This window comes from Amblyomma maculatum, chromosome 11 (genome assembly GCF_055883805.1).
Source record: "Amblyomma maculatum isolate TAMU_Amacu chromosome 11, ASM5588380v1, whole genome shotgun sequence".
Taxonomy (NCBI): Eukaryota; Metazoa; Arthropoda; class Arachnida; order Ixodida; family Ixodidae; genus Amblyomma; species Amblyomma maculatum.
In genome coordinates, this window is record NC_139354.1 from 36784807 (window position 1) to 36928985 (window position 144179).

At 47.0% G+C, this 144179-nt stretch overlaps 1 protein-coding gene and 1 pseudogene across 1 annotated transcript; one reads left to right on the forward strand and one right to left on the reverse strand.

Moving 5' to 3' along the window:
* Nucleotides 1-4617: 4617 nt before the first annotated feature.
* LOC146173514 (phospholipid-transporting ATPase ABCA3-like) lies at nucleotides 4618-114487 on the reverse strand. The gene is made up of 22 exons (XM_084585212.1): nucleotides 114190-114487; nucleotides 108770-109084; nucleotides 106313-106401; nucleotides 101577-101726; nucleotides 93344-93587; nucleotides 81711-81902; nucleotides 78550-78728; nucleotides 76172-76300; nucleotides 74623-74740; nucleotides 72970-73124; nucleotides 69019-69174; nucleotides 65278-65488; nucleotides 61751-62003; nucleotides 58655-58707; nucleotides 52552-52999; nucleotides 46936-47357; nucleotides 40044-40169; nucleotides 32489-32964; nucleotides 24382-24569; nucleotides 23083-23256; nucleotides 14173-14386; nucleotides 4618-4947 (listed from the first exon to the last, which is right to left on the reverse strand). Exons 1-22 carry the CDS (start codon nucleotides 114485-114487, stop codon nucleotides 4618-4620), a joined length of 4920 nt encoding a protein of 1639 aa, XP_084441338.1.
* LOC146173515 (uncharacterized) lies at nucleotides 17200-18686 on the forward strand (annotated as a pseudogene).
* Nucleotides 114488-144179: the final 29692 nt, after the last annotated feature.

Genomic DNA, 144179 nt, shown 5'->3' on the forward strand with positions numbered 1-144179 from the left:
ACTGCGTTGTCTTCCTTTAAACAATTTCCCTCGTTATCTTGAATCCGGTCCTGCTTTCTTTGATTCTTTTTACCCACCCAGCTTATATGGTTCCAGAATTTTCTTGGTCCGCCTCTAGTGGCATCGTGTATTTCAGCCATCCAGTGATCGGTGGAGTGCTTTATTTTACCTCGGACGAAGGCGTGTATATCAAGTTTCTTTTGTCGATACGATTCCCATATTTGGTCTATTTCCTCCTGAGATACCTGTGCTTTCCTTGACTCTCGGTGTTCCCTTGAAGCTGCCAGTCGTTGTTCAATGGGTTCCCTGATTTCCTTATTCCACCAGCGCTTCCTCTTTCCATTCCAGCGGTTTGCTACTTTAACCTCTTTAATTTTTCGCCTTACGAGTAGTTCTACCTGTTCATAACCTCTGTCTTCCATGGGGCTTTTCTCTATTGCTTTCTATATGTCTGCTGCTATCTGCGCTTTGTGACCATCCTTCAAATTTGCGTTTACTTTTTGTCTAAGTTCCATTTCTCTTTTCATCAAGGGCCCCATCTGCAGACTAATACGTTTATGATTACTTCCCAGACTACACTCCCCTTCTTCGTCTATTTCCCTTTTTGTGACCTTGATATAAATTTCCTGCGACATTCGACAATAGTCAATGGCCGTCTGCCTGTTGCGGAATTCCCACCTGATTTGGCCTTCACATTTTGTTTCTCTATTTTCTATAACTAGATCGTGTCGCTCACAGAAATCTAGCATTAGCTTGCTGTTACAATCCGTGTATCCATCCAGATCGTCGATGTAGCCGTTCATGTCCCCCAGTAGAATAATATCGGCCCCGTCTCCAATGTGGCTTATATCGTCACTCAAACATTCAACGAGATCCTTGTTTTTCTGCCTGCATTGGTGTCCTGTTCCTAAATAAACTACCCCTAGCAATGTCTTTTTGCCGGCAATTGTTCCTGATACCCAGATATGTTCTTAACAAGATGATTTATTCTTTGCCAATTTGTTCCTTGGTGTATCAACATACCTACCCCTCCCCCTTTTTTATTCCGCTCTCGTTCTGTTGCACCCTTCCCAGACGTAGCCTTAAGGTTAAGGGTCGTCTTGTACGCTTGACGTATAAGGCAGTTCATTTTACTCTCGTCTACTCGAGAGTTAGAGATATAGTAGGGAGTAGATTCGTCGATTAAAGACAAAAACATGGATGAGGCAATGGAGGTCGTGTTGCCGCATGCCACGGTGTGTATTGACGATTCGTTTAATAAGCGGACTGTGCTCTTACCCTCGTTGCATCGAGCATCACTGTCTGTGCGTGCACCGCAGTTTAACATTCAGTGGAACGCTAGCGTTTTTGCCATGTTGCTTGCTGTATTTGGCTTGAGTTCCTCCCCTTTTTTGGAGGCTACATAGAGGCTCTGCATGTTTCTCGTCTTCGTTGCTGTACAGGTTGAATAGTAGTGCCATTCAAGAGTATCCGCCTGTGTCTGCTCTGATGTATTCCCGATGCGACATCCTCTGAAGCCGTTAAAAAGCAACGTTCTTCAATAATGGCTCACGCGGATCATTTAAGCCGTTGACTACCTAACTGCAATTGGCGGACTGCTGACCATTGGTAAACGACTGTGGAGAGCTCGGCAGCCTCGGTATTCATGGTCAGCCAAGCAATTGCCAAATGGTAGGAAACTGGTACCCAATGCTTAGCATTCATACATGGCTCAATTAAAGGAGCGTGGTTGGCTGCCAATGAGGTTGGCCAAGTGTTGTGAGCCAGTTAAAACTGCCATATGTGCATGAAATGTGCTTAAATGTGTAGGAAAATCCACTGTTATGGCCTTGAACGCGACCCCCTCCCCTACCACTATCCAATCGATCTCTGTTACTCGCGAGACACGAATCCTCGGATATTTCTTCGATTCGGCTGGGCCAGCGCCTAGAAATTGGAATAGGGCTGAAGAGCAACTAAGCATCAAAACCCACAACCTTGGTGCTCTAAAATGTCCCCTGACTGCGCAGGCCACCATCATCAAGACAATGCTGATTTCTACCCTCAGCTTTGTGGCCAGCATTCTTGACATTCCCCCAGACAAAAAAAAAAAAAAAAAAAAAAAAAAACAGCTCCAGAAACACATATACCGCTTTTTGTGGCAGGGAGCCCCCGATAAGGTAAAACGAGCCATTGTCTGCCTGCCAGATTCAAAGGTGGCCTGGGGCTGCCCGATCTGGATATTCTCGCAAGGGCTCTGCACATCAAATGGACATTCAGAGCCGTCGAATGCGACATGCCGCTAACAAAAACTATGGCTTCGTACTATCTGTCGATACGGCTGCGAACATTCACTGAGAAGGCCCTACACCACAACACCCCGCATGCAGGGTCGCCCCTATCATTTTACCGAGCCGCAGCCACAGACTTAGAGTACCTGAAAGAAAACTCGTCTGACGTTGACCCACGAACCATGCACCTGAAAGATATTATCAATGTGATCACCCCTCCGCTCCCTGCCCGCCTATCAAGATACATGCTATGTGCAGAAAGACCCAGTTGGCAGTACATTACAGCCCACTTCCTCGATGCACGCCGAGCCTCCCTGATGTGGAGGTTAGCAAGAGGCATCTTACCTATCAGAAGGCGTGCCTTCGTCCCTGCGACGTCAGGAATGATTGACCTGTGTCCCTTCTGCTTGGCCCGAGAGACAGCGGAGCACATCTTTCTTGACTGCCTAATTCCCGCAGCACTCCTAGAGCGTCTGAGATATGTTCGGCCTCCCCGGGATCCCATACCCCACCGTGCGCTACTTCAACCCGCTTCCAAAGGAAGGGCGCAAACAGTTTGTCTTGACACTGGCAGAGGTCAACTATCAGGTGGTTGGCCCGCTGCAAAGCGGCCTACTCGAACAAGACTCCGAGCCTACATGAAGTGAAGGCCAAAATCAGAAAAGAACTATGGTTCCACCTAGAGAGAGAGAGACGCCACTTAGGGAGAAAGAAGTTTTTTGAAGAATGGGGACACCCCATGGTGATCTTCAAAGAAGAAAAGGGAAAACTCGAAGTGAGATATTAGAAGACTTGCTCGCGTCAGGCTTCGACCCACCGGGGTGGTGCGGACGTGGTGCATATGCACTGCGACCCCGCCCCGGTGGGAACAGGCCGGATTGCATGAGCCCCTTGGCTGGGAAAAGCCCGCTCCCCGAAACAAAAAACCCCCCAAACCTTATGGTGCGGGAGGCCTTGCCTGGGGTAGCCGTAGGATGATGATGGTCGCAGGTTGAGGTCTGTACCCTCACAGGAGGATCGCACCTAGTGCATCCTTCCTTCCATCTGACAAGGCAATGTGTAGGAAACTTGACAAGCCTATATTACACTGGTAGTGCAGTGTATTTCTGTAAACTTGCTGCCTGCAGTATTAAAGCACCACATGAATAGGCCTTGGAAATTCGCCTTTTGGGAATTAGCGTGCATGTATCGGCGAATGATTTTAGGTAATGTTTTGCACATGGGCAGGGGAGCAGACTTTTTAATTAAAAAAAAAACTATTTGCAACATCCCCATGCCCCCTTTTCTTTCCCTATTTTACCACTATTGCCATTCTAAGCTTGCCATTGTAGCGTTATGTTTAATATTTATTCACAAATAAGAATAAATGTAATTATTGAAAAACTGAATTAGCTTAGTGCAATCGTACTCGCTACACGATATCCAATAATATATGACTTGATAATTGGGTGTAAATTTCAATTTTTAATCAACTAATACAATCAAATATCCGAAACCTATAATTAGTTCAGCGTGAGTCGTACTCGAAAAGAGCAATCTGAAGTTATTTGACATGCTGCTGTAGCGTTAAGTTTAATTTTTATTCACACTTAATATTTACGTGGTAATTAAGACCTGCAATTTATCCAGTGCATATATATTGGACATAAGGTATTTTATGATATAAGATGATGTTTTAGCATTAAGTTAAAATTAAATAATTACGACGGGCAATTAGCAAAGCTCATTTATACTTGAAATAAGTTATCCAAAGATACAACACTCGTGCTGCTTTGCACACAACGTAAATATATACACTTATATTACACTTGTGTCGCAATGGCTTGACTCGAAGGTTTGACACAGCATGAGGCTCAGCTGATGGTCATGGAGACGCAGCTCGCTGGTTTGGGTTTTGTTTGTATAGGGTTCAGCGTCCCAAAACCAATCAGGCTATGACAGACGCCGTATGGAAGGCTCCCAAATTTTCAACCGCCTGGGGTTCTTTAACATGCACTAACATCGCACAGCACACGGGTGCCTTGCTTTTCGCCTCCATCGAAACGCAGCCACCGCAGCTGGGATTCAATCTCGCCTCATTGGGCACAGTGGTCGAGCAACCTAACCCTAACCCTAACCGACCACTGCACCACCGAGGTGGTGCCCAGTTCGCTGGTGTTCGAAGTTTTCCCTAAAGGCCGTAATATGTGACTGAAAAAATGATATTTTGCGATGATAAAGCGTTCGTGTTTAGATATTCATTTATTCAGAGCTCAGTGCGTGCCACCGAAGTTGCTGAAGCCAGTCTACGATGCGCGAGGAAGCGTTCGAAATAATCAACAGCGGAGCTCGCACGAGAAATCGTCTATCAGGAAGCGATGGCGGGGTCGGCTGGTTCACGCGCAACCACCGCTTCCGGTCGAGAGGCCACGACAGGAACCGACTCTTCGGGGTCATCGTTGCCGGTAGTGTCTTCGGGTTTGCCCTCCGGCTCAACGGGTTTGCCCTCCGGCTCAGCGGGTTTGCCCTCCGGCTTAGCAGGTTTGCCCTCCGGCTTAGCGAACTGGAGGAAAATTTGCTCCAGCGTGTTCTCGCCCACCATGGAGTGCTGCAGCGTGCATTCCTCCTCCAAGCGGCACAGTCTGCGGAACAGCTCGCTCCAGGGCATGCGCTCGGTCAAATTGAAGCCCTGCATATTCTGCAGATAGCAGTCGCGATTGTGAGCCTGTCCACCTAGATGGCGCTGCGATCGATTGAAGGCGCCACCAAAACATACACATACAGTTTCACCTTAAACAGATAAAGACTCATTATTTCAGCGGTATTATTTTTGCACCAAATTTAGGCTATGCTAGTCTGACTTGAAAAACCGCAAAAACTGGGACAGGTATTTGCTAAAACGTGTCAGAATTCGGTGTAAACAAACATTTAAAAATCAGTGTCATAACCCGTAAGCCTAACTGAGGGTTTCAGACTCATCAGCAGCGCTTTTTCAGTTCGTCGGTATTATAGAACTGGCTTTTTGGAAGTTTTAAAGCGGCAAATGGGGTAAAGGGAAGTACACCTGCCCACTTTCGGAGGTGATAAGAGGAAAAGTGGGAAAACAAAGGGGATGCGAGAGGCGATGGTTGGTAGGTGGGCAGAGTGAAGATGAAGCGCGCCACATGCTGACAGAGTGGACTATGTCACCCGCTCACACGGTCTGACCAATTCAGAGTGGATGACATTATCCAGACTATCTACCTAGCTAGTCTAGTTTATTGAGTGGCAGACTAATTATCTTGGTTTGGTTTGTGGGGTTTAACGTCCAAAACCGACTGAGGCTATGAGGGACGCCGTAGTGGAGGACTCCGGACATTTCGACCACCTGGGGATCTTTAACGTGCGCTGACATCGCACAGCACACGGACGCCTCTTCGTTTCGCCTCCATCGAAACACAGCCATCGAGGTCGGGTTCGAACCCGGGTATTCCGGACAGTAGTCGGGCGTCTTACCACTGCACCACCCCGGCGAGGCACTAAATATCTAACATCTCATAGATATTGGCTTGAAGGATGAGTGTCAGTTGTAAAGTGAGCCTTCTAGAGAAACGCTATAGGCTGAAATATCTGCACCAATGTGCACTCTGTCCGGCCTAATCTACCGGCCGTAATGAAAGCTACCACGTGACAGCTGCTGGCGCATCTCCCTCGCCTAGTGCATCCACGGAACCCCATCTTGGGCAGGGCTCAGGAAAAGGCCTTTTATCCATCACAGAGAGGAGTTTTCGGGAGCTAAGCAGCTCAGTTTCCGCCTAGAAGCTTTCATACTTTATGGACCTACTTCTAAGACCGGTTAAATAAAATTAGTAGAGCCAAGCCTACCTGCTTAGCGAATGAATCGGCGGAAGCTTTCCATCTTAAAGGGTCCCTGAAATACTATTCGAGTTAAATGTGAACGCTTCGAATGGAGCAAATAGTTTACAAATAATTAAAAAAAATGCTCCTGGTGACCACTCGCGGCCAATTGGGGCGACACATCCCTGCGTGCACCGCGCGCAAACTTCCCAAGGGACATCACATGGGCATGCTGGGCGCGCCCGTTCATGGGACGCTCCGACGGTACGCGGGCAGGACATGGCACCATGGTTACTTGTTAAGGCAAAAGCCTTTAATGCCTCATCATTGTCAGCAGGAGCTGTCGGCAGAGGATGTCACGCTTTCGAGAGAGATAGCTAAAAATAAATAAATAAATAAACATTGTCTCCGGCGCGAGTCAAACCTCCATCCATTGCATCCCCAGCCGGGCTCTTACCAACTGCACCACGCCTCGGATCGTGAAACGTTGATCCTAATTCCCCTTGTCAACACAGGCCTCCGATGCTCCCCAACTAAATCGGAACTATTGCAGCTTAAACCCATACCCGGAGATCCCCCCCATTGAACTTCACATGTACGGAAACCCAGTGCCCATTGTGTCTCAGATGAAGATTCTCGGCCTTTTCATTAACAACGCACTTGATGCAACCGCCACCCTTCAACCCTTGCAAAGACAGACCAAGCAGGTTGCTGGACTAATCAGGCATGTGGCTGCGAGCAACCATGGGCTGTGGGAACGCGAAACCCTCCATATGACCAATGCATTAATTATTAGCCGAATCACATACCTCCTCCCATATCATATACTCACTCAGCGCCAAACAGAGCAGGCGGACATCCTAATACGCATGGCCGTAGCCTCCGCCCTACGTCTTCCACGGACGGTCAACACAGAACGTCTGCTGGCCACTGGTACTCACAATACCGTGAACGAATTAATAGAAGCTCAACGAACCAACCAATTAGTCCGCCTGAGTCGCACGGAAACAGGAGAATGCCTACTGCGACAACTCCGTCTCAAACCACCCATCGCGACCCCAGCAAGTGCTACACCTTTCATGATCTCTCCGGGCACGCAGGATCACATATACCAGAAGCCCCTACCACGTAACATAGGCGCTTGCCTTTATCAGGGAAGGCGGAAAGTCAGAGCCAGCTATTACACCAAAAGATACCGCAACCGCTCTGATATCCTCTATGTCGACGCGGCAGGGAATTTTAAAGTAGGATTTTTCACTGCAGTCGCTGCCTACGAAGATGGCAGAGTGGGGGCCGCAGCCACTATCCGAACTAATTCGCCTGCAGAAGCGGAAGGAGCCGCCATCGCACTCGCGCTTGCCAATTCAGCCATTGACAATGACATTACCGAAATTTGTAGAGATTCTCAGGCGGCATACCGCCACTACCTAAACGGCGTGGCGACACCGGCCGCGCATCATATTCTTGCCACCGCCACCTATCTCGACCGAACTGTTAATCTAACGTGGATCCCAGGGCATGCCTCGATCCCCGGTAATGAGCGCGTTCATGCGCTGGCTCGAGAACTCTCTACCCGAGCCCTGGATGATCAGGCACCCAACTTCGCGCAGGAGGCCGCATCGGTCCTTTCTACATACCACCAAATCACCACATTCTACAAACACAACCGCATGACACTGCCACCACCCCACAGCACCTTGTCACCCTTATCCAGTGCTACATGGTGACAATTGCAGACGGATTGTTTCATTTCCCCCTACCGTCTCTCATGCCTTCACCCTGGCTTGCCCCCTCACTGCGACACCTGTGGCGAGCCCAAATCCTCACTTTTCAACTACCTGTGGGAATGTCCTTTCCCCCAGGCAGTGTCCCCCATCCACCATCCCACCTCTTCTTCCTGGGAGGCTGCTTTGCGGACGGCTCAACCCGCCGGTCAGAAATGGTCGGTAGATCGGGCTCTATGTGAAGCAAAAGACCGTGGACTCCTGGACTAGTAGGGGACCACCCTGGAACACTTTTGTTTTAAATAAAGTTGTTTCCATCCATCCATCCCCTTGTCTACCGTGAGGATAGCGGAATTTCGCGGGTGAGAGATACTGCGCCTTTAATTTCCTGCAAACGAATTATAGATCGCCCGTGAACTTTGATGCGTTCAATGAAATGCTAGTTGTGTTCGACAAGGGGCGCGCGATGTACCGTGACGACTGGTCGTGACGTCACCAGGCAATTCATCGACCATTATAAACTGGGACGTAGACTGGTACCCCTGCCCAGCCAGATGTTAGACTAAATAATAGAGAAGCTGTCGCGTGGAGGCGGCTACAAACTAATGAATTCATGAACCCTGTCTGGGCGTTTCATGCACTACCAGACCTTAGCGACAATGATCTGTGCACACACTGTGGGGCGAGAGGGACCCTCGACCACATAATTTGGGAGTGCCCATAATCTACAGGCCCCGCCGGGGTGGTGCAGTGGTAAGACGCCCGACTACTGTGCCGGAGTTCCCGGGTTCGAACCCGACCTCGGCGGCTGCGTTTCGATGGAGGCGAAACGAAGAGGCGTCGTGTGCTGTGCGATGTCAGCGCACGTTAAAAATCCCCAGGTGGTCGAAATTACTCCGTAGCCCTCCACTACGGCTCCTCTTTCTCTCTTTCCACTTTCATTCCCACCTTCCTCCCTTCCCTTACGGCGCGGTTCGGGTGTCCACAGAGCAAGTGTGACAGTTACTGCGCCTTTCCCTTCCTGTGAACCAATTTATTATAATCTACAGGGATAGGACAAAATATTACAAGTAGAGAAGCCTGGGATACCCTGCTGCGAAGCGCGGACCCTGCGATCCAGCACCGCACCGTCCATCTGGCCGGAAGAGGAAGCAACAAGCCAAGGGCTACCTGCCAGTCTCTAATCCGCGGGCGCACGACTCCCGTCTTTCCCGGTACGCGTGCCGGGGGCAGGAAAGAGCACGCCCATTTCCGATGGAAATAAACGTCGTGCAACCAACCAACCAATGCATAGACGAAGCTGGCCCTGCTGGGAGTCCGATCCAGGCGTCCGTGCGGCGCCTTTCATTTGGCGCCTCCTCGGACGCCGCACAACACAGCAAATAGAAGCAGACCCCGATGTCTAGGAGGCGTTAGTACAGCAGGCCTCAGCGGTATTTCAAATTGGTTTACAGGATTTAAAAGGCGCACTATCTGTCACAATTCTCCACGGATTGATTGATTGATTTATAGGAAGGGAAAGACGCGGTAACTGTCTCACTTGTTTTCTGTGGACACCTCAACCGCGCCGTAAGGGAAGGGAGGAAGGTGGGAGTGAAAGTGGAAACAGAGAAAGAGGAGCCGTAGTGGAGGACTACGGAGTAATTTCGACCACCTGGGACCACGCCGTAAAGGAAGGGAAGAAGGTGAGAGTGAAAGACGACAGGGAGATAGAGGTGCTGTAGTGGAGGGCTACGATCCACCGCTCTATAATGACTTTCGTTGTTGTTGATGTTGTGGCTGTAGGAAGAAGGAAAAGAAAATGCACGGGCCTGCTACTGGCTCTGTAGCTGAGCCACCTGATTGATTTATAGGAAGGGAAAAGCGCGGTAACTGTCTCACTTGTTTTCCGTGGACACCTCAACCGCGCCGTAAGGGAAGGGATGAAGGTGGGAGTGAAAGTGGAAAGAGAGAAAGAGGAGCCATAGTGGAGGGCTACGGAGTAATTACGACCACCTGGGGATCTTTACGTGCGCTGACATCGCACAGCACACGGACGCCTCTTCGCTTCACCTCCATCGAAGCGCAGCCGCCGAGGTCGGGTTCGAACCCGGGTACTCCGGCACAGTAGTCGGGCGTCTTACCTCGGCGGGGCAGCTGAGCCACCTCCGCCGCCTCGTGCGGACAGAAGAGAAGATAAAGAAAAAAAGAAGAGGGAGAGAAAGACGCGCGCCGCAACAACGGCCGTCGTCCACCACCACCGAAGCGGTGGCGGGTGCAATGATGGCTCACAACAGACAAAAATTCAATGGCTGGCCGCGAGCGGCGTTGGCCCACCGTCCCAACCCCGTGGGGCCAGGAACTGCCCCTCATCGCACTTTAGTGGTCCAAAATGCCCTCTAGATATTTATTTACTTTTTTATTGTACGCCAGCGTTGGCCGAGGTGAGGGGGGAGAGGAGCATCATTTTCCATCGTCCATATATCTCCAGTGCTAGTAAAGGTATATAGACTGAAAATTTTTGCGTTGTTGTTGCGACTCAAGGAAGAAGGAAAATAAAATGGTTTGGTTTTGGGTTGTGGGGTTTAACGTCCCAAGAAACTCAGGCTATCAGAGACGCCGTAGTGTAGGATTCCGGAAATTTCGACCAACTAGGGTTCTTTAACGTGCACTGATATCGCACAGAACACGGACGCCTTGCTTTTCGCCTCCATCTAAAAGATACACGGTCCTGCTGCGTTGCGTTGCGGTGACGATTGATGGGATCGCTATTGCAGGTGCGCGTTTTCTAGTTTTCAAAAATAGCTTTTCATGAGCCCTTTTAAGGTTTAGTATGCACCACTTTATTCTCTTGTGGAGCTAATTTTGCACTGCGAATTCTTCAGCACTCGTCATAACTTCCTGCGTCCATAGCATCCCCTCTGTGTTCTTTCTAAGGCTGTCTTATTTAGATTGCGCTGCTCCTCCGGTTTCACCATAACTTTCCAAGCTACTACAGGCAAGCCATTGTCTGAAATTGTACCTCAAGGCTATATTAAAAAAACGCTAACAAATTACTCCGGAGCTCTCACCACGGTACCCCTTTCTCTCCGCTTTCACTCCCACCTTCCTCCTTTTCCTCACTGCGTGGTTCAGGTGTCTACAGTACAAGTGTGACAGATACTGCTCCTTTCCTTTCCTCTAAACCAATTATTATTATTATTATTATTATTATTATTATTATTATTATTATTATTATTATTATTATTATTATTATTATTATTATTATTATTATTATTATTATTATTATTATTATTATGAGAAATGGGCCGGATCCTTAGCGGAGGCCTCTGGACATCACAGCCACGTTGGGTTTTTTGACCTGTGGCGTCCGTGTGCTGTGCGATGTCAGCGCACGTTAAAGATCCCCAGGTGGTCGAAATTACTCCGTAGCCCTCCACTACGACCCCCCTTTCTCTCTATCCACTTTCACTCCCACCTTCCTCCCTTCCCTTACGGCGCGGTTCAGGTGTCCACAGAGCAAGTGTGACAGATACTGCGCCTTTCCCTTCCTATGAACCAACCAACCAACCAACTGACATCGCACAGTGGATTTCGCAGCAGAATATTCTTTTAATAAATGATCTGAAGAACAATCTGAAGCATATAAAGACGCTAGGCAGGGAAGTTCTACACTTTTGCAACTCCACAACCAAGGCAGATAGGTGTTAATATATGCTGGCGTGGGAAATAGTATACGGCCTTCTCGTTGCTCGCGCAGCTCGTAATAAAATACTGGAGTGGATAATATTAGAGCTCACAAAAAATACGCTCGACCTTTCAAGTTTACGGCGGTTTGCTGGGCTTCGAAAGTGAGCATTACGTTTCAGCCCGTTGTGGGAGGATATTTTGAACACGACGGCGTTGAAAGGCCCGCTCCAGAAAACTGAATTCAGCGTCGTGCGAAACATCGCTGGCATAAAACTAGCAGTGGTAGTTGGCAGTGACATGGCCATGCACCGAATGGTCGTTGAATAATGTGACATTAAAAAGCAGCATGATATGGCACCTGCCAACTCAAGCCTCTCCTTCCTGATGGGATGGTGAGATTGGATTCCAGCCTCTCAATACCCTTGTTACTTGAGTTAGATGCGCTGCTGGCACGTTCCCATGCTTAGTTGAAGTGGGGATCTGTATCTTCGTCGGATGGTGTTTTATATTATGTCACGAAACCCCGCCTTCACAGTCAATAGAGATACGGGATCCCCTTTACGGTTACCCGTCATCCCTCTATGAGGTTTGAGAACACAGTTAAGCTTAGGCCGGCCAACACGTGAAGTACCTGTGTCGGTGCATGATTCAGGGATTAGTCCAAGAAAATCAATTTCTTGTTTGCAAACAATGGGATATTGATAGCTAGTAGTCCAAATTACACTGCATAATAACGAAAAAAAAAAGAGAAACGCCACGACACAAAATTGATCAAAAACGAGTCGGTAAATAACAGGGGAACTGGACAATGAACAAAACACTGCGATAAAAGAAGACTCTAAAGATAGCAAAGCAAGTATTGTAACATATGATAAGTAGGGGCAACAGTTACACAGCAAACACAGCATAAAATACTAAGCGACATCAAGGTTTAAACAGAGGCGAAAACAATATTCTATTAATCGACTGTCTTTGGCAAAAACGCAATTCTCACGGCTTTCTTGTTAGATGAGGCATCGAAGTCGCAGAGCTGATGAGTGGCGGCAGCCGTACAGATGAGGAGAACGAATTAGTTGCGGGCTCGGTGAAAACCAAAACACTTTACTAGAGCGAGCCGCCGCGAGAGAGGCCCACAAGACGGAATCTTCGCAGAGCGCACTGCCGCGGGCATGCTGCGGTCTGCCTTTTATACTCTCGGCTGTTTGCGCTGCAGAAGACGACGATCCCGCCGCAGCTAGAGGCTGCAACGAGGAGCTGTGATCAAGAGACACAACTCAAGGCCGTCCAGCAGGTCTCGGCAGCTCTAGAGAGGCAGCGACCGAGCGAAACCGAGGAGAGGGGGGGCAGCACCCCCAAGAAGGGGGCGGCGGCCCTCTCGAACCCGCGGAAGTAGCGAGGGACGTAACAAGACCTCAAGGAGCACAACGCACGAGACTGACGTAGTGGCCGCGTCACGGTAAAAGCTTGTCCTCCCTGCTTGGAGGGAGCCTAACCGATTCTGCAGGCATTTTAAATAAAAGTTGTTCTCTCTCTCTCTCTCTCTGCGCTGCAGCCCATCGTCAAGGACGCGCATTTGCCGGTCGCTGCCCCGGGATGTCATGTCAAAGCATGCCCGGAGGAGCGGGGAGGTCCCGTAAGTTCCGCTCTATATGTGAAACAGCTTGTGACATACGATCTGGTAATTTAACTACGACTGTACGCTAACATGCATGCGTGGGAATACAGGCCCACATTTAAAGATGAGTGAAAGATGAGTGCTATACAAGTAGAAAAGCGCATATACCGGAAGGAGGGCCTGGCCCGCACAGGGAAGCTGGCACACAAGAACAATGAACATTGTCGGCTCTTACTCTTAAAAGGGAATTTAACTGTCCTCCCAATTTTTAATGGCGTTTGGGGTCCCTGATCCGCGCGCCGCTTATCACTGCGACTGCATCGTCATTTCTATTGATTTTACTAACACGTTCTGCCTGTATATACAGGGTCTTGAATATTTGGGGGCTGGGATTTTAAAAAGTTCCTATGCAAAATCTACTACCCTATTCGAGCTGAAATAACGTTCACAAAATAGCAAAACATAGTCTACGTTATCTGATAAGTGATTCAACATCGGTACCTGCATAGATTTTCCGAAATCGAGAAAACACTGCTCTCGGCGGCCTGCACAATTTTCGCAGAAGAGAGTCGAAAAGCTATTTTGACATGGTGCGTCATCTGTCGGGCAGCGAGGCAAGCGCACCGACGGCCGGGATGGAGCTTGTCTCACAGCTCGAAAGATGACGTATCATGTCAAAATAGCTTTTCGACTCTCTTTTGCGAAAATTGTGCACGCCGCCGAGAGCAGGTTTTTCTCGATTTCGGGAAATCTAGGCAAGTACCGATGTTAAATCACTTATCAGATAACGTAGACTATGTTTTGCTACTTTGTGAACGTTATTTCAGCTCGAATGGGGCAGTAGATTTTGCATAGGAATTTTTTAAATCCCAGCCCCCAAATATTTAAGACCCTGTATGTTTGAGCCGTTTTTTTGTTATAAAGACTTATCTACAAGTCAGTGCCTGTGCCCTTCACATCGTTGTCGTTCCTCGTTCCCGTTTGCGCTCTCTGTGAGACACTGGACATGCTGTAGCCTCCCCAGCTTCGTCGCATGTGATAGGCATTACGAAAAAGAGGTCGCGTTTCTTGCGCATACCTCGCGTTTTTCGGTGATTATGGCGCCTGGGAACTCTCGCTGCACGGCCTGCGTGACCTCCTCGGCAGCCGCGGCATTGTCGGGGCTCAAAACCACTTCGAGCCGGTAGCCTGCGCCGAACTTCTCGCGCAGGTGCTGCAGCGTCCCAAGGCACCTCATCTCTCCCGCCGCCATGATGGTGAGACGGTCGCAGGAGAACTCGCACTCCTCCATGCTGCGTCGTAGAGGATGAGACATGCTTTATTTTTCTCTAAATCGTTCCCTACTGAAAAACTAAAAGTTCTACCGGACAATTCCCTCACAAAATCTCACCAAATCGCATAGACTCTCTCAATCGTGGACACCTTTATCATAAAATATTTCGCATAATTTATGATAATGTTCAAGAAACTATGAGATCTAATGCAATTATATGCGATTTGTATGTGATTTTTTATGCGAATTCAGTGAGATTGAGAAAATATGAGGTTATTGCCTCATACAATTTTTTCAGTAGGGTTCTCACAGCCATTCAGCCAAGACAATCGCTGTTTTAATGCAGGGTGTATCAAGAGCTCTGAACACCCAGATGTTTTACTGTGGGTGCTTTTGAGCGCCGACCTGAGGAATTTGAATATTTGTCCACTGCTACCTAGCCCTGTGAATGGAGACATGAGCCACAATAATATAATGACCTGGAAGAGGGGAATACTGCGCTACTTGATAGACAGAGACAAGTGAAAGACGACACACGAATGAGGCGCAATTTCTGCGCCTCATTCGTGTGTCGTCTTTCACTTGTCTCTGTCTATCAAGTAGCGCAGTATTCCCCAGTATGATCAACCAACTGGCCCCCGTGTTTGCATTGCTGGAAGAGGGGCCTCCGGCAATGCGTTAGCATGTACAGTGACGTCAACCTTGTCTCTGTCATGCATGACAGAGACGCTGGTACATGTACCAGCGTCAAAACAATGGTGGCAACAGAGACGACATTATATATCGAAATTCTAGTTTCCAGCTTCTCAAGAAAACAGGGAGTTGTAGTGTAGCGCTTTCCGTCACCCATTGTCCCAGTTGGAGCGCGCAGGACGCTGATTACGCATGCGCAAATGGCTTTGTGGGCACCCACTTGTCACTGCCTCGTAAGCGTGCCGCCTATTGTGGGCGGTTAGAGCTATCCTAAACAAGACTGTCTAAAGATTACCAATCAATGGGCACCCTATAATGGGTTCTCACGCCACGCACTATGAGGCGGGTATTCACGATGCTGGCAGTTATTACGCGCATCCCTAAGAAGAGACATCATGGAGTCATCCGTAATTGTTACTTTGCCATCACTAACAGGATATGAGAAACACTAAACAGAAATTTGCAAACTGGAGGCGTGCTAGCTTAGACGTAATATGGTTAAGCGGACGCCTCTCACGAATGTGTAGTGGCCACACCTTGCCAGCTAGTACGGGAGCAGAAGCAGGGATGGGGCACAAGGTGTGGCCATTGCGCGTGGAAATACTGGAAAGGTCAGTAATGTAAATTTTATTATGACTGCCGTGGTCAGTGTCAGAAATCATGGTCATTGAATTTTATTAGGTGACAACATGGAGGAAGGAAAGAACTTAGGAGAGGCCCTGGCGTCACTTTTTTGAAGCCGGCGCTGCCGCGCCGCGACCGGACACTGCACCGTCTCTTCTTCTCCTTTACTCTCCGCATTTTCTTTCTCTGCGACGCCCCTGTACCTGGGGCCTGCTAGTGGCCCAATTTTTATAGCAACAGCGATGCCGTTGCTAATGGCCCGACTTGTCTAACCCTAAATTTTGACGTCACTTCCGCCACACTTTCTCCATTGCATTGGAAATGGCAAGAGCCTCTCCTAAGTTGTTTCCTTTCCCCATGGGTGGCAATGAGCTGAGTTAGGCCGCCTCGATGCCCGTGCCCTCTCCTAGGGTAGAGACAATCACGTTGTCTGTTACTGGCGCCTCCCATATTTTGACCCTCTTCTCATAGCGCTTCTGAAGCGTGCACGTTGGTCGTACGCGCTTCCTCGAAACAAAGCTGCTTTGCTCATGAGGTGCCATGTGTCAATATGAATGGAAGGCAGATGACGCAAATTATAAAACGGCATGTTTTTATTAGGTTAGGGGCCTCTTTTCCTGCCTGTTCTATGGTGGTTAATGAAACCGAAGCGTTCCTACGGCAGCCAACTCGAGCCTTCAACGTAACCCCACTGAAAAACCAAAAGTTTTACCTGACAATAACCTGATAAAATCTCATCTAATCGCATAGACTCTCATACGGTGCACATCATTATCATAAAATACTATAAGACCTTACGCATTTATATGCGACTTGTATGTCATTTATTATGTGAATTGATTGAGATTGTATGAGAAAATATGAGGTTATTGCCTCATACAGTTTTTTCAGTAGGGCAGTGTTGGTGAGTGCCTGAAAGAGCGCCAACTCGGTTCTCTCTTTTCATTTGAGAGGCTGACTTTTGAATCAGCCTGCCATGAGATTTGAATTCACGTTACCCCTATGCCGCGGGCAGGAGCTGCCAACTAGGGTCGCTCCTTTCATACCTTAATACCTGAAAAAAAAAAAATAAAAAAAATAACAAACAAACTGGGCACCGAAATTGCGGAGTGGTCTATCTAGCACTGTGGCCAGCAAAGTTAATCTTTTCACCTCGGCCCGTGTTTGATGGCACTTACTGCCGGCAAGTTTTTCTTACTGCCGGCAAGTTTTTCTTGCAGCGATTGCTCGAAAGAGGGGTTTTCAGCGTCCGTGTGCTGTGGAGCGGGTGCGGTTCGCAACAGCTCAGCCAATTTCTGGCTCTTGTGCCCAGCCAATCGTTCCTGTGACACGTCAAAACGGTCAACGGATCCAGGAAGGTACACGGACCCTAACCACTGCCATCTTTTGGATGTGCCCCGCTGTCTTCGAGAATCATCCAGTGAAAACGCCTCTGACAGCCACGCCGCCGCACTAGGCCTCGCCTCATCGAGGCGACCCTGTCCGGCGCACCGCGTTCCTCAGTCCCCAACAACCATGGAGGAACCAGTGGATGCAGAGATACCCAACCCACAAGACTATCGCCCTGGTGAGTGGAAAACTGTCCTACGTGCTTATCGAGCTCAAACCTCAGATTCAAACGCGGCCTCAAAAAACCCATCAACGGCCTCAGTTCACGTCAACCCTAACGGAAGCAACGCCGGCGCGCCGTCGGACGCTGCACCTGGAACCTCTCGAGCCCCGCTCCAGGAGACGCCGCACTTACTACGCATGACGCGCGCGGTTGTGCACAAAAGTAAACAACTTGCCGCGCTGCCGGCAGGCACGATCCGAGTCGTATTTCGCCCGAGAGGCGGGCTCTCCCTGGAAAAGCTTCCAGCTCCAAGTCTCTTGCAGGCACTGCATGCAACTCCGAGCTGCTCAGTGATGGGCGAACTGCACATCAGAGTTCATCCCACAAACAATACCTTCACGGTAGCGACGGTGGCGGAGGCAACAGCTCTCGCCTTAGTGAACATGCAGGAAATCACTATAGATGGAAAGAAATTCCCGGTAGCCGCGTATATCGCGGCACCTCCAGCGGCAGTCAAGGGTGTTATTTCCCGTGCATACTGGAATGAAGCACCAGATGAAATACTAAAGGACTTGCAGTATCGCAACCCGGAGGCCAATATCATAGCGGCTCGACGCATGGGAAAAACGTCGTCAATTCTAATAACATTTGCTTCTGGTCCGGTACCCCACACCATCAAGTACATGTGTGTTGTACATCGATGCACCAAATACAAGGGCAGCCCTGAAGCTTGTACAAACTGCCGGAAACCTGGTCACAGGTACGATGTGTGCCCTCTCCCAAGAAGCTGACTCTGCCCCCGATGTGGAGAGAATCACGACAGGCAAGAAGACACTTGCACGCCGAAATGCATTCTTTGTGGTGGGAACCACCTTACCGGTACAGGCTCATGCAAAGCCAGGACCCCCCAGCCTCGACGACGGACAGCGCCGAAACCCAAAACAGCAGTGCCCACGGCAAAGGACTTTCCACCCCTAGTGCCTCGTCAGGATCGCCAGCCAGCCTGGACCAAACCCAGCAGTACACCCCAAACATCACGGCGGGAGGAAGAGATAGCACTCCTGCGGGAAGAGGTAAGGCATTTAAGGGCATCCGTTAGCTCTATTCCTTCCACATCCAACCAACCCCCTCAATCGCCAACACCCGAATCGTTCACACCCCCTCCCCAAAAAAACGGAGACCAGGAGACGTTCCAGACATTGACTCCAAATTCAAAGACTTTGCCCAAAACCTAGAAGCCAAGATTCTGGCTCAGACTCAAACGTACATTGAAACCGCCATGGCTAGGCTTACAGAAACAATTATCAGACAAGTAACCACAGCCATTATGCAACAGATTCCAAAAATGATTGCTGGAATGCCTTCGAACACCCCAGCTGACAACCCTACACCAACTTCCATCCTTCGCCCTCCTACCCTCCAGCATGGCCCTGTCGACAGGGGGCAGTAACCCCCGACTACGCATTTTGCAATGGAATTGCAGGGGGTTTCGCCGCAAACGAGACCCCCTGCAGCAACTACTCTCTGCTTCCTCCACACACCCCGATATATTAGCGTTCCAGGATGCTGGAACAAATGTATCACTGCCAGGATACGCTCTGGTACCCTCTGACATCACTCCCAACCCTAGGGTTACCACGTATGTTCAACACTTAATGCCATACACTTGTCACGAAATACACTCTCCGGTGGCTCACACATATTTAGAATTAATCCCGTCTACTCAGACATCCTATCCCCTATTCATCCTTAACTGTTACCTCCTTCCGAGACAGCCGGTCGCCGAATTAATTGCTCTCATTAAAGCTGCATCCACAGTGGCAAGAAAGGACCCCCTCATTATTATAGGCGACTTTAAATGCGCACATGTAGACTGGGGCTACATGCGCACCAACAAGAGAGGAGCGGAATTACACAACACCCTTCAGATGCAGGGCCTCTCTATATATAATGATCTCAGCACACCTACAAGAATCGGCAATAGTGTCACCACCGATACTAGCCCTGACCTTACATTCGGCCGAAACCTTCCAACACTGGTATGGAGCAACTCGAATGAGACCCTGGGCAGTGACCATTATATAATAACTATAGAGCTTGACTTTGCCAAAAAAGCTAAAATCTACCGTGTCCGGCAAACTAGCTGGGATAATCTGCGTAAGCACAGAGAGGCCAGAACATTAAAGACCCCCTTTAACCTCCACACATGGATGACACGGCTCAAGGAGGATGTCCAGGCTTTCACGCAAACTTTAGACACCACCCCCGAGACTCCCATTGCAGATAGTAGGTTAATGCACCTTCTCGAAGCACAGAAGAGTATCCTTGCGCGCTGGAAAAAACATAAGCATAATCGAAAACTTAAACTTAAACTGGCGCAAATTCAAAAGCAAGTAGAGGAGCACAGCGCCGCCCTCAGTAAACATAACTGGCACCAAATATGCGATGGGTTGCGAGGTAATCTCTCCTCCTCCAGGGCCTGGCATCTTCTTCGACACATGATAGACCCCGCACAAAATAAAAAGGAAACTCGGCTTACCCTCAAAAGGCTTATCCATAAACATCGATATAGTCAGCAATCGCTCTTAGCCCAACTGCAATCAAATTATACTACTGTGGGCCAAGCAATATCCTATCCAGACTACATAGGCCCTGATCAACCCTCCCTAGATGCCGCCATTATGGAGATCGAAGTTAGATCAGCCCTCCTTAAGCTACGCAACTCAACCCCTGGAGAGGACAAAATCACCAATGTAATGCTCAGAAACCTAGATGACCGTTCTATTTCCCTGCTCACTGAATACTTTAACGAGTGCTGGGAAGCGGGGCAGCTGCCGGATGAATGGAAGCACGGTAAAATAATATTCATTCCTAAACCAAACAAGCCCATAAATGCCCAAAATCTCCGTCCCATCTCCCTGACATCATGTCTGGGGAAACTCTTTGAGCATGTCATCCTCACCCGTCTTACGCAACACATGGAATCCCATGGACTGTATCCCCATAGCATGCTAGGTTTTCGAGCTCATTTATCGGCGCAGGACGCCCTACTACAGATTTCAAATGCTATCCTCAATGATATGCCACACCACACCAGAGCAATACTGGCAGTTGACCTCACCAAAGCATTTGATAAGGTCACGCACAGTGCTATCCTGCAAGGCAGGCATTCAAGAGCTGCAGCTAGGGCCTAAGGCCTATAACTATATCAGGGCCTTCCTGAACGGACGCACCGCCTCCCTGCATATAGATGATATACAGACCCCCTCTTCCACACTTGGTAACATTGGCACACCGCAAGGCGCAGTGTTGTCGCCATTCCTTTTTAATATTACCATGATCCCGCTGGCAAAGGCTTTAAGCAGTATCCCACACTTGGGACACACCATTTACGCGGATGATATCACGGTTTGGACCACATACGGCTCGGATGGAGACATAGAATCTACACTTCAAGAAGCGGCCACAGCTATATCTACCCACACGGAAAAAATTGGCCTTGAATGCTCCCCGACAAAGTCAGCACTCTTTCTACTCCGGCCGCGGCGTGTTCCTACCGCCCCCATAACAATTTATCTGCACGATACTCCCATACCACAAACTCCCAACCTCCGCATTCTTGGTCTGAACTTACAGGATACGGGGAAAAACGACCTTACCCTGAAGGCACTAAAACAGTCTACTTACTCCGTCATCCATCTTTTGAGAAGGGTTTCACACTCGCGAGCCGGCCTAGATGAAGCTGACAATTTAAAGGTACTACATGCCTTTGTGCTCAGTCGCATTCTTTACACCTCTCCTTACCTGAACCTCTCCTGTGCAGACAAAGATAAAATCAATGCCTTAATCCGCATGGCTACCAAAGCAGCGCTCAACCTACCGAAGACCACTAGCACGGACAGGCTCTTAAAACTAGGAATGCACAACAATATACAAGAACTTATAGAGGCACATCGGTACACACAGTACCTTCGGTTGGCTGGCACGCAAACAGGACGACATATACTGGATACTCTCGGCATTCGCATACCCGCACATGCTGAAGAGTTAAACCCTCTCCCTCAGGCCGTGCATTCAGCGCTTATCCTCAAACCTCTTCCTAAGAACGTCCACCCAGAACACCATCAATCCCGCCGCGTCGCGCGAGCCAAAGCTCTCCATAAACACTATGGGACTGCAGAGTATGTCCGCTGGGTGGACGCCGCATGTGGTTCAGACCGTTCGGTAGCTGTGGCCTACAATCCAACAGCCCCCCCACTCAATCACTTCATAGACCCTCCCTGTAACTCGGAGGAAGCAGAGGAAGTGGCTATAGCCTTAGCAATCGCCCAAACGGATGCGGCTTACATACTTAGCGACTCCAAAACAGCCATACTTAACTTTGCCCGCGGACGCGTCCGCGGACGCGTCCATCCTCCCGCGTGGCAAATATTGAGAATGTGCACCCTGAATTCTGACAGGCGTATTGAGCTTATATGGGTGCCGGCTCACTCTGGCAATCCCGGAAATGAGGCCGCCGATAACATAGCCCGAGGACTTATTAGCCGGGCAAATGGCGACCCATGCCGGGATTTCTCGAGGGAGCGGGCACATACATTTTCTGAGCTCACACAGCAAGCACGCCTTGCCCGTCGACTCTACCCCTCTCCCCACCCCCAGCTGTCTCACTCCCAACAAATCCTCTGGAGGCGTCTTCAAACCCGAACGCTTCTCATCCCTCAACGCCTATCCTACTACTGACCCGTTTCCCCTGAGTGCACTCTCTGTGGAGAGTTGCACGCCACCTTAGACCACATTCTTTTCGGCTGCCCTGCCGATCCTCCCCCGCAGGGACAGCCCGCCATCGGATCATGGGAGGAATGGGAGGCCCTCCTTACGTCGCAGGACCTGGACATACAACTTCTCTGTGTGGACCGGGGTGCCAGTGCCATGGCCCTACGTGACCTGGACACATGCACGTAATGTGAGGGCCGTGCGGTGGCCCTGGGCCCTTGAAGGGTCCAAACTCGCTCATTTAATAAAGTTTTTTCCTCCTCCTCCTCGAAAGAGGTTTCAAAACCTCCCCGGCGAAATTCCGCTCAGAATGCGGGTTGTAATTCTTCCGCCTAAAAATAACCATTGTACAGAATAATAAAATTACATCGGCATGACTTAGATAGCTGACAAAAAAATTAAATGCCGTGTAAAAGTGGTGGTCGCAGTAAGAGCAGAAAGTATGCAGCGGATCTTGAAGGGATGTCTCAAACGCGGCTGATTAACCGCGCGGCGAACAGACAACATGCATTGAGCGGACGTGTAAGCGGGCGTCATCGCCCCCTGGACCTCCCGCTCCGGAGCATCGCGGAAGGGCTTCAGAGTCGGCAGCACGTTCCGCGTACTTCCCCTATTCTAGCCACTGGAACGGAACGGTGGAGGGGAGCGCGCACATATAGGCACCCTAAGCAGAGTGCATTTCAAACATTCTAATAATTAGTAAAATCAAATCTAATCACAGGGTGCAGATTGGGACCGCCCATATCTGTCAGTTCCCACGAACAAACGTCCTTGTGATTGCGAAAAGTGTAAATTGTATGTCAGTTTAAACTAATGACGGCTACAGATCAACCACCCCACGACAGCAAATGCCGATGAAAGAAGGCCCTCCAAACTATATCTGATGACGCCGCAATCAACCATTTTGCGCAGCGATATAGAGCGTATTATTACAGTACAGCAACGTCGCGGTAAACCGCCAGGTGCAATGCAGTTTACCGCGAACCTTGCTGTATCAGATCAACGCCAATGGTAGCATGCGGATTTCTTCGAAAGGCTCTTTTGCTTGACACGCTTAAAACCGGGGCACCCACTTGTGCGAGGTTAGCACGAAGGCGGCGCTCGAGTTCTTGCGTAATGTGGCGATGGCGCGGAATATCTTGTTTCGCGCCACCACGTCCACGCCGGCGTAAGGTTCGTCCAGGTACACCAGCGGAGCGAGTCCCAGCAGCGCAGAACCGATAGACAGCTTGCGCCGGTTGCCTCCGCTGCGATACAGCAAAGCACATTTCAGTAAGTCATTGTAAAGGTCGCTGACCTCACGCAGTGGAAGCGAAGTGACTCTGGCGAGATGATTACAGAACAGGGCGTGCTAACGTTGTTCCTATAAACATGTCAGCCAAAAGCAGGCTCCTGCTGCATCCGGGGAGCATGTCCCTCCCCTCTCGCTGGTACCAACAGGTGAGCACACGTTGGTACCAGAAGTTGGGAGGACATGTAGTACGTGCCATATGTAGTCAATGAATGTACTTTGACACTGATTCCCTGATTTGTTTTTAAGACTGCAGATCCACAGTCGGCCGAGGAGAGCACGTACAACTCAACCGGCGCTTCAGGCAAAGCACTCGCTAGCCACTCTAGCGGTTGTCCGCTGTTCCGCTTTCCTGGACGGGGCGCCAACAAGCGGTCTGTTCGGTCCCTATACTTGGTGATATTTCTTTTACATGTAAGACCTTAGTGACATCGAATAACGTTATCGATATATCGTTTCTGTACGGTTAGAAACGGACACCTCTTTTGCTTGTACTTTTTATGACAGAGGACTTTACCTCGAACCTTGACCTAATTCTGACCTGTCATACTTTGGGGGATTCTGTAGAGGCTTTTTGTATTCGTTGTTAAAGGGAACTTCAGTAACGCAAACACCGCGTTGCCCACGTGGCCGCTATAGGGCAACCAAGATTTAATAAAATATATTAAAATATCACTAAAGTAGCTTTCCTTAGTAACGAGTTATTTACCGGTGTATCGTTAGATTAGGACCGGCAGCTAGTGTTGAGCAGCACTCATACACCACAAAATTTGAAGGAGCGGTTGTACGTGCCGCAATGCAGTAAAGCTGCACGTAATTTTGCATAAATCGTGCTTAAAATTATTCTTGAGTTGCAGCTTTCGCTTCGCGCAGCGGAAAATATTTGAGCTTGCAATTGTGTTTAGAGGAAACTTGAAACCCCAGATGGGCAGCGAGTATGTGTCGTTACCTGCCTACATCTGCTAGGTACAACACACTGCCAGGAATAAGACTTTAGAGCGCCGAAGATAGCATCTGCGCCACCCTTAGGCGACTTGCGCGCATTCTGAAAGAGCCCTGTCTCATTAAGGCCACTGCGCACCTGTAAACTCCACACGGCTTGCCAGCGTACTCCTTCAAGTCGACGACGGACAAAACGCTGTCGACCATTGCTTCAAGGTCGGCGTCGCTGATGCCGCGAAGCCGCCCGACCAGGTAGAGGTACTCGTACGAGTTCAGTCTGTCCAGCAGCCCTCCCAGCTGGAAGCAGTAGTTGATCTGCGACTGCCACTACCAAAAGCAATGGAGATGTAAACGCCGCCCCGCTCCCATATATGAAAAAACTTTGAATACTTCTGTAAACCGCATTGCAGAAATACGAAAGCATCCTTATCACTATATTTCTTATAAAAAATCCTTATCATTATTTATTAGTAATTGGACCCCACCGGGGTGGCGCTGTAGGTTACAGCGCTCGATTACTGTTTCCAAGGTTGCGGGATCGAATCCAGAGCTCGGCGGCAGCTTTTCAGTGGAGGTGAAAAGCAAGACACTCGAGTGCTGTGCGATGTCAGTGCACGTTAAAGAACCCCAGGCGGTCGAAATTTCCGGAGTCCTTCACTACGGCGTCTCACATTGCCTCAGGTGCTTTGGGACGTTACACCCCACGAACCAAACTAAACCTTATTAGTAATTTGTTTGTTTCTAATATCCTTACCAGAAATTATCTCGTCACTAATGTCCTTATACTGATTTCTTTCTTACTAGTATTATTATCAATAATTTGCTCATCGCTGATTTCCTTGTCCCTAATGTTTGTACCACTATTTTTTTCCGTATGACAATTATCACCATTTCATTATCACTAATATTGCACGTTTTCATCACATGTCTTTACATTTCCACTATTTATGCTATCATAACAATTACCACCAACACATTATCGATTCAGTTCTTGCACTCGCACTTTGGCCTTAGTGTTTGGCGAGAAACATTTCTATTAAGGATTTCGCCTTTACCTCTAGGGTACACGTCTTGGGACACTCTACACAATCGGCCTAGCGCGCCGCTTTGCTAGCGGCTATATGCGCAACGTGTCTCGCGTACATTGCCATTCCAATTGACGCAGATCTTTTGTTTTCCTTATTGCCAGCAATCTTCATGCAGTCCGTCACGAACGCTGCATAAGCGGATATGCTTGGTCTCTGGTTCTTCTCAGACTGTAGTGCCACATGCATGTAAATGTAAAGTTGTTTATAGCCCCGTCGTGGTGGTCCAGTAGTTCAGCTGCCCGACTGCTGTTCCGGAGTATCCGAGATCGATCCCGACTGCTGGCGGCTTCATTTCGATGGCGCCTGTCTACCGAGTGATTCCCGTGCACGTTAAAGACCCCCAGGTGATCGAAATTACTACTCAGCCTTCCACTAAGTGCGGCACATCTTTCCTCCTTTCCACTTTCACTTCCACCTTTCCCTCTTCCCTGATTGTTCACAAGAAGGGAAAGACGCAGCATCTATTAAACTTGTTTCTGTGGACACCTGAACCGCGCCGTAAGGGAGGGGACGGAAGGGAGTGAAAGTGGACAGATAGAAATGGGCGGCGTAATGGAGGGCTGCGGAGTAATTTCGACCGCCTGGGGATTCTTAACGTGCGCTGACATCGCACAGCACACGGATGCCTCTTCGTTTCACCTCCATCGAAACGCCGCCGCCGGCGGTCAGGATCGAACACGGGTACTCAGGCACAGTAGTCGGGAATCTTAATCACTGCACTACTGCGGCGGGATAACTTCCCTTACAACGCAGTTTAGGTGCTCATAGAACAAATGTGACAGACACTGCGCCTTTCCTTTTCTGGAAACCAACTATTATAATTATATTATTATTTATAGGAAAGAAAAGGTGCAGTATTTGACACACATATAGATGAAGGAGAGCATACCCCTGGCCGCCTTTGATCGCTTTTACTCCCCGGCTGTCCCCATGCTTGTGAATGTCGCAACATGGCGCCGAGTCTCTGCTGCGCGCTTTGTCTAAAACCCCGCCTTCCTTTTCATGATCCTTGCAAAGGCGAAACGTAGCTCGAAGCTGGAGCAGTCTCATATTATAGTATCTGATGACCACCATGATGAAGTCCATACTGATATCTCGTTCGTGAATTTCGAAAATGATGACATGAGACACTCCACGAAAACCGGCTTGTAACCTTCGCAACAAGACACCAACAGGGCAGAACAAGATGGACCCATAGGGCCGTAGCAGCACAGATTCAAATGACATACCGTAGCCTACATTCTGTCCACATTCTTCCGAATATTCTTCTGATATACGCACGGCAACAGACTGTGCTGATTCGTCGGCGCTCGGTGACTGCAATACAACGCTCGACGTGAATCCCTTGGGTCATGTAGGAGTTCAGCAAGTCCTGTGGCACCTGGGTAGTTTTACCAGCCTGTGACGCCTCTTATGATAGCTACCTGTGACTAATAGATGGCGTCCAAGAGGTTCGTCCTAAGGGGTGTACATTGGAAGTTGCTGGGACTCGTGAAGCATATCTGCTTCATTTTCTCATCGTGGTCCACCTGTTGGTTGCAGTCGTTCAAGATATCATCGGATTCATCGTTGATCTGCTCATCATCATCATAGCATCACCTGAGCATCATCATAGCCATGGGACCTCGTCAATGTTGCACGATGTCCAGATGTTCCGACTTTGTTGGATGGAGACCAGCTTGCCACCACTTGTATCAGCATTGGCACCACAGTTGTTGCCTAGAGTACTGATCGTTTTATGCAGTTACTGCTGGACCTCTGGCTTGAGACTCACGTCATAAGGCTCCAGCTTGCTCTTACGACTTCTTGGTGACCCCAGTGTGGTGCTTTGTGGCGCGAACGTGGAAACGCTGGCGTGCCGGGAACTGAGCACAGGACTGGAAATTCATAGCTCCAGTTCGATTTTTGAACGCACATCCTTGACCTTTGACGTCAACGCCCTGCCACTACTCACACTCTGATACAACACAACAACCGGTTTCCACCATGTTCTTTTCCGGCGCACTGGCTTTGTTTCGTTCTGTACTAGTGGAACACTTGCTGTCACTTTTCGAGGCATTTTGATCACTCTTTCTTTTCACCACCCTTCCGCACTACACAAATGCTTGCGGCATTGCACGACTCTGTCGTTGCACCTGTGTAATAAAACCGGAAACAAACTCTTCGCTTTGCACCTCGGCATACCTTTCGCAAGGTTACAGACGTTGGCGTGTCTGCTAGAATCACTGTTGAGGCGTCTGTCTCTCGCATTGTTTTTTCACATGTTGCGCTTGTGATCTCTTCGATGAAGGCTAAGATCTTTGCTGTTCGGTCTTTTTCTTGTCTTCTCAAAGCGCATGCACTTCCATCGTTCTCTGTTGTTGGCTTCTGGATTGCTTTGGAAGCTCGCTCTGTGGCCATGTTGTCAGAAAGAGAGTCTTCTTTCCCTGGCGGTCCGAATACAATATTGCTTGCAAACTCTAGATTCCTCTGCCTGACATTTAAAGTGCGTTACTGGCCCGACGATTTCTTTACTGTTGAATAGCCCCATCTATATCGGCCCCTCATTGCAATACGTATCTTCCAAAAGTGGTTGCACAGCATGGCAGCAGTTCCTTAGTGACTGCTGACATCGCTCTGGACCAACTTATAATCGTCGCTCTTATCAGTGACTCCCCGCAATGTCTCGGTGTACTAGGATTCCTCCGATAATGCCTTTGGAGGTGATCTCGAATAAAATTAGGCATCGCTGTGAGAACGGTGGCATTTACAACTTGCGTCTCTTTAAGTTCAATTTCAGAACAGGCGGTTGTGCCGAAAGGTGATTCCGAGAAACAATTCGGTAAAGTTGCTTTCGTAGACAATGCAGCTGCTGCAGTGAGCTCAACTGCTGTCTTCATAAAACAATGGCTATGGGCAGTAGGAGCACGAACTTAAAGGCCTCGATGTGATGGCAGAGAAGCGTCATTGTCCGCGTGGCAGTTTCCTCATACCCTTCTACTGCTGTTACTTCTACTGCACAGACGTTACTGACTCTAAAAGCCTGCATCTTCTCATTTAACATGCGTAAACTGTCGTTACCGGCTTTCTGTCTGGCGTGAATGAGTTTTAATAGAGAATATTCATTTCGTTCGATTTATATAGTTCATTTGCCTCGTGGCAGAGCCGGGTATGAAAAGCTTGAACGACGCGCTTCCTTTTGGTGTGGTCCATGTTGTCTCGATGAGCCCCTTTTCGTCTCTCTCCGGTGAAGTTCGCTGGCGGAGCTCCTGGTATCTTCCTGGAAGGTCGTTGGATTTTGTCTTGTAACCTATAGAAATGATCGACGGAGGAGCTCACAATACCTTGCCGGATTTCGGCACCAAAATATAGAAGGAGGGAATACAGCAGGCAGCCTTTTACTGCTTTTATTCCCCGGCTTTCTCCACGTTTGTCAATGTCGCAACGTGGCGCCGAGTCTACCGCGCGCTGTCAGTCCAAAACCCTGTCTTACTCATCATTCTTTTTGAAGATGTCTGCACGAACCTGCAACAACAAACATCTCGGTTCAGACACCTGAATGGTGCCTTAAGTGAAAGGGAGACGACGGAAGGGAAAAAATGAAAGAGGAGAGGTTGCCTAGCACAAAGCTCCGGAATATTTGCTTATGAGGTTTAACGTCCGAAAGCGACTCAGGCTTTGAGAGATGCCGTAGTGGAGGCCGCCGGAAATTTCTACCACCTAGGGTTCTTTAACGTGCACTGAAATCGCACAGGACACGGGCATCTAGCTTTTCACCTCAAATAGTTTATTCTGTAGGGTTTAACCTCCTAAACCGACTAGAGCTATGAGAGACGCCATAGTGGAGGACTTCAGAAATTTCGACCACTTGGGGTTCTTAACGTGCGCTGACATCGCACAGCACCGGATCCCACACAGTTTCTCATCCATCGAAACGCTGCAGCCTGCAGTCGGGATCGAACCCATGTCCTCCGGCACAATTGTCGGGCATGTTAACCACAGCGCCACTGCTGCTGGGCTTCATTTAGTCTCTGCTGAGGGCAATTGTCGACCATTTTGGGGTGTTTAATGTGGGCTGACCTCGTACAGAAGATGGACGCCTCTCGATTTCGCCTCCATCAGAACGCAAGCACCGGCGTCTTAACCACTGAGCAACCGCGGCGTGTTGTCGTCTCTCCTTAAACTGTTTACACTGTTCTCAGCCAACTTTAGGTCATTTTCTGACCAATGGCAGGGCAAAAGCACTAATCCTGAGGTTCAGAACCTAGCGCAATTGTCTAAAGTTGTCGTGTCAGCTTCGTGTAGGTGTCCACAGAGTGAGGCAGATGCTGCGCTTTTCTTTCCCCCAAAACAAGTCAGCTAATTGCATTTAACCTAGTTTATAGAATTTAACGTCACAAAATGACTCGAGTTATTAGGGACTCCATAGTAGAGGGCTCTAAAAATTTGGACCACCTGAGGTTCTTGGACGTGCACTGACATCACACAGCCCACGGGAGCCTTGCAGACTGCGTAAATTGTAAATTGATGTACAGGAATAGAAAGGTGCAGCATCTTTCCTACATCTATGGACAGCTTAGCCAGCTGTATAACAAGGTGAGACAGGAAGAGGTATCGTAGTGGAGGTCTGCGTTGTATTTCGACCATGGACTTTCACAAAGGAAGGCCGAATGCACACTATAAGGGACTGAAAAAGTATGAAACAACATTTTTTAAAACTATCCCGATATGTGCGCGTATGAGCTTACCCGGCGGGCCGACACAGTACTGAAGCAAGTACCGACAGAACAAAATTTTTCTAACAGTTTTATTGTGTCATCCTGTACGCATATAGGCAGCAGTTTGTTCATAATTGTTGTGGGCTTGAAGAACACTCCGATATAAAATGTGATTGCGTTTTGAAGCTATAGTTTTAAAATGGCACAATAGCATGTGTTGTGAAGATGGACATATTCCTGACAGAAACTGCGCCGGGGCGTGCGTCTGCTAGGATGACGCTGCCCTTCTCCTCCCCTTTGTAGCGAGCGCAGCCGCGGAGCACAAGTGCAAGTCCCGCCGGGGTGGTGCAGTGGTAAGACGCCCGACTACTGTGCCGGAGAACCCGGGTTCGAACCCGACCTCGGCGGCTGCGCTTCGATGGAGGCGAAACGAAGAGGCGTCGTGTGCTGTGCGATGTCAGCGCACGTTAAAGATCCCCAGGTGGTCGAAATTACTCCGTAGCCCTCCACTACGGCTCCTCTTTCTTTCCACTTTCACTCCCACCCTTCCCTTACGGCGCGGTTGCGGTGTCCACAGAAAAACAAGTGAGACAGTTACCGCGCCTTTCTCTTCCTATAAATAAATAAATCAGCCAAAAAGTGCAACGGCGAAGCTGGTTGTCATGGTTACGACGCATGCGCACTAGCGGCTCCGGTCCCGCACGGCGACTTTGGCTGTACAAGGTGTAGTGAAGCTTTCCCTTCCAAATAGCCTTCGAAATGACGCTTCATACTTTAGTGTTCTGTTAGGTGCATTCGAATTTCTTAAAGGACATGAGGTGCAAAATACATTCATAAAAATAATTTAAAGACGCTTCTTTACATGTATGCTGAAGTGGCCACAATGACGCGCACATCACTCGAGTTAGATATGAACGGAGCCTACAGTTGAAATTTTCACTAAAGAAATCCCAGGATCGGTCAAACACCGGAGGAACCCTACATACTCTCTCACTTTCAAAGTCGAGCTTGACGCAGTAATGTTTATGCATCCTTTTGATGATGAAATTCGCCTTCATGAAAATTAAGAAAAAATGGCACCGTACGCGCTGTTTTAAGAAACAATACTTGCCGAGTCTTCTGCTGGCATAAAACAATCACCCTATTTGAATATCATGCAATGATACTAAATTAGGTTTAGTTTTTGGTAGCTTTAACGCCCCAAAGCGACTCAGGCTATGAGAGACGCCGTAGTTGGATGGCTCCGGAAATTTCGACCACCTGGGGTTTTTAACGTGCACTGACATCGCACAGTTTAATGCAAATGAAGCACCGGTAGGAATGGCACGCGTTTAGAAAAAGCTCCAAGGTCGCCACAACAATGTCCCCCATGATCATAAACAGAACAAGGCACGGAGCTCCAAAATACTTGTTAACGCATTCAAGCACCACGTATTGATGTAGGTTAGACCAGATGTTGATCTCCTGTCAATAAATAGAGAAATTTATCCAATCTACCAACTCTTAATAGAGACAAACGTACACGTCCAAGTGCAGTGATGCATTAACGGTTGCAAAGCTCCCTATAAGCTGTGTCGCACTTCACCAATGTCACGCGCCAACGACTAGTCATAACACACGTGCTCCAACAGCGCCATGTTTCATTCCATGTCGTTCCTCTCCTTGTTCCCTCGTTTGAGCGTGTCTGCCCCGCTCACGTGACCTCAACTAAACTAGAGACGTGCTGTCACTCCATGATGATGATTAACAGCCAGCACCCTCCCGTGAAATTGCCTGGAACTACGCCCTTCGCCTCTGCCGCCAAACCACCCTCCTGACAGCATCAAACCGGCTGTTAACGAGAATTTTACGGCATCCTCGCAGACGTTGAGTGGACGAGAATCTATCCTGGTGAGGGAACGGAAGTGCACCCTAAGCCGATCCGGGGCAGTCTCTATACTAATAAAGCTAACTAGGTTTTCTAGCGGATGATACGGCCATGCAGAATGAACAAAAAATGTTAATTTCAAACGGGGTTAGTACGAGGTACCTCTAACAAAGGCGAACTATTTCGGCCGGGAAGTTTCTGAATAAGCTATAGATGCCATTTTTGTAGATCCGTATGGTTGCGATCAGGTGGACCAATGCGAATTTATGCACTAATTTACACGAATTTACACATCCTGAGGATGACGCTGAATACACTGTACTAACATCTTACTCGCTTGGAGCTGATCCGCTCAGCCTTGCTTTTATACCAAGCTTTCCACCCTGTTTTACTAGTTGCTAGGCCGGCTGCCCTGAACACCGGGTGGTCCTGGATTTAATTTTTGGGCCTCGGCAATTTTATTCTTCGAAACTTCGCGTAGAAAGAACTTTTCTTTGTCGCCTTGTGGCAGTGGTCAATAGACGTGCAGATAAATGATTCATTTGCTTGAACTCTCCTCCATCTCCAGGTATCCCATGATCACATTGGGCTAACCTTGCGTGTGTTACCGCTCAGCCGGGCCTTGGCGGTATAGGCGTCACCGTACGAGGCGCTGATCAGCTTGGCCAGCATCTGGAACGTGGTGGTCTTTCCGGCGCCATTGACTCCAAGCAGGCCGAAGCACTCGGATGGCCTCAATGCCAGGTACAGTCCTTTGACGGCATGCAGCGCCCCGAAGCGCTTGTGCAGCCTCCAAGCAACCAGTGCCTGTTCGGAGAAGTCTCCCTCCTTTTTAAGCTCGTTCACCAGTGTCCTGTGCTCATCCACATCGTCGTCGAGCTTCGACTCAGTGGGCGTGAAGCTTCTCTCCTTGACCAAGTATCCCGATACCAAGAAGCTCATGGCGACGAGCATGGTCATACCTATGCCAACCATGTAAATCAGCTCTGCAGCAATGCCGCGAATCATGTTGAAGGACAGCAGGTCGATGGATCGGCAAACATCGTTCGCCGGCACTATGACACGAGCTCCTGCAAGTCCAATGGAGTTGGTGGTAATCGGATTGGAGGAAGCATTATGTTGCAGTGGCTCTGATCCACTGTAAAAAAAAAAAAAAAAAAAAGCATCCTCAACGGTGTGTTTTCGAGCCTTTAACTAGCAGCGCCCGTGCACTCGCCAAAAAGGATGCAAAGTATGACTGTCGCGCGCGTCACATGTACCACGGCCACTTGATGAAGCGCACTAGCTGCGGCCTGCTGCGCCACCCGAAACCGGCGGGAGGCGCCTACTTCCCGTCGCTACCGACGCGGCGCCATGGCTCGAGGAGAGCTGCGCCTGGCAGCGCTTTAAGTGAGGCGTCGGCGTGGTAGGAGCATGTTATGTTAAAGATATAAGAGCTTCGTGTCACAGAATTTAGCAACACGAATTCGTATATACTCTCATGTCCGGTGGGAGCATGTCAACACTTAGCACCGCTCGGCAAGGATGTATACTGGAGTGTAAAGCGAAAAACTTAATGTGACGGTAGTTCAAGGCGACTCGTTTGGTGTGCTCGCATTACCGTGATTTATTCGGGTCAAGGTGTTTGTCACAAGAGAATGTCGCCCGGCTGTGAACAATTCGTAGGCTATTCAGCAGCCACGGTAGCCCAATGCATAACCCTTTAAATCACTATGCCGTGAAATCCGCGCGTGTCAATTTCATACAGTTTACTCATTCCTGCATACAGTTTGTATACACCAAATTGACGTCAGCCTATTCTAAACTGCCAGCGCTATCGAATAAAAAAATGTAGTCCTTATACTGTGAGCAACCTCTGTGAATGCGAATTGTAGCCAACCTTTCTCATCTCATTATCTGACAAATGTTACGGTGGAAGTAGGAAGGCGTTTATTAGATAAAATCTAGATGATAACCTGGCACCTTCGACTTCTTTGGAGACCTTAGACTTTGTGCGCCAGAACGCTATCCATCATGGCTGCCTGCATTGCGCACGACCGGTCAAAGCAAGTGCGCTTCATAGTGCCGGTCTGCCTCAAGGTGCTATGCATATGTGCCGAATGCTTTTTATTCCTATATTTAATATATGCTCGCGAACCCATATAATATTGCTGGTTTGTAATTTTCAATGGAAGAACGCGTATCGAGTGTTCCAGTTGTGAAACTAATTCTTACCTGCGATGAAAGAATGTAATATTCAGCACGTTTCCATGGAACATCAAGTATGTCAACTGTCATAAGTTAGAAAAATATATTTAGTATTGCGAAGTTGTGGAATGCTTCTGAGCGCAACTGCAGCCTAGCTTCAGGGAGCCGCTAGGTACGTTTATTGCATGGTCAAACAAAGAAAGAAAGAAACAAAGAAGAAAGAAAGAACAGACGGAGGAGCTTCTTGAGAGAGGTTTATGCCATAGCCTTAAACGTCGCTTTACGGTTGAGTTGACATTTTCGGCCCAGTTCTCTATCAGTGGGGGCAGCAACTTACTTAAAAATATCTTGCATAGCTCCTCTGCGCTGTTTCACAGATTAGCGTGTTTTCACAGATTAGCTGCAGGCACTGCGTACAGGGAGGAAGCAATGCTGCAATCAAAAGTTTAACCAGCTTGCTGCTTCGCCGCACCTTTCGAGCCTTCATTATCCTTTAAAGGAGGTGACCGTAAGCTGACAAAGCTTGACGTCTTCATTTACGGAGTACATGAAGCCTACATTGTCTATGTTTTTCATTAACCCGTAATTTTATCCTGTTGCATTTTTTTGCTGCAACACGCTCTTGGATAACTGGCCTGTCACATGAGAACTATTACCAAATATCGCATAAAGCAACAACTCGGTTGTCATAAAAAACCTGGGAGTTCTTAACTCCCCTTGCGGATCCTCGTTAGCCTACCCGCACTTTGCTGCCCGCTTATTTACCACAACCCTTAATTACCGCCTCTGTCACATAGTAATTAGAATAAAGTCGTAAGTCACCGCATTATATGTGATAGCACCCGACACATATACAAAGCCCCTCTTAAACCGAAGCCGTACGAACGTGCATATGGGCCCTCTTGCCAGAGGGCACATAACTCTGATGAACATGCGGACGTGCGAGTTTCTATCCCCGCCAATGTCCATGTGGGGCCTCAAGCGGTTTTGTGTGGGCAGCACAAATTGGGCGAGGTATTGTTTTTGAACCTACAGGCTAGTTACTGTTACATGTACCTTCAAATGCTCCACAAGAAATCAATTTTGGTATCATGCGGGCACGCTCGCCTTCCAGTCCCATTATGGCTGATGTTGAACCTACAGTGGTTTAGTAAAAGCGGCCTTATTTCGGTTTCACGAGGGCTTGCCCAAATTGAGCTCTAATTCAAATTCCCAATGTCGTCAATTAACCTACAAGAGACCGCGTGGGGCAGCATTTTGGCATGCCCGTTTTTTTAGCTCACTACGACCGACGAAGGACCCACAGCCCCATTTCAGGTGGGTGTATGAGGGCTTTAACACAAATAGCCCACATGTAGGTTGGATCTGCCCTCAAATGTCTCACAAGGGGCCCTAGCGGTATGGATGCAGGATTGTGTTCTGTGTTAGCCCGAGCAACGCCGATATGGGACTTATGAAGCAGAAACAGGGGAAGCCCCATTTGAGCTTGCCCACTTTTGCCCCATCCAGAACTGATGCAGGTACCATGACGAATGCCCCAGTCCTACTTGCCTACATCGTACCCACTAGGGCCCCACATTCTGCAGACGGGGAGGCCTGCGCTCTGCCATTTGTTTAGGAAGCAGCCCGTGCCGATTCTGCGCTTGGATTGCCGTTACTGGCGCTGCCCGCTAGCGGCACCGCCACAAAACTTTCCGTAACTGTTGCAGCGAATGGGGTCGAATATAATGCACCATCTGTTTAGGCTGGCGGCCTGACTCTTTATAACCGTGAGCTTCGGGTTGCGTCAGCAGGAGCGCTGGCGAACGGTATAACGTTTTGCAGGGCGCGTAGCCATACAAACCACTTCTTGCTTTTGAGCATATAATTATGCCCTCCGTGCTGTACTCAAATGCACAAAGTATTCAAGACAACTCATCGAGTTAGACATTTACTATTACAGTCGAAGAGAATGTGCGAGCCGGTGCTGCATATCGCCATATCCTCTCAGCTTAGTTGCCGATCATGCAACCAGGCATTGTTGTCGGCGACATAAGTTACTAAATGGCTCTTTGCCAAATGAGGCACTCCATCATAAATTCTGCTGCGGTGCAGTCTGAATCCTTAACTGTTCAAGCATGCGACGTGAGTCTCTGGGTTAGAATAAAATTTTTAGACAGTAAGAAACGGCACGAAAGCTTCCACTCGCTTAGAATAAGGTGTTTAGAAGAGCAGGTATTGCGGTGATTTATTGCTGACACAGGTCACGAAATTCTAGTGAGTCTGCTGCTTCACCGTAAGAATGACTATAGAATTGGTGGAAAGCTTAAACCCGCCTCTAAACGACGTGCTGCTACTGGCAGCGCACACTTGTAGTCGCTACCCCTCGGCAGTGCTGGCGCGTCGAAGGAACACTATTACTTCTTCAGCCTTGGCCCTGAATGCGACGGTCGGTATTCTTCGCTCTTGGCGACTCTCATAGCCGGAGTCGATTTGGGACGTTAAACCCCTTAAAACAAACCAAACTTTTGATCTCTGCACATATGACCAGGCATAGATAATGGTTCGTTTGTAGTTTGTAGGGCTTAACTTCCGAAAGCGACTAATACTATGAGAGGCTTCATAGCGGAGGGTTCCGGGAATTTTGACCACCTGGAGGTTTTTAACGTGCCTTGACATCGCTGAGCACACGGGCTCTTATCTTTTCGCCTCCAGCGAAAAGCGACCACTGAGGCCAAGATAAAATCCCGCATTCTTGGGCAGAGTAGTCGAGCGTCCTACCACTGCACCATCCGGCGTAGCCAGGCATGGATACTATACGGGTCATGGCTTCGATCAAAGTAAAAAAAAAAAAAAAAAACGACTGCCTCACGCGAAATCAGAAACAACTCTGTGTATTGGTGAGTAAGTTTTTGGTCATGATTATTTGCTATTTGTATGGAGTTCGGGCGACGTCGATATGCTGTCTGACGTCACTATGTTCCCAGCAATCACCGAGGCGCGTCGCATTGGCGTCACGAGTGACATCACTGTATGCTGACACATCAGCACGGCGCTGTGTTAAGCGAACGTCGAAGAACTGAGACACGCGGCGTTTGCAGGCGCTGGAGCAAAATTAGGTAGGCCAGTTTTTTGGCTTGATTTTTTTTGCATTATAGGCGCCAGCGCTGCTGTGATTGTGGAAAATGATTAACATGTATATTTATGGAAAGGAGACGCTACAAAACATGCTGGAATATTTCTCGTTCCCTGAATAGCGCTGAAACGTGGAGGCTAACCAAGAGGGTTCTACTTAAGTTGAGGACAACTATGGAACAAAAATATTAGGGGTAACATTAACAGATAGGAAGCGTGCAGAGTGGGTCAGAGAAATAACTCAAGTTACTGACATTCTAGTGGAAATCAAAAAGAAGAAATAGGCGTGGGGAGGACATGTAGTGCGAAGAGAGGATAACCGATGGTCGCTTAGGGTAACAAACTGGATCCCAAGGGGAGGAAAGCGTAGCAGGGGGCGGCAGAAAGTTAGGGGGGCGGATGAGGTTAAGAAGTTTGCAGGGGTCAAGTGGATGCAGCTAGCACAGAACCGGGTTGTGGAGAAATATGGGAGAGGCCTTCGCCCTGCAGTGGGTATAGTTAGGCTGATGATGATGATGATGATGAATAGCGCCTACAGCGAACGTGGGCGGCGGGGAATGTGATTTGAGTAATTGGAAAGCTTGACTCATATTTGGGTGTGTATGTGTACGCATAATGAGGGGAGCAAGTCCGGGTTGAGTAACTCTCGCAAAAGCTATAAAGGTTAGCTAGAACACTGCGCCACTCACCTTTGTTTGTTTTTGCCAGCTCGGCCATGAACTCCTGACACGATCCGGTGATCAAGTCGGCACTCGTGATTTTAGCCAGGGCACGGATCAACGCGAAAGGCGGGAACAGATAGAACGCGTAACAATGAGTTTCGACGTCCAGGGCAGAGACAATGGCATAAAAAACGGTCATGGACATCATTCCTGCATTTGACATAATATATATAGTCAAACCCGCTTATAGCAATACCGCTTCGAAAAATATATCGTATTATGGACTGCTACGAAATCATCTTTCTCGTGTTTTCTGCGGTAAAATAAACCATTATATCAATGCTGTCATAGCGCATTACTGGTTATTGCAATCAAATCTGGTCACTGAGAGCCAAGCTGAAGGGAAAACTCGCCCCAAGGTTGACATGGCTAGCGTCGTTGTGCACTTCTGTGCGCTATGGTTTGTGAAAACAGCTTAGCAGAGGGCATCAAGTCAGCTGATCATTGAGAGTTCGGAAAAAACTTTTTGCTGCTTCTCACCTCATACAAAATTCTCGCTCCCCTTCAACAAATTTGTGAGTGGCAGCAAAGCTGGCAACAAATTCAACAAGAAGGGAAGCTATTTCAAGGAACATCTGCAACCGCTTCCCATTGGCGGGTACGGGGTAGTTTATGATGGCTGTTATTTATTCAGAAAAGTGGATGATTACCGTCTGCAGGAACCTTACAACCCAAACACATCTTAGATAGAACAAACAGGTATTCCTCGAAGTTCAGCCGGAAGCCAGCTTCGTACCGTCTCCCAAGGTCATTATTCAGGTTACGGAGTTGGCTCTTGCCGAATTAAAATGTCACTCAAGTAGATCACGCAAGCGTGAGTTCTGAGTGAGCCGACCACAAAGTTCGTAGCGCGCTTGGGAGTTTGGGACAAGTGCACAGCCTGAAAGGCATGCGAATAAATTCGTACAGCAAGGAAGTGACGCACGAAGCCTACTTGTATTTATCGTCCTTGGCGGCGTTTATCTGTAATTTTCCTATTATCTCAGCCTATTCTTCCCGCAGTTTCCGACAGCTGTTCGTCATTCATCAGATTCTTGACATAGCGGGCGAGCGAAAAATATCACGCGTGTATATACGCGATGAAAGAGAGACAGAGTGATGATCAAATTATCTGTTCATAAATTTCAAAAACACGCACGATTAGTTTTCTTTATTTATGGCAGCATGAATTATTCGTTCCGAGTTCGGGATAAACACGAATAGCCCAATTTTGGTACGCATTGGAATGTTAGATCATTTATATTCGTGTGTTCGCGACATTATCATAGAGTAGTGTTCATTAGACTCGGAACTATATAAAAATGCGCCCCAATGCTTTTCTTTTATTTTTTTTGAAAGTCCCAACTGTTCACTGTGATAGCAGGACAAGCTGCAGAGGTAAAAGTATTCCAGGCATTGGAAGCTTCGACCATATTTATTAATACGCTCATAAAAGTCTCCTACAATATTCCTCAGTGGCCTGAAATGTATATTTAAAATAGGGGGGGGGGGGGCATTGAATCTCTAAGAAAAAATTAATAAAGTTTTTCCATCCATCTAAGAAAGATTTAACTAGGAGCGCCGTAAACGATTTAAAAAAAAATACGAGGGTCTTTAGCGACTAAAGTAGTGAAAGGCGAAAGCCTGAGTGCTGTATTCCGCTACGCAACTGTCACTGATTAGCAATTAATTAATCAACTAAATAATCATTGATAAATAGTTAGGCATTACGTAGGCAGTGAATAATTGATTAATTAAGTTGCCAGTAGTTATTTATTGACTTAATCAGTCATTATTAGTAGCCAATAAATATATAATCAGTCACTAATTAGCAATTGATCATTAATTGGTATATGGCTATATAAGGCACGCATTCGCGCATACTGTGGTGGTGCTCTGTGATTGGTCGAAACCCCAGTGACATCATCCCGCCTCGGCCAATCAGAGCCGCCACAAAAAACGGGACACATTTTGCCCACGACAGCATGACCCATTAAAGGCTTTCGTCTTAAAAACAAATTTTTCGTCCGCATCGCAAGCTTAATTAATTTCCATCAACCTGTACTTAGCAGTACCTTACCACATCCTGCGTTTTTCGTACAATAAAAGGAGTTCCCATAAAGCTCGACATGCAACAGTGGTCTTACCACCCGCATACACCACGACCATCATGTAGCCCATTGCCTTTCCGGTTGAAAGCGCCCACTCAGCGAATAGGTAGCTCATGCCGATCGCCGACGGCGCGAAGCAGGCGAACGTCAGGGCAATGTAGCCTGCAAACAAGGGAAATAACCGTGGCTCAAACATAGTGAAAAACGTTGTATGAGAAATACCTCACTATTTCTCACACAGTCTCATTCAAATCGCAATAAAATCACATACAGATGCTGTTTATGCAACGATGCAAATGCCGTGGGATAACGAATTCACGACGCGATGACTGCATATAAACACGCAGCGAGCTGACCACGCGGCCGGCTTCATTCCCGGATTCACTTATCAATTCCGCCAGCAGTGGCACTGCCGTCGCTTTGCACTGGGCGTATAGTAAGCAAATACATATAGTCTACTGATCAGTCGCATCCGCGATCGGCGCTTACAACCCACCAGCACGAGTTATGAGAAAATAGCGCACTAATTTCCATGCAGACTATAATGTACCGCCTCGTGACTAATGACTAGCGTAGGCGTACGAAGTTGTCAGTGAATAAGGGCCTTATATAATGAATAAGTTGGTAAACACTGCGCTGAAAGGAGCTACCAACGAGGCTGCGGTTCAGAGAAGGAAATGATTGAAGCGGTGGCGGGAGGGGGGTGACGGTGGTTTGCAGTGTAGCGCATCTTAATGACGAGAAATTTCACCTGGCAAAACCTTGTTTGGCCTCATTTCCTTGCAGAACGACATACCAAGAAATACATGGCTTGTATGGGACTGCCACACCTAAAATTGGCCATCCCTGGTCCTTAGCGATTAATTTTCACATGCGCCAAAAGCTTAGATTTTAACGGAACCGTAGTAATGGACGAATTTTTTATTTTTTTATTTCACACTGCAGATAATTGTACAGATCTAAGCAGAACAAATACTCAAGTAGATATTACGAATACAAAATCCCAAATTAAAATGAACAAAATAAACAAAATGAAACATGCAGCATGACTATGCGCTCTCAGTCATTGTGCAGGAAAATTTCACTCTGCTATATGGTACGTGGAAAAAAGGAAAATTTAATTGTGTATGAAGCAAAGTAAGGAGTAGAGGCACTGGGATGATGGTCGCATGTAGGTCGTGTAGTTATTGCACGCGGAGCGCAACAGAAGTGGTGGAGGTTTAAGCCTACTCATTGTTATACGAGCCCAATCGCCCACCGGCGTGACTCAGTCGTCAAGACACTTGGCTACTAACCCTGAGTACCCAGGTTCTAACGCGACCGGTTGGAAGCCGCTTAGCTTCGGTGTTGCGTTTTAAAATGAAAATAATACATGTGGTTTAGCCAAATCATCAAAATGACTAAATCATAGTTTGACCTTGCGCGGCCTTGAAGGTCATTAGCTGTCATATGGCGAACTCGGGAGTTGCAGCCTAAAGAGCCGAGCTTTCGCTACAGAACGCCCTGTATTCAAATGTGTGAATGCATTTCTTTGTATTTGGTTTGGTTAGGTTTTGGGGTTTAACATCCCAAACAGACTCAGGCATGAGAGACGCCGTAGAGAAGCTACGGCTCCGAAAATTTCTATTTCCTGATGTTCTTTAACGTGCACTGACATCGCATAGCGCACGAGCGCCGAGGTTGTTGCCTCCACCGAAAAGCGGGTGCCGAGGCCGGGATTCTATCCCGCATCCTTGGGCAGGTAGTCGATGGATGAATGGATGGAATATAGGGTCGTCCACTTTGAAACGGGGTGGTAGCAGTTGCTATCATGCTCACTTTTTCCCCCTACATCTTAATTATTGATTTAGATTGATTAGCTATATCATCATTCTATTTATTGGATTTTTGCTTCTACATTACTACATTAGCGCCGTAAGCACTGCGCCATCTCGTGGCCGCTCTTTGTATCTGGCTATTTCCTATTGTGTGTACTTTTTATTTTCCCTCCCTAAATTGGCTCCGAACTAAGGTGCGAAGCCCTGATGAAGAGGTTACCGGTCAAATTACTCCACTTACTTAGAGCACCTCATTTCTGCCTAAAGGTCATTCCTATTTGAAGCAGCAATAAAGATACATTAAAAGAAAGAGGCGCCAAGTAAGTACAAAATTTGAAGAGTTCGATGCGATAGCGTTATCGCCCCCCTTCGTATTGCCTTCTCATGCTCTTCGGCCTCAAAAACGACATACATCTCATTACACACCCCTCGTTTTTGTATATATATTTAATGCAGAGTGAACTTTCACTCTTGCCATGATTTTAACCACTAATTAGACAACCTCCGTTTGGTTAGTTCTCCCCCACCTAAAATATGCAGCGTGATTTCCTCTGCTGTCCTTAAACCCCAATGCCTTGAAGACAATGGATGGACGTATAAAGCTTTGAATCATGCGGCGGAGCGCGCCATCTTTTGCGGTAGCGCCGTACAATCGAATGAATTTTCCAGTGAGCGCCACATAGCGGGTAAGCAACGAGGAAATTGCAATGTTCTTTGCAGCTCGCTGTTTGGGGTGCGACCTGATGCCGGTGAACACCTCCGACAACGCACTCCCTCACCAGAACAGGAGTTGGCCACCCTGGTGCAGTAATTGGCCGCACCTCTCGTGATAAGCTCCACAAAACCCCGACCCTCAGTCACCAGCGGCTGCGGAACAACTGACCACGGCGGCGGTCAGACCTGTGACGCAGCAGGGGGTGCTAAGAAAGCCTGGCTCCGCTGGACAGGCCGCCATTGGAAACTGACCCTGACAACGTTTAATGCTAGAACCCTAGCTAGTGAAGCTAGTTTGGCAGTGCTCTTACAGGAACTAGAAGGTATAAAATGGGATGTCATAGGGCTTAGTGAGGTTAGGAGGCCGAATGAGGCATATGCTGTACTGAAGGATGGGCATGTACTGTGTTATCGAGGTTTACCGGAGAGGCGAGAACTAGGAGTAGGTTTCCTTGTCAATAAGTATATAGCGTGTAATATCGATGAATTCTATAGTATTAATGAGAGGGTGGCAGGCATCGTAATCAGGCTTAATAAGCGGTATAAACTGAAGGTTGTATAGGCCTGTGCACCTACATGTAGTTATGATGACCAGGCAGTTGAAAGCTTCTACGAAGATGTAGAATCGGCAATGCGAAAAGTAAAGACGCAGTATACTGTACTAATGGGCGACTTAATGCCAAGGTAGGGAAAAAGCAGGCAGGAGACAAGGCAGTAGGTGACTATGGCATTGGTTCTAGGAATAGCAGGGGGGAGTTACTAGTTGAGTTTGCAGAGCGCAATAACTTACGAATCATGAATACCTTCTTCAGCAAACGGAAGAACAGAAAAGTCCGAACGGGGAGACTAAAAATGAAATCGACTTCATAATGTGTTCAACCCCCGCCATTATGCAAGATGTAGAGGTAATCGGGAAAGTGCGATGCAGTGAGCACAGGATAGTAAGGTCCCGAATTAGCCTAAATCTGAAGAAGGAACGCAACAGATTAGTAAGAAAGAAACCCATCAACGAATTAGCGGTGAGGGGGAGGGCAGAAGAGTTCAGGATCTCGCTACAGAATAGGTATTCAGCTCTAACCGAGGATGGCGACATTACCCTAGAAGCAAGGAACAATAATTTCAGAGATATCATTACTGAGTGCGCGGTAGAAGTAGGCGGTAGGACAGTTAGAGAGGATACCGGTAAGCTCTCTAAGGAGACGAAAGATTTCATTAAAAAACGCCAGAGAATGAAAGCTTCCAATCCAACAGACCGAATCGAATTGGCCGAGATATCAAAGCTAATCAATAAGCGCAAGGTGGCCTATATAAGAAAGTATAACATGGAGAAAATTGAGCATGCTGTAAAGAACGGGGGAAGCCTTAAAGCGGTAAAGAAGAAATTTGGCATAGGCAAAAACAGATGTATGCGATAAGGGATAAGGAGGGCAACGTCATCACGAATATCGACAAGATAGTCAAAGTAGCCAAGGAGTTCTATACAGATCTCTACAGTAGCCAAAGTAGTCAGGACCGTAAGGAGATTGACGGTAGGGAAAAACAGTCAGACGTTCCACCAGTTACGAAGGACGAGGTTAAGAAAGCATTAGAAACTATGAAAAGGGGGAAATCAGCTAGAGAGGATCAGATAACTACAGATTTGCTGAAGGACGGAAGGGATATTGTGTTAGAAAAGCTGGCCACCCTGTATACGCAGTGCCTGGTGTCATCGACGGTACCGGAACCATGGAAGAATGCAAACATTATCCTCATTCACAAGAAAGGGGACTCTAAGGACCTTAAAAATTACAGACCAATTAGCTTACTGTCTGTTACGTATAAGGTATTTACTAAGGTAATCGCTAATAGAATCAGGACAACCTTAGACTTCAATCAAGCAAAGGATCAAGCAGGGTTTCGGAAACGGTGCTCTACTATCGATCATATCCATACCATCAATCAGGTGATAGAAAAATGCTCGGAATATAACCAGCACTTATACATTGATTACGAAAAAGCATTTGACTCAGTTGAAACCTCGGCGGTGATGCAGGCATTGCGAAATCAGGGGGTAGACGAGCCGTACTTGAAAGTGCTGGAAGATATATACAGTGGCTGCACAGCAACCATAGTTCTGCATAAAGAAAGTAACAAAATTCCCATAAAGAAAGGTGTTAGGCAAGGGGACACAATCTCCCCAGTAGTATTCACAGCTTGCTTAGAGGAAGTATTCAGAGACTTGGAATGGGAGCAGTTAGGGATAAGATTAGATGGAGAATACCTCAGTAATCTGCAATTTGCTGATGACATTGCCTTGCTAAGCAACTCGGGAGATGAACTACAAATAATGATTGATGACCTAGACAGGAAAAGTAGAAAGGTAGGCTTGAAAATCAATATACAGAAGACTAAGGTAATGTTCAACAGCCTCGGGAAGGAACAGCAGTTTACATTAGGTAGCGAAGTACTGGAAGTAGTAGGCGAATATGCCTACTTAGGACAGGTAGTAACCGCAGATCCGGACCATGAAAAGAAAATAACAAGAAGAATAAGATTGGGATGGAGCGCATTTGGGAAGCACTCGCAGATTATGTCTAGCAGCTTACCGGTATCGCTAAAGAGGAAAGTATATAACAGTTGCATCTTACCTGTACTCACCTATGGCGCTGAAACGTGGAGGCTAACCAAGAGAGTTCTACTTAAGTTGAGGACAACCCAGAGGGCTATGGAACGAAAAGTGGTAGGGGTAACATTAAGAGATAGGAAGCGTGCAGAGTGGGTCAGAGAAATAACTCAAGTTACCGACATTCTAGTGGAAATTAAGAAGAAGAAATGGACATGGGCAGGACATGTAGTGCGAAGAGAGGATAACCGATGGTCGCTTAGGCTAACAAACTGGATTCCAAGGGAAGGAAAGCGTAGCAGGGGGCGGCAGAAAGTTAGTTGGGCGGATGAGATTAAGAAGTTCGGAGGGGTCAAGTGGATGCAGCTAGCACAGAACCGGGTTAAGTGGAGAAATATGGGAGAGGCCTTCGCCCTGCAGTGGGTATAGTCAGGCTGATGATGATGATGTTGATGATGAACCATTACTTCCGTAATTACTTTCTCTCTAATGATGCACCTACACAATTGCCGACAGTCGTAATGCAATCCATACATAGGTCCACCTTTATTCGGGGAGAAGTAATGTGGCTCTGTGGCTCAGTTACAAAGAAAAAAAATTTTGTGGCTGGGTGGTTGTTGTTGTGGCTGTAGGAAGAAGGAAAAAAAATGCACGGGCCTGCTACTGGCTCTGTAGCTGAGCCACCTCCGCTGCCTCGTGCGGACAGAAGAGAAAATAAAGAAAGGAAAAAGAAGAGCGAGAGAAAGACGCGCGCCGCAACAATAGCCGTCGTCCACCACCGAAGCAGCGGCGGGCGCAACCACGGCCTACAACAGATAAAAACATGGTGGCTGTCTAGCCCCCGCCGCAAGCGGCCTTGACCTACCTATCCCAGCGCTATCACGACTAGTCCAGCCACCCTCTCCTGCGCCTCGCACTGCGAAGGTGGTGGTGGTAGTGGTGAAAGCGTTTATTAAAAGTGATTACATGGAGGTTGCTCTGGGGGTCAGGCTTAGTGCCCTTCCCCTCACAAACACTAGGTGGAGGCCCTAGTACGGGACCCCAGTGGCTTCCGCTGCCGCCATTTCAAGTTTGACCACTGCCTTTTGGGCTTTCAGGTCGGAGCAGGCGAGTAGGGTCGCCTCCCAGTCCTCCCCAGTGGGGTTTAGGTTAGGTGCAAAGGCAGGATACCAGGATACGAGGGGCACGTCCACACCATGTGGAAGAGGTCCGAGGGCATTTCCCCACAGTGCGGGCACTCCCCGGAGAAGGCACTGTCAAAGTTTTTAAGTGATGCCGGGCACATCATGGTGTTCGTAAGGAGGCAAAGAAACACGCTTTCCTCCGCTCTCGTTAACCCTTTACACGGGTGAGGGTAAAGATTGTGTCTGGTTGGGTAGAGCTGAGTGTCTCTGAAAGTGTAGGCTGGTGTGAATTCTTCTTCTGAGGAGGAGGGGGACGAGGTTGCCCGGTTAGAAAGCACGTGGGCGGCGGCATCTGCTGTCTCCTTTCCTCCTAGCCCCGAGTGGGCCGGAGCCCAGACTATGAAGCGGCGGGATGGACTTCCGACGAGCTGCTGTGAAGGAACAGTATTCAACTCCGAGAGTTTCTGAAAAAAAATTGTTTCTTTACTTTCGCCTGATTATCGCGTTACAACCAAAACGCCGAAACCGACTTTTCAGTGACAGGAAGCCATTAGAGCTAACGTGTTAAAATAGCGATATAAAGCAACACAGCTTTTGACAAAATTACATGGCCGTTCCGCTTCAAAGTGAAAGGAAATAGTGCGGTACAAAGGCATGAAAAGCTGACGTACGAGCCGTCCTGAGCCCGTAGCCCGAGAAAGAAAAATGCAGCAGACACCAAAGGCCCATGACGATGACGTAATGCAGAAGATCGAAGAGGGCGTGCGTGCCGATGAAGAAGGCTCCCGAGATTCCAGTCATCAGCTGAACGTCTCGGGCACCGCCAAGACGCTCAGCGACCGGGAAGGCGGCGAGGCCCGCGAACACCAGCGCGTACGAGATGGCCGGCAACGCGGGCCAGTACATAATGGCCACGACGTGCATGAAGAGTGCCTCGAACAGGTTTATGGCCTCCGGGAGCATGAGATACGCGATGGTGGCATCGATGCGCGCGAGAGGCTGGGCCGTGCTCGAGCGAAGCTCCGCCGAATCAACGAGGTTGATCGCCAGCGGTAGCGTTATAGGCATTGTCGGATTGGATATCACCCGCACCCTGCGAACACGGACACGCAGTAGCGATTGCTTATTGATCTCGTTCCACTGAAAAACCATCGGCGTCTTAGGAATAGTAGTTATAGCTGTGTGGGCTAGTATCCGGGGTCGATCCCGACGGCGGCGGCTGCGTTTCGATCGAGGCGAAACGAAGAGGCGTCCGTGTGCTGTGCGATGTCATTTCATTTAATAATACTGTCAGCCACCATAAGGGGCTGCAACAGTAGTGGAAAATACAAAACGAAAAAATAAGAAATACAGAACACGATGAAAATCAATAGTTAATCAAGTATTGTCTCTGAATATACACACAAACAAAACAAAAATGCATCACACAGAAATCGGAACAGCCATCTTACACAACAGCAATATGACCTCATCTCGCTGTGCTAGTGCTATAGATGAAATTTTCTAAATGGCGTACAAATTCACATAATGAAGAAGATCGAACAGCAGAATCTGGAAGAGAGCTCTAGTCTTTACAAGTTCGCGGAAAATAACTAGACTTGAAGCAATTATTTTTTATAGCCGGCAATGGGATGAACCTACTATGACGATGCCTTGATGTCTCATTAGTTTTGATCTCAAAGTAATCATGGTGTTGTTGTTGCGGTTGTTGCGGCTGTAGGAAGAAGGAAAAGAAAATGCACGGGCATGCTACTGGCTCTGTAGCTGAGCCACCTCAGCTGCCTCGTGCGGACAGAAGGGATGGATTGAGTTATAGGAAGGGAAAGGCGCGGAAACTGTCTCACTATTGTTTTGCTGTAGACACCTCAACCGCGCCGTAAGGGAAGGGAGGAAGGTGGAAGTGAAAGTGGAAGGAGAGAAAGAGGAGCCGTAGTGGAGGGCTACGGAGTAATTTCGACCACCTGGGGATCTTTAACGTGCGCTGACATCGCACAGCACACGGGCACCTCTTCGTTTCGCCTCCATCGAAACGCAGCCGCCGAGGTCGGGTTCGAACCCTGGTACTCCGACACAGTAGTCGGGCGTCTTACCACTGCACCACCCCGGCGGGGCGGACAGAAAGGAGCACGTATAGAAGAAGGAAAAAGAAGAGGGAGAGAAAGAACGCGCCGCAACAACCGCCGTCCACCACCTAAGCGGTGGCGGGTGCAATGACGGCCTACAACAGACAAATTCGGTGGCTGGCTAACCCTCGCCGCAAGTGGCGTTGACCTACCGTCCTAGGCCCGTAGGGCCAGGAACAGCCACCCTTCACCACGTCCCCCTCCCCGATGTCAGCGCACGTTAAAGATCCCCAGGTGGTCGAAATTACTCCGTAGCCTTCCACTATGGCGCCCTTTCTGTCTTTCCCCTTTCATTTATCACCTTCCTCTCTTCCCTTACAGAGCGGTTCAGATGTCCTATAAATAAATCAGTCCACAGAGTGTTGAGATGTCCACAGAGTGTGAGTCCCGCCGGGGTGGTGCAGTGGTAAGACGCCCGACTACTGTGCCGGAGTACCCGGGTTCGAACCCGACCTCGGCGGCTGCGTTTCGATGGAGGCGAAACGAAGAGGCGTCCGTGTACTGTGCGATGTCAGCGCACGTTAAAGATCCCCAGGTGGTCGAAATTACTCCGTAGCCCTCCACTACGGCTCCTCTTTCTCTCTTTCCACTTTCACTCCCATCTTCCTCCCTTCCCTTACGGCGTGGTTAAGGTGTCCACAGAAAACAAGTGAGTCAGTTGGCGCGCCTTTCCCTTCCTATAAAGCAATCAGGCGGTGGAGGTGGCTCAACTACAGAGCCAGTAGCAGGCCCGTGCGTTTTATTTTCCTTCTTCGTACAGCCACAATAACTGCAATCCCACACTTGAACGCGCGCAAAGGGAAGCCACGCGACAGGAGCGATGGTGTACCGTCCAAATGCAGACTTGTCGTAGAAAGTGCGACAGATACTGCGCCTTTCCTCTCCTGTAAACTAATTATAACAATTATTTGTAGCACTGCAACGAACGCCGATAAAAGGCAAACAATGAGAGGCAAATGATAGGAGTGGAAGGGTAGGCTTTCGTAATTGTCTTCTTAAGAGACATCTATGTGCCCCGCCGGGGTGGTGCAGTGGTAAGACGCCCGACTACTGTGCCGGAGTTCCCGGGATCGAATCCCGGCCTCGGCGGCTGCGTTTCGATGGAGGCGAAACGAAGTGGCGTCCGTGTGCTGTGCGATGTCAGCGCACGTTAAAGATCCCCAGGTGGTCGAAATTACCCCGTAGCCCTCCACTACGGCTCCTCTCTCTTTCCACTTTCATCCCACCTCCCTCCCTTCCCTTACGGCGCGGTTCGGGTGTCCACAGAGCAAGTGTGACAGTTACTGCGCCTTTCCCTTCCTGTGAACCAATTTAGAGACATCTATGAGACGCTATAATTTTTTTAGCAATCAGACAGCTTTGCTTTCTGCTGCTCTTGGTTGCACATGTACTCCAGTGGCTATAAGCAGCGGACATGCGACGTCCTACAATTGCTGCGAGACGTGTAAGGAATTCGAGGGCTCTTTGAAGAAGCCAACGGTATGAAAAATCAAGCAAAGCATTCGGAGAAGTTCCTGACTTTTCATTTTATTGATTTGTCCTGTTTAGGGTATAATATTACCAATATGTTTACGCTTGAAAAATGATTTATTATAAAGAAGTGACAATTGTATGGCGCTGATTGGATTTGAAACTCTGACCTGAATTTCGCGCTGGCTGTCTAATAATCTATTTTCGTGGGTATTTATGTGGTGCGTGTTAGCTTTTAAGGCGAAAGTCGTTTTAAGCTTATGGTTAAAATCTCGCATTCGCGAGATGTTGTTCGCGACATTCCGCGAGATGTGTCCGGCAGATGGCGCAATAGGTTCCGTTTGTCGACATTACTTCCATGGTCAAGATGTCGCAATATGTACTGGCGTCGACATAATTTCGCCTTTCGGGTAGTTAGGCCTCAATGTTTGCATATCGACATGAGAGGAGTCCTGAGATGCCGATGTCGCTGAAGACGACGCCAAAAAAAAAATGAAATCATAACAAGTACACAAATACGCAATATAGAGGTATAAGAGAAAGTGTAGAAAGAAGAGGTAGAGATGTATAAGAAAAGGAGGAGGAAAAGCTTTTGCCATTAAGCTCTTAAGGGAAACTAAATGCAATCCTGTAATTTTTTTTATCGTCGGCGCCGTGCACCCTCCTCCATAAGGGTGGACGTAAAAAAAAACGGTATTAGCGTGAGGGCCACGTGGAATGTGATCTTAGGGTTCGAAGATCCTTGAGTTTCGTCATAAAGTTAGCCGGTTTTAAGAAAACGTGCATTTCTTAGGTAACACGTTTCACCTTCTTCACACGCAACTCCTTGGCTAAAATTTAAACAGCTATCCTTTTTTATTCCTTCTTCAACCTGTTCGCGTCTGCTCTCATACATACAGTTTTGATTTTACAAGTTTATTTTCTGCTCCGCATTGCCTGCCGCAGTTACACTTGCGTTCTAGCTGTAATCTTTGGTACACAAGTCCTGCTGGTTAGCTTGATTTATGTAGGGCGCAACTTGTAGTCTTAGTTTATGTCCAGTTCATTTATACCAATTGATACGAGCACTTCATTTGCTCTCTGTTAGGCATGAAGCTATCTGTCCCATTATTTGGGGAACGATATTCTTCCCATTTTGGCTCATGCACTCCAAGTTGTCGGCTCTATTTGTGTTTTGTTGAAGGGTTACGCATACGTACGAAACGAGATCTGCAGCTCATATACATCTGGCCATGAACAATGCCAAGTTACAGATTGATCGGGCCGTTTATACGGAACACTAAATTTTACATAATGCTTTGTCAACTCTTTGTAGAACGAGTTGGCTCTACACTCGTAGATGAAATAAGTTCATAAGAGAGTAAAAAGAGAGTAGCATGCCCCCTAGCGTGCTACCCTGTAGGACCACGACATTCTTTCCAAAGATTAGGTGTATATAGATTTTTATCTTCAGAAATACAGAATACCTGTGGCCCGCAACGGAAGCTGATTTTTGATGAAAAACGGGCTAGCATCTAGCAGTTAGCAACATTTTCACTGAGGTTTTGAATTCTAATTGCTAATTTCACAATGCCTCGGGCAGCCATTAAGTCTTCTGCCATTGCTAATTTCATGAAAAAAATATACGCCAATGTTGAGAAGAGCATAGCATTCCGTACATTTATTGATGATATTCTACCCCAGGACTTTGAGAGAATACCGTGTTCTACAAAAATGTGCGCTATAGAGGATGCCACCCTCTTTTTACTCCCTTATGGGCTTATTCGCGTTTATACTGTAAGATTAATAGAAAGAGTAAGTATGAAAGCATGTTTTGTGTGTCAAATAGGCTGAGCATATGTTATTCCGGCGGCGTAAAATGAATGAGACTGTGTGTGCGGCTACAAAATACACGCCTCCTATGTAAATCCAGTGCCTCTTTTTAGCGTAGTTAGGGATACATGCGCCTAAACCAAGTCGTACGAAGTGCTATCCATGGCATAGAGCAAGCGTGCCTAACTTGGTTTCCAAGGGTCCTCGAAGAATGGGTTCCGCGACTAGTCACCCTCTTATATCCAATGTAAACACCAGGGGGCAACACCTACCAACTCGGTCCTCTCATGTGGTTTTGTGACGTCACAGAACTCGCTGACCAATCAGTGCCTGGCCGTGTCAACTGCCAATATACGTCCTTATATAGGCACACATGTGATCTTTCGCTCACAACGCCTACGTTGGATCTTGCGGAGATCGGGGCATTTAGTTATGTCGTGTTAAACCTTTCAAGCCTGCACTACGACGCCCATTTTGCATAGATGCTGGGCGGATACAGACATTAAGGAGTACGTTCGGGATGATGGACATCTTTTCCTTAGTTTGCAATACTTTCGAAAAGCTTTGTAAGTTAGCTTTGGGACCATAAGAGTACGCCCAGGCGGATGCGAACGAATAACGCTCTCTAATCTCTCCGCACACTGCAGGGTCCGTATTCCGAGTTTTCATCCTTTTCAGTAGTGTTATCCCCTTGACCTCGAATCATCTGAATGGTGGCAACGCCGGAACCGGAAATCAGTACCACTTCCACTTCTGGCGTTTTCACCAATCCATATAATTGGAGGTCGGGGATATAACGACCCTTTTAAATACGACGCAGCCTCGGAATACGGAGCCAGGAAGTCTGGAAATAACAACGCACTACAAGCCAGGGTGACTCACACGTCAGACTCGAAAGCGACAGCCATTGGGTAGGTGCTCATATAGTGGCCGAAGTCGAGTTTGTGCTCTTGGCGCAGCTCCGCGGTAATGTTGGCGACGGAGCGGACTCTACAGCCTTGAGACTCGAGCAGCGCCCGTAGAGCAGCGCTAAAAGTAATCTGACCCGGTGCCTGCTCGACGATTACGGTGCTGTTGGGGAAATGGGTGGCCAAGCTCAACTCAATGGGCCGCGTCGTGCCCACCGGCACCAGTTGCTTGGGCCTCCCGTATGGTACCGGCGCAATGGCCGTCACAAAGAGGAGCAGCAGCAAAGGCAGCACGATGACGGACAGCATGAGTCCCGAGCTTCGCGCCACGTAGAGGAGCCTCTTAATCCAGAGGGCGTAGAAGCACCGCCACAGGCTCTGCGTCTTCACGACCGGCCGGCACACAATGGTGATGTCACTCTCTGCGGCAAACGGGGTCATGGAATTAAGTGGAACCACCGCGAAATAGTGCATATTTATCGAAATCAGGCACATAATTGAGCGCCTTATGCTGTGTTTCAAAGCAATTAAGGAAAGATCGCAGCAGAGAATTTTTCGGTTTTACGCGTTTAAGTGACATAGTTGTCAGCATCACTAGCCTGGCTCATTCTCTGATGGCGGCATGGTCCGCTCCGTCTAAGATACTTTTCACAGTACAGCGAATAGCACGGGCGCCTACCCCAATCATGATCGTACGCACTGTAATAGCTAATTGTGTTTATACACACCTCTCTGCTCAGCACGCTATATAGATCATTGCGCTTCTACTATCGGGCCTGCCAAAGCGAGGGTGGAGGAGAGGTGCCAGAAGCGCAGTTACCTATTACAGCACGCATGATCCTGCATGGCCAAGGCCCAAGCACCCCTGCCTTACACACCTGTACCTACATATCTGATGGCCCAGGGTCAATTTTCCCCATGTTGTCACTGGGGAAGAAGGAATGTGAAAGGAATGTTGTCATTGGAACATGCTAGGAGTGCAGCTTCGTTGGCAGTAAAGGGGACATCTACAACGGGTAACGTTTCCTAAAGCTTTAATGTTAAATTTTAATGTTGAAAGTGGTTCAAGATAGCCTTATTAATTCTTGTCTAATAGTCGTGATGCGAACTATTTTTATGTGGCTATTGAATCTCAAGCAATATCGGTCAAACCCAATTGGTGTCAATTAATTTAAAGGAAAGCGTAGCAGGGGATGGCAGAAAGTTAGGTGGGCGGATGAGGTTAAGATGTTCGCATGGGTCAAGTGGATGCAGCTAGCACGGAACCGGGTTAAGTGGAGAAATATAGGAGAGGCCTTCACCCTGCAGTGGGTATAGTCAGGCTGATGATGATGCTGATGATGAATTTACAGAAACAGGAAAGGAAAAGCGCATTATCTGTGAGATTTTATTCTGTGGACACCTCAACCGCACCCTAAGGGAAAGAAGGAAGGTGGGGGTGATAGTGAAAAGAAAGAGGAGCCGAATTGAAGGGCTATGGAGTAATTTTGACTACCTGGGGATCTTTAACATGTACTGACATCGCACAGCACACGGGCGCCTCTCCGTTTCGCCCCCATTCGCGGGACAAGGTTACCGTCAAACCTCTCGCGAACCTTCCGGATGCAGCGTACCATACCATCCTTGAATTTACCAACCAAATCTGGCTGGGAGAGATTGCTCTCCCCCAGAATTGGAAGATAGCCCTAGTAACATTTAGTCCTAAGGCAGGCAAGCTAATTGATGTGGAAACCCTGCGCCCTATCTCCCTCACATCTTGTGTCGGCAAATTGATGGAGACTATGGTGCGAGACAGGTTGTCCACTTACCTCGAAACACATCAAACTTTTGCGGACACTATGTTTGGTTTCCGACCACAGGTTTCCGATCACGACATATTAGAGCCTAAAAAACTCCCTCACAATGACAAGGTAGTCCTGGCCTTAGATTTGAAAGGAGCCTTTTATAAGCGTCAAACATGAAGTGATGCTAAATCATATCCAAAATACCAACTGTGGTCAGAATATCTATTGATACATATGGCAATTTTTCAAGGGTCGACACGCCTACATTCTAATTCAAGACACAGAACGTGGAACCTATACCATCGGACCCCGGGGTACACCACAAGGCGCAGTGTTGTCTCCTCTTCACCCTTGTAATGAAAAATCTTCCCGCAAATTTAAGCTCTATACCTGGCAATCGATATGTCATATATGCGGATGATATGTCTATCTGGGCAACGGCAGTAACCTTGGACACATGGAAATATGCCTACAACAGGCAGCGGAGGTGGTGGACGCTTACGCTGCGTCCTGTAGTCTGCAATGTGCCCCCACCAAATCAGAATTTGTCCACATCCGTCCCTCCCTTCGGGACGACACATCAAATAACCTTACACTTCCTTCGGGTCCGATTAGAGAGGCTAAGGAGATCCGCATCCTTGGTCTTTCTATTCACCAACAACGCAGACCGGAAAGAAACACTAACGAAAATTCGCATGTATGGCGACCAGGTGGGCCGTATGGTCCGCCGGGTCTCCAATAAGCTTGGGGGGTTACGAAGTAAAGATGCCTTGCGGCTGGCACATGCATTCGTTACGAGTAGAATTCTCTACTCAACCCCCTACCTTCACATACGCAAACATGACGAGGACCAACTCGAGGTCATACATCGCAAAGTTATCAAACAGGCTCTTGACCTCCCCATTGTCACATCCAACCAGTGTTTTTTGGACCTTGGGATGGTCAACACCTATGGGGAGCTCCGAGAGGCCCATCTTTTCAGCCAATACACGCGCCTATCTCAAACGCCGTCCGGTTGCCGCCTTCTTGACCGACTACACATCCAATGCACCACCACCTTTGAGGGATGGGTACGAGCGCCAGAACCCTGGAGAAGCGCCCTCAGGGTCAGACTCATTCCCCGCAACATGTCGCACTCTGATCATATTGGCCGTCGCCAGGCGCGTGCGGAAGCACTGGAGCGGCATTATGGTAGACAACAACATGTATACTACGTGGACATTGCCGGTCCCTACCGTGAGAGGTGGTTCACCACGATAGTGGTCCACAACACCAACACAGTGGAAGGACTCGCGTTCCAGGCCCACAACACAATATACGCAGAGAAAATCGCGATCTCGCGCGCCGTCTCCCTCCCACAAGTAAAACACATCATTACCGACTCTAAGGGGGCCTGTCGGAATTATGGACTGGGTTGAATACCTCCTCTTGCCAAGCGCATCCTACAAAATTGCTGTCGGTCCAGCGACCATCAAAACTGTAATCTCATCTGGGCTCTCGGCCATGAGGTACTCATGGGCAATGAGTTAGCCAATCAGGCGGTCCGCGCGCTCTCTCCCCGGGCACTCAAACTTGTTCGGGAAGTCTACTTCGATCCCACTCAATGTCTTATTGCATTCAAAGAAATTACCACATATTATAAGGACAGCTACCGCCGCTTTCCGGAACCTTGTAAAGGTCTCCGGAAAGCGGACGAAAGGCTCCCCCTAAAAATGTTTACAAACACAATGCTGTGCCCGGCAGTCTCGAAGCACTGCAATACAGACTTTGATGGGGGCTGCAGCCTGTGTGGAGCGACATTTTCGGGCGTTTTCCGCATGGTCTGGGCCTGTCCATCCAATCCCCACCGTTCACAATCCTTCATTACCCACCCTTCTAGGGATGCCTGTGAGGCGGCGCTGCTCAGCTGCCATGACCTACAGTCCCAGCGGACCTTGGTCGCCAGGGCGCGAGCGGCGTTAGACGCCATTGGGGCTCCGGTATAGGAGCTCCACCTAGATTTGTGAGAGCCTGGGCCAATAGGGCCTCGGTCCGAACCCCTCCTTGTACAAAGAGTAAATGTTTGTCACCACCACCACCCATCGGAACGCAGCCGTCCGTGGTCCAGTTCAAACCAGGGTACTTCAGCACAGTACTCGGGCATCACAACCACCGTGCCACCGCGGCGGGGCAGTTGTTATGACACAAAGAAATTCAATTTCTTCAACAGAGACTCCGCCCGTAACTATATTTGGGGGTCTACTGATAAAGCTCACTTAATAGAGAGTAAATATTTCAAATACGTACCAAACTTTTTATTCGTGGTTTCAGGCAGCGAGAATGTATGCGGCGAGATCAAAGGCATGTAAGCATTAAAGTTCAGCCAGGCTGTGAATTCTAATTCGGCAATGTTGTTCGTAATACCGAGCGTCAAAGATCCGCTTCTGAACGATTGCTAACGGGGTTCACTTTCTCGCATTGCACACTTTTGAATTGGGATCGCTGCTCGTGATATCGTTGTTGAAATCACATAATCTTCTGATACGAATAATAAACACAGTCATCTTCCAGTTCGCAGCATTGAAAATAGGAGTAAGAAAATTTTACAATAGTGTAACGCGAGAAATCCAACTTAACTAGCTGTGAAAAAATCTATTTAAAGCTCAATATCTTGAGGCCTATTGTCGACCTTTATTATTTACAAACTGAGGTCACTTTTTATATCTACGGCTTCTGGTTTTCCGAACGTTAACGTGGCGCTGCTTAAGAAAAAATCAATATTTAAAAATTTTGTTTTGTTTCTCTTTTTCATGGCACTCATGTCTATAAATTAAGCTCTATACATGCTTACACAATGTCGACGTTTTAAACCATCGTCTTCGAACATAATTTTTAAACACAATATTATACATCGTAATAACTACAAATATATTCGCTGAGTATCCCGCGGCAGGCTTCTATGGTTTTTGCTATAAATTTGAAAAAATGCAAAAATGGAGCGCGAGTTATTGTGCTAGAGCAGGAGAAACTCGAAAACCATTATTTTGCCACGCTTCGCAAGCTCTGCTCACATCATTGCTATCCATGTGTTCGTAATAAGTATCTTAAAATGCTCTACAGTTTGCTCATAATTATTCTGAAAAACAGAGCTCGTGTGTTTTCTGTGGCAGTGTTACCTCCATGTTGAGAGCACAGGAAGAACATTAAACACAAGTTTCCGCCGCGCGTCTGAAGCTTATAACGTTGCCTTCAACATTTGCATAACAGCATCTTGCAATATCCCAACATGTCCTAGAATTGTGGACCTGCAAGTACGATGTTTATCACTTTTAGCAGTGACGGAGCTCTGCGTAACTGCACACATGCGGATCACCACTGCGCCCAAACCGGTAGAAAACAAACGCGCAGTGCCAGCTGACCCGAAGCATCTCTTCCAAGTTCCTCTTCTCGTGCAACACTGCGCATTGATTCGTGACCCGAGTTAGACGCAGTCGCGGTCTGCAGTTGTATGGCCAGGCGGATTCGTGTTCCCGCTAAGTGTGATTGATCCTGTAATTAATGTCCGTATATCTACACAATCCACTCGCAGAGAATGCGACGACACCTCCCTCGTCGTTTTTAAAAAGAAATGTGCACAAAGTGAAAAGAAACGCTTGATTGTACTGAATTCTTCGGAAGTACGCTCAGAACGAGCTCCCGTTCTTAAGTTGCGGCACATGCAGGCTTACTCCAGCTGGATCCTCGTTGGGCACTACCATGAATGGCCTCCTACAGAAGTGACGTACACACACGAGACAACAGCCATGCTCGAATATTGTCTGTTCCAGGTTGATGCCAGGAAGAGACAAATCCGGCTTTCTGGACGGCGCGTTTCTGGAAAAGGCGCGACTGTGTATACCACGTATGAACGCGGCTGGCATCAACAACCTCTTTGTGGTGGTGACTGCAACACTCGATAGGGGCTGCAGAGTGGCCCAACCCGGTCTTTTAACTGTGAGACGCAGTATCAGTGGACATGCGACGGAGCTCTTTGGTGTAGAGCTATCCTCCGAGGAGGGTCAACCAACCAACGTGAACACGGGCCCAGTCGTCACACAAGCATAATGCGGGTCAAGCCTCACCAATGAAAGAGCTGAACATCAGTGGTTCATTCTGGCGGCGCTACTGGCCACAAAACGCATGTCACCAGTAGCAGTGCCATCAGAGCAGCTTTGTTCTGTAGTGGCAAAGAGCGCTGGAAAGACTTGTGCTGCGTGGTTAATGATGTCAGTAGTTTTCCCTTCGTTCCGTTGCGCGCTAGTTGTGGAGACTTACCATCCACACTTTGCTCACGTTGTTTTCCTCCAGGTGCCCAGTCCATGTTGATTCTAAACAAGGAAAAAACAAAAGGCGGGGTGGGGGAGTTATGCTCCGTCTTAAGGGAAAAATGGGATAATTTATGGTTCCCGCTCACCGGATCCTTGTTCGCGCACATGAAATTTATAGTTTAATGACTAGTTTCTTAAACTAATCTATGCCGTTATTATTCCACACATACTCATTAGCATGCAGTCGTAAGATGTCACATACGCCACACAAACATGCTTACATGACCTACGTAGTAAAGAAAATCGCACTTTTTTTTGTCAGTACCCCACCCCACCCTCCAGAAAAGGTGCATCGAAGTGATGATGTACCTTTTAATGAGTGCAGCAAGTATCACTGTACCCGTTAATACTGTCAATCAAAGCTTCAATGCTCTTTTTCAGGAGGGTGTGAATTATAGACACGGAAATGCACCTTTAAGGATGCGATTTTGTTTAGACTTGCAATATGTATGCGGCGAGATCAAAGGGTTCATCTGCCAGCTCACTCTTGAATCTCAAAACGGAAGCACCACTTAGCAGCTCCTGTCATGCCATGTAGTATTTTGATGTCATGCAAACCACCCATAAATCTTGTACTCCGCCTATTACCTGCCTGAGCCATGTCCGAAAAGTTTTCAACCGTATTAAGCCTGATTTTAAGCAGAATGGGGCGTTCAACGAAACCGCATTAATAAAGTAACGGCCCAGCATGTCAGTTTAGTGCTACGATCATCCTCAATACGAGATTCATGCAGTAATATAGCCACTCTTCAGTAACTTCCTTATTACAAATCCGCGCCTTTCAAATTACTGTAATCACTGAACCAAAGCCTGTCTTCGAACTGTTAAATGTTACGCACTTACCTCACGATCTTATCTGCTGTTCATCCCGATTAGCTCCTTTAGAGGAAGTACTACCCAGAAAATTGAGCATGCTGTAAAGAATGGGGGCAGCCTTAAAGCGGTAAAGAAGAAATTGGGCATAGGCAAAAACCAGATGTATGCGATAAGGGACAAGGCGGGCAACGTCATCACTAATATGGACAAGATAGTCAAAGTAGCCGAGGAGTTCTATACAGATCTCTACAGTAGCCAAAGTAGTCAGGACCGTAATGAGATTGGTGGTAGGGAAAAACAGTCAGACGTTCCACCAGTGACGAAGGACGAGGTCAAGAAAGCACTAGAAACTATGAAAAGGGGGAAATCGGCTGGAGAGGATCAGATAACTACAGATTTGCTGAAGGACGGGGGGTGGGGGGGATATCGTGCTAGAAAAACTGGCCACCCTGTATACGCAGTGCCTGGTGTCATCGACGGTACCGGAAGCATGGAAGAATGCAAACATTATCCTCATTCACAAGAAAGGGGACTCTAAGGACCTTAAAAATTACAGACCAATCAGCTTACTGTCTGTTACGTATAAGGTATTTACTAAGGTAATCGCTAATAGAATCAGGACAACCTTAGACTGCAATCAAGCAAAGGATCAAGCAGGGTTTCGGAAACGGTACTCTACTATCGATCATATCCATACCATCAATCAGGTGATAGAAAAATGCTCGGAATATAACCAGCCCTTATACATAGCATTCATTGATTACGAAAAGCATTTGACTCAGTTGAAACCTCGGCGGTGATGCAGGCATTGAGAAATCAGGGGGTAGACGAGCCGTACGTAAACGTGCTGGAAGATATATATAGTGGCTGCACAGCAACCATAGTTCTATATAAAGAAAGCAGCAAAATTCCCATAAAGAAAGGTGTTAGGCAAGGAGACACAATCTCCCCAGTACTATTCACAGCTTGTTTAGAGGAAGTATTCAGAGACTTGGAATGGGAGCAGTTAGGGATAAGGGTAGATGGAGAATACCTCAGTAATCTGCGATTTGCTGATGACATTGCCTTGCTAAGCAACTCGGGAGATGAACTGCAAATAATGATTGATGACCTAGGCTGGAAAAGTAGGAAAGTAGGCTTGAAAATCAATATGCAGAAGACTAAGGTAATGTTCAACAGCCTCGGGAAGGAACAGGAGTTTACATTAGGTAGCGAAATTCTTGAAGTAGTAGGCGAATATATCTACTTAGGACAGGTAGTAACCGCAGATCCGAACCATGAAAAGGAAATAACAAGAAGAATAAAATTGGGATGGAGCGCATTTGGGAAGCACTCGCAGATTATGACTAGCAGTTTACCGGTATCGCTCAAGAGGAAAGTATACAACAGTTGCATCTTGCCTGTACTCACCTATGGGGCTGAAACGTGGAGGCTAACCAAGAGAGTTCTACTTAAGTTGAGGACAATCCAGAGGGTTATGGAACGAAAAATGGTAGGGGCAACATTAAGAGATAGAAAGCGTGCAGAGTGGGTCAGAGAAATAACTCAAGTTAACGACATTCTAGTGGAAATTAAGAAGAAATGGACATGGGCAGGACATGTAGTGCGAAGAGAGGATAACCGATGGTCGCTGAGGGTAACAAACTGGATTCCAAGGGAAGGAAAGCGTAGCAGGGGGCGGCAGAAAGTTAGGTGGGCGGATGAGATTAAGAAGTTCGCAGGGGTCAAGTGGATGCAGCTAGCACAGAACCGGGTTAAGTGGAGAAAAATGGGAGAGGCCTTTGCCCTGCAGTGGGTATAATCAGGCTGATGATGATGATGAATACCCAGCACAGGTCCCGCGGTTGAAAGCCCGAACGAGGAAGAAACGCATAGAGATTTCACATGAACATTGTATGTTTCAACTAGAAAGTTTATGTGAAATCTGTATGGGTTCCCTTTGCAGTCGTGTGGCTGATATTGGGCGGATGGTACTGCGTAATGACGCTACTCGTACTCACAGGATTCTGGCAAAAATTAGGTCAACACAAAACAGGAGTTTAAAAAGCAATGCTCAGCCGTGATTCCATAGTAGGCGAGCTCTTTTGACAGCATAAGCTAACTATTATATATAGTCATCGCTTCTGCGCTAGTTTTCTTAGGTCCTGCAAGCTGAAGAGCCGGGACCGAAACAGACGCCTGTGCACTTGAACAACCCGCGCTCGCACTAAGCATGTCCTCAACTCACTTGAGGTAAACGTCCTTCATTGATGCCACGGTGATGCCCATGTTAGCGATGCCCAACCTGTCGGCCGAGTTCTCCAGTGCCTCGAACATGGGCGGAAGCTGCTTATGATCCAGCGTGTGCAGAGCAATGACCGCTTCCTCCTGCTTGTCTTCATCCACTTCCGCCATGGGCGCTGTTTCCTTGACCAAGGCGTGGACTTCGCCCAGGTCGAACACGTTTGGAACCTTCACCATAGTTAGTTTGTAACCCACTCCTGCAATCAAAAGCGGGACATATTTCGACCAATCCGCAACCAACGCTCTACCAACGACTTTAAGAGGTTTAACGGGATAGCATTGAGGGCTGTGCTCTCTGAAAGATACGATTTTTTTCCGCGTAGTGAGCGACAGTTCTCGAGAATGGCTCTTGAAAGGAGTGACATGGCAGGGCACTTATTGAGCGTAGGGTTGCTTGATGTCACCAGACCATGTGACGTGGTGGAAGCTGCTATTTTGGGATGCTTTTTTGCGATGGGGATCGACACGTGGATTCTGGACCAGACGCATAATTCCTACGGCATGGTGGTTGAAGTGGGGCTTCTTATCTATATCTCGTGAGTATTAGTAGACAAAGGGGACGCAAGGTCGGGAACTGGTGATTGGGTGAATAGCGAAATGTATGTACGAACAAGGATCCGGAAGGTGACGGAGACGGGAGTCATTTATGCCATGGCGTCATATTATTAGGTATATATCCCCAATTTCTTTTTTGACCTAAAGAGAAGCAAGACTAAATTTAGTTACAGAGAAACTAATTCAGCTTATGAGGCTAGCATATGGTAAAAGCAGCGCAACAAGAAAGGAGACAAAATCCGCACGAACACATAATTACATTATGTGCTTGCATTGCGATAGATTAGAAGCTTTCAATGCCATTTTTTGTCGTGTTGTATGCCATTCCTTTATGGCTGTGTTTGAGGACCCCTACATGTCTGATTGCACACAGGAGCACCTGTTCGAGTCACCCATCTAGTGGTTGGATGTTTCCCTGAAGGTGTCTAGAGGTACACACACAAACAATAAAGATGCAACGAAACTTGCAGTTAATTGTCACATCTGCACTTGTGCTTTCTCTTCCTTCAGCCAATGGGCGAATTTTATGACAGGCGACAGTTTTTTCTGTCGCTAAGGCTCGTAATAATATGGTGTTGAAGCAAGACGAGCCTTAATTCGAAGCTCAAGTTGATTTTGTTTTGATTGTTTGTTTTTGTTGCGGCAGGAAATGAACGCCCCGCGGTTACCGTTTCTAGTTGGTTGTTCACCGTTAATAAAAACGGTACCATGGCGTACACCAGCGCAGTGGAAAGAAGTACGTGACTACCGCTGACTTCATGAACAGAGGCACGATTAATTTTGGTCCTGAATATACCAAGAACTTCTGTGCAGACTTTTAGGAAGAATTAATTTTTCGGATATCGTTTATCTGCACTATACCAATACAAAGGCAGATTCTCCTTCGGCAGGCTAATAGTTTTCGGCCTTTATTTTCAAAAACGCAACTCATTCATTTTCCGTAGCAGTCCTATTAACCTGCTGTGGGCAGAGGATAATCCTAAAAGTAAAATTCTTGTGTACAATGGAATCAAATTGCACTATTTCTATCAATATATGTTCAGTATTTGATAGTTGCCTCACATTTAAAATGTGTCCCAGAAAGTGTAATTGAGGTAGGACAAGCAAAAGAGCCCATTGTACTGCAACCTTGATCAGAAGAAAAATATTCAAATTTGTGCACATTCATTGTAAACACTAGCACAGAGGAATAGCATAGTAGGAAATGTCCTGTTGCTGTCTGTATTGTTGTCTATCTTAAATCTATACTGGCCGGCCCTTGTACACTGAGTTGTGGCACCATTTTACTGTTCTCCACCACGTATCTGTTTCAGTTTGTCCCTTTTTTTTCTTGATTGATGAAGACAGTACCCACTTCGAGTGACGGTGCTTCTAAATTCGTATGGTTTCTCAACATCAACATTTTAATTATTGCCTGATTATCATGAGCAATTAATTTCTTTTAATGACATTTGGAACTCTAGCAGCGCAACACAGCCTGCGAAAATATCTCCGCTTCATTAGGAGCGCACGAGGAACGACGTAGCTAGTGCGACCCACCGGTAACATCCCTCCCATACCTGTCCCAAGGCAATCGTGACTCTTCCTCCTGCCCAATTAGCAGCGTTCGAATTCAGCTAAGCCCTGTTATCTCGTCGCCCCCAGGCCAACCACAGGCACATATAGAAGAATAAAATTTGCATGGACAATACTAGCAGACAGCGCATTCATAAATGTTGGGGTGAATATGGACGTTTGCATGACGGCATGCTCAGTATGTGGAGCCGATGTGCAAGAGCTTTTTTCTTTTTCAATAGTTCCATAAATAGCAGCCTCAATAAAAACTAATCGAACGCTATATCGGGCACCAATAGCGGTACCACGCTTTATTACACAGAGCGTTGTACACAAAGTTCTGTTTTGTGTGTGTGTGGGGGGGGGGGGGGGGTGCAGCTTGCTCGATGCACAGTCCTCTAATTCCTGCTTAGGCTTACAGCGCTTACCTCGTGATTTCAGTCGACGCAATGCTGTAACTTGCGAGACCTGATTTCCGATAGGGGCACTCAATCTCACAACTACCCTTGCTTTCAGTTGTAGTGTAGTGATATAGAAGAGGAGGTATGCGTGCAGACTGCCTATGGGCGCTTTTTGTCTTTTAGTGCCAAAGAAAGTGATGACAATGTTGTCACCCATTATCGTATGTTTCCTTAGGCGTTACTTAATTCGTCCGTAGACAAAATGAACTGCAAATTGAGAGGGGGTTTTCTTCTCACCAATTCACCACCTGCAGGGATGGCAGGTCACAAGGATTCGGGCGGGTAGTTAAATATTTCATTTGAAAATTTGAGTTCAATTCGTCATTGATTCAACTGACTGACAATATGGTTTATTTATTTAATGTATTGAAGGTTTTGCAGCTTACGCTGTGCAGCGTCGTCCGATCTTAGTTCGAACACGGTCGCTCTCTTCAAAGCGCCATGCATCCGAACTGGCCGCTTATTGAAGCTAAGCGGCAGGCATGCGAAGTAGCACCTCCAGGTCATATGTGCCTACATCATGTTGCTTCGACATGTAGCCACATAGGGTGCAATGGCGCTTGAAGACAGCGAGCGTCTTCAGTTAAGAGTGGAGGACGGACCCTGTACAATCCACAGAATAATGCAGACCTGTATGGCGACATCAAGCCAGTGATAGATTTGGGAGTAAAATACCCCTTTAGTTCTAAAGCGGAAGTCTGCTAATATCTGTCACTAATTACTAGAGCGCCGCTTTCGGTCGCTCAACTGATAACCCGTAGGAAACTTGTCGCCAGCTACCGTTGCCGTTAGCCGAGACCTACGAAAAACGATTCTGCGCAAGCGGTAGCCTGGGATCGGACAATCAGCTTTTTGTTTCGGAGTGTACGGTCAACAGCTGTCGAGTGGGCTCTTCACGTACCACAGGCTTTCTTGAGGAATGCCGTGGATCCGCTGCTCACGACCGCTCCAGAAGACAAGATGATGATCTGGTCTCCGATGGCGTCGGCTTCGTCCATGTCATGGGTGGACAGCAGCACGGTTCGTTCCTTGGACACGTTCTGCATGACATCCCAGATGGTTCTACGCGTCTCGGGGTCCAAGCCCGTGGTCGGTTCGTCCAGTATCAAGATCTGTCGTAGACGGAGCACGGAAGCGTTTCAAGCAGGCACTATCTCATTGCTCTTCACAGTTATTTCCGGCTTGTACCTGTTTCAGCGTAGATAAAGGCTGCGCGTGCCATTAAAAGGTACTAGATTTATTTATTGTACTACGAATAAACAGTAGATCAAACTTCATCAGGCTAGGACGCCATGATGCACGGTATTACGTGACGTAATACAAGCACAGGCTGAAAGTCAACCATAAGCGGACGCCTCGGCCCTCACATTACACATGGTAAATTATATCATAGCGCGATCCGTTAGCGGAATGCGCCACTGCGCGTTCTACTGCGCATGCTCAGTTCGCTCTGACGGTGCCAGATGGCGCCGCATGCTGGAAAAGCGGCACGCAGGCCAGCATCGTCGGAACCAGACAGCGAATAAGCACTAGAGGCGCGCGACAGAGGTGAGGAATAGCGCTATGGTATCGCTAATAACGTTATAGGATTAAAAACCTCGTTTCACAGAAAATCCGGCGCCGACTTTGTTGTTATCGATGTCGTCGGCTAAAATAATAGACATGCTGCTCTGTAGACAGTAGTTGGCAGATGACATGGCGGGCACTGATTTATCAAGAAGTGTTTGAGAATGGTCCAATTGAAGCGTGATCATATGCAAGACGTGCGCTTCTCATACCGATGATTTATAAAAGACAACGCGAAGCGCGATCAAACGAAGTTAATTCAGTCCACTGGAAAAACAGAACTTGGTACGTGTCTTAAGCTTAACGATCAGAAGCAAATGGAAGCAGATGACTAATACGCAACTTCACTGAGCTGATAGCAAAATGTTTAAGTGAAAGAAAAATGAATACGAAAATAAAAGCAATTGAAAAATGTCAAATAGGTGTTTGTGAAGCTAGATAAGGAATTTCGCGGCATAATGAAGTTAAATCATCTTGCCTAACTGACCTAACTAATACACATGCATAGCTGGCTTTCATGTAATTCTTTTTTTCATATTTAGAAAGCATATAAAAATTTATTCGGGTGAATACGTTCAAGGTGGAGCCTATACGTAATGACATTTTATCTCAAATCATTCGGAAGGTCTCGATGACCTGGTGTCTTTATTTGGTTTTGCTTTTGCCAGAGTTACGGCCTTTTCAAACGAAGGATTGTAATCGTGTTTCAGAGTGTTATGACGAATCCTGGAACATGCAGGGAGTGGTACTTTCTGCTCTACTCTATGAGGCGTTCACTTAGGCCATGTCCAGTTTGCCTCAAGCAAAGCATGGGACATGAAAGAGTAATTTGTATGCACCTGTTGAGCTGGTGATGAAGGGGGGCTGCAGTGTGAAACATGGTTAACATCGCACCCCATTTCCTGAGCTGAATGTTCTAGCTGGTTATCCTTTTTATTACTTCATGGATTTCAATTTATTTTCTATGTAAATGCGGATGCTGCGATCTGTATTCGAGCAGGTTATCTAGCAATCGGCAACGCAAACCAACATAGTCACTATGTCATCCTGGTGGTTCGCTACCTTTGCTTAATACGGTACAGTTCTAGCCAACAGAAACCCACAAAGGTCACGAGGTTGCAGAGGTTGTAAATGTCTAGTTTAAGTAACGCACAAGCAGAATTACTATGCAGCGTTCGTAGAACTGACTACAAAGGCCCCTGACTTGCCTTCACACAACTACCGGCCACTTAATGCCAAACGTTGCCTGTATAGGAGACTTCGTGAAAGAGGCTAACTGCATGCAGTGGCAGTTTGCCGCTAATATTAAATGCTGTAGTCAGCCATCGTTTACTTGGCTTTCGCTTGGAACTTAGAGCAGCGCTATTATAGGGGCCAGTTTGTTCTGCATGTTGCTTCTCAGCGCGCTAGGACACATAAACAGTTGAACAAACGTGAAAACAGAAAGGACGAAAGAGCGCGAGTCAACAGAGGATGGATAAGCTGCATTTATCATCAAGACGTTGTCTAAGTACTCAAGAAAATGAGCTGCTGTAATACAAATGTAATAAATGAAATCTTCACATCGAATGTTTTCGAGGTGCAAAAACCTGTCTACTGGGGCGAAAAATCGCATTTTTCGGCTACCAGCAAGTGAAAAGCCTACGTTCTCAAGGAAAAAAAAAATGAAACAGATGCGTTACACTTGCTTCAGCCCGTGCAGTTCCTCAGTGCTACCTGGAGCGACAGGTGGCATCACCGTCTACGGGAGTTTCTTATAAAGCATTTCATCCACCGTGAGAACGCCGAGATGATGCGTCTTATAGTTGACTTGGCTAAGAGTTGTGCCGAAAAGCGGATTCAGCCTCCCAGTCGGTAGTGAAGCTGCGACGTTCGTCTCTGCGGCATATTAAAGGATTACAGTGCGTGTTCTACTTTCCGCACTGCAACTCCCAAGGTTATTCACTCGTGCGTTTGGCGTTGAGCCGTTGGAGCGGTAAGTGACGTCACTCCACGTGAACAGCTGCGAAGAGGTGCAGCGGCAGCCCTCGCTCGGAGGCTCTTCGCTCTGATACCACTTAACTAGGTGCGGAGTTTAACAAATGCTTCGCCGGTGTTTGTTGTTTGTTCAGTCTCGCCACGGAGAGATTCGTGCCGGTCAGAGTGTGCCATTGCATCGGCACAGCCGTCAGGCTGATGTGTACCATGCTCAACAGAGCTTACGTTGTAATAACTGGGTTTAACTGGAATCAACCTCCACAATTGTTTTTAAAACTGTTTTTTTTTTTTCGCTTTTATAATAATATTACCACCACGTTAAAAGTGTAACGTTATGTTCTTATGAAAACTGAGTTTTTCTGTAAGGTTGGCCCGAGAAGAGATGTACTGTCTTGGCTATATGCCCTCCAGTAGTCTCGCGAAGTGCTAAACATTCCCTTCCTCGAATGCCCGCGCCTCTCCGAGATTTATGAAGTGTATTGTCGCCAGCTTTCTCTCAAGGTACTATTAAGAAGCTATTTGGTTTCAACCTGTCCCTTTGCGAGATAGCTTCCTGCTCATGTACACGACATCTGTGAGGTGTGTCGGCGCGTTTTGAGTACAGCGGTACGTGAGAACTGACGCTTGTGATGCGCAGTACGGTCCACTATTAAAGGGAACATAAAAGCCCGTGGCTGTAGAGCTCGGAAAAGCTCTCCCGCAAGAGCCGGTGACAAACAATTGCACAAGGCGACTGTGCACTGACCACCGCTGACTGCTCTTCTGCAGCATTCATACAGTTCTGTCCATTCTCGCGAGTTGTCGGTGACAGCGCTTTGCGAAATGCGTAGACCATGCGACCGCACGTTCCCTTTAACAATGATCGATACGGTGTATCCTTTGTCAAGTCTAAAGCCCAGGGTGTTTGCTTCTAAACAATACCCAATGGGTCACAAGGCATTTCCATGTGCAACTCTCCCGAAAGTATGGTTTCGTTCGTGCCCTTTCCAATCGGTAGAACTTCCATGAATTTTAAAGCAACCCCACTAAATAGGTTAGAAGCAAACCCTCTGGGCTCTAAAATGTTTCACAACGGCTGCTGTACAATAAGAGCACTCACATCGGGTTTCGACGCGATAGTGATGGCTATGCTCAGCCTCCGCTTCATTCCTCCAGAGAGCTGGCCAGGCATGCTGTAGGCCTTATCTTCCATCTTCACGACGCACAGCGCACTCTTGATGGATTCATGCAGTTGTTTGGACGGGGCGCCTTTCAGCTGCACCGCGCCGAAATGGCATTTAGGGCCTGACGGCAGTTTCTGGAGATATCTTATTGGGAATAGGGCATGCGCGAAAAACACAGCACGAAATGTGGGAATCGCTAATGCATGTGTTCAGCAACATCTGACTACGCACAAAAACACACAAAATAACAGAGTTGACGTAAAAAAAGAAAAACACATAATCTGTGATTGAATAGATGGTAATGCGAATGAGCGCTAGTCAGCATGCAATAATAGAGAGTTTTAGCTTACCGTGATCCGCGATCCGCTACCGTGATCTGCCACCGCGCGTTCCATTGCGCATGCCCAGACCCCCCTTGACACTGATAGATGGCGCCACATACTGGATGTCGGCACACAGACCTACCGCGTCAGGACCAATCAGCTTGAGCGCCCCGCCCACGCGCGGTAGAGAGTCACGGTGGGGGATCACGGTAAGCTAAATCTCTCTAATGAGTAAGGGCGGAAATATGAAGCCCGCGCTAGATGCCCCTCTTTCATCGGTGACGATCACGTTAGCTTTCAACTATATTCGGCGATAGCTTATACAGCTATATTTCGGTCGAAAAGCCGTGGACGTAGTAGTAATAGTCGGCACCGCGTGTTGGAAATAATCGTGGGCTGCATGAAAACTTATATCATGGTAATTTTTGATTCTATTGACTGATAATTGGAGTTTCATAGGCGATGACGAATTAATAAAATCAATGTTTACTGGATGAATAAATGAAAATAAAGAAAAATGAAAATAGGCGGTTCAAAGCTGTCAAAATTTTCAGGAAGAAAAAGCAATGCTTGATAAAGCTAATTTAATATTGATTTCCGTTTTTGATTGATTATTAATTCAAAACAATTGAAAAATAAAATGCGTTTAAGGTGTCGAATTGCGCCGAATACAACGACATTGCTTGAATATGCTAAGTACCAGCGCAAAATATATTGAGAATGCGGTCAATGGTGTCAAACTACTCAGAATGGAAAGGCGATGTTTGATGATGCCATGTATCGGTGTATAAGAAATAAAATAAAAATAATAAAAACTTAAAAAGCGAGAGTTTCGATGTAGGCGAAACGAAAAGGCGTCCGTGGGCTGTGCGATATCAGCGCACGTTAAAGATCCCCAGGTGGTCGAGATTAGTCCAAAGCCCTCCCCTACGGCTCCTCTTTCTATTCACTTTCACTCCCACCTTCCTCCCTTCCCTTATGGCGCGGTTCAGGTGTCCACAGAGACAAGTGTGACAGATAGTGCGCCTTTCCCTTCCTGCGAACAAATTATTATTATTATTGTTATTAGTCTCCCTGTGTGTGAAACGCTATCGCTTCATGCCCTTAACGGTGGAGCTTGTCTCTAAAATTTTTATTTTCTATTTCGCGCGGAAAATTTACACAATTTAGTTTTTTTTCTACATATGCCACTCACAGCTGTCGCTAACATGACTAGCATTTGAGCCAGTCTTCAAATTAAAATAGGCTCAATTCATTGCCATGGCATAGAGTCGCAAGGCGGTGTGTTATTTCGTCGCTGTGATGTGGAGGATGATGACGACAATGGAGACTGGCCTGGTGCGAGCTGGGTTTTCTTGTATCCAAGACTGCAGGCTGTCACACTTACGGGCTTAATTTCATATATGGATGATGTGGTGTTCCTGATGGTCCGTTGATCCGGGGACACGTTGCAGGAAACGGATGGGACATACTTTTCTGGCGCTACGGGCATTATTGCTTGGGTCAAAAGCGCACTTTGCTTCCGCGAACACAGTCCGCGGCTTCCCCCATCAGTCGTAAGTCGGCAGTCAGTGTCACCCTTTTTCGCGCCCAAACACCCCTCTTTGGGTATATATTTTCAACATCCTGGGGACAACCATGTGGCCAATGGGAGGAAAAGAGCTTCTTGGAGCCAACCAGAATGACAAAGCAACATTTTAGATAGCCAATGCAACGTCGCCACCTCTGAGATTGGTCCCTCGCGAGCACCGCGTGCCTCCCACCAATCGTTCGCCCTTTCCCCCTGTGGATATGGCGCACAGATACCCTCTCAAAACCAGGAGCGAGACAAAACAAATTAATAAAGACACATGGACGCCACTTTCACCAGCAATGCATACACGTGCAAGGGCACACAGGGCAGCAAGATATACGAGGGTTGGCCGTAAGCAGAGCGGGAAAACTTTATTGCTACCACGCTCGTCAACACAATCGAGCGCCGTGTGCTGCGGCGATGTTTCCGTCAACTTTAGAACCGACAGTGCTGGATGGGCCTTACTGTTCTCCCGCGTCTGGGCCGGCTCGGCGAGAACGCCACGGGGATATTTATGTTCACTCGGGAGTCGACGGCGCCGTGCGCGCCTTTCCGCTCGAATACCACGAAGGCATCATCGCATTAGAAACGTCGCCCCCGGCTCACGCGAGCGAAGCCAGAAATACGAGACCCCTTGTGTGTAAACGTAGCGCTTCCCGAGTGAACGTCTGTTTTCGTGTTTTGTTTTGCTAGCTTGCGATTGCATCGGCGCCGTCCCATTGGTAATGCGCTGAGCAGGGAAGATGTAAACCTTCGCCCGTTATTGGTCTGAGCTGACAGGTTAAACGACGCCGCGGAGATGGTTTCGCCCTCCACAGTCTCCCTGTCGCCGGCACGCCTGGCTCGCGCGGATCAGTCCTTGAAGCTGAAACAACGTGTGCTACCCGTAAGACGACCCTGGATTTCTCACGCGGCTGCAACAGCGGTCAGCACACTCCTCCGGTCGCACATTTGCAAGCCCTTGAGTGGTACGAGCAGCAGGTGCGGCGTAAGTCGTTTTCCCCGAGAGTCAAAATTCCCGCGTCTGGCGCCGTGATGCCTGCTCTGTCTCAAGGTATGACCACCACCTCACCAGGTCTCAGCCCCGCGCTCCCGGTCAAAGACCTTTTCCTCACGTATCTCAAGTTCAACGGGCGCCCGGACGCGTCCTCATAAAAAAACCTGAGAACAAAGTTACCAATTACAAAGAAAAGACAAACAGAAGAAGGGAGTCGGCTATTTTATAGTGCTCCCCTCCTCCACAACGGCCCTTTTAAGAACCTTTTAAATTTAATGTGAAATTTTACTCGACTCAATCTTGTTCGTAAAATATACAACGCACCCGACAACGGAGGTCTTCTGCAAAATTATTTGGGGTGGTCAACTTGACCGATGCGGAGAATATGCAAGAGCAACCTCCCCCTCGAATTCCCTTACGCAGTAATGAGAAGCACATTCGCTACATTCGATATATCTCAGCATTTCGTTATATCCAAATTTCTGCTATATACAAGAAAAAACCTTTCCCATATAAGAAAAAACAGGCGATTTCCAAGTCTCCATCTTGCCACATCTATACCTCGACAGGTGGCTGGAGACTCCACCTGTCCGTTTGAAGACCTTAAGATGCACGTGTTGAAATTCGTATTCATGACTATGCTAATATGATTTTGCTTTCAGTGTAAGCCGCACGGCGCTCAGCTTTCTTATTCGTGGCTTTCTGACGCCTTCCATTTAAGATTTTAATAACGGCTGCTTGACAGACTCCCATCCCCACGCAGTGCGTGCACTAATAAAGACAATAAATTGCATAGCCCTGTCAGAATGAACAGCATTAACTAGACTTGCGCTAGGTAATGAGGTTAGCACGGTAATTCTGAATTTTGCGGTGTTTCCTCCAGGCATCACAAGGAGTTGCGCATTTCATTGCTTCATGCAAGGTGCTGTCGCGTTAGGGCAGTGCATAGATTCACATACGGCAAACTTGTGTTGCAGGCAAATGGCGTGTTTACCGATCCAAAGTATAACATGTTCTCGATGACCGTCAAGTCCGGGAAGAATACGTCGTCCTGCTGACAGAAGCTGACCTTCTTGCGCACCTCGTCTGCCTGAGCGGCCACGTCCAGGCCGCACACGTGGACCGTACCACTGGTCGGGGCCAGCTTGCCTGCAAGGCAAGGCCAGTGCCAGACGCAAAGGAGACATTTTTCGGCGGTTTAAGGAGGTTGATCCTAGTCCAACGTGTGAAGGCACTCGTTTGGTGTTGTTTATATTGGCGAAGGCTCGCTATCCATTTTAGAGAAGTCTGAAGTCACCCGCCTAATAACGCGAGCTTAAGCGGTAAAACCACGGGGCACACACGCAACCCTTGACGTCATACACAGGTTCTCGAAGCATCCACAACTACGACAAACTGATCGGAATGCAACCATCCCTTATACATATTCATCGATTACGAGAAACCATTTGACGAAGTCTAAGTCTTAGTGGTCATTCAGGCATTTCGAAACCATGGTGACAATGAGATATTTCTGAGAGAAAAAAAAAAAAATATATATATATATATATATATATATATATATATATATATTATGATGATAAAATTGATAGCAAGAGACAAAAGGAAAGATGTTGCGAGAGGCTCTCGTGCCATCTGCGAAGCCGTTTTAAGCAGGCCAGCGCTACGCTCATATATATATAAATATATATATATATATATATATATATATATATATATATATATATATATATATATATATATATATATATATATATATATATATATATATATATATAAGACGAGGGTTTGACGTCGGAGCGCTGACCAGGTCAGAAGGCAGGGAGCCAAGCTGGTCAACGACTGCGCAGACGGCACGAGAGCTTCTCGCAATGTCTTTCCTTTGTCTTTTGCTATCCACTTCATCACCATCATCATCATAATCACATATATATATATATATATATATATATATATACATAAACTAATGAAATTCCAATAAGGAAGGTGTTACGCAAGCAGACAGTATCTCCGATGTACTAGTCGCTTGCTTAGGGGAAGGGATCTGAAATGGGGAAAGTTCGGGATAAGGGTTGATTGAGAATGCCTCAGTAATCTAAGATTCGCTGATGATATTGCCTTGCTAAGTAACTCAGGGTGCGAATCACAAAGAATGATTGATGGCCTTGACAAGAAACGAAACAAGGTGGATCTAAAATTGATACGGATGAAAATGACTAAGATAAGGTGACAGCCTCGAAGAGCAGTTCTAAAGGAACAGCAGTTCACAATAGGTAGCGAAGCACTGGAAATGGCAGGCGAATGTGTCTACTCAAGACAGGTAGTAACCACTAGTCACGACCATGAAAGGAAAAAACTAGGAGAATAAGTTTGATGGAACGCATTGAGCAAGTACTCGCTGGCTATGACTAGCAGCTAACCGGTATCGCTGTTACTATCTCTTCGGTCATGAAAATTTTATATCTATAACCCCTTCCGAAAAGCGAGAAATGTATCACTCTTCGCTGGTGCCAAGTACTGCAACACATGAAGAAGGGCCCGCCATTCCGCGGGAAAAGTGGATGGCATAGGTGCACGGGTTGTTATCCGTCGCACAGCAACGAACCCATCTGTAATCAGTGGTAGGGACACTATCTGCTGCACTCGCCTGTCAGGATGTTCATCAGCGTGGTCTTGCCAGCGCCATTGTGTCCTAGAAGCACTGTCACGTTGGGCTCGTACACTCTGAGGTCCACGCTGTTTAGCGCTGTCTTTGTGCCGAACACCTGTCAGAAGAAGCGATGCCCAACATCAGCAATCAAAAACCTCGGTTGCTTGGACTGCTTTGGCTATAAGGAGACGTTATTTGTTTCTGCGTATGCACTTCAGAAGATGCGCGCCACATGATACCGCACAGCCTCTACGGCGCATGCGCAATCGGACATCCAGCAATCTGGTATTCGTCTACGCTAGTATCTCATCGCTACACTAAATCTCCTATACTCAGCTATACGCTAAGCAAAAATGCGATTCGCGAGAGCTACTGTGAGACTAATACATTCCTGTATGTTGAAGCCACAAATCAGAGTAAGACAAAGCTTCGTATTATGAATACATAATGCTTGTACTATATAGGTTACAGAAGGCAGCACCTGTAACAGTTTTAAATGTCTGCAAGAGGGATTAAATGAAAAATACACCAGACCATCAGTTTGCTATAGGGGGCACTAGTACACGTACCCCCTACCTGAGAGGAACTAACAATTTCTTTTGTAGGTACAAGGGTCCTGCATCAAGTGCCCTAACTCGCCAAAGCTGGTACCCTCAAGAATAGTGCCACCCCTTTGCATGAAAAAAAATTCAGTCTCTTGTCTTTAGGAGGAGAACGGCGAACTCCTACCATTCCTCTCCTATCATTTGCCTCTCATCATTAAGCATTTTTACTCCTTTCTAGTCAATCGCGGTCATTCAAGTCGTCGTTTGACATACTGGTCGTTTCGTAGTCATGATGCGTCAAGCCTAGTCATTGGATGTTTTCATTTCCAGTCAGTTGCTCTCACTACAAGTCGTCGTTATGTAGTTATGTTGTGTCATGCTTAGTCATTGTAGTCATTACTACTCATAGCTAAGCATTTCTACTCATTTCCAATCAGCTGCTGTCACTACGAGTCATTTTTTATGAGCATTAGTCATTAACTCTATCGTGTCTAACTTTTATTCATTACCTATCAACATGAATTATTTTCTTTCTTAATGTCCCTCCTCACACGTCCGCTTTTTGCGAGTGGCACATCACCTCACAGATGCGATGTACTGGTCCTGCGCACAGCTCCCGCGCACAGAGTTTCGCTCCATGAGCCTTTCTGTGCTCATGGAGACTAAACTCATGGAGACTAAAAAACCGCTGTGTACAATGTCTGCTTTACAACCCTGCAAGTGACATGTTCGGTAGAAGGAGAATGTGTTGATTTCAAACCTTACTTTCAGGTTGTGAATTTCGCGTCTACTATACTACATTATCACGGCTTCATGTGTTCAGTCTTATTGGGAATGCTTTTAGGTCCGTGGCAGCGAATAAAAAAGCTCAGAGTGTTTGAAAAAACGACACTTGAGGCAGTGCTGCAGTTATATATTCGAGCGCTATTTCGAAAGCGTCCTTCTCTGACCATTTTATCTTTACTTTTGTATGCTTCAGTCGCATTTCCACAGGAACCTACTTTAACGAGGTTTTGCGTGACGATCACTGCACGTCGGCTTGGCGGGAGCTGCTCGAAGCGGTCTGGGTCCCTCTCGACGACGTCGACGATGGCCGCGTTTTCCACCCTCGACGCTTGCCAGTAGGTCACCTGACAGAAATGCAGGAGGCAAGCATGTGTCGTTAACCTGGGCTACCAGAACGCAAAGCGCTATGAGGCTGTGGGTTGAGCAAAAGCCAGCAGCACCACCGTGATATGATTCCAAGACACGTCATATCAGACGGCTTCAGGTGATGCAGTGCAACGGCACGAGGCATAGACGAAAGCGCTCGTGGAAGCAGTTCCACTTCGCTGCTATCACTCGGGAGAAATCTCGGTGTATCGCGCGCTACGAAGAAAGTGATAAAGCAGCGTCTCGTGACAACGACGATGAGCAAGATCATTCCGTGATCTATAGGGTGTTGCACAATTAGAGGCGCGATGTAGAATGCTTCTCCCAGCTAAACCGCGGAATCCTTGCAGTTCAAATTTCGCACAGAAGTCACATTTTGTCGCTAATATTTTTTAATACTAAATTTGTTTGGGGTACTTGCCTGATTCGATCAGAAGAAGTCAGATGTTCCCATCGCCTGCGGCGGCGGCGACGCCAGACGAACCGCTGCCCCAGCAATGGGACTGGTGGCGCCACCTCATGCTGCTTACAACAACTCAAACCTTCTGCCAGAAACGTTCGCCCCCTCTTTTCCTGCTACAGAGTTGTTGTAAGCAGCATGAGGTGGCGCCACCAGTCCCATTGCTGGGGCAGCGGTTCGTCTGGCGTCGCCGCCGCCGCAGGCGATGGGAACATCTGACTTCTTCTGATCGAATCATGCAAGTACCCCAAACAAATTTAGTATTAAAAAATACTAGCGACAAAATGTGATTTCTGTGCGAAATTTGAACTGCAAGGATTCCGCGGTTTAGCTGGGAGAAGCATTCTACATCGCGCCTCTAATTCTGCAACACGCTGTACAATCGCAGTAACAAGGCTGCGCTCTGGCGACTTTTGAAAACAACAAATAAAGCTTTCAATGGTTCGCCGTAACACCACCCTTTAATGTGAAAGGAGAGGCCCGAGTTCGCTACTCAAGCAAAACGTAACGCTCAAGAGCCCTAGGTAACAGGACGTAGCTACGTCCTGTTACCTGTCAGTGCAAGGCCATGTCAGGTACTGGCTACCACCTTCCAGCGCCATGCTGATGATTTTGCTTCACAACGGCAACGCCGACAATGACGCTGACGCTTTATTTCTGGTGAGTGGCACCTTTAATGTGAACGCGTTAGAATGAGTGATGTATCTTACTTCAGCTCCTGTAACTTCGTTAATGAGTGAAAAAATTAAGAAATTCTTGGCGCCCATTTAGCCTCGTGGCACAAATCTGACAATAGGAGACTTGGGGACGAAGTTCATGCCGACCGAGAATGTTATGCAGCATTTAGATATACTATCACATCGAGAAAGCGCCAATGACGCGAAGGGAGAAATTTTTGTCGGACCCCGATAAAAGTGCGGTAAAGCTGCAACTTTTTTTGTGGTATGTGAGCGTCATAATGACGCATAGATACCTCAAATGCTAAAAGATGTTTTTGATTGCAAATTATTTAGCCGACTCGTCGGGCTCGTTCCGTGGCAATGACGTTTGGATGTTACGATGAAGATTCCGCACCAAGATCGCCGTTTTGGTGGCTATATGCAAATTTATGTATGTCCTAGAGCTCATGTTTGTAAACATTCATGCAGAGCCCTGAACTACAACTTTTCTTCAGCCTATGTAATGTTTCAGGATTCCCCAATCGAAAGAAGTCACTTTTTCTGTCGTCGTCTCCAACCAGTCAAGGTGACATGTTTTATGGCGAAAATTCAGCAACTATATGTAGGATCATATTTTATTTCTTATGCACATATTTCAGCAGTTAATGGAGTGCAGACGCGCTTGGTCACACTTCGCCACTTGGAATAAGGTGGACATTTATGCGATCATTAATCTCAGCGATGCTATGCACATGAGGCCTCGAAACACGCTTTTGAGGCTTGGTCTGTTGTCCAGCCACTAATACGTTCGTGGACACACACTGCGTCGCGTCGGCAAAATGGTTGGTTGGTTGGTTTGTGGGGTTTTGGGACGTTAAACGCCACAAACAAACCAACCAACCAACCATTTTGCCGACGCGACGCAGTGTGTGTCCACGAACGTATTAGTGGCTGGACAACAGACCAAGCCTCAAAAGCGTGTTTCGAGGCCTCATGTGCATAGCATCGCTGAGATTAATATTTATTCCCCATAAAGTTCGCATACATTCATTAACTTCTATATTCCGGTTTTTACGTACGCATCTCCTTCAGCATTTCTTTATCTTACCCTGCAGCAGAAGCAAGGTTCCTGCGGATTCTTTGTGCTCCACGGCAGGACCTTGGAGAGATACCAAGTCAAGAAAATCATGGCAACGTCCGATGCCAGCATCACGGTCCACAGTTCAAAAATGGTGATGTTGTCTCGCTCCAGTACCCTCTTAAAGACTAGAGACCATCCAGCCTTTCCTGAAATGTAAGATAAAGCCTATTAGTGGTAACTCTGACTACGAAAAGCGAAGCTGAAAGCATGGAGAAATTCACTATATGGGTAGAGTTTAATAGTTGATCACGAAGGTAAATGTAGCGCAGTACTCAAAATATCTTCCCTGAAGCAGCGTCCACAGGGCAGGTACAGAACCAGAGGATAACGAGCTGAAACGTGTTAAACATGATACTTTCTGTCGTTCGGGACACAGCAGGAGACGGCGCATTCGAATCTAAACGGGGGATCTGCGTCTGACAATTTTGCACTAGACAGGGGTAGTGGTAAACTGGTATGTGCTAGCCGGCTGGTTCGGAACGATTTTTTTATTTTCCTGTGTGCACTCATTGCTGGGCTGCAGCTCGGAGCTTGTAAGCTAAATAGCTCAGCGACGGCTTCCATTCTTCTATGTTTTCATGCACTCGCTAGTTAGCCACAGATGCCTGGGAGACACGTCGCGCTAGTAGCATCTGGTTTACTCCACGCAACTTGTGAGGGTACGAGAACACATACCGGTTTCCATTGGGCGAACAGGAGCAAGAGCTACGAGTAACCAGAGCAGCACACGAGAGCACTGGGGACGCGCGTTGTCGTCTCCCCAACGGAACATTCACGCTGCTCGGAGAGCAGCGTAGCGAGGTTGTTGTTGTTGTTACGAACTTTATTTTTCCACCGATGTAGGAGGCCCCCTACTCCCCGCCCCCGGCACGCAGGCCTATGGGACGGAGGCCGGGGCCTCCGCGACTAAAGACAGGCGAAGTGACAGTGTTTCTTCGCGGCTTCAGCCGCCAGGCGGACAGCTTGCTGCTGGTTGGCGGGGGACTCGCTCCGCAGTAGCAGTTCCCAGGCTTCTCTACTGTTTATGTTTTCCTTGGCGCCAGGGGAATCAAGGGGGAGCGCGTGACGTCAGGCGTCAGGTGATCAAACTTTTCCCGCGCTGGCGTTGCCCGTATCCGCGGTCCGAACGGGAAGGGAATTTTTGCACACCGTGAACGTGCAATCACGTGACACAACAGTGACGGGGGGCTACTACGTCACTTCTTGCGTGTCCTGTCGACGTTTATGTTTTTTATTCTACTGGGGCAGTGATAAAAGCGCTTGGCCGTCGGAGCGCGGCTTCGAGCTGGCGGAGGGAGAGCATCTAGCCGTCCGCACTTAACAGCACGCACGCTTTCTTCTGTATTTTTTTCCTATTAGTGGGGAGAGGTTGAATGGAGGGGCGGGTAAAGCCCCTCAGTAAAGGGGCTTTAGGGGCGGGCAGGCTAGCCAACGTAGACAGCGTGGTTTCAAACGAGTGACGACTTGGAGCTGCCCTCGGTAAAGAAGTATGCACGCTTGCTTCCTTTCTTCTTTTTCCCTAGCTGTGATGTATGGGCTGGTTTGGCTTGAGAGGCAGCGGAGGGAGTGCTGAAGATTTGCTGTGTCGTTTACTTGGCTCAAGCAGCCGCTTTCGCACCTTAAAAGTTGCGCCTCAATTATGTACATACAATTATATATATATATATATATATATATAGAGAGAGAGAGAGAGAGAGAGAGAGAGAGAGAGAGGCGTATCCGTACACTACCTAACATCCTGTATAATTTCACAGCTTAATTCCAAACATCAACGTTTAAGCGCAAGATGCTGTAAAGTTATTTGCTTTTTGCCACTAAAAAACTGCATGTGTGTGGGCGCGCGTGTGTGCAAATAACTGATGCGCAAGTACTCAATATATTTGAGGCCCCGCATAAGGTCAGTACTCTTGCACGTTTTCATTGTAGTGAGGAAGCAAACTCACAATCCCTGCAGCGCGCTGCAAAGAAGCAGACTCGCGACGGGAAGTCCCTGCGTCGCTTTGAATAGCAGCTCTAACCCCGCCAGACCACCGGAAGAAAGAGAACGAAAGCAAAAGACTGCGAACGCACAAAATCTGCGCTCACTCATTCCCTCGGGGGATGAAACTTCTTTTTACTGCTCGGAGCCATGGGGGAGGGGAGAAGACTGTGTTGGAGGAGGGCTAGCCCGTTATACTAAGTGGCACGGGCCGAGGCTCTTTATTTTTCTTTCCTTTTCTGCCTCAACATACCATATGTGTTGGAGGAGGAGCCATGGCGTGGACAAAACTAACTGCCGCAAGCGCTTTACAGAAGAAAAATAGAGAAGAAAGCGTGCGTGCTGTTAAGTGCGGACGGCTAGATGCTCTCCCTCCGCAAGCTCGAAGCCACGCTCCGACGGCCAAGCGCTTTTCTCACTGCCCCAGTAGAATAAAAATAAAAAAAAAATTAAAAAAAACGTCGACAGGACACACAGAAGTGACGTAGTAGCCCCACGTCACTTTTGTGTCGCGTGATTGCGCGTTCACGATGTGCAAAAATACCCTCCCTTTTCTCACTGCCCCAGTAGAATAAAAAACAAAAAACAAAAACGTTGACAGGACACGCAGAAGTGACGTAGTAGCCCCACGTCACTTTTGTGTCACGTGATTGCGCGTTCACGGTGTGCAAAAATACCCTCCTGTCCGAACGCCACCGCTGCCGTCTTCCGCCATTTTTCTCGACCGTCCTGCCCGGGTTGAGGGCGAATAACCAGATGTGACGTCAAAAGGTCACGTGACTCCCTCCGTTCTCCCTGCACTCCGCCCCTGCCGAGGGAGCACCGAGGACTGCTCTCGGCTGCTTTCGGGACCCCAAAAGCGCGCCTCCTCTGCCAATAGAACACAACGCTACTGCTCCTGTTCGACCACTGGTAGGCGCCGAAACTAGCGAGAGCACTTTTAGTGCAGCTAAAAGTGCTCCTGTTCGCCCAACGGAAACCGGTAATAGCCGAAAGAAGTCGGCTGCAAGGGAGCAGCAAATCAACGACAGCCCATTTATATGGCTCGCTTTCCGCGACCGAATAAAGGCAGCAATTGCGAAAGGAACACATCTGCAAAACTACTCAGCATGCGCAGAGAAGCAGCATATAACCTTTGACTTTCACTGACCTTCGTAGTCTCTAGCGAGAAAGAGTATCCTGATGACGTAAGCTGCTCCCATGTGCGGCAGCACCCCCGCCAGCAGCTTGCTGCGTCTGGACGTCAAGATGTACTTAGGCACGGGAGGGCCACTCTCTCCCCACTCAATGAATAGAGGTGCGATCATCATGACCAGTACGCCGAACATCAGTCCAGCCCAGCCTGCATGGACAAATGAAAATGACGAAGCAGCTCCCAAACATCATACTACGAGGCGTGCCTTGACAGACGTTACGCGTCAGAAACAAGAAAACACCAGTAAGATGGTTATCACTTTGAAGAAAGAGTTTCAGCTAGTGTTGTTTTATCTGGTGAATAGAGTTCTTTTTACTCTTCATTGTTTTCTTCTCTAGCGGAGAGCACATACCGTCTCGATTCTCTCGCCTCGTCATGTCACTGCGTTCAACCATTCAGCACAGCTCATTTGAATGATGTCATCTCGGACGCCATTGTATGCTCTCCATCAGCGTGTCGCGATATTGGGACGCCAAAGAAGGGTAGGGCCTTTACACCATCCGTAGTAAAAGGAAGCACTTTATAATTTTGTTGGATGGAATGCCCGCGCAGACCCGAAATACCATGGCGCGTTATCTAATTGTCCGCGACGTTCTGAAAGAGCTGACGGAAGTTCTGCTCAGGTAGAAGGGCCTCATCCTTTCCAGTGTATATAGTGTATATTTTGAATGTTACATACTGGAACTCGACACACACTGAAACCTCCCACGCAGTCGCTGACGAGCCCCATCAGGGAAGGCACCGAGTCAGCCTTCCCTGATGGGGCTGCAACAGGTAGGTCACCGCCACTTGCGGCGGGGGCTAGCCTGTCACGGAATTTTTATCTGTTGTAGGCCGTCATTGCACCCGCCACCGCTGCGGTGGTGAACGACGGCTGCTGTTGCGGCGCGCGCCTTTCTTTCCCTATTTCTTTTTTTCTTCTCTATTTTCTCTTGTGTCTGCACGAGGCAGCGGAGGTGGCTCAGCAACAGATCCAGTAGCAGGCCCGTACATTTTCTTTTCCTTCTTCCTACAGCCACAACAACAACAACAACAACAACGAGGAAGCCTGACAGCTGGAAGATGAATCGAACCTCCAGCATGGATCAGCGTACCGAAGCGCGCTGTCTTTTCTGCCCGCAGAGCAGGCAAGAAGAGATTTCGGCGGGAAGAATCTCGAGAGTGGCGCTCTTTTCCGTACCAGCCGCGCGTTTCCCCCTACTTCTTAGCCGCATTGGTCACTGCCGGAGAGTTACGCAACGATGACGGGATGCTTCTCCCTTTCGCAGGCTGGGTTTTTATTATTACGTATGATCGTTGCTTTGTTGAGTCTTTCTGCCTCGCTGACACCGCGTCCAAAACGGTCACCTGTACTCCGCTTGAATGAAGCTCAGCTTGCTATCGCTGCACTATTTCATTTTCGCGAGAAACTGTCAGCACCTTCGTCCTATCGAGGCTTTCATACACTGCAAGGACAGCAAGGACTGCGAGGCCTTCTTGTCCCTAATGTCGAAAACCAATTTGCCGGATAGGAGTTTCCCCGAAGGCTGCCTAGTCGCAGGAATCGGCTAGAGTGGAAAATCCGGTAGCGAAGTCTTCCACGGACTCTTCTTCGAGTCGAACTCGTGTATTGGATATCGCCGTCGGAGATAGCATTTTTCTGCGCAATGAAATACAGCTTTTGAATCTATGCAACACGGGATCAATCATGTTCTTGTCTCCAGGGGACAGCTTAAAGGCGTTGAAGGTCTCCTCTGCGTGCGGACCAATCAGGTAGGCCAGCGTGTCGATGTGCTGTACTTCAGGCTGATCACAATGTCCTGAAGTCATGCGGTAGTGAATGAAGGGCTTCATCCGCTTAGACCAGTCCCAAGATAGAGGAGGCGAACGTAAAGGACCTCAGAGGAGATTTCTGCAGGGAAGCCAAATTGCAAAGAGGGAGAGTAGTCCGGAGACTTGCGGCTTTTTGTCATCATAACCAGCTATATTATCCATGCCCGGTCATAGTCGCTAATATCAAAGGAAGCCGACCGTCGGATGCAAGGCCACGGCGGAAGAAAGAATAGTGCTGCGTCGGCACGCTCGGGCTAGAGCTAGATAGCGACCACTAACGAGCGCTGTTGATGGCGTCACGTTCTTTAGAGAACTATACTTTCCGCCTATTCTGCTGGCGTTCCTAAGGGAAACGGCACGCGAGCTGAGCTTCCACGACTTGTGTCACCAGTAAAGCACTTTAACATTGCAATACGCCTGTTCTATCTAGTTATGTTTATGCCGCTTCTTACTGTCCAAATGACTTCATTTCTTAAGACAGCACGCGTCGTCTGCTCGAGCAGCGATTCAAGCGGCACCACAGGCGACTACAATAGCAGGTTGCCTCGTCTGACAGAACTGTCGCCGAGAACAACCCCTGGTATAGTGCTCTAGAAGATTGGGCAGTGTGTCGACCGCGCCGCGAAATGCATGGGAGCGGGGGGCCGCTTTTGCGATGACGGAGGCGCCGCAGCGCAGAGGGCGCCACCAGCAACTGGTGTGTCAGCCGTCCGGGCGCCCGCGTATGCGCGCTGTGCAGCAGGGTGGATAGCGCGCGCATTGCACGTTCTTGTTTGCTTGTGCGTCGTCTCGAGCTGTTCGCGACAAGATTTTATAAATATGCCGGTTAATGGGGCTCAGTACTGTTAGCAATCACCTAATTTATTTTCCCTTTTGGCCGTCGACAACACCTCGCGGAAGCAACATGACGGGAGCTGGGCTCTGAAGAAAGCAGCTTGGAGAGGGCGTACAAATTCAGACTCGCACACCACGCTTCACTCGCCGTACAGCTTGCTTTAGCATTCCTGAAGCACCTAATTGACGTCCAGAAATGCGCTCGTTTTGAAAAGAAGGCAGTGTGGAGGCAGGATGTATGAAGAAGTGAAACATACAGCACGTGCGTTCGAGCGCTGACTAAAACTGGTCACAGTAACCTCATTATCAAAACAGTACAAAATGGTATATTCCGTTGTTTTTCACGCCAACTATGCCGACTACAGTACGTCACTGAAGCCACAAAAGAAGTCGGCATTCAGTTGGAATAAATTAAATGTGGACTACCCCGCATGGAGGCAGAGATATAGTAAAGTAAGGACATGAAAAACGAACGACATCACGCCAACTGGCTACTGAATAACGGAACACAGTGGGTCAGGAAAGGTGGAAGAAGTGGGAGGTAAAGATTGCACAGGAAAATAAAAAGAAACGTGTCGCCTATTAGGGAGGGAGAAAGGGGTTGCATGGTGGAAGGCACGCAGCGCCGTGAAAAGAGCGACCGCAAATTTGAACAAAGGTTCAGAATTTTCGTGCGGCACGGCAAACGCACGACGAAGAAAGCAGGCAGCTAAAGACGAAGAAAAATGGAGATATATTAAAAACAATAAAAAAAGAGGAAACAACCGAGCATAAGAACCAAATGAAGGCCCGGGAAGAGGAAAGCAGTGCACAAACAGGCTGCAATCGAACGCGTATAAAGATATAAGCATCGAAATTTAAGAGACAACAATTTGTGAAACTGTACACTAATCTAAGAACACACAGTTTTCTTTTCTCTCCATAAGCTGAAACATTGTTGTAACGGGTCGCTTTATAAATACCCAGAGATGTGCGCTATACTTATGACACTTAATCTCAATGCGTTATAGTTTAACAATGACCTAATTGTTCAATAAAATGTTTCCATTCTAGGGTGCGCAAGCAACCGGTAATATGCAAGTCATTGCCTCCAGAAGATCGCTCTAGTCCTGTTTTATGTACATACAAAAAAAAAAATGAATAGCTTTGAAAAAGAAATAACGACGGAAAATAGAGGACGCAGAGGCTATAGGGCACGCTTAATTCGCTTCCGCTAGATCATACTTCTGCGAAAGAGAGGTTGTGAGGCCGGCACGGTTTCTCACCACGAACAAAAATAGCGTCATAGGTTCGAAGCTAGGTCGCAATTTACTAAAACATTTGGCTCGGATGCACTGTCCTTTTCGACTGCTTTGCACTTCAGATTTTGCAAACTTCCTGTAAAATGTGAAGGTTCAAAAAGTTTATCTACTTGGAGCACCAGAAAAGCTCCCACTTGAAGCAATGAAATTTAATGTGTTTTTGCGGCTTCGCTCTTTGCGAAGTAAGCGAATCACGTCAAGAGTTCCCAAAGGGAAAATAATTAAATTCCCTTGGAAGTATTTCACGTTTAATATCAACCTTGTTAACAATTATAGTCTGGTTAGTACTGCAAAGAGCACCCGCGGCAAGTAGCCAGATTATACATAGTCCGGTAAGCAGTAGTTGCAAGTATATCCAGTCGATTACTCATATTTAATACCACACACTCAAAGAATAAACACGTATTATGTCCGCATTTGATTTCGGCACTATATTAATTGCTTGCGTATTAGGTGCTCGTCATCTTTTTCGCATTTTTCCGCTTTCTCTCGGTGCGAGCCATGACCTGCATCATACCTGCCAATTCGACGCGCAATTATCAGTGCTTTTATTTTTGTTTGTTTGCTCTGTACCATTTGATGCCAGTAAAGCGTCCGTACTCAAGTGCCCACTATGAACGTATTACGCATGTGACAGGTTTAATTTTTCACATTTTATTTGAAGTATAGCCGTAGCTGTACTTGACTTTTTTTTTCCATCTAAACAGCTGGTTCACCCTTTGGCTAGTGGCACGCAAACAAATGTCCGCGATATACGTATATGTTAATCACGAACAAAGAATAAATGCTTGAGTCGCGTATACGTCTTGCTTATTTTTTTTTTATTTTTTTTTTGCCGGTAAATACCACAGTGCTTCAAATTAGTACGGTAGTGAATAAATGTGTTTTGCTCGCACACTGTATTTGTAATTTCTATAAGAGGTGATTAGGGCACATAAAGAACACCGATTAAAGAGATATATTACAGATTATTTAAGATTTAAGATAAACGTTGTTATGTATTAATAAGCGCAAGCTGCGAAATGTAAGCAGGTGTTCGTAAATAGGGTTTGTAAAAAATAAGTGTTCCTAAAGAGGCCTTACGAGGCACAAGCTTTGATTCGCATGTACACTGTTTTTCTCCGCGTGTTAATAGCGCTCCTGGGCAGTAGCCTTTATTCCCTTACGGAAAAACGAATGCAAAACACCACGCTTCGTTGCAAACATAAAGTACAAATTGCTCATCTGGACGATTTGTAACTGTCCGCAGGAAGAAATGTTGAGAGTTTCAGATAGCTATTCAAACATCGCGCGCTGCTCCGAAGGACTACCCAAGCGTGAACGATGTCTCCAGATAGACGTAAAAGAATGGCAGGGATCAGTTTAAGCACCTGGAATAAGTAGCCCCTTTATTAATTATCACACTAATTGCGTAGCGTCTGCAAATCGCTCCAAAGAGGACCGCACCCCTCCTCTGTACCCCCGCTATCCCGCGGCCGCTACGCGCCGAGCGGCGAACGTGGCACCCCTGTTGCACGTCGCGCCCTCTCGCGGGAGTCGGTTCTTGTCATCGCAAAAGCGGCCCGCTCTCCGGCGCCGGTCGTCACACTGCCCAATATTCTAGAGCACTATACCCCTGGTTGTAAATCGGCAACTTAGCCGACAGGGGTTCAGTAATGGACATGCCCGACTCGCATATTTTCTTCCCCTGCAACTGAAGATTACTGTGAGTGGCAGACGTGAATGGTTTTGTGCATTTGGCTATGGAAACAAGATCATGATTACTTGCTAACTGGAAGGAAGCGCCTCATATACGAGGCTGCAGTCATGGCTACATGCCCTGCAAGGAGAAGGTGTCGTTCTAAAACACTCCCAAAGCCGGATTTCCAAGCGCAGGGGTATAAACAAATGAGCCTTCAGTATGTAATGGGTCTTTCACAGGACTGGAAAATAATATATGTTTAAAAACGTAGAACTTGTGCCAAGCGCCACAATAAAAAATTACCTCCAGTGCTGGTACCGCTTCTTGATTCCGCGCCGTGCATAATAGTAGTAAACACATTTAGTTGGGAGAATGGATTATGGGATAAGGGTGGGGATGGTCGGGTCCTCAATCCCGGACACTGTTGGCTGATGCCGCGCCTCGAGTTACCGCAAGCAAAGTCATTTGTGCCATAAAATTGGATCAGGACAGGGCCACCTCAAAATCCGCTCACGTTGGATTTTCCTTATGAGGTGTTAAATAATGCGCCTCTCAACGCTTTCGGACCTCCTCTTTCACCGAGCGTTTGGCAGACCGTGTGTGTGTGGTTGGTGGCTTAATTGGCAGCGACACTTAGCGTCGAGCCATGAAACCAGGTGCTCTCTGCTATGACTGAATGAGTGCAGTCCTCCGCAATGAAGCGAGGATAATATGGCAAGAATAGCAAGCGCAGATCGCCGTGTAGGTAGAAACTCAACGCGTGAAACGAAAAGTCTTGCGGTGCGAACCTCATTTAGGAAAATCGCTTCATCGTGCAAACATCCAGATTTTTAGGGCGCCTCGCTTAGCTGTGCTTGTAACAAACGTTTTAGGTAACAGTCTTGAACGGCCACTGCAGGGCGAGTGACCGGGCATGAAAAATATAGGAGGCTGTGACTCAGTTAATACCAGCGGGCCATAGCCCATTGCAGATTTCCAGCGGCATGCTGCGTGGAGATGATGGGGCATCTTTGCACAGCAATAGCTTTTCTTGGCAGTGGACTAGGTCCACTTAGACAAAGCGCATTCTTTACCTGCATTTAAGAGCTTCCTTCTATAATATAGTTTATTGATAATGCCTGACATTTATGTAAATTGTCTGAGATTAGTGCTCATTTCCAACCATTTGAGGCCATGCCAAAACGGTGTTCAACGCAATATTATTAAAGGCCCCGTTAGAAGTTCTCAAAATTGGTTCCAAGAGGTGCCTCTGTGGGTCACCTCCAGCCCCCACTGAAACACAAAAGTGTGCGCATTGAGCTTATTTCTGGGCATTACACTGGCGTCGTCGGCGCCGGGGCACAGTTATGCCTCCGATCAGTCCATTTGCGCCTTAACGCCCTTATTCACTTAAGTAAAGATACGCACTCGCTGCCGAAAGCTGGGCGTAGCTTCCCCTGATTATGCCCACAGCCGAGCAGGTTTACACTAAGAACTGCGACCGGCTCGGATGTGCACAGAATCAGGTGATGGTCAAGGCACTGCCTTTGGCTGAGCGCGAGAATGAGATGAAGCGTTAGTTTTATGGCTGCAGTCTGCTGCTTCCATTCGCAAGCAACATCGAAAAAAGCTTGAGAACTCCTGTTGTCTTGCAAAGACGGCGTTGGAGTTGTCAGAAAAAAGTCATTAACATGTCTCGCACAGGTGATATATATGTACGAGTGACAACACGAACTCACACAGAATCTCCCGGCAACTCGAGTTAAATGCTCTTGTCAGCGGTTCCCCTGGAGAATCCACGCTCTTGTTCATGCGTTTTACTGCTCGCTTAATCACTAAACCCTTAATTGGTGCCCTGTGATGTTTAACGTTTTTATTAGCAGTCAGTAATTAGTGATCATTTACATGCAATACGAGCTGTTATATATATATATATTGTTACGGACGACAAGAAAGAAGAAGCGGGCAGTGGCGCGGGCAGGAGCGCTCGCGCTAGGCCCGCGAACATTCATTAAACGTCATCTATCATCGCCATCGGTCATGTTCTGTCTCCTGTCTTCATCGGCTTGCCGCTTCGTAACATTTGGTTGGAGGTGCGGGGTACGACATCCCCATCCTCGCCTTGGAGCATCGACGCCATCTTCAAGCCGGCACCATCACCGAGGGCCCAGGGACATCGCCGAGCAGCTTCGCCCCAGCCCTTTCAAGCCCGGACCTGAACAACTACCACCGCCCAGCCCCCAGCCCGGACCTGAAGACAAGAAGAACAGACATACCAATCAGAACCAAGACGAAGGACCCGAAAGACCCAAAAGACCCGAATGACCCGAAGGAACCGAGGGACACGAACACGCAAGCCCCGCCCAAGCTGCCCGACGTAACCTCGAGCCATCGGTCCCATGGACTCTGGTGACGGATGGTTGACAGCTCCAAGGGAGGCGGATCATCCACGCATCAGACATCGTACCGGCAAGCCGTTCTACTCTTCCTTCTTCCTCTTCTTCAAGCATCTCGACACGCCCATCATCATGCCATAAAATCATTAACATCGCTAAACTTCCTCGTCCACGATCGGGACGATCGCTCGGTGGCCCCGGGTCATGTTACGGACGACAAGGAAGAAGAAGCGGGCAGTGGCGCGGGCAGGAGCGCTCGCGCTAGGCCCGCGAACATTCATTAAACGTCATCTATCATCGCCATCGGTCATGTTCTGTCTCCTGTCTTCATCGGCTTGCCGCTTCGTAACAATATATATAATATATATATAACAGCTATATATTGGAGGCATAACTATGCCCCGGCGCCGACGACGCCAGTGTAATGCCCAGAAATAAGTTCAATGTGCACACTTTTGTGTTTCAGGGGGGCTTGAGTGCAAACATCCATATATATGAGGCTCGCATTAGCCAAGAAAAATTGCAGGACTGCGCTTATGTCTGCAACTTTACAGGATGGTTTTCAGTAACTGCGTTGTCCTATCCGTCCCTATTATCATCATCAATATGTCTACTCTCATCATTATCATAGATATGTACATCATTATTAATCTTATTAGCTGCATCGTCATTGCCATCGCTACTATCATACTGATACTAGACAAGGACAATTACGATCTGTTTCTGACGAGTCCGACGTGGAGTAGTGGTTTGCGCTCTCGGCTGGGGATTGGAGGGATAGTTCAGCGAAAAACGTAGCGTTAAGACAGGACTAGGGAGACGAGGACAAGACAGAGCTACAACTTACAACTTATTGGAATTGTACGACGAAAAAAACGTCCCATCATTAAGCAGCAATACGCCTGCGCATACCTAGAAAAATTGATAACACTCTTCATTGGCAATCTAAAACACGAAAAAAAACTTCGAAAATCTAACAGTTATCGCTCATGATGTAAGGTGTAACCTTAAGTACGTATTAAAAGCTTTTTTTCTTTTTCCATAAAATAACCTGATGGTGTACTAATGCACGTGTCACTACTGCATTTCGCAATCTCATGCGCTATGTCTGACTATGTCTGACCAACTGGACCCACAGTATACTCTGTTAGATTGGAGGGATAGTGGTTCGATTCCCAGTGGAGGCAGATTTACGGTCAGCGTCAGAAGACAGTCTCCTTTCGTGCGCACATTTTCCTGCTAACATTTTCTGTCTACACCACCACGAGCCAAGAAAGGCTCCTTAACATACGGACATGCCCATATGTCTCGAACAAATGCTTTGCGAAAGCGATTACCGGGAACTCAAGCTCAAGTTTCGTCGCTCGACTGCCATGGCGCATTTCTCTCGTGTTGACAGATCGAAAACAGACGATAGCTTTGGAGCAGACGCTCCGCTAGCTTCTGTGAACGTATGTCTAACTGATGGAGCGAGGCGGCATTTTAAGGCGAAAGCCGTTAATGGCTCATGCGGTCGTGGACAAAATGTGTCCCGCTTTTGCGGCTTTCTGATTGGCCGAGGCGGGATGACGTCATAGAGGTCTCGACCAATCTCAGAGCATCACCACAGTTCGCGCGAATGCGTCTTATATGGCCATGTGGCAATCAATGATCAACATCTAACTAATTATTTATTTAACTGCAAATTTTTGACCAATAAGGTAATGTAAAAATAACAAAATAATAACTAAATAATTACTTAAGTAATCAAACAATTCCGTACCTAATTACTATTCGTTTAGGTAACTCAATATTAGTTACCATAATTAACCAATACTTATTAATTAGAGTCAGTTGCGTAGCTGAAAGCGGCACTCAGGCTTTCGCCTTTTACTACACTAGTCGCTAAAGTTTCTCGTAATTGTTTGCAAAACTGAAGCGCTTCCGCCGAAACAACACACTGCTACGAAGTAGTGTTGTGTCGTGGGCGTCCACAAACGCCCAAAAAGACTACTATAGGATGAGGCCCAGGTGTAGAAGTATGCTAGCTTAGTAAACGGTAAGCTTCTTAGTAAGGCATATTTTTACACCTAAGGGCCTCGTGCCGAGACCTTCCGTGTCATTTGCAGAAACAAAAAGGGCCGCGGTCCCCTTTCTTTGGAAACTCAGATATGTCACCAGTTGAACAAGTTTGATTGAAGAGGTGTCGAAAGGGTATAGTCGTTTAATGCCATGCCTACAAAATGAAGAGAACGCGGGATTGTTTTGCTTCTCTCTCCACACCTGTGACTTGTTTTGCCGTTTCCCTACGTTCTCTCCCTGCTTTGTGAGCACTCTGAAATCCACCAAAAAAGTGTCAGACAGGTGTGAAAGTTCTTTTGAGTGACACCTGCCTTTTCATTTCTTCAGCGACGGTTAAAAGGGTGGAACGAGCATTTTGACTGCAAAACAAACGTTGATCAGGGGCTAACTCTTAAATTTTCCGAAACATATCGGACGCGTTGTACAGAACAGTACGCCTTGATCGACACCACTCACACACAATACCCCATTTGCGGAACGGGTTTTACGAGTGGAAGGCTTACTAACTGCATCAGATATGAAGCGCTAGCATAGCACCAGAACCAAAAAGAGGTGATGACACGAACAGTACGACTGCATACGCTGAGCTTGATTGTCATATGCCTGCACAAACCATGCGAGCCGATTGTGATCCCCTGCAGCGCATACCCCCCCCCCCCCCCCCCCCCGGCACGCGCTTCCTAAATATTACCAGGCTTTCTTGCCTACAAGCATTTTCCTTGAGCAGAAACACCTCTATCACTTCCTTTACTTATTCTTTGCAACAATGAGCTCCTTTAATGTCGCGATAAAGTAAACCACACATATGTATATACGTCGCATGCATGTTACAACGGATAATAAAGGTCAATGTGTATGCCGCTTCATTTAGTCATGCCTTTGTATATTTTAAATGTATTAAATGCGGTTATATAGTTACGTAGCGGAATCACCTCGATTTGCACGCCCTGCGCGTTGTCGCTCACGCGGGAAAGGCATTTCACGGTAACATATTACTAATTGTCTTCAGTCGCCTGATCTATATATAGCACGGATGTGATTAACAAATTCTTCCTCTTTAATTACGTTCGTTTCAGAGAAATGCGGGGCCGTCTGAACGATCTTCAATTCGCAATGCTGGCAGTTTATCGCGAGGCACCAGCGCGAGACGCACAAGGGTGCAAAAGAAAGATTGTTGATTTATTGATTTATAGGAAGGGAAGGTGCGGTAACTATCTCACTTGTTTTGTGTGGACATCTCCACCACACCGTTAGGGAAGGGAGGAAGGTGGGAGTGAAAGTGGAAAGATAGAAAGAGGAGCCGTAGTGGAGGGCTACAGCGGCCGGCACACGCGGCGAGAGGAGCGGCCACCCATGGCTTCCAAAATCTGGGGTGATCTCGAAGGCTATGAATTAGCGTCTCAGTTTGTACTATTCTCTAGCAGGTGGCACTGTACATCAGGAACGGCTAGGAATGGCAGCAATCAGTGATGCTTGGGGCACCTATTGTACTAAAGAACTGCCCATATTCACGCCGATGCTTACCCTGAGGAAACACCCATGCGATCATTACGGCGAGCAATGTGTGGCCGATGTGAAACATGACGAATGAGAACCCCAAGAGCGAAGGGTCGATGTCGTGCGCGTACGAGGTCACATTGTCGGCCATCTTTGTGACGTACATGGCGGTGACGGCAGAGACCCCTTCGGTTACGGCGTACGCCATCGCAGTCAGGAAATGGCCCGCGATGAGCTGGCCTGTGGAGAGTCCCATGACACCCTGCTGGTCCTGGAAAGCAAAAACGCCGCAGAAAGTGGCCACTGTAATGAAGAAACAAAACAACTCGAATAATGCGGTGTTTAGGAGAAGGGAGTAAATGTAAAAAAGGCTGTAAATGTAAAAACAATGTAAAAGAAGATGGGACAATGCATGTCCCAGCGAAAAAATCCTATGAGTCACAATAACCTCATACAGATTTCTCATACTAAACTCATATTAAACTCGTACAAATTTCATATATTCTCATACAGATATCATTCATCTTATGAGATTTATATGAGATTGCATGAGATTTGTATCAGTTTAGTATGAGATTAGTATGAGTTTAGTATGAGAAATCTGTATGAGGTTATTGTGACTCATGCGGTGTTTTCGCTAGGGGTGACTAATCAAAAGAATAATTATGAATTATTATCAGTTATTGATTTCATTATTAGCAATATTTGCGTGATTGACAGATGTCAAGGAAATTTTCTTTACACACGAGGTGTAATTGTCAAGGCAGAAGGCCTTCGCTCCTGCTTATTGATGTAGACATGCAGAGAGGTGGCGTTTTGAGCGATATTGTGCAGCGCGTGTGAATTGGTGCGTCTTCTGTCAACATTATGGAAATTCGCGCTTCAGTGGATCCACTGCGCCTATGCCTGGAAACGCATTCGTCACAAAGGCATCCGTTGTAGAGGTCTATCTCCTGCTGCAGCAGCCGTCATCGGCGCTTCGGCGCGGACATGGTTGCTATAAAGCGCACTTGCCCTTTCCCTCATTTCTGTCACACTGTACGTAATAGAGGTTCTATTACTCAGATGAATTGAGATGATGGGGCAGATGTTGTCGCGGAGCGTCAGACTCAGCTGGCATCAACAGAGCGGTCAACTTCGTCTTCAGGTGCAGCGTAGCCCCGGAGCATCCCTGTGGCCGAAGAGGTGATGATTAGCGTACTGTAGTTTCTCCCCATTAGAGAAGGGGCCATCCTGATGACTTATGAGGCAGAAAGTACAGGAGAGTAGTCTCATGGCTTCAATGGGTTAAATGAGATGGGCTTTCTTGCCGCACCAGCGACGCAAGTACAAATAGGGCTGCACGGCGAGCTCAACTGTGTAAATGACAGGAAACATTCGCTGAAGGAGTCAACCTCCTTCAAAAGCCCGGGAATTTCGGCATCCACCCAGAGCAACAACAGGGAGCCTAGATAAGAACCGTATGAGTCACAATAACCTCATACAGATTTCTCATACTAAACACATACAAATCTCATACAATCTCTTATATTTCTCATACGTACTTTGAATGATATTTGTATGAGATGATATGAGATTTGTATGAGTTTATTATGAGAAATCTGTATAAGGTTACTGTGACTCATAGGGTTTTTTCACTAGGGAGTCGGATGCATATGACGAAGTCTCGTTGGTTTTAGCAATTTAAAGACTAATATTAATAAAATTTACCGGCGATTACGCTACTTCCTAATGCGAAATTTGAGCTCAGCTTATCAACTGTTTCAGCTTCTCGGTAGATTGAGGCAAAGAATTCGAGCAAAGACGTACCATTACAGACATTAATTTTGTTTCCCAAGGACGCGGGATCGAATCCCGGCCTCAGCGGTAGCTTTTCGATGGAGGCGAAAAGCTAGGCGCCCGTGTGCTGTGCGATGTCAGTGCACGTTAAAGAACCCCAGGTGGTCGAAATTTCCGGAGTCCTCCACTACGGCGTCTCTCATAGCCTGAGTTGCTTTGGGACGTTAAACCCCATAAACCAACCATTAATTTTGTTATTTTTCACACATATTCCTTCTTCAAGAAGCCTTCTACTAACAGTTACTGAATGTGATGACAGACGCTTTGTGATCGGAGAACTAGATGGATATATGCTCGGCTTGTTGCATGAATGCCTGGTTCTCAAAGACGAGGTACATGCAATTATTTCGCGAGGTTGTGACAGCCATGGAAGACATTACGAGTGAAAGGAACGGGATGTTCTCTCTCAAAATTGGTAAAAAATTCCTGTTTGTCTTTATGTCAACATTAAGTCCCACTACCAATATTGGTGTGAATCGATGGGCGGTTAATGCGAGTCACAAGAAGGGCGGTTTGCAGTGACGATCGGTGCACGTGGCTATGCCATTGGGCTCGGGCGGTGCATATATCGAAGTCCGTGCCACCGAGCCGGCGCGTTGTTTGCCGCCGCACAGGGGTGGCAATGGAGGAGGAGCGAAGAGAGCAATTAAGTTATCGGGAGGCAGCGCGTGGGCGCACAAGAAGGTTGCGCGGCGAAAATATAGCAGCGACTGTCTGATGCCGCTTACGAATGCTGCTAGGGAGTCTAGCGAACGTGGTTCTGCGTTTCGACTTGGGTTGCACGCACCGTATTTCGCTGATGCCGAGCTATCGCTTCGGCAACTGTAAAACACGGCTAGCAAGAAAAAGACACTGTAAGAAAAAGAAAAGGAAAATGCACGGGCTCGCTATTGGCTCTGTAGCTGAGCCACATCCGCTGCACTCGTGCGGACAGAAGAGGAAATAGAGAAGAAAGAGAAGGTGAGAAAGATACGCGCGTAGCTACAGCCGTCGTGGGTGCGATGACGGCCTACAACAGATAACAATTAAGTGGCAAGCTAGCCATGCCGCAAGCGGCGTCGACCATCCCGTCCCAGCCCCGCACGACCAGGAACCGCCACCCTTCACCACCTAACGGTAGTTAGTGGCTGAACACAACTAGCAAGGCCGGGGCTCGTGACGCACGGTTGCGGAAGGGTGGCTGTTCCTGGCTCTACGGGCCTGGGACGGTTGGTCAACGCCGCTTGCGGCGGAGGATAGCCAGCCACCGAATTTTTATCTGTTGCAGGCCGTCATTGCACCCGCCACCTCTTCGGTGGTGGACGACGGCTGTTGCTGCGGCGCGCGTCTTTCTCTCCCTCTTCTTTTTCTTTCTTCTCTATTTTCTTTTCTGTCCGCACGAGTCAGCGCACGTAAAGATCCCCAGGTAGTCGAAATTACTCCGTAGCCCTCCACTACGGCTCCTCTTTCTCTCTTTCTACTTTCACTCCCACTTTCTTCCCTTCCTTTACGGCGTGGTTGAGGTGTCCACGAAAAACAAGTGAGACAGTTACCGCGCCTTTCCCTTCCTATAAATCAGTGAAGCAGTGGAGGTGGCTCAGCTACAGAGCCAGTTGCAAGCCCGTGCATATTCTTTTCATTCTTCCTACAGCCACAACAACAAGAGATACCGTGCCTTTCGTTTCCTATAAACCAACACACAAAGTCAGAATGGGACTGTTGCTCTGCGGTGCACGTGTCAAATTCATAGGAAGGAAAGGCGTAGTATCTATCGTACATTTCTGTGGGCACCTGAATGGCGCCAGGCACGCGCGCAGCTAGAGCAACGCTCTACCCAAGCGGCGGAGCTGGTTACGAGGGACAATGACGACGCCGCGAAATGCAAGAATGGGTGGCAAAGAGCTGCGCTTTAATAATAAAGAATTCAGGGTTGCCTCCTCTGGGAGATATCTCGCCGAATAGGGAGTATTGATACAGTTTATAGACCTCATCTAGAGGGAAAGCTGGTGCCGCCATCTTTGCGCCCACCATGGGCGCTCTAAGCATGAACCGGAGTGCTATCTAGTGCGGAATTACCACTTTTGGCCAATAAAGTGAAGCAGAAATAAACGTTCCTCTGCAATAAAAAACGTCCTACCATACAAAATCATGGCTATAAATCAGAAAAAGCGAACTGAAAAACATTTAAGTGAAAAGTTTGTCCAATATAAACTTTCGTTCCCATTGAAAAAGCTTTGCACGTTATGAAAACCAATATTTCGCACTTACGGCGCATGCTTTTGAAGGAAATATTAAAAGTAAATAATTGTTTCTCAAGCATTTTACGAAGTTCCTAAGGCATTTTCGAAAACAGAACCCTTTAATGCCGTCGTCTGCTTCTGCGTTTCCCTACTAAGTGTTTTTACGCATCGTGTTCGCGCCTATAGAAGCAGGTATGTACATTCAGAAAATGCTTTAAAGGAGCACTGCACCTCCAGGCAAGTACCTCCACGGACAGGCTTATGATGCTGGGAATACACAATGCATTAGACGAAATCATTGAGGCAGCACTAGCTACAGAATAATGAAGGCTAGAGAAAAGTAATGATGGAAGGAACATACTCAGAGAAATAGGTATGCAACCGAAGGAGTACTGGGACAAGAAGAGGAAATAAGAGGGGAGGACCTGCAACGGATCCATATCCCCCCTTTCCAAAGAACATGCACCCTGAATATAATAAGCAAAGACGAGAGAAAAGGGCAGAAACATAGACATGGAGATTCGAGGCAGAGAATACAGGTAGAATTGCATATGTAGAAGCTGCATACTGCGGCAAAGGAAAAATGAATGCAGTCGTAGTCAATGGTAAGCGAGAAATGGTAACCGCAATATCTATAAAAGCAAGACCGATACAGACAGCGAAAGAGGCTGCTTGCTCAGACCGAGGTAATATACGTAGTGACGACAAAAACGCAATCAGGAGCTACACTTCAGGAGTCATAGCGATGACCGCGGGTAGAATCCTCGTTCAGAAGCAAATAGAAATAGACGTCACTCTTTTGGACGCCATCCCACGCATGCGTGCCCAGAAACGAGGTGGCACACAAACTAGCCCGATATCTCGCACACCGGGCTGAAGGAGTGTCACCGAAGCAAGGCAAACAACGGTATCGGATTAACTATAGCGAAATAACAACGCACTATACACTGAGCAGGAGGGTCCTACCCCCACAAGACCCCACGCGAGGCAAAGAAGGCGTAGCATGGAGAAAGCTACATACAAATACATACAAGAACCTAGTTCTAGTCAACCATATATGGCCGGAAACGCGGTCAGACCTATGCCCATTATGTAAGGAAAGAGAAGAACTAGATTTCATAATATGGGAATGTGCAAAGTCACCAGGCAGGGCTAGAAATATAACTAAAAACAGCTGCGAGACCCTTCTGCGAAGCTCAGATTTAAGAACCCAAAGAGAAGTTGTTCGACTGGCCGAAGATGCCGCCGGGGTCCAAAAACTACCTGCTTGCAACTAAGGCGACTGTCCCACCTTCTGGGTCTAACCCTCGAAGAGGGGGATAGCCACTGTGTTGGACAAATAAAAGTTCTCTCTCTCTCTCTCCGGAATGAGACATCAAAGTAACGTCTCTCTGTGTACCCGCAAAACTCCGACTGTTCCGCGGCACGTAGCGCTCCGGCCCATATCAGCGCTGCCATGGTGGTTGAAGTAGAGCGCTGCTAGCTTTCCCTCAAGGTAAGAGTAGGAAACTCTATGGGAGTATGCACCTACGTCAATGTAGCGGCCATTTTGTGATACATGTAGCACGGCGAAAGGCTGCAAGCATACTTAATCCCCTTGTCATCGCTTGCTCTAGCCTGCACAACTGAGGCTGCGCTCTGCACCACAAAATGGCGCCCGTGACATCCCTTGAATACATCCTATTGGCGACTTTTCGAGGCGTCTGGAGACAACCAATTAAGTTGTCTACTTGGCAATTTATGGCGACTTCTTTCGGTAACAGTTCGCAGAACATCGCGCTTGCTCAACGCATCAATTTCACTTCCAAATCTAATCATTTGCGATATGAAGACTGTCACTTTAAAATCTAAACAGCTCCTGAGTGGAGATTAGTGGTGCCACTGACAGACTGTCACGGTTAAGCGGGGTTGGGAAGAACATGAAGCTTGTCAGTCACGCTGGAAAAAAGTTACGGAAGAGAACGAGTCCCCCGTGGCTATCCTCGCAATAAAGTTCGGACTGAACCTTCGGAACACCGCCAGCTCTACAAATGAATGTCCGCGTGAAATAGGGCAAATATTTACCAGCAATATCTACACCCTAGTATCGTGTGCTGGTATATGTCGTGTGCGAGGTTTTGTTCTTGTTGACCTGTTTGCTTCATCATGTGATTTCTAATATCTTATCTAGGAAGGACTTTTTGTTTCTTGTCATTCGTCATAGGCAAAAAAGAAGGAAAGCGTAGCAGAGGGCGGCAGAAAATTAGGCGGGCGGAGGAGGTTAAGAAGTTCGCAGGGGTCAAGTGGATGCAGCTAGCACAGAACCGGGTTAATTGGAGAAATATGGGAGAGGCCTTCGCCCTGCAGTGCGTATAGTCAGGCTGATGATGATGGTAATGATGATGATGATGAAAATGCTCATCTAGACATTTTGATATTGCTTATATTAAGCAATGCGGTAACATTTCTTTGTTTATTCTTCGTTTTCCACAGTATATACCGAAGGATATAAGAACATTTAGGCTGTTCACTTCAGATAAAAATTTCCACACTTCCCGCCTCCCTATGGGACGAACAAATGCCTCGTGTTTAAACCATGCTAAACCCTGTTAGGCGACGCGACAGCGCTGTTTGTTTTGGTTATGCTTATATTTAGACATCGCCGAACATGGTTTTGCGATTAAATTGCCAAGTCTATATGAAGCCAAGGACGCCGTAAACTACAAGTGCCAACACGTGATGCTGTAGCTGCCGTCAAAGGTCAAGTGGTGGTTCACCATGCGATACCATGGATAAGCTATATAACTAAAAAGTAAATTCTGGCTCGTTGAACGTCAAGCGGCCTGCCAGGTTGTCATTGGCTGACGTGTGGCGTAGCGAAGCTTTTGCTTCAAATGGGACCGCGATAACTATGCTTCGTTTCTGATGCCTCCCTCCAAATTGGCCTTCCGAGCTGTCTGCGCCCGACCATATGTCCGGTTTCCCATTACCAAACCGGCTTGGCGCTTGGCAACGTATTTAACTATGATATTTCACATAACTTGACGCATAAATAAAGTCGCCCACATCTTGCGCAGTTGAATTGAAAGTGTTTGCGGTTTTCTATATACTGCAAGTGACTGCTCATTGGAGGGTCAAATTCTAAAGCTACTTTGGTCATCTGATGAGAAGAGAGGACTCGCTGGAGAAAGATTTGATGTTGGGAAAGGTTGAGGGTCGCCGGAGAAGGGGTAGGCAGCGAACGCGATGGTTAGATGGCATCCTCGAGGCACTGCAGATGAAGTTATATGATGTTAGGAAGATAGTGAGAGACCGGAAAGCGCGGCGTGACATGGTCCATAGGGTCACGAAGAGTCGGACACGACTGAACGACTGAACTGAACTGATATACCGCAAGACTTTTTTTTTCAGAGGATAAACTCATTATTACAGGCATCAGAGCAAAATAAACTTGAAAATTGCAACTTTCTTATGCCATGGCAGCCTTTTTGGCGACTGAGTGGAATGTTTGCTAGAGATGGCGATATTTTTGGTGACTGAGCCTTCGCCTTGCGTAGTTCGTGGCTCTTACATTAAGTGATGACTTCTGTGGGACTGTGCTTCGGTATTGCACTAATAGCCGAAATGCATCATCATTGAAGCCCTTCAGAATGCGTCTTATCTCATCGGCTTCTCAGATCTGTGCGTTCATTCGCCTGTATAGGTCGATGGCAGCCGAACTCCTTAAGATTTTGCCGACCTGCTGAGACCGCGCATGATAGCACTGTTCGGCGCGGAGTTTTCTGAGAGCCGGATGGTCGAATACTTCTGACAAACCTTTTGAAAACAGACTATGATGTCACGTGCTACGTCTAGGGGTTCCGATATCACAGATTTGCTAAGGCAATCAGAAAACCACCTTGTTTTAGTTAGGATTCCTCGATAATTGGCTGCATGTTATACGGGAACCTCCACGCTGTCATGTTAGAATTAACTTTCTTCCGTTGTCATACCTGATACCTACACATGTAGTAAAGATATCTCGGTAACAAGACAAGTCAACTGGGCTATTCTGAAAGCGTCTTTTGCAAATGCGTCGAAAAGTCATTGACGAAATCATTGCTACAGGAGTTTCAACTCTAATTACTTTCCTCGCACGATGATGCTTATCCAATTTTACTTCTTTCCGAATTAGAGCGTTATATTTAAGTAACAAGTGGGTAACGCAGTGAAGTTCCACTCACCGCGAGGCCAGAAGTGAACTCATACCCCATGCTGCTAATCCTGATCAAGAGCGGAACGAAGAAACCGGTGTAGAGCGTCGGGAAGAAAGTAAGCAGGTACTTCTGCTTGACTGATTCAAACACCCAGCCTGGAAGGTGTTCCACTGTTATCTGCAAGGAGAAGAAAAAGACTAACATCGGCTGAAATGCGTGAGCCACGAATCGCTCTGGGCGTTTCTTCACTTGCGAGCCGATGAAACTGGCAGTCATCTTGTGGAGACATGTCAGCGAGTTAGGTCTCCGTAACTTACCGCTCGTTTCTGCTACCGACAGTGCCTGGGAGAAGCTCGTGTCACGAGTTATAGCAATGGACATGACTGACATTATTAAATGCGAATTTATTCCTACTGGTACAGGAGCGAGTAAAAAGGAGTAGCCCACCTGACGTATCACAAGATCGGCGAAAATGACAGCGCGTGTCTCTGCGGTTTGCAAAGAGGCAGATAACGTTAGTGCCGTGTCGTTTCCATCCTCAAGTATTAGTGAGGTTCAGTGACCTGTCACGGCCCAGAAAAATTATTTCTTCTGTTTTACCATCTTTTCTTTCTCTTCGATAGGGGCACAAATTAACAAAAAAAAAGGAGCCATCATTGCTCATGATTATAGAGTCAAAAAGAAATGACACTTGCGCAGTGACATCAGGTCTGCACTCGGCCGCTCTGGCGGTGGCACGCTTGATAAGGATTACTTCCTGCCGTCCCAACCTGTGCTACGAAAATGGAGCTGCCGATAGCCTTGTCTGTGGGTCGCGCGGAGAGATATCGCAGCTCAGGTGGACAGTCGATTTGGCTGCTTTTACGCGCGACTAGTACTTTTGTGTCATTGTTTTCCAAACAATATCGATCCATACAACGATAAGTGAGGTGGCTTGACCAGTTGTGCGCAAAAGAAGCAAACCACTGTCTGAAATCTAACGACATGAGCTTGTATTTTCTATAAAACATTGAACCCATTACGAGACGAAGCAATTTCGCAAGGATAGGCGGCGACCTTCATATTCGCAGTTGTATGAGCTGCCGTTTTACATAGGCTAAGTAAGTGCATACGCTATTTTGAAGACCCGCCAGCATGCTGCTTCTGTTTGCTGCAGACGATGTATTATTCCTATCACTTCCTAGTCACTACGGTAGAGTCTGGAGTTATTTCAGCAAAAATGTCCTCGAGGCACTTAGATCTCTCTGAAGTTCGGTAAGGCGAACGTCTTTCGTGCGACTCTGCACTAATTGGGCGCGTTTTTACTCGTTTGCTTTCATTGTTATCTTTTGCTGCTTTTTGTCCTTTTTTTCCCATTTTTTTTTGCAAAATTTCGATGTCCGTAGCTGTTTTGACGTCTTTAATCTATATCGACGCCCTTTTCTATTTTGACGTTTAAATTATTTTATCGGCACTCATTACCTAAATAATTATGCCATATCAACAAAGTTTTGCAGGTAAATTTTTTACCCTCTACACCATACCACCGTACTTTTATTCATCAATCAATTCCTTTCTCGACAATGCCAGTTTGACGTCCTCCGCTGACGAACAAATCCGGTCCACACATGAGCCATAAACATGAGCCTTAACATTTCACCTACATTAGATAATTCTTGCCACCTGCGTGAAGTTTGATTTGGTCACACACACAAGCAGGCAGGCGAATGCGCCTTTTAAAGGAAGCGAGGCGTGAGCAATAAACAAGGCATCCCCTTGCATTTAGGCAGCCGCGAGGCCACTTTAGACAACACAAAATTCCCCCAGATAGACATAATCAGCGCGCGGTGCCACTGTAGAGCCTATGCTCTCTCCCGCCACACCACCCCAAGAGACTGCAGCGGGCGCAATGAAGAACGCAGATGAAGAGGGTACAGCCCTTGTTCCACTGTACAGGTAAGGCGCCGCGGCGGCTTCGTACCAGATCAGCGCCGCAGAATTTCGCCGCTAGCGCTGGAGTGCGCGCTGCCATCGGGCGCGATCACACGAATAACGTAGTTCGGGCCGATGTTAATCGCAGTTGCAAAAGTGTAAGAAAAACTTTCTCCTTGAAACGTTCGTTATCCTGCATGCTTTGGCTTTCTTTCCTGACGTCGTTGAAATTTATTCTAAGACCTTTTTCTTATCAGCTCTCTCTCTAAGTGATATAATATAGATAGGGTTTGCCTTTTCGGTTTTAAGAGAAAACCCCGACAAAGGTACGCCGAAAGCATTTTAAAAGGGTCAGTTTAAATCGAGAAACGTCAGTAAGTATTCATGCAGGAGAAAATTACAACAGTGTTCAATCCAGGAGTGTGATGTGAGACAGGGGGATTGTTGGTTTAAGTACAGCGGTTGAAGGTTTTTGAGGCATTGTTCATGGTCTCACGAATGAGGAAAGAATGGCAGCCGTGCTTTCCGACTCTCATAGACATATCAAGTGTCCGAGGAGGGGTGCCTGCGTCAAGGCAGAATTTCGAGGGGCAAAGGAGAGACGAGCATTTGCAGCTCAAGTGCTTTCAGGAAATCGCGAAGACCAAAGCCCACAAGTTCCTTGCCACGTGGAATTTCTTAGACACAAGCCGAGAGAAGTGCAGCTGTTTATTAAGTGATTTGGTTTATGCAACAACGTGCGAATTTGTTTTACATGTGCGTTTCGTCATAACGCAGATATTCATCAATGCAGTATCATTTTCTTCCTGGAGCTTAGCTATATATACGACCAAATGTACAGTGCATAAAACTGCATAAAACAACATGCAAGAAAAAGCCAAAATGAATACTACGTCACTCTTAAAAGCAAGCGGATGCCTCTTATCTCCCGAAAAAAACAAAAACATAAACAAACAATATTTCCTCAGCAGAAAGTAATAATAGCTAAAAAAAAAAACGGAAGTTGTGTTTGCCAATAAACACCGAAAAACGTCAGCCGAAATCTCTGAAAATAAAAACCAAAAAATCCAATCCTTAAGTATACCGCTCACCCGGCGCTCTCACCATGGGGAAATGTACTATGAGTTTCAAGCAAAATGCGAAAAGCAGAGCGCGTGGAAGATGGTGCTGCTCAGGCAGTCTACCTGCCACCTTCAGAGATAGGCGCGCTTTTGCGGTTTGCGATATTTTTGCTTTTTTTTTATTGTTTGTTTCCTCGTTGTGCCACTGAAGTGCCACATTCATTCTTTTCAGAGGTGGTGTCTTGCTCAGCGCGTTTTTGCTGGCGGCAGCGGCTGTTGCCTTCATGGGTGAAGCGAACGCTCTTTGCTGGCTTTCCTGCAGCACTTCCATTTTGCTTCCGTAATTGCGCTCGCTTCATAAGGGGCACGAAGGCAACAGCCATTGCCGGGAGCGAAACCACGCTGCCCCAGTCACCGTCGCTGGAAATACTGAATGCACCACTCCAGTGGCACCACGAGAATATGAATGTAAAACGGTCATAAAATTGGAACAGCGCGTTTACTTGTGATAACGACCGGCAGACTGCCTCAGTTGGACCTTTTTCGACGCGCTGCTTCGTTCGGATTTCACTCGACGCCGATACTACAGAATCTGTAAAAAATACATAGGCCGCGGTGTTCGTTTCTGGATCTTGCCGCTTGGCGCGTAATGCACCAGGAATAAGGGAGTAATTACTCATTGACATCCACCCAAGCGCAGCCAAACGGCTGCAAAGGAAAGCTATACAGCTTTCTCAGAAACTTCGTAGTTAAAGAAAAATTCGTCCTGATCCGGGGATCGAACCCGGCACCACCGCCTTTCCGGGGCAGTCGCTCTAAAGACTGGGCTAACCAGGACGGTCAACAAATCAGATGGTAGGGCGAGAGCGAATTGATCTATAACTCGAAGTGGGAATGGTGTTGGTCAAATATTTAGGGCAATCCCCCAAGGCGGAGTAGGTTTCTAATAAGGGAGTAATTACTCATTGACATCTACCCAAGTGCAGCCATAAGGCTACAAAGGAAAGCTATACAGCTTTCGCAGAAACTTCATAGTTAAAGAATAATTCGTTCTGATCCGGGGATCAAGATGAATCCTCCCCCCCTCCCCCCCCCCCCCCCCTCCCCGTCAGGACGAATTTTTCTTTAACTACGAAGTTTCTGGCAATGCTGTATAGCTTCACTTTAAGTCGTATGGCTGAATGCGCTTGGGTGGATGTCAGTGAGTAATTATTTCCTTATTAGAAATCTATTCCACCTTCGGGGATTCCCCTAAATATTTGGCCAATGCATCACGAAGCATTCAGATCTGTTCTAAGATGAGAAGCACTCTCTTCATTTAATAGACTTCCATGAACGTTGCACAAGAGCTTTAGTCAAAATTCTTGGGTGGTTTATTTTTGACAAAGGCTGTATATCTACAGTGATTTGCGAGGAAGTACTTTTCAATCTCGCTGAGAGCAGCACTTCTATTCCAGTCACAAATGTCCCCGCCGGGGGCGTTAATGCGACGGGTGCGTTCAAGCATGGAAATGCCGTGGAACCCCGTTAATGCGAAACCCCGGTTTATAGGAGGTGGCATCGATTTTACGTCATATTATATATTATTACATATTATGTATATTATGGGCATGCAGCTGGACCGAGCTATCATTTACACTAACTCCGCATTACCCCAAAGAAATTCTCTCCTCCTTTCACGTCGCAGTTATCCACATTGGACAACACGAAAGCGTGATAACAATAGGGTTCCAGCCGAGGAAGGTGAGGTAGGGCATGAAAGGACGCATGCGCAAAATGCGATCACCTCACCTTAGTCAGGTTTCCAGAGAAGTTCGCAGCTTCTCTTCTCAGTTGTTTGTGCGCCTGCTCGATGACGTACTGATACCTGGCGGCCGTCACTGAAAAGACAGCCGCAATTATGCAACTGGTTATGTTATATTTTTTGTTATATAATTCCACAATACTGCAGACGCTCATTTAGGTCCAACCAGGAAGAGCAGAAAAGTACAATCACTCAATACAAGTATAGGCTACATTAGTAAATAAAAGAGAACAATAATAAAAGTGCCTTATATAGTACATATATATAATCCAAAATAGCTGATTAAGTGCATTGCTAAAATCAGCAGCCGATATCATTCGCAGAGGCAGGGAAATCCATTCGTTAATAGTACTCGAGAAAAAAGACAAAGAAAATTTAAAATCTTTAGTATGCGCGACATATAGTGCTAAGTTGTGATCATGATGACGACGGGATATTAAATATATTAATGATATTGTTGTCGACAGCATGACTGTAATGGGACCCATCTAAATGCACGTTGTAATTATGATATTGACTATTGATATTGTAGGAGTGCGTATGGTAGCTTTTTACGTACATGTTTATTTTTCCTTTGATCAAATGACAAACGAAAGATAAGCAGATAGTCGATGTGAAAAGCAACAGAAGCACACGCTAGAATGGCAGCGTGCAAATAAGGGGCACTCAAAAATAACAACTGAGGGACCACCGGATAAAGTGGAAAGCATGCACCCTTGACTCCACAAAAGTGTCACTATAATGTAACTGAAACTTTGAAGAAAATAAGACAATAACGCCTAAGACCATTCGGCTGTGGTGAGGGAAGAACTAATACGTGAAATAGCCACGATCACGAAAAAAGGTACGCTGTAAGGGCGGTAGACAAAATCGTTTTCAAGCAGGCCATACAACACATGTCGGTGCTGCCTTTTTTTAGCGCTGTGAATGTTAACATGAAATACGCGCTGGTCTGACCCATTCCACAACTATAGGCAGCTGAGAAACCTATTGTGTAGAGGGTGACCAGAAAGCAAAGCAAATATTCAACAATTAAAAAAACAGACAGCAAGGAACTTGGGCCTTCTCACACACATGCGGGGACAGGGAGATTTCTAATGAGGAGAATATTAACAACTCAGCTGTGTGAGTACTTTTCACAATGGCGATAGAGCGGCACGCTACAGTAATAACCTGAAAATATGTTCCTTTATTAAAATATGTATTTCTGTGCACTTCTACAAACACCACGTCAAGCTTCACTTTCTGAACCATTTCTATTTTTCTGTGATTTTAACCTAGTGAAAAAACCTTATGAGTCACAATAACCTCATAAAAATTCTCATACTAAACTCATACTAATCTCATACAAATCTCATATCTCATTCTAAACTCATTCATCATATGAGAAATATGTGACAATTAATGAGATTTGTATGAATTTAGAATGAGAAATCTGTTTGAGGTTATTGTTACTCATACTGCGTTTTTCACTAGGGTATGTCCTCCTCGGTATGCCTTCAGACCATCTTATGTAAACGTGGAACTGTTTACAGCCTTACAGGGACACTAAAGCAATTTCACCCAATTATGACTGTCGCTGAATTTTGTCCGGCAGCAACAGACGCAATTATCACATAGAGAAAAGTCTATCAGGATCATTGCACACAGGACTCCCTGTCACACAGCTTAGAGGCGAGCGAGCCACGTTAGGAAACTTATTAATAAAGTTTCCCCCGCCATCTTCCCACCTGGCTATATTCCCAACTTTTTGCGTCCTCACCGAAAAGGACAGGTCGTCATCCTGACGAAGCGAATGACGGTGTTGCGCAGTCGCTAGGATCACTTCTAAAACTACAATTGGCGATCAGGCACAAAATTAGAGACTGACTGAATACCGCGATCCTTTTCCATTATGCGCTACCATTGGCTCCACTGAGCGTGCGCACATCGTCTTGAGGGTGCCAGATGGCGCCGCCTGCTCACCTGTGGCACGTACGTCGATACCAATGAATCTGTGCGCACTGGCAGCACGTGGTAGCGGCTTACGCTAGGGGATTGCGGATAGTGCTATAACTCTGTTTGCCAGAGGTGGCCACACCTGTATGCTTTGTAATATTTTGTCGCTTGCAAAATTCCGTTTTACCGGACGGTTCTCTGTCGATACTGAACTCGTTCACGGATCGCCTTACTATACATTAGAGAGATTTAGCATAACGTGATCCGCGATCCGCCACCGTGACCCTCTATCGCTCGTGGGCGGGGCGCACAAGCTGTTTGGTTCCGATGCGGCAGGTCAATGTGCCGACATCAAGTATGTGGCGCTATCTATCGGCATCAAAGTGATCTGGGCATGCGCAATGGAACGCGCGGTGGCGGATCACGGTAGCGGATCGCGGATCACGGTGTGCTAAATCTCTCTATTATAATACATTCAAAATAACCGGCAGCCCACTATTACGTACTGAAACCTCCTTCCCTCGCCGGGATTTCATCCACGAGGCTCTCAGTTGGAAATGCGTGCACTGGCGCATAGACGGTGAACGTAAGGTTGAAATCGTCGTCGGCCTGCCCGCCTAGAGCCACGCATAGCGGCAAATAGTAGAACGAGGTGGATCTGGAGACAGCAGTGTCGTTTTCTTCCACTGCCAAGTGGTCGCTCACAGCGTAGTCGTCCGTGTGAGAGATGTAGCCTCTTTGGATGAGCTTCGCGCACACGCTGGCCACCTTGTCAGACTGGTTGACGAACAGGTACTTCACGTGCGCGCTTTTTGGTGGTACTGCATGTCCGAGATTTGGTGCAAGGAAATAATCATAGATATGCCATGAAATGCTCAAATGTTCAAGTGGTGAAAAAGAAAGGAGTTTTCATAACATTTTTTTTTGTGTCAGAATTGGCAGCGAGAAAGTTGCATTCAGAGGTGATACCGGTGCCACCTCTGTGAGCTGCTGTAGATTCCGAATAGCACAGCTCGACACCATCTATCACGGCCGTGGTATAAAGAACTGCCGTATATTACGAACGTGGATTGTAATACCATCAAATTATGCATCAGAGCAATTACACTGCATCTCAAGCGCCAACGAAGAAGTATAGAACGCGCTGTGTAATTGGTGCTGGAAGTTATATATATAGTGGCTGCATAGGAGCCATAGTTCTGTATAAAGAATGTAACAAAATTAAATTCCCATAAAGAAAGGAGTTAGGCAAGGAGACACAATCTGCCCAGTACTATTCACAGCTTGCTTAGAGGAAGTGTTCAGAGACCTGCAATGGGAGCAGTTAGGGATAAGGGTAGATAGAGAATACCTCAGTAATCTGCGGTTTGCTGATGACATTGACTTGCTAAGCAACTCGGGGGATGAACTGCAAATAATGATTGATGACATAGACAGGAAAAGTAGAAAGGTAGGCTTGAAAATCATAATGCAGAAGACTGAGGTAATGTTTAACAGCCCCGAGAAAGAACAGCAGTTTACATTAGGTAGCGAAGTACTGGAAGTAGTAGGCGAATATGTCTACTTAGGACAGGTAGTAACCGCAGATACGGACCATGAAAAGGAAATAACAACAAGAATAAGATTGAGATGGAGCGCATTTTGCAAGAACTCGCAGATTCTGACTAGCAGTTTGCCGGTATTGCTCAAGAGGAAAGTATACAACAGTTGCATTTTACCTGTACTCACCCATGGGGCTGAAACGTGGAGGCTAACCAAGAAGGTTCTATTTAAGTTGAAGACAACCGAGAGGGCTATGGAACGAAAAATGGTAGGGGTAACATTAAGAGATAGGAAGCGTGCCGACTGGATCAGAGAAATAGCTCAAGTTACCGACACTCTAGTGGAAATTAATAATAAGAAATGGACATGGGCAGGACATGTAGTGCGAATAGAGGATAACCATGGTTGCTGAGGGTAACAAACTGGATTCCAAGGGTAGGAAAGCGTAGCAGGGGGCGGCAGAAAGTTAGGTGGGCGGATGAGATTAAGAAGTTCGCAGGGGTCAAGTGGATGCAGCTAGCACAGAACCGGGTTAAGTGGAGAAATATGGGAGAGGCCTTCGCCCTGTAGTGGGTATACTCAGGCTGATGACTATGATGTGTAATTGGTGCACAGTGGAAAACTTTACGCACGAATTTTAAACTGCCTCCCCCCCCCCCCATGACACTTAGAATTATCTGCACCGCACCCGCTTCTATGGCTCAGCGGATATGCTGACGCAGGTTCCATCACGACCGCGGCGAACCCAGACGATCAAAATTATCCAGAGGTCTCCACCAGGGCGTCGGTAATAGGTCGAATCACTTTGGGGCATTCAAATTCTTAACTGATCCAAACATTTTTTCTGGCCACCGCATATGGCGTGCAACGTCCAATCTCTAAATATGAGCCTAATTATCATACTCAAGGTGTCTTATCGGCGCCGTATGAGCATTTTCCGACAGACAGAAATAGATAGACACGGTGCAAGAGTCCCGGCATCGACTTTTTGGCTTGCCTCTGTGGTTGGTTTTGTTCGCCGCGTGTGTTGAGGTAACAGTAGGTCGCTTCTCAAATTGTTTTTCAGGTACATATGGAGAGACAGGAAAAACAGAGTAGAATGGAGGAACCTATTGATTCAGCCCACACTTCATCTATCACATTTAAATCTGCTGAAGTGCCCGGTTTAATCTACAGCCGTGTGGCATTGATGATGCACTGGATGGCTTCTTAGTTCATCGCTGTCGTCGCGCTAATGAATCGCACACTGATGTAATTAAACAAGCTTGACAACTGGGCTAGTTGGTACTGGTTCACCTTAAAACCAGCCAAAAGATGCAACGCAAGACACGAATGCTACATTATCGAGAGAAATGTTGTTCAATGAAAGAAAGGAATCGGCACACGCGTGCGCGCTAAACCCCAAAGCAGTCCTTTCCCTGCTTAAGGTTTCTTTTCGCGCGCATCTTCGCGCTAGTGTCTTCTTTCGCTTCCATCATTAAATAAAGTTTGAGTTGTTAGTATAGTCTTAGGCTCGTCTCTTCTCCTGTGCTGTTTTCCGGCTGGTTTTAAGATTATACAAGCACTGACGAAGCCATTACGCGCGAAGTACAAACGTTATCTCAATTTCAGGCATTTTACAAAGATCATGAGCACGCTGGCCTACCATTGGGTGCCGTGAACACCTCAAGCATACCGTACCGTTCAACATTATGCGCGTAGAAGTCTCGCGGCAGAAAGCGCAACGAACTGAGCTTGAAATACATAGAAATCTTCGTCAAAGGGTCCGCATTCAAGAAGGGCACATCGCCTAATAACTTCCTTTTACAGCAAACAAAAGGTGTACTTTGTGAACAGCATGAGCTGCGCGTCTTTTAAGGTTTAAGAGGGGTATCCCGGGAGAACCGTAAAGCATGCGGGAATGAGCAACACTGGTAATGAAGCACTGAAGCCAATCCAATACGCGGAAGGAAAAGCGCAAGCACCAGATACATTGAGATGTGTGTATTTTTCCGACGCCCTCGGACCTCGTATTTTTTTTTTTTTTTCAAGATGTGATTGTGAAATTCGGTTAACCACTCGACGAGCAAGCCTCGCGTGATACAATGGCTACCCATGGCTCCACCGAGGATTATGCATCTTGCATGCTTGACATGCCGAAAAAATACGTCACAGGTTATTAAGATCGTAATGCTCAGCCTGTAGTGTATACGCAAACTAATTCCCAAAGTACCCCAGTTTCAAATAATTAGAGATAACTGAGAAAACTGCTCCGTTAGAATGCGAAAGCATTAGCGTTGGCGAGAATTTGGTGGCTACTAGTCGACGCCTTTATACATCTGTTTACTTGCTACGTTAAGATTCGACCGCCACTCTTCGACCTCCGGTGCTACCACTCGACGATGTATATTTTCGTCATGACACATGTCATGACTCAATACTTCTTGTTCTCATGACCAATGGCTCAAGACTCATATGAATTATGAACATGACTTGACGGATTCATGTCAAATGACTAAGGACCCATGACTCGATGATGCAGACCTTTATCCCATGGCATGTAACTCTCATCCGGGAATTGATTGATGACGTCACTTGGTTATGACGTCACTAGGGTTCGGACTTCCGGTGCCTAGATAGGTTATTGCATTATTAACAAAGGCGCGCTGTCACATATTAGAACGTTTTTCTATTATTCTAGCATTCGGTAAAATAATACTTCTTTGTCGCCAATATATTTCTTCTTTTCCACTGCATTTCAGGCCCCCACATTATTATGAGGGGCGGGCGTCACGATCCCAGAGGCTGTCCTGCATCTCCACATTCGACAGAAGCGGGATCTTTTCGAATGCGCGGTTAAGTTTAGGGTGCCACTTTGATCATTCTGGCCCCCTTACGCTACCACTGTTTGTTGTATCTGGAATGTATCTCGGGTGCAGTTCTATTATCCTGGTAAATATTTTGACTGTAACATCACTGTCACCTGTAATGTAAGGGAGCGTTGTTTTGAGCTGCGGTCGTTATGAATAGGGGCTGGACTGTATTTTTTGGACTGTATTATCGCTAATAAACCAGTCTACGTCGTGGTATGCGTTTGCGGATCACAAACAACAATGAAACGCAACTGGACAATTACCGCTACGTAACGCGAGGCTCTAGCTCTATAACAGCTCTCTTTTGTTGCACTGAATATCACGATTGGTAATCGCCGTTTGTCAATATATCTGGTGCAGTACGCGCGACATGTTCACCATGCTGTCACTCGTGACGTTGATGTTTTCGGACTATTCGGCGTAGGGCTTCGCAGCGACGTCATGTATGACGTCAGTTAGTGCTAGCTAACCAGCTTGAAGATGAGTTGGGCCACTACTAACGACGACGCAGACCTGGGAAACAGCAATCAATAAAAGCAAAACTCTTATAATATAGCTGTATTCAATTGATGTTACTTAGCCATTCCCTCACCCTAGCAGTCTTATCTCGCTTACGAGAATAGCAGTGTGGTAACAAGTACTGGTTTAGGTCGCGGTTGAGGTTAAGCACAAAGCATAAATTAAATGCCCAGGTAAAAAGTCAGGTCACATGCTCAGCCGCATCAGGCTAAGTTACACCGCTATTAATTTGAATCATGGTGCGAGGTCACATGATGGCAATATCACGAAACTGCTCAGCGAATCGCAGTGACTGCGTGTGATGTTCAACGGTGTATATTTTGTATTTCACCATGCCATATGGAATGAGTTGCCTCAGCTGGCAGCTCATTGCAACTCAGCCATGACGTTTGACCTCATAACGTCACACAGCCCACCGAGCAGTCAGTGTTGCCAGGCACTACCTGTCAGATGAAAGTTCGTCATTTTTTGAAGTTTCAAACGAGGGGGGCCAGAATCTCATTGGTTGCTAAACCACGGGATGGAGGTGGGTAGAGCCGTATAGGTTATTGTGACAACGTTTAAAGATGTCATTCACAGTGATTACATGATTAAATTGAAAAAAGAAATGCGGTACTCTATCTTTCTGAGTACCAGTCGAAAAAAACTACACAACCCTCTTAAAAATGACAGAACTTTCTGTAGTTCTGTCGTAAACTTTAGATAGTTCTGTAGTTTTAGAACATTTTTCTTTACGTCTGTTGTTCTTCCTGTAGTATTCTTCTGTTGTCTGTAGGCCTGTAGTACTTTTCTGTTGTAGCTACAGGAAATTCTGATGTTTCTACACAAACTTCTGTTGTAGCAACAGGTTTGTTGTCAAAAAGTGCACAGAAATTTTGTCCTAACAAAACAAAATTTACTGTAGGTTTTCCGACTGGGAGCAGATAGAAAGCCACGGCTTCACAGGGAGCATGGTAGCAATACAATAGCGAGAATCCGCCCTTCGCAAGCATTGGCCGCCTTACGCCACGAACCTTTTGAGCCGGTCTGCTGGCGCTTCTCAATGTAGGTCATGGCGGTGCGCATAAGCCTCTCGTTGCCGATTCCTCCGGGGCCAAAGAGCACTTTGCTGGGCATTTTGGGTAGCAGCCTTGAGTCGGCATCCTGCTGCCTTGACTCCTGGCTAAGGGGAGCCACGGGTTCCGTACCGCGTAGGGAGAAATGGAAGAAGAGCGCCACGTACAGCAGCTCGAAAGCCGTCCAGAAGGGGTGTCGACGTACCGCTTGCACGTACAAGGTGCGCCACAGGAAGGTGGCAACGTTGTGACCCATGTCGCCGCCACTGGGATGGTTAAAGAAAGTCTCAGAGAAACAGGAGGCGTTTAGTCCAACAGGAGGCGTTCGATCAGCTAGAAAGATTTGGGTGGTGCTGCCGATAGTCGGACGTCAGTGTCACCCGTGTAGTCCTGAAAAACGAGCAGGAGCGTCAGATCATCAACACTGTTACTATCGTCAGCCAGTAAGCTGCACCCAGTGCTCGACAGTCGCCCTCCCATGATGTAAAATGCGGCGTTTCAAAGATGCACAAAGCAAGCGCATAGCGTCTAGAGCACAAGTACTTCCCAGATGGGGTTGGGACAGGTGGGTCACCGCCGCTTGCGGCGGGGGCCAGCCTGCCACAGAAGTTTTATCTGTTGTAGGCCGTCATTGCACCCGCCACCGTTTCGGTGGTGGGCGACGGCTATTGTTGCGGCGCGCGTCTTTCTTTCCCTCTTCCTTTTCTTTCTTCTCTATTTTCTCTCCTGTCTGCACGAGGCAGCGTAGGTGGCTCAGATACAGAGCCAGTAGCCGGCCCGTGCATTTTCTTTTCTTTCTTCCTACAGCCACAACAACAACAACAACGTCTAGAGCACGAGCTGCCCACTTTGTCGCTGCTCTTGTCTTTAAAGGGCCGCTTTTTTAAGCATCTCAAACTAAGTGGTTCAAACTTTGACCAGTATGTCCCGTATGTTCCCACTTAACCCTGTATACTGTTCCGAATCACCCTCGCAAGCTTCCCAATCCAATCCGGCCACTGCTACACTTGATTTTTTTTGTGCAATTTATTCCTCTAGCCTAAGGGACCATTTGATATCAGGGGTAAGATGTCGTGAATTCAAATTTGTTCCTTCAGCATACTTTCTCTATCGCTCAAAGGGCAATGCATTAGGTCAAATTACTGTGCGCAAGATAACATGGTTGATTCCTCGGACTAAGCAATAAATACGGAGGATGAAAACTTTGTAGACAGCTGCGGAGCAGCAAGGCATTGGTGTGCTGCATGTTTTTCTTTTTTGAGCGCTCGACTCGTATTTCTGCATGTCCTTTGTTACCGTTGTTTTTTTTTTCAATGGCGCGGGCTGCAGGAAAAATTGAGGGAATAGTCATCAGGAGACGAAAATGGCGGAAAAAAGGAAGAATGCGTTTTATTTTCTCCTGTGTTTTCTCCGTATTTTTTCATGAAATCAAGAACGTAATTAAAACCAAATGAATTCCTCTGCAAAGTGATTGTAATGCAATGTCATTTTTGGCGGAGCAGAAATTAGTAGTGTAATTTATTAGATTTTTGCGGTTTTATAAAAAGTAATTAACAAATTTATTTTAAGTAATATTTAAATGTGATTTTTCATGTATGTTACGCTGCCATTTGGGATGTAGGAAGCCCCTTCCCCGGTTAATGAGTTAATGTGATAGGTCAGCAGCCTAGGATTAACTATAGCCATCGCCAAAGAGTGTTCACTGTCCATTGACATCAAAACTTGCCAGTCAGGTTTTCTGAAACAGAAGCTCGAGGCTTAGAATCTGCGAGTCGATATTCTCCCCTTCGAATAAAGAAATCGGCTCAGTGTTTCCGGAACGAAGGAGACAAGTACAGGACACTGGTCTGCCGCATCCTATTTTTTCTCAATTTATTAATTTTAACAATCTGTATACGTGTACTTGGGAAGCCTTTAGGTGACTTTATGCTTCCAAACACAGTGTGCTTCGTGGCTCCGTCCTCATCGAGTGGCGAGCTGTTTCTAAATGTGGTCGACACAAAACAGTTGGCTAGTAATTCCGTGTTCTAGACCACCTGGAGAGATGAAACGGTAGGCTGGGCTATGCTCCAGATCTCTGTTAGGGTTCAGAATAATTGCCATGACCGCTACTTTTCTGACATGTCTCTGCTACCTGCATTACGAAGAACGTAATTCAAGAACAATGTATATGAAGCTGCGCCCATCCCCTCTTCTTCCCCCTTCGTCTTGCGCCTGTTCTTCACGAAGATAAAAGCGTGGTGTCCGCGTATCCATTAAATCTACGGCATGACTGCATGGTGGTCGGCCGTGACGTTAAAATCACCAAAAGCCCCCTTCGAGGTTAAATGCCCTGAGAACACAGGAACGAGGGCCAAAGAGATTGTGCCTACTTACGTGTACACCGTTGAAACACCGGAAGCCTCGTTTCTTTTTTTCTTCTCCGCTCGTGCACCACTCGCACGTATGTTTGCACGCACCAGACATTGGACCCTTTGCTTCTTTTTTAGAAGCTATTTCTGGGAGGCGAAACAGCTATTCGAGTGATTTAATACAGAGAAGTGATAGACTATTTGGTAAAAATAATTTATTTTCATAACCTATTAAATATATGTGGACATATAGACAAATAAAGATCGAGCTGTTTGATTGTTTTTATTTGTTCATCTATCTCTGAATTTTCATGAAGGTCTTGCAAATAAGCTCTTTTTTCCAGCTATTACCCGCGGTAGAATTTCGGGTGCTTTATTTAACGAGTTGAGGTGAAAGCACTTCACTGTAACCTTATTACGTGAATATTGCCGCATAAATTGGATTGGATTGGAAAACATTTATTCTAAGCAATAAGCGATTTGTGGGCACTACACTTAGATGGCCTCAAGTGCGTGGCTCTCAGCGACCTTATGAGCCCGCTCAGTAGCCCAAACTTGCGGCATCGGGTCTGAGCTGGCCAGTATAGCCTCCCACCGCTCTAGAGCAGGGAAGGTCCAAAACATGTTCAACAAATTGGTAGATGCTTGATTTGGATCATGTACTCAGGGCTTCAGCCGCTATCCACAGCTGTTAAGGAGCCATACAGGGGTGCACCTGTACGCCCTCTTGCGTATTTCCGAACTGCAAACGGTAAGCCTTTGTAAGACTAATACTTGAATGTGATTGTAATCTGTTTTCTGGCAGCGCAAACTACAAGTTCCATCCTTCCCTGTTATTGGAGAGGCGGGCTCTATGTCTCTGTCTTGGTTTTCCAAAATCCGTTTCAAACGCTCTGCTTTATTTGAAAACCCATATCCCCGACTTAACCTCCGGCTTCCAACTGCTGACGGTACAAACTTTCATCACGTCGCTATACCCGGCCTCGGAAATAATTCCTCCTATTTTTGATCCCACTTTATAAACTGACGCAATTTAGTGCAACGCAAAACCTTTTAGCACCAATCCGTGTTGACTTGAGTTCTTTCCAATGGGCTGATGACATGCCGGCCGCAGTGGACTTTCATTATGACGACATTTTCCCCTCCCATGTGAAATATATGCCTTGGTGGCAGGTTGTCTGATGTGTCAAGGTGTGTAATTGTATCCACGTGAACATTATGGATCGCCAGCATGGGTGCGAATACAGTGCACACACTCAGGACAGGTGTATTTTGAGCAGAGCTGGTGAATTGATTGTGTAATTTGAAATGTGCACCGAAAAGCCTTAAGCTACTTAGGAGTGGCGAGGAATTGGTTTGGTTTGGTTTGGTTTGTGGGGTTTAACGTCCCAAAGCAACTCAGGCTATGAGAGACGCCGTAGTGGAGGACTCCGGAAATTTCGACCACCTGGGGTTCTTTAACGTGCACTGACAACGCACAGCACACGGGCGCCTTGATTTTCGCCTCCATCGAAAAGCTGCCGCCGAGGCCGGGATTCGATCCCGCGTCCTTGGGAACAGTAGTCGAGCGCCGTAACCACTGCGCCACCCCGGCGGGGTGGCGAGGAATTGAGTGTAAATATAAATAATAACGAATTTTGATACGAGAGGGAGAAAAGCCACTGTATTGTATATCGCCTGAAGCTACAAAGTAAGGGGAGTGAGCTTATATACGCTATATGTTGCGCGAGAGTTAAGGTAATGACGGGAGGGATTTCGCACGGCGGTAACTCCCTGCAGTGCTATTTGTGATGCATCCGTGTTTCTTATTTATTTATTTGATACCTTAAAAGCCCCTGGTATGGGGCATTACACTCGGTAGGTAGACGCACGGATAACATCGTGGTGAAGCAGCAGAGCGGTTATGTCGAAGCCGAGATTATGACCAAGAAGGTTTGTAAACATTACATTGTAAAGTTACATTGCTTGTAAACAATGTAACTCAAGCGGCATTTTTCGTGCTCTGTTTGCATCACGGTGATCGATAAGATCAGTGGACATAATAAGTTGAGCAAAAATCGGTATTTATGTATGACGAGAGAGATAAATTATGCGCGCATAGCCTCAGGTTCAATTGCTTCGAAGCAGTTGCACTGTCGGTGGGTGAGGCGCTGAATTTGTACCTGGTATACTATCCGCGGCTGAGGGATAGTGCGCACAGGCTGACGTACCGTGTCAGAACGCGCTCCACCAGTGATAGGACGGATCGCATCGAGGGTTGCGTTGTCATGGGGCCCGACTACCAGATGTGTGTAGAAGAAAACCTATATTCACGTGACATCATAGTAGCTTCACTGAAAACCATGCCATGCACAACGCAACGTCGGAGAGGGGGAAAGAAAGAAAGAGAGAGTGAGTGCCTATGGCGAATCATGACACGGTGTCGGTGAAATCCGAGCTTTGATTGGACGGCGTTGCAAATGGCGTCTCAAGTGCCCGACAAATGAGCGGTGCGCATCAGGGAGGAGGCCGGCAGACTGGCGCCGACGCGTCGGAAACATTCTTTCGTTTGCTTTTAGTTTTGAACCGCCCAGCGTTATGGCGTCTCCGAAATACAGGGTTGCCATAACTGTCGCCAGCTAAACCTGATAGTGAATAGGGTCTATAGCACCAGCACTTTCGATTTGTGAAATTTGAGGATTGCCTACCATACAAGCAAAAGGGGCTGCGTTCCATAAGCCAGATTTGTTTTTTATGCTAATAACACATTATTTATTACACGGCAGGATCCAACCCAAAGGTTGGAATCGGGATGTAAGGCATATGCAACGCGATCTGGAGCGCCGACTGTTGTACGGACGCATCCGAATGACACGATCACGAGGTTAGGTCATTGGCGTTAGCAAGAACGAGTATAGAAGGCATGTTCTCTATAGCTTGGACAAGAGGCATAACGCCACGTTAAATAACGTGGCGGTGGGGACGGAGTCACGAAGCGCACCATGTTTGGAAGCATAAAGTGACCAAAAGGCTTCCCATGTACACGTATACAGATAGTTAAAAATTAATCAATTGAGAAAAAAAACGATGCGGCAGACCAGTGTCCTGTGCCAAAACTTGCAGAGTGAATGACGTTGTCATGTGCCTTTGTGATGTCCGTAGCGATCACGGTATGATGAAGATGACTCTGGGGAGAATGGTTAAGTACGTCAACTAATGCGAGAACGGAACCCGATATGAGATTCCGGATATCAACCATTTCATTGCAACCACCATGACAAATCAGCTGCTAGAATGTGCTCATAACTCTTGCAGCTAGTAGACATTAGAGAAATAGGGCGGATGTCCGATAAGAGAACTAGCGGCTATCTTAATTTGGGTATCAGAACGACAGAATGTTTAAACTCCCCAGAAATAACTCCTGAGCATCATACCTTATTGCACGCATCGCGCGGAGACTAAAGAAAACTTTTCCAGCTGGTTGCGAAACAAGGAATTAGGTGCGTCATCGTGTCCAAGGGTATTTTTTGTTTTGAGGCGATATGCAGCGTAGTGTAGTATTAAAGACAAAAAAAAAGAGGCATAGCGTAGTGGTTAGCGCACTCGACTGGTACGCAGAAGGATGGTGGTTCGAGTCCTTACATGAACGCGATTTCTATTTTCTTATTAATGAGTCCATGAGGTCACGCTGGGGTGGCACGTTGTGTCCACAGCCCCTGGTGACAAGACGTGGGCATGCCACTTCATGAGGCAAGAAAAGATTTCGGAGTAGAAAGGTGATTATCTGAAATGCATTTTAACAAGCCAGACAAGCTGTCTGGTCCGCACGCCTCCGCCAAACAGTCCGAGGGCACTGTGGAATCTACACTGCAGAAATGTGAAAGCCTGAGTGTTCCTGGTGCACATGGTGCATCAAGTTTTCTCTCATTATCATTATCAACAAAATGCACATTCATTATCATCGGTAATGCCATCATTTTCATTATCAATAATTGCAGCATTATTTTCATCGCTATTATTATCCTCACGAGACAAGGAGAATTATGATGTACGATTAACAATCCTAGGCATGGTGCAGTTGATTAAAGCGCTCGGCTATGGAATCGGGATGGAGGTCCGATTCCGGGCGCAGATAAAATTTCTAATTTATTGATTACTAATTTATGATTAATTATCACTGCCAAATTACTGAATTACGTTGATGACGTCATCAGTTTGATTGACCTGACTCCACCTGACTAAATGTTCGAAATTTGCCGCCTAACCGGATGTGACGTCACATTAGCTATAGTGTGAAGTATGCTTGTGACAGAATCGTGGCAGACAGTATGAGCCGTTGAAGGTTTTCGCCTTAAAATTGCATAGTTATGATGAACGCGAAATCAGTTCGGGTGCTGGTGGAGCCAACAAAAGCAGCCCGTGAGACCGAGCTTGAGAACTGGAGTATAGCACCCTTACATATTTTAGCAGCCGCTAACATTTAATTTTTCCACTCGAGACATAACACTAATTTGCAGAGCAGTTACTTCAAAAACATAATCGAAATTTGGCAATGGCGAGTACATGCCCGCAATACATTAGTTCCATTACTACAGTCCAGCGACGGCAGGGTTTGCTGGACACTTTCGCTTCTTCAGTGACACTCATCTGTTCTCCGCTTCGCACTTCGATGTTTACCGAAAGGAAGCAGAGAGCAGAAAAAAGCAGTTGTTGAGGTATTTTCCAATATCAATTTGTCAACCTGTCATTCCATCTCAACTGATTCATATCCAATATAAAAACATGATTCCATCGAAACGGGCAATAATTACAAATTGAAACAATTTCCAGTTAACAGTTAACCAGCCATGTAACCAGCCCTATACAGTCGAGATACATGCGAGAGTTTTTTCACTAACATCGAGAGTGGTGTTGTCGGCGTCAGGTTATGCGCAGAATGGGACCATTAACGATGATGCGTTACAACTCCACTGTGTTGCATAGAATAGACACATCTCGCGGGCACTGACTGGTCAGCGCATCAGGAATTAACTTCAGGAGTCCAGTGGGTAAACAATAAGAGGCGAATACGAGTGCTGAATAGCCGTTTCATTGAAACAAGTGGACAAGATAGCGGACAGGAAGCAGCCGGCGCCAAGCGGAGAAGAATGGTAATATGAACCCGCCGCTCGAACGTGGATGAACAAGACCAAAGCGACAAACCAGCCCTGTGCTGATACGAATTTGATTTGGCGAAGCTGGGATGCTTCAAACGGTGGACACTGGAAGTGCTGCGAACGTTAGATACTTCTTTTTTGTTTTTGTTTTTTTGTTTTGTTTTTTGACGTGGGTGCCCTAGCGCTTCTGTGAAAGCAAATGCTCGGAGTTTGTTGAACTTTACTGCATGATTTTTCTTGAGGTTCCAATGCTGCCGGTTAATAGTAGATTCTGCGTCGCATCGATCAGAACAGCTTACAGTATGACGCTCACTTCATCAGCATTCATTTTGGCTCATGTCCTTGTCCTCGCAACGCTGTTCTGCCACCATCTGCTGGCGCAGGAGCGCCGGGCAATTGACGCTGAAGTGATATTAGAAATCCGCAAGGTTGTACAGACTGTTAGGACACAATATCCCACTCTTTGATACCTTCGTTAACGTAACGGTTCAGGTGTCCCTCTGAGACAACAGCGCCTTTACTGCCTTATATAACTATTTTTACTCACGAATTTAAATTGGACACATAGACACGACTGTTGCCTGTGACACAGGTATCGTCCTTCGATGCCGGTGGCTCCGGCATGCGTTTTTCATTGACTCGCGCGTTGTACTTTGAATTCTCATTCATTCGCACGAGGCGGTTTTAGTGATGTCGTCTAGTTTACGGGCCCGCGCATTGAGCGCCAGTCCTAGAGGCCCATTTGCGATTGTGGTGATAACAAGGATCATAGGAGAGAAAGAACCAAAGCGAATGCTAAGCGCAGTGGAGAGTGAAATATGGCTCAAGTAGTAGAGCGAATGATCGTACAGCATAAAGAGCATTTTCAGAATAAGGGCAAATAGGGCATAAAATTGTTTAGGATGGCGCGGGCTTTCCTACTATGCTCTCAATATTTTAAGTACTGCTGCTCCTGGAATCCTTGACAATACAAGCGCCACCGAATAAACTTTTAACAAAACAAGGAGAAATATTAACGTAGTTAATGAAAAAGTATCCCTCGTATTAGTTAAGACTGCATAAAGTGGTCCACTAACCACCTCTTTTTCACAACGAAGGAACCGGCCTTGATAAAAACGTCTTATTTAGCGTTAAACCCCGTGCGGATTCCGTAATATCTAGACTAAGTTTCTTGACATGGTCAGTGAACGAAGATTCATTTTAATATATAATGCGTCTGCCAGTCATAGTGGCCCTCCAGGCGCAACTTCGATCAGCCGCTTTTTTGCATTGTCCTTGTAATTACTTATGATGTGCACGTCCGACCATACGCCTCAGATCCCAGTCTGCGCTGAGCCCATGGAGACTGGGGGTTATAAGAATAAAGCTCCACTAAGCAATTGTTTGCTTCCATACATGTCTGAGCTTATATCGATACAATATAAGGGGAGGCTGCCTACTCAAGAAACAGTTATCAGGAGAAGAATAAGTAAGTAGCTAGTAACATTGCACTGACCAACTGGAGTCATTCAGTATCTGAGCCACCTTCCCGTCGTAGCCAGTCTTTGTGCTGCAAACAATATGGCCCAAATTACATTTTGTGCGGTAATGGCAGCGGCCGATCCAGTCGAGTACGGGCTCAAAAGCAAACACTACTAGATCATTGGCCGACTGTAATAGCTATTTAGCCCCCACGGGGACACAGACTAACAAGAAAGCCCGTTACGGTGGATCCTGTACTTGGTAGGATGTGCTTAGTCTGGATAGATGGCGTGGCTGTTTTTCTGTTGACAACGGGGAATATTGAGCTTGCAAGATGTCACTGCGCAGTAATTGCTAACCGTGCAACCTTCTCATCTGCATGGGCATCAAGAAGTTTCACTGCAGGAACAGAAAACCTTTGAAAGCATATACATCAATAATAAGGCCGAAGCTTGAATATGCATGCGTAGTATGGGACCCTTATACCAAAACTAACATTGACGCTCTCGAGAGAATCCAGCGTAAGGCAGTCAGGTTTATTTTTTCTAAGTACCGTACAACTGATTCCCCGACAGCACTAATGGAAACAACATGGAATACCGACGCTGGAACTAAAAAGAAAAGTTCAGCGCTTAAAGTTTATGTTCCTTCTCAATAACCTTCTTGCTCTAAATCCTGACCTGTACATAACACCACTTACTGCACGCCGAACACGACATCGACACGTCGACTCTCTAGCGCCATATAGCACCAGAACTAATGTTTTTAAATATTCCTTTTTTCCTCGCACAATAACAGATTGGAACAACTTACCTCGGCCTCTTCTAACCAGCGTTGATTCAAATGAAACCTTGAATTGCTGATCTCAAATGTTTCTCTTGTCTGCTTTTTGGTTGCCCAAACTGATTGTTTTTTGTTTTTTTCCCTTGCTGCATGTTTGACAGTACATTTTTGGATATTTCTTTAACTGGCTAACATCTGTTTATGTTCATGACTTTCCCTAATGAAGAGCTCGGTTTGCATTTTGTTTAGTCCTTGTTTTGTTCATATTCTATTGCCCAAAGAACAAGTGTTCTGAAATTATTTGCTATCTTCATTATGCATCCTGATGGTATTTGTATGCCCCTCCTGCTGCGGCCGTAAAGGCTTGCAGTATTAAATAAATAAATAAATAAATAAATTGAAATGTGGATTTAATGGTTGGTTGGAACGTCTAGCGCTGGCGGTACTTTGGGCACAGCAGGATCGAATTACCAGCCGCAGGGCACAGCTTCAGCGCGAGCGAGATGGGCGCCGGAGACAAACGATGGTGATGGCGATGCCGCAGCGTTTTCTGTTCTTTGTCTTCTTTACATTTCCCCCGCGTGAAGAAGTCGCCATCCTGGCTACTCAAGGAGAAGAGACGACCAGAGAGTTGTAATATGGCTTGAGGCGGCTAACGTGGACAACCTCGCGGCCGCGACGGCGGTGGTCGGAAGAAGAGGTGACTGGCTCGATGACGTAGTTCACAGGGGATGTGCGTTCCAAGACGCGATAAGGTCCGTGGTATTTGGTGTCTAGTTTGTTGGTGGCAGGAACGCATAGCCAAACGAAGCTGTCGGCCAGGAACGTGGGAGCAGGGGTATCGGTATCATGCCGATCATTGCGATAGCCTTGAGTGTTGGAGGTAAACGTGCGAGCTAGCTGACGGCATTCCTCGGCCTTCTGTGCAATATCTGACAAGGCACTGTACTCAGAGGCATCTGGATGGTATGGCAAAATTGTGTCCTGAGTACAAGATGGTTCACGGCCATATAAGAGAAAGAAGGGCGAAAACCCAGTTGTTGCTTGGGTGGCAGTGTTGTACGCGAACGTTACGAATGGCAGTACCTGGTCCCAGTTGGAGCTTCCCGATTCAGATGTAACATACATTGCGAGCATGTCCCCAAGCGCTCCGTGAGGCCGTTTGTTTGTGGGTGGTACGCAGTTGTAGCCCGATGTATCGATTTACAAAACGACAGGAGCTCTTGGACTACTTCGGAAAGAAAGACACGACCTCTATCACTCAGTAGCTCGCGAGGGGCGCCGTGTCGAAGAATGAAGTGGTGCAGAAGAAAATGGGCTACCTCTCGGGCTGTCGCCGCGGGAAGTGCAGCAGTCTCGGCGTAACGGGTCAGGTGGTCGACGGTAACGATGACCCATCGATTACCAGCGGCACTGCATGGTAGCGGACCATAAAGGTCAATTCCCACGCGATCAAACGGGCGAGCTGGACACGGTAAAGGCTGGAGAGGGCCAGCAGGGTGGCGAGAAATCTTGCGTTGTTGACAGGCGTACAAGAGCGAATGTAGCGACGTACGAAATTGTACATTCCCCGCCAGTAGTACCTCTGACGCATTCGATCATAGGTTTTGAGGACGCCGGCATGAGCGCTTTGCGGGTCAATGTGATGGTGGGCACAAACCTCGGAGCGGAGATAGTGCGGAATGACAAGAAGCCACGTTCTGCCGTCTGAGTTGTAGTTCCTGCGGTAGAGAAGGCCGTCCCGAATGGCGAAATGGGAGGCCTGTCGGCGGAGTGCCCGAGGATGCGTAGCCGTGGAAGTAGTGCCAAGGATATCTAGCAGGTTAGAAACCCAGGGATCTTGTCGTTGCTCGAAAGGCATATCCTCAATGGTGAGTGTTGACAAGAATGCTTGAGGAGGGGACGATGAGTTAGGCGAGAGCACCGGTGACCGAGAAAGAGCGTCGGCGTCAGAGTGCTTGCGGCCAGAGCGGTACACCACACGGATGTCGTATTCCTGAAGCCTGAGAGCCCAGCGCCCGAGACGGCCAGACGGATCCTTGAGAGACGCGAGCCAGCAGAGAGCGTGATGATCTGTAACTACCTCGAAGGAGTGGCCGTATAAGTAAGGGCGGAACTTCGTTACAGCCCACACGATTGCTAAGCACTCCTTTTCGGTAACGGAGTAGTTGGACTCGGCTTTGATGAGAGCACGGCTTGCGTAGGCGACAACGTATTCGGAGAAGCCAGGCTTGCGCTGGGCGAGGACGGCGCCGAGGCCGACACCACTGGCATCGGTGTGAAGTTCTGTAGGTGCAGTAGGGTCGTAATGGCGAAGGATTGGTGGTGACGTCAGAACATTGCGCAGTGTCGCGAATGCATCATCGCACGCTGGCGACCAAGAGGAGAGGTTAGGGGTGCCTTTCAAGAGCTGTGTAAGGGGGGCTATGATGGTTGCGAAATTCCGAACAAAACGACGAAAGTACGAGCAGAGGCCCACGAAGCTTCGCAGTTGTTTCAAAGTGGTCGGTTTCAGAAAGTCAGCGACGGCGCGCAGCTTCTCAGGATCAGGCAGAACTCCATCTTTACACACATGTCCGAGTATTGTGAGCTGGCGGGCACCAAAGCGGCACTTTTTGAGGTTCAGTTGAAGACCGGTGCGGGTTAGGCAGGTGAAGACCTGGCGAAGTCGAGTCAGGTGGGTCGGGAAGTCGGTTGAAAAGACGACGATATCGAGGTAGCGTAAACAGATGCTCCATTTCAGGCCGCGCAGTACAGTGTCCATCATTCTTTCAAATGTGGCTGGGGCGTTACAGAGTCCGAATGGCATAACATTAAATTCGTATAGTCCGTGTGGAGTAATAAAGGCGGTCTTCGGACGATCCGCCTCTTACATGGGAACCTGCCAATACCCGGAGCGTAAATCGAGTGAGGAAAAGAATTCTGCGCCTTGCAAACAGTCTAGGGCATCGTCGATTCGTGGGAGGGGGTACACATCACGACGAGTGATTTTGTTGAGGCGGCGATAATCAACACAAAATCGTATGGAGCCATCCTTCTTTTTAACTAGGACCACAGGAGACGACCATGGGCTACAGGATTCTCTAATTACTCCGCGTTGCAGCATGTCATCGACTTGTTGGGCAATAACACGGCGCTCAGTCGGGGACACCCGATACGGCCGCTGATGGAGAGGTGGATGAGCGCCAGTGTCGATGAGGTGGGAAACGGTCGTCGTGCGGCCCAAGGAAGATTGCGGAATGTCGAAGGAGGAGCGGAATTGGTGTAGAAGGTCAAGAAGTTGTTCTCGGTGGCGCGGCTCTAGAGCGCTGTCCACAGAATGGGCAAAAAGATCCCGCTGTACTGGATCTGAAGCCACACGAGTTGGAGTCAAGGCGTCAACTTGGCAACCAGGGAATGACAAATCATCAAAAGCGAACAGAAGGTCCGCGGGCTCGATGCGGCCGAGGCACTCCCCTTCGATCAACATAGCGGGAGACGCAAGAGGATTGGCTACCAGAAGTGTGCTAGCGCCGTTGTTCATGTCAAGGACGGCAAACGGCAGCGGTAAGTGGCGGCGGTGGCAGACAACGTTAGAGGGCACAAAGAGGACTGTCGCGGCGGTGGTAAAAGTTGCAGTGAGGGGAGCCAGAACAGCGCTAACGGGTGGGATGGTTGTGTCGTGAGCTACGAGGAGTTTGGTCGCAAAACGAGGACACGGCTCGTGGAGCAGGGCATCAGACGGTGCATCATTCGATTCAATGAGCTCTACTTGAGGACTGGCGCAGTCAGTGATAGCATGATGCTGGGACAGGAAATCCCAGCCGAGAATGACGTCATGAGAACATGTGGGGAGAACGACGAATTCGATGATGTACAAGGCTGCAGCAATGACGACGCGAGCAGTGCAGATAGCTGTCGGCTGTATACTGTGAGCGGATGCGGTACGAAGCGATAGTCCCTCGAGAGGCGTAGTCACCTTTCGGATGGAGCGGCAGAGTTTTTGGCTGATAACTCATACAGCGGCACCGGTGTCGACGAGCGCAAGAGTATGAACACCTTCAACGATGACAGGAATAACATTCGCGGGATTAAGACGAGGACTTTGAATTTCTGTCGAATACGCAGTTCGTGCCTCGCGAACTGCAGCGTTTAGTTTTCCGGCTTGGTAACGGGTCGTCGGCGCATTGGCAAAATGGAGCGGCGACGTGGTGATGGCGAACGACGAGGGAGGAAGTCCGGAGGATCAGGGGGTGCTGTTGGAGGACCCGATGGGACTGGGAACTGGGGGGCCAAATAAGGTGGCGCAGGCCGTGCAGCAAAGGCCATATTTATTCGGCGCCGGCAGTAGCGTGTAGTGTGTCCAGGGATGCCGCAGTGGTAGCAAATAGGCCTGTTGTCTGCAGTGCGCCATGGAGATGGTGTCTGACGCAAGGGGGGAGCAAAAGCTGTTGGTGCGGACCGCATGGGGGACGAAGCATAGGCATATGCTGGCTCAGGCGGTGGACTTGAAGTGACTTCGGCATACGTGCGACGCAATACTTGAGGAGGAGCCGGCGCGAATGCTGGAGCGTAGCTCAGTGGCGCAACGCCGGACGATGAAACTGTGGGCGTGAGTAACGGCATTGAGGGTGCGACCGGAGCTGATTGAGGAACAGGATTAGGGAGGACTTCAGATACATGCTGCTGGATTGCATGGCGAAGCTCCGGAACAAGGCCAGTTGTTGACGACTCCTTAACATATGGCTGTAGGGACAGTTGTCGCGCGACCTCCTGACGTACAAAAGCCTTGATGTCTTCAGAGAGGCTAGATGACTCCCTCTCCGCGGCTAATCCAGCGAGTGATGCATGAGGCTGGCGAATCAAAGCACGCTCCTTGCGGAGTTCGTCGTAGCTTTGACAGAGGTCGTAGATTTCCTTGACCGTATTGGGGCCTTTGGCGATAAGCATGTTGAAAGCGCCGGCATCAATTCCTGTGAGGACATGACGTATCTTAACGGCCTCGGTCATGGTCGGGTCAACGCGGCGACACAAATCAACAATGTCCTCAATATAACTGGTGAACGTTTCACCGGGCAGCTGTAGTCGCGATCGAAGACGCTGTTCCGCGCGGAGTTTTCGGACGACGGGGCGGCCAAAGACATCAGAAAATTTCGTCTTGAAATTCGCCCAGGTGGCAAAGTCCGACTCGTGGTTTCGAAACCACAGATTAGCGACGTCGCTCAAGTAAAAGATGACATTGTTGAGCTTACGGTTGTCGTCCCAGTTATTGTGACGGCTGACCCGTTCGTAAGTGGTCAGCCAATCGTCGACGTCGTCATCGCTGCTTCCACTGAAGGTAGCCGGGTCCCGTTGACGAAGCGCACCTGTGCAGGTGACGGGCGGAGGCAGGTGCAATGAAGTCGGCTCCGTCATTGGGGTAGTCAATGTTCTGCTGCGAAGTTCCAGGGCGAGATGGGTACAGGGAACCTCAGATTGACCTCCACCAAGTGAAATGTGGATTTAATGGTTGGTTGGAACGTCTAGCGCTGGCAGTACTTTGGACACAGCAGGATCGAATTACCAGCCGCAGGGCACAGCTTCAGCGCGAGCGAGATGGGCGCCGGAGACAAACGATGGTGATGGCGATGCCGCAGCGTTTTCTGTTCTTTGTCTTCTTTACAAAATAAATAAATAAATAATGTAAATAAAAAAAGCGTTCAAACGAAGCAGAGAGTAAACAGACAAACATTTTAACACTTTCTGTAGGCCGATGAGGAAGCTTTAGAAATGTTTTGCCCAACTAGGCATATTTATTGATGGAAAATACAAGCGCTGCAGAGAACACGTTATAAATAATATTGGTTTTGTTATTTCACTACCCCTTTTTGATATTCGGTAAAGAAAGCCTTTTAAAAATTTTCGAAATATTAGGTTTCTCACTTACACAGGGATTGCAAGCATTAACTTTAGTCAGGCACCACGCGTATCGTAGGACGCCCTGTCTATCACCAGAATACGCGGCCGCCGCGGCTGTGATGTATCCTCCGTTCTTGGCTTTAGAAGTCGAAAGCTCCGAAAACTCAGTCATCGCGACGAGACCGAATTGAAGGTCCAATACTCCGTTAACCATTTTAGTGATAGAATGTCCAGGCGATGCTACAAGAACAGTGCTAAGAAGGAAATCGTATATTTACATAATAGTCAATATACTTGCAAAAAAAAAAAGAATTGAAATCTCTTTCACTCCTACCTTTCTCTCTTCCCTTACAGTAGGGTTTCGGTGTCCACAAAAAATGTGCGACAGATACGTCGCCTTTCGTTTCCTATAAAACAAACCAAATTGTGTGATGTCAGCGCACGTTGAAGATCCCCAGGTGGTCGCAATTACTCCGTAGCCCTCGATTACGGCGCCTCTTTCTCTCTATCCACTTTCACTCCTACCTTCCTCTCTTCCCTTACGGCGCGGTTAAGGGGTGCCCCGCCGGGGTGGTGCAGTGGTAAGACGCCCAACTACTGTGCCGGAGTACCCGGGTTCGAACCCGACCTTGGCGGCTGCGTTTCGATGGAGGCGAAACGAAGAGGCGTCCGTGTGCTGTGCGATGTCAGCGCACGTTAAAGATCCCCAGGTGGTCCAAATTACTCCGTAGCCCTCCACTACGGCTCCTCTTTCCCTCTATCCACTTTCACTCCCACCTTCCTCCCTTCCCTCACGGCGCGGTTCAGGTGTCCACAGAAACAAGTGTGACAGATACTGCGCCTTTCCCTTCCTGTGAACCAATTATTGTTATTATTGTTAACCAAATGAGGTTGTATTTACTGTTCTAGACTGGCGTAGCAGTCGCATGATATAAAATATGTCGCTTCTACCACGAACAACGTTCATATAACCGAAATAATTCATTAAAAGCGAAGTACCCGTATAATCATCCCTTGTGGGTTCACACTGCCATAAAATGCGAGGAAAGCAGCGCGGCGAGCGTTGGCTATGATGCGGTCTCACAAGTAGGGCAGCACAAACAGAGACCGAGAGAAAGGGTAGTCAAACACGAGAGCTGAGTCGTCCTGCATGTGGCCAGTGCACGCAGCCAGTTCAGAACCGTAAGCGCACATCGCCATTCACACTATTGTGCTTGCTATATAGGCGACCGATGAAGGGGTTTATTTCTCATATCAGCTGCAGAATCCGTTACTTTGAGCAGGCTGCAAGGGTTATGACGTTGCGAAGCTTTGCGTTACTTTTTTTCTTCCAGTACGCGTTGGTGCACACATAATCGCACATGCACGCACGTGGTCAACGTGTGAAGTGCGATACGAACCATGGGCTTCAGTAATTTACGCTCTCGAAAAGCGAAGGTTCTTTGAATGCGATGGAAAATATGGATGCACTCGAGATCTGCATTTAGGACGTTAAGGGCGGCAGTGTTAATGGCCGCATGTCTGCGGCTGCTATTGAGGATCATCATTTGTATATGTACATGCATTTTCAAACTCGCTTATTCATTAGTTCCTTAACTAGTGCCCCTAGTTTCCCGCACACTTATTACAAAGAGTTGTAAATAAACACAGTTTTCACATTTCCGCAACGAATGGTCCTGCCTAGACGTAGCGTGTTGGATCCGGAGCAGAAATATCCTGGAGGGTTTTAGCTCCGTGTATCCCTCCAATATCAGAAGAGCTTAACGAGTTAGCAGATTCTGCCAACACAGCTACATCATGTAGTCTAATGACATGACACAACTTTCAGACCTATCAGTGCTTGCCCAAGCTAAATGCAAACTACCACTATACCATAGCCCTGCTCGCGAAGTTTTGCTTACAACAGCTCCGGGAACTACATCGACGCGGAGGTTTCTGGAAAAGAGCGCATTCAACTCTTTCGCGTCAGAATATCTGAGATGTACCGCCCGCTTCGCCTATCGCCTCCTATTGGGCTTCTGAAAACTTGCGGAGCTTTGACGATGTAAATTATCGTTGTCCGACTGTGAACTCTGGTAACCATTGCTGCACAATATCCTGACGCCTGCGCCGCGGAGGTGACGCACTGAGCCGGGCATGCACTTTACTATGGCGATACTGAGCAACTAACAAGCGCCGGCTGAGCAACTGCTAAACGCCGAGATTAGTCTCGAAGGATTGCAGGCAAACGCAAATGTTTCCCTATTATTCCAGACTTGTCCCGTGTCTCTTAGCTGGTTTATTTCGACGTTTCTGCGCCGACTTTTAATTGAGCACTGCCGAATGCAACGGGCCTTCTTTGTTCAAGGACTGACGAGCACGCTTGCTGTTATCTCCGCCGCTGAGTTGCTTAATTCTTTTGAGAGCCACGTCAGCACCAGAAAGAGGTAATTTAACAGTAACGTCAGTGGCTTTGTTTCCTGTCCTCGGCATTGTCACAACTTCCTGACAATATAAGCCCCATGGAATGACCAGCAAAAGTTTGTGCAAGTTCGCCGTCGTGTTTTCCCTCCTTTCAGGCGTTGACGTTACATGTGACACGACGACAAAGGGAGCTAAAAGCATTACCTTTCCAAACAGAGGGGATATTAAATTGCCTATACGGACGTAGAAGCTGTCACGATGTGCCTTCGTTTGACAACAGGAAAAACGGATAGTATCTATTCATTTTTTAACCGTAATGGCATGGCGGCCGAGGTTTTCTGAATCTTGGCGGCACATTTTTACTTGGTGTAGAAAAAAATTAAACATATCTGTGCGCCTACGTGTCTGTCTCATGAGCTCCTCTCTGCCTTCAGTTTGATTTGGCCATTGCCTTCTTTGCAAAAGTAAAAAAAAAAAAGAACAGTTCGCAGCTTCTACAGAAGTCACAAGAGAGAAATCCTCCTGCGTAGACTCTAAATAATATTTTAAAACATAGGACGTCGTAGTCTCTATCTAATAGAAAAACGTTTACACCACGAATAACAAATTTCACATATTGCTGTAAAAGAAAGAGAAGTTTTTTTATCTGCGACTTCATTTTGATTCTAATGCTTGTTTTAGCAAAAACAAATTTTGCGATGGCCTAACATAGCTAAGACAGGATATATGCAGCCAGAGGTATACCATCGTATATAGGTATATCGCTGAGCACTGGTAAACCAAGTGGCATCTGCTGGTGCCAATACCCATGGCTAAAGCTGTAAATGTGAATCCATTGTTTAGCAAGATAGCCCTTACAACTAGCAAGCACTAGCTGCTTGGAGTGGTTCGGTAGACGATTCGGGGAAAGCTAGCTCCAAAGTTGGAGGCAAGGATACATAGTCTCTTTTCTATCCTTCTTCCTATGAGTAGGAATTAATTGCAGACTTTTTACCAACGGATTCAAATTTCTATTTCCTAGGCGTGTCATAGGCGGCGCTTCTGAGAAGTGACGGTCCGGTGGATAGGTGGGTATACAGGATGGCAATGGGTGGGTGGGTATCTTAGTATCTTCACGGATTGAGCAGGGGCGTACCTCTTGAGAAATGATACTGGAGGGCAGCAGGAGTTTACTGTTTATCTCCGAATTCAATTTCGCGTCTTCTTCAGAAGCCTTGTGGATGGCGTAGGTGAATCAGTTGGCGTGGGTGGCGTTTACAGAGAGCGATGTTGACCAGAGATGACATGGATCGAGTGTGGCGATGGTTAAAGAGAAAGACCTTTAGTTAGGAAGGTACGGTTAGAACGTGTCTGGAGAGTGTAGGCATTACTCCCCCATACTTCACGCACATGATGCCGCCGTTTTTCTTAAGTGCCAAGCTCTGTCGTTGCAGAAACACCCAAAGATACTCATCCTCTAAGGCCGAATCACCATCACCAGCAGATTAGCATGATATTAAGTGGTCATAAAGCACATGCAGAATAAGGGAACTTCAATGAAAGGAAATCAGTCAGCAATGTTGGACAATAGTCCCTGCTATGAAATAAGCAAAGTTAAGGGAAGAGCTCCCTTTCCCAATAAGTTTTGTTGGTAAGCATGGAATTTTTGTTTTTATTGGCAGGACATAGAAATTTTTATATATACCAAACTTTGTGCTAGGATAAATGTTAGTAACGATCCCGCGTGTTCAGTTATGCGTTCTCCTAGGAGGCAACAGATATTCAATTTCAATTCAATTCAATTCATTTATTTTTCAGATTCAGAGCAGTTACAAAGCAACTCTGAATGGCCCCTGGGCTAAAAGTTGCACTCAGCAACTTGACGACGGCCCAGGGGCCAAAGTACAAGACAGGAGTCGACGCAGTTTTCAGTGTATATAAACAATAATAAAAGCAATCCACTTATGAAAACCACAAAAATATGTACATGCCTAATTAGTGCCAAACGCAGATGCATATGAAATAGAAACTGTTGTAATGCAGAAGCACATCACAAACCAAAACTAACAACTACATCATCTTACCTAGACAAGGCACATAAACAGAAACAGAAAGTTCGAGAAGATCAAAGTGACGCGTATTATTTTAGCACAGATTACAAAACAATATTTTTAGTTCTTTCTCAGATGAAAACGCCTGTTTAGGATATTTGTTGAGAAGGGATGGTAAATTATGTTTTAATGACTGAACTTTGTATTGAGTGCGAAAATTGGGAACTAACCAGTGAGAACAATTAACTAACCAGTTAATTGTTCAACATCTGTATCCCTTCTGGCTTTTGCTAAGCCTCTATTGGTTGGTCCTTTGGTTTCGAGGTTGCGTTGGTTCATTGGATCAATTGTCTTTATGGCCAGAGCTCTCCGATGCTGTGACAGTGATTATTACGCCTTTGCCATCCATGTGGAACTATTGTTCAATGCTTCGTTCACGCAATCACCTCCTAATAAGATTCGTCGGAAGCAACAAGGGAGAACACAAACGGTATTGCAAGTTCATGGTTAAAGCGCGATAATTCATGATCGTCAAAACGATCGACTTACAACAGCGTTCCAGAAGTGCGTAATATGGTCCTCTTCGGCTGACGTCTACAGACGTCCTCATTTCCACCTGATGGATGTCATCATGTAACAATAAAAATGTGTTGTAAATAATGCGGCATTTGTTTTAATTCAAGTAGTCGAAGAAGTTTGTAAAAGCCCAGAAACTAGGAGGACAGTCGCTTTCAGAAACGTTTCGCAGGGAAGTACTTCCGTTATTTACGCCATATTGAATTCGTGCCACGCAAACGCAAAACCGTTTGCCACCCGTCTTCTTGAGGAGCTCTGTACATGCTGAAAACCTTCAAGGATTATTTCAAGCGGCCAGCCAGGGAAGTATGGAGTAGGTAGCGGGACAGAAGACAGGGAATCCAGTCTTCTACAGATCACATTATTAGCATGAGTCAGCCCTGATTAATGGGAAAATTCTGCCCCGCTTTCAAGCCGAGAGTGAGTAGAGAGATTTAGCTTACCGTGATCCGCGATCCGCCACCGTGACCCTCTACCGCGCGTGGGCGGTAGAGGGTCATAAACCCGACGCGGCAGGTTTATGTGCCGACATCCAGTATGTGGCGCCATCTATCGGCGTCAAGGAGATCTGGGCATGCGCAGTGAAACGCGCGGTGGCGGATAGCGGTAGCGGATCGCGGATCACGGTAAGCTAAATCTCTCTAGTGTAGTTATACGCAACGCACCAGGGAGTGACTCTCTATACCGTAGTCTTGCAGCTCACTGTAGCAAATCTAGCCGCCTGTCACGCTCTGAGCGTTCAATTTTCATGTTGACGCAATATTAGGTTTCAATTCGTCTTTGGCGAGAAGCTCACAGCAATCGACAGAAAGCGTAGTGCTTACGAGAACGTAGTACACCAAGGGAGAAAACAAAAACAGGTAGGCTAGAAACCGTGTTTAGTTGAGAGGAACAGACGCTACCTTCAAGCAGCACGTTTTCTTATGTTGCGTGTAGAAAAGCAAAATGCAAGTTAGTTGAAAATGCAAAGACAGGGTCGTACAAGAACAAATAGAGCCCTCTATTGTTTTCTGAATTTACCATCCCTGCCTTCCGCCCTCCTTTTCCCCTCCTCCTATCCAAATTGTCCCTGACTGAGAATGCCAGCAAAATTACGTCACTGCTTGTTGTGGACGCCAGTAAGCCTTCGTATGGAGAAACAACGCTACTGCATCTTTAATACAGAATGCATCATCGACCTTGAAAAGAAAGATATTGCTGTGCTCACTGCTGTACACCTAAAAAAGGTACACAGTTTTTGTAGCCAGCGACTTACCTGAAAGGCACCGCTGTGCTTACTTTTGGTACTTTTGTTGAAACTCGAAACATTTAGGACACCGGGGGCTCTGCTGCTAGCGCAGAAATGTATTCATCAAAAATGGGGACTGCAGCACTGATTCAGAAGGTGGGTTAGTTTACCGAATGTGCCTTTGGATAGCAAATCACGCTGAGAGGAATGGCGCAGTAGAGATATCCAGATAATCTCCACCGCAACATGGAAGAGTGCACGGTTGCATCCCGTTTCTTTTTTAGACAAATGCAAGGCCTGAATGAAAACCAATTAGCGAATCCCCTTTTAAGAAACCTACTCCACCTTGGGGGATTCCCCTAAATATTTGACCAAGGTGGTGCTCCCGGGTTCGATCCCCGGTTGAGGTTTCCAGGAAAGAGACGGAATACAGATATGCATGCTGTTTGCCGTTTACGGAAATAAGACAAGACTGTATTTACTAGATGGTGTATTCTAAGCCTGTGAACGAACGCCAAGTCGCGATCTAAATAGCAGTCACAAAGCCGTACGCAGCAGAAAAATAAAGCCGACATATGTTTGGAATGTTGGTTGTTGCGACTGTAGGAAGAAGGAAAAGAAAATGCACGGGCCTGCTACTGGCTCTGTAGCTGAGCCATCTCCGCTGCCTCGTGCGGACAGAAGAGAAAGGAGAGAAGGAAGAAAATGTGGAAGAGAAAGACTCGCTTGGGATGTTGGTTACTTGTAATCTGAAGCAAACGTTATGCAAATTTTTGGCTGTATCCTTTTATAGTTGCTTCTCAAGTGGCACTCATCACTCATGGTTCCCATTTGAATCACGCGGCCTCAGATGACCAATTCTCATCATTTCAAGAAACCATTTTCACGTCACTGAATTATTCTATTGGCCGCACGCAGAAACTGTTCGAAGAGTGCCCCAGCTTATAGTTTTGGAAAAAATAAACAAGTGCTTGATTACAAAGGATGCAAAGTCCAATTATACCTAGTAAGCGATGTTGAGTTCCATGTGGTACCGTGGTTACGGTGCCACCATGGTTTACGGTACTTTTCATTCTGCTGAGTATACCCGTCTATCATCATTGAGACCAATGTTTTCCCTATAGCCCCTCCAATCAGAATTGGCCTGTGCCAGCTGCTGGCAACGCATGCTAACTTACTAACATTATTTGACCACCAGAATTACAGTCACCTCTACTACGGTTTACTTCTACTGGGTGTCAGTACGTCACCGTTAATGACAGCCGATTATCTTTACTTCGTATCACAAGCCCTGCTAGCTTCAATTTTGTCTTGGTTTCAACTTAGATGTCATGAATTTTTCTCCGTTTCCTGACCCACTCTCTTTTCTTTTTGTTCCTTAAATACAAGTTTATCTATTTCCTTTCCATAGCTTTGTTTAGCCCAAGTGGAGCCAAGAATCCTAGCCAGAAGCACCCTATCGCAGAACCCTTCGAATTGCCTCTACATAATCACTAGTTGCGAAATAAAGTGACGAAGGACATATTCCAGCGCTTGCTAAGCTTCTTCTCAGCAGGCTCGTCAGGCTTCTCGTTATTCAGGGATCTCGGCATCCTATCTGACATGGCTGCATTCTCTTTCTTAAGCGAGAGGGGGTTTCCCTATGTCACGGCGCCTCGTTTTGTCGCGCCGCCTGTTAGATTCTCTTGATATTACGCTCGCGGACCCTTGCCGCACTCTCCCTGATGGCGTACCCAGGTGAAATGAGGGAGCGGCGCAGATGGAACTTCATGAAGTCGACGATGTTAACTGATCAGAGCCAGAGTTTGTTGCCGCCGGACCTTGATGAAGACAATAATGTTTGCTGCACAGTGTGAGAATGTAGTGCAGTTTTACTCACTGTGACTTTTATGAGGACGACGACAATTTTACTCATTGCAGCACTTTTACACGAGACGTGATCTGCTGTGGGCTTTAGCGCAGTGTTCTTGTGCAAGGGAGTCTGATCTGTTCGTTCTGCAGCGGATTGGAATTAAACCCAGTCGCGGCAACGTTTCTTATGGTCTAGTTGTGGGGAGGCGCAGATGAAATTAATTGATGCATATGCAGCTCCAAGCTTGCGCAGATGTATGATATTGGATGGTGGTAGCTTATGCTCTTCAAAACTAAACACGCAGCTTTAAACACGAGGTCACAATTTCAGGAAACCACATCAGTCTCCTAGTAGTTAGAGCATCAAACTAGCCTGCAGGAGGTACCAGGTTCGACCCTGCAGTGCACACCAGTACACGTCGGTGATACATAGGATAGAAGCGTTTTTTCTAGACTGCTCAGCGCATCTGTAGCGAACTGCTTAGGAAATGGGCGTTTGATTTCACTGTGTATAAAGAAAAAATACCTAAGGATATGGCGCTCTTCGTCCCAGGCTGCCCTTGACACTTGCACATGCATCATCATAAGACCTAGACGAAATAATGGCAGTAATATGAACACAGGTAAGAGATAAGAGATAGATTAAGTAATATACTAATGTTTTCTTTTGGCACGTAAATATTCTGATAGATTTAGATCATGATGATGATATTCGTGGAGTGAATAAAGTAAGAAAAAATCTATTGATGTACGGGCGAAAGAGCTAGCCTGATGATTGCCATTCTTTTAGACCCAAAGCTAAGGAAATGAATATGCCTTTTAAACTTTGATGAATAAAAAAAAACGTATAAAATGAACAATAGAACCATGAGACGCAAGTTACTCAAAACTTTCATCTTTGCCAGCTTACATGCTTTTAAGCATATAGGGCACTTGCGTCTGCTACCGCTGCATGTGTGCCTACATGCATACGCTGTTGTGTAATTAATGTATTAACGGGTTTAGTTTTAAACTGCGTGTACACTGGATGCGGCGCTTTTATTGTTGAGCTATTGTAGTTAAAAACAAACACGCCAGCGAAAATAGATTTGAGAGCGCCATTTCAAATTAGAAAGATACGTTATGCGCTTAGAGCAAATGACAAGGAGGCGAGCATATCAATGAAATTCCTGCATCTTCTTGCTCTAATAAAAATCGAGTGTTTGACGTTGCTGCAAGTATCATTTATTTATTTCAGGATTACTGCCAGACATTGTGTAAAGACCCTTGGGAGGAGTGGTCATTATATAATAACACATTGAAAATCAAAATATCAAGGCCATACAACAAAGCATTCTGTGCACCTTAAACCGAGTCAGGCGTGACATTGCCAAGTGCTCACCACACAACTTTGGCAAGAAAAAGGTATGCGCTGTGAAATGCAAAACTGCCACTTTCACGCGCACCGCCATTTAAAAACAAAACATTATGAATACGGACATGCACGCGTAGAAGCACATTTGAAAAATTATCATGCGAGGTAAAAAAAGATTAATTAAGGCGCTCCGTTTGAGGCAGTAAATGAATTCCAGCCCAGACATCAGGGACCAAATAAAACAAGGGAGGCACAATGCTTCACTTCCACGTCTCGTAGCGTCCGTTTAGAGTGAATATCAAAATTTAAGAAAGTAGAATTAGTTGAAGACTTTATTGAAGCACAACACTTAGGTGCCTAACACATCGATGGCCTGCTGTATGAGCAGGCGCTGTTCACCCTCTGCACCAAACCAATCCACCCAAGTCCTGATAGTATGGGAGGGGGTGGGAGAGAAGCCCGATTGAAAAGCAACCGGGCATGAAAATAGGCAGTGGGAAAGGTTTGCGTATGGGAAAGGGTAGTTGGAGCATGGTGGATCACAATGGAATTTGTACAGATATAGCCGTTCAGGGATTAGGGGCGTATCCAGCTGTATCTTCTGAAGAACGTGAGCGTCCCGAACGGAGATATTAGGATGGGGGTCAGGGTAGAGCTTGCGTTCTAAGCGAACAGCATTGTAATATTCGCTCATGGTGGCGCAAAGAGATAGTCTCGACCCGACCTCCAAGGACCTTGGCAAGGGGATGAACGGTGTCCGGTTGCGAGTTTCACGGGCGAGCTGGTTCTCCAGCTCATTGCCGTCAATCCCCGAGTGTCCAGGGATCCATCGGAGGAAGACGGAGCAGGGCTACAGCTCAACAAGTGCGGCCTCGAGCACCGTGGACAGATTAGGTGGGAGAGGTTTAGATTGAATGGCACGGATAGCCGCTTGAGAGTCAGTGCATATATAATACCGAGAAGCAGGTGGGAGAGAATGGAAATTTTGAATGGCATAAATGATGGAGAGGACTTCAAACGAGATAATATCCGGAGGGTGGAGAAGGGTGCCGCTATTGTGAGTGACAGTGGAAGATAGACTAGGATGAAAGATGACCTAGTTGCATTATCAGGGAGATTGTGAATAGCGGAGTAAGTGATTCCATCTTCACCGGGAGCCGACCGAGTGGCGTTAGCAAAAAGTGCAGCTTCACGCTCGCGCAGTGTAAAAGGGGCATCAAGGTCATTGCTTGCAGCGCCTTTATATTCCGGGTAAAAGAGGGGCAAAGGGGGTGGGAGGAAAAGATCTGCAAGGATTGCGAAAACGTCAAAAAGAGAGTTCTGTATTTGTATATCAAGAACACTAAGACCGAATAGAGCTGTAGTAAATAACTAGATGGATGTTCTTTTGCTCCCCATCTGACTAAAAAGGCTCTGATGCAGAAGTCAATGAGAATACAGTGCCTGTTCCGGCTCGTTTTACTGATTTCTTATTCGGAACACATATATGCGAGAATAGTGCACATACTTAGCGAAAAAAAAACAACACATTTCGCCTTTTCCGCAGGGTAACAACAACACTTATGAGCTTTCAAGAGTTTTCATAATAGCGTCATAAAAACCTGCCGACCTGCAACTTCCCTGCTGAAAAAATATGCTAATTTGTGCGTGTGGTGTAAAAGAGGAAGAAAGTAAGGGATTGGTGATTAAATGAGCCGCTAATTGCATACGCTCTCAAATTACGGTAGGCAAGAGGAGCAGTAAATGGGAACCATCAGTTCTTTCGCGTCATACACTTAAAGGCAAAGCTGAAGCACCTTCCGCCCTCAAATAAAGGAAGTATTAAATTGTCTTGCCAGGTACTCTTTATTAAAGCCAGTCGCTGGCAACAGCTTGATTGCCTAATCTACCTGGACAGTGCGGTTAAAAGAAACCAGACCGCCTCTCTCTTCGGTAGACCTATTTGCAAGTCTGTTCCCGGACTGCAGGTGAACAAATTCTATTGACGAAACAAGGCCGCCTGTGAGCGCAAAATTCGGCTCAAGTAGCCGGTGCCTCGGAAAGATTGAAAACTTTGGCAAAATATTCATGGCCGCTAATACTTTGTAATTTAACTGTGCATGAAGACAACTTTCATGTAGCAACATCGAATTTGCGTAAACACGATCAATGGACATTTAATCACTTAAACGTGGGTTGGACCATGGACTAAAAGTTTGTCTACGTAAACAATATTGGACTGTATTTGTATTCATTTCGAACTTTTACTAAAACATTATCAGAGACCATACATGGCAGTAATTGAATTACAGTAATAAAATTACAGTAATTTAATTACTTTCTGGTAATTTATAATGTAACGAATTACTTTTCGGTTTGGTAATTTAGTAGTGTAGTGAACTACTTTTTGGTAGTAATTTCACAGCAAAGTAATTAATTCCTTTCGAAATTACTTTTACTAAAGTGCGCCTTCACTTCTTCAATAGACAACAAAGTAGAGTGCGTGAAAGCAGGAACGACGTGCTGCAATCCGAAGCCAGCGTAACGGATCGGCAAAAGGAGACAGACTTGAGCAGAACTATAGTGAATTAGAATATTCTGGAGAACAAGTTGTTTTGTTTAATAGCTTTACTTAGATTTTGCATTTATAGAAACTAGAAAGTAATTTGAAAGTAATTGAATTACTCAGTAGAAGTAATTGTAATGTAATTTCATTACTTTTTGGGAGCAGTACTGAGTAATGTAATTTAATTAGTTTTCTGCAATTTTCAGCAAAGTAATTATTAATATAATTTATTTCTTTTTCAAAAGTAATTTTGCCATGTATGTCAGACACTAATACGAAAGTGCGCCATCACTTCTTCAATGGACAACAAAGTAGAGTGCGTGAAAGCAGGAACGACGTGCTGCAATCCGAAGCCAGCGTAACGGATCGGCAAAAGGAGACAGACTTGAGCAGAACTATAGTGAACTAGAATATTCTGGAGAACAAGTTGTTTTGTTCAATAGCTTTACTTAGTTTTTGCTGCCGTGATCTGTACGCTTTGTCTCATTTGGCTCATATAGATTTCATGCTCACTCGCTTGTCTCCTAGGGTACGTTCTTGATGTGTCGTGCTGGCATCCGTGAGATGCTCGCTGCTGGCGTCAAAGACGGTGCCATTGAAAGCAGTCAATGGTGTCGTCTATACGGGGAAGAGGGTACACGTCCTTCCTAATGATCGCATTTAGACGGCGGTAGTCAATGCAAAAATGCTATGCGCTATCCTTCCTGACAAGAATCAAGGGGGTCAGCCCAAGTCCTCGACGACTCTTAGATAACACCTTTTGTTAAGCAAAGTAATTATTAATATAATTTATTTCCTTTTCAAAAGTAATTTTGCTATGTATGTCAGACACTAATACGAGTCGTAGATATTAGAGGTGGTTGGCCACTTTAGCACGTATACAATTTAAACCAGGGCTGTTTAGCTTATAACGACAGGAAACAAGCAGACTCAGTTACACAGATAAGAGAACCAAAGAGAACAAGCAAGTATTTTCGTTACTGATCGACGTTCGTCGGCAGGTATCTTTACGAGCGCTTAACTATATTTATTTAATTATTTTACATATACTGCCGATCCCTTCTGGGATTATTGGAGGAAGGGTACATATAAGATTGTCACCTACATGTAGAAAATTGGAATGGGCCAAGTATGACAAGCATGCTAATTGTACCAGCATCCTGTAGCGGTTTGAGCAACGTGGTAATAAAGCTCGAAAAGGAGAATGGGTTTACAGGTGCATATATTATTATTAGCTATACAACTTGAGAAAATAGAAAACGATAACTAGAACACAGATAAAACACCTCCTGAAAAGGAAACGTGGTGTTGCAGAGCCCCAATAAAATAAACAAGTGATAACAAATTTTCTGCAGAGTACCGGGAGTTATTCATTAAAATTAGTCTTTACGGACTCACCTATCACTCAACTATCATCTATGACTATAATCACGTCGAGGCAAAGCGTGTTTGGCAAAAATAAGTGCACCGATTTATTGTAGGACAAAAAAAAATAAGCAAACGTTTTGCTAAGTAGACAGATATGCCCTTTCACACATTGAAAACTGAACAGGCAAACACGTTATCATTGACTGCATGGGAAGATGCTTTGCGTAATCAATTATTTTATGACGGAATTGACGTTTACGCGTGTTTGTACGCGGCAGCCGCTCAATGAGGTGCACAGGAAAGACTTGACTTAAGAAGAAGTAAAAGAGCTGCTTAAAATATTTTGCTTTTCTTAACTATCACTGGATGTGGTATTTTGCGTCAGCAGTTAGATCATTTTGCAACGCGAGCAATTACGTTGTTAATTGCTTCAGAAGATCCCGATTTCAGATGCTGAGCATTCTGCGAGCTTCCAATGTCAAGCTTGTTCCCACCTGCTTAACGCACCCAGAACAAAACTAACGCCACAAAGAAAACCTGTAAACAGAGTGGATTTTCTGAGTGAGTTTTGACTACTGTTCCCATGGACGCGGGATCGAATCCCGGCCTCGGCGGCCGCTTTTCGATGGAGGCAAATAGCAATGCGCCCGCGTGTGCTGTGCGATGTGAGTGCACGTTAAAGAACCCCAGGTGGTCGAAATTTCCCGAGTTCTCCACTATGGCGTCTCTCATAGCCTGAGTCCCTTTGGGACGTTAAACTCCACAAACCAAACCAAACCAAACCATCATTTCGTCCTAAGCGCTAATGTAGGGGCACAATTTTGATGCCCGTGTAACGTTTATTTTGAAATTTCTGTGGAAGCAGCGGAGGTGCAATAAGCTTCCGGCGATATATTTGCTTCAGAAAGCGACAGTTATGTTAAATAAAACTCTCGAAGTAGCCTTGTACTTTTGAGTGGACGCCACGGAACTGTGAACACCTACAC

Coding starts and splice junctions, on each gene's coding strand:
- LOC146173514 (XM_084585212.1), bottom strand. CDS start 114,487: ATGGGTCACAACGTTGCCACCTTCCTGTGGCGCACCTTGTACGTGCAA. Junction 73,125..74,622: donor GCTGATGAACATCCTGACAG/GCGAGTGCAGCA, acceptor CTTGCCTTGCAG/GCAAGCTGGCCCCGACCAGT. Junction 53,000..58,654: donor ACGTGAGCAAAGTGTGGATG/GTAAGTCTCCAC, acceptor CGTTTGCCGCAG/AGAGTGACATCACCATTGTG.